At 37.1% G+C, this 138,855-nt stretch overlaps 23 protein-coding genes and 3 long non-coding RNA genes across 30 annotated transcripts; 15 read left to right on the top strand and 11 right to left on the bottom strand.

Moving 5' to 3' along the window:
• The first annotated feature begins 17,221 nt into the window (after positions 1-17,221).
• Positions 17,222-19,132, top strand: LOC106094649 (metallophosphoesterase 1 homolog). Of its 2 annotated transcripts, none has more exons than XM_013261887.2 (7): positions 17,222-17,354; positions 17,473-17,628; positions 17,700-17,809; positions 17,873-17,972; positions 18,045-18,207; positions 18,266-18,773; positions 18,836-19,132. In XM_013261887.2, exons 2-7 carry the CDS (start codon positions 17,606-17,608, stop codon positions 19,024-19,026), a joined length of 1,095 nt encoding a protein of 364 aa, XP_013117341.1. In that variant the 5' UTR covers positions 17,222-17,354; positions 17,473-17,605; the 3' UTR covers positions 19,027-19,132. The 2 variants fall into 2 exon arrangements, with proteins under 2 accessions (XP_013117341.1, XP_013117348.1); XM_013261894.2 differs by having other exon boundaries at positions 17,227-17,354; positions 18,293-18,773.
• Positions 19,133-21,398: 2,266 nt separating this feature from the next.
• LOC106095325 (sister chromatid cohesion protein PDS5 homolog B) lies at positions 21,399-27,252 on the top strand. Its single transcript, XM_013262566.2, has 13 exons — positions 21,399-21,613; positions 21,961-22,111; positions 22,182-22,567; positions 22,639-22,846; positions 22,915-23,083; positions 23,144-24,149; positions 24,207-24,300; positions 24,364-25,185; positions 25,252-25,388; positions 25,457-25,536; positions 25,598-25,866; positions 25,936-26,256; positions 26,331-27,252. The coding sequence occupies exons 2-13, from the start codon at positions 22,031-22,033 to the stop codon at positions 26,421-26,423; spliced, it is 3,666 nt and encodes a 1,221-aa protein (XP_013118020.1). The 5' UTR covers positions 21,399-21,613; positions 21,961-22,030; the 3' UTR covers positions 26,424-27,252.
• On the bottom strand, positions 27,247-28,907 carry LOC106095337 (GTP-binding protein 128up). The gene is made up of 5 exons (XM_013262575.2): positions 28,711-28,907; positions 28,508-28,631; positions 27,725-28,439; positions 27,537-27,659; positions 27,247-27,470 (listed from the first exon to the last, which is right to left on the bottom strand). The coding sequence occupies exons 1-5, from the start codon at positions 28,750-28,752 to the stop codon at positions 27,368-27,370; spliced, it is 1,107 nt and encodes a 368-aa protein (XP_013118029.1). The 5' UTR covers positions 28,753-28,907; the 3' UTR covers positions 27,247-27,367.
• Positions 28,908-29,677: 770 nt separating this feature from the next.
• LOC106095551 (uncharacterized) lies at positions 29,678-30,852 on the top strand. Its single transcript, XM_013262785.2, has 4 exons — positions 29,678-29,888; positions 29,957-30,370; positions 30,519-30,653; positions 30,707-30,852. The coding sequence occupies exons 1-4, from the start codon at positions 29,876-29,878 to the stop codon at positions 30,850-30,852; spliced, it is 708 nt and encodes a 235-aa protein (XP_013118239.1). The 5' UTR covers positions 29,678-29,875.
• LOC106095552 (uncharacterized) lies at positions 30,850-36,340 on the bottom strand. The gene is made up of 3 exons (XM_013262786.2): positions 35,927-36,340; positions 31,242-31,464; positions 30,850-31,183 (listed from the first exon to the last, which is right to left on the bottom strand). Exons 1-3 carry the CDS (start codon positions 36,165-36,167, stop codon positions 31,090-31,092), a joined length of 558 nt encoding a protein of 185 aa, XP_013118240.1. The 5' UTR covers positions 36,168-36,340; the 3' UTR covers positions 30,850-31,089.
• A 567-nt stretch (positions 36,341-36,907) lies between these two features.
• Positions 36,908-40,011, top strand: LOC106095358 (uncharacterized). 2 transcript variants are annotated; one of them, XM_013262601.2, is made up of 5 exons: positions 36,908-37,556; positions 37,644-37,768; positions 38,106-38,190; positions 38,926-39,168; positions 39,233-40,011. In XM_013262601.2, the coding sequence occupies exons 1-5, from the start codon at positions 37,025-37,027 to the stop codon at positions 39,436-39,438; spliced, it is 1,191 nt and encodes a 396-aa protein (XP_013118055.1). In that variant the 5' UTR covers positions 36,908-37,024; the 3' UTR covers positions 39,439-40,011. The 2 variants fall into 2 exon arrangements, with proteins under 2 accessions (XP_013118055.1, XP_013118048.1); XM_013262594.2 differs by having other exon boundaries at positions 36,908-37,768.
• On the bottom strand, positions 39,482-43,568 carry LOC106095346 (protein lines). The gene is made up of 2 exons (XM_013262585.2): positions 43,332-43,568; positions 39,482-43,020 (listed from the first exon to the last, which is right to left on the bottom strand). Exon 2 carries the CDS (start codon positions 42,914-42,916, stop codon positions 40,151-40,153), a length of 2,766 nt encoding a protein of 921 aa, XP_013118039.1. The 5' UTR covers positions 42,917-43,020; positions 43,332-43,568; the 3' UTR covers positions 39,482-40,150.
• A 1,362-nt stretch (positions 43,569-44,930) lies between these two features.
• On the top strand, positions 44,931-46,460 carry LOC106094667 (dynactin subunit 2). Its single transcript, XM_013261900.2, has 3 exons — positions 44,931-45,118; positions 45,205-46,129; positions 46,194-46,460. The coding sequence occupies exons 1-3, from the start codon at positions 45,083-45,085 to the stop codon at positions 46,376-46,378; spliced, it is 1,146 nt and encodes a 381-aa protein (XP_013117354.1). The 5' UTR covers positions 44,931-45,082; the 3' UTR covers positions 46,379-46,460.
• A 2,312-nt stretch (positions 46,461-48,772) lies between these two features.
• Positions 48,773-49,504, bottom strand: LOC131998070 (uncharacterized). Its single transcript, XR_009398528.1, has 2 exons — positions 49,317-49,504; positions 48,773-49,213 (listed from the first exon to the last, which is right to left on the bottom strand). It is a non-coding gene; the product is annotated as an uncharacterized LOC131998070 (long non-coding RNA).
• Positions 49,505-50,056: 552 nt separating this feature from the next.
• LOC106095064 (glucose-6-phosphate isomerase) lies at positions 50,057-55,224 on the top strand. Its single transcript, XM_013262309.2, has 5 exons — positions 50,057-50,371; positions 53,105-53,687; positions 53,753-53,992; positions 54,047-54,578; positions 54,648-55,224. Exons 1-5 carry the CDS (start codon positions 50,238-50,240, stop codon positions 54,836-54,838), a joined length of 1,680 nt encoding a protein of 559 aa, XP_013117763.1. The 5' UTR covers positions 50,057-50,237; the 3' UTR covers positions 54,839-55,224.
• On the top strand, positions 50,383-51,332 carry LOC131998071 (uncharacterized). Its single transcript, XR_009398529.1, has 2 exons — positions 50,383-50,974; positions 51,033-51,332. It is a non-coding gene; the product is annotated as an uncharacterized LOC131998071 (long non-coding RNA).
• On the bottom strand, positions 55,205-58,561 carry LOC106095055 (WD repeat-containing protein 43). The gene is made up of 8 exons (XM_013262298.2): positions 58,288-58,561; positions 58,109-58,213; positions 57,516-58,045; positions 56,112-56,597; positions 55,926-56,054; positions 55,719-55,868; positions 55,556-55,662; positions 55,205-55,488 (listed from the first exon to the last, which is right to left on the bottom strand). Exons 1-8 carry the CDS (start codon positions 58,492-58,494, stop codon positions 55,349-55,351), a joined length of 1,854 nt encoding a protein of 617 aa, XP_013117752.2. The 5' UTR covers positions 58,495-58,561; the 3' UTR covers positions 55,205-55,348.
• A 175-nt stretch (positions 58,562-58,736) lies between these two features.
• Positions 58,737-59,545, top strand: LOC106095082 (MRG/MORF4L-binding protein). Its single transcript, XM_013262325.2, has 2 exons — positions 58,737-59,167; positions 59,225-59,545. The coding sequence occupies exons 1-2, from the start codon at positions 58,777-58,779 to the stop codon at positions 59,434-59,436; spliced, it is 603 nt and encodes a 200-aa protein (XP_013117779.1). The 5' UTR covers positions 58,737-58,776; the 3' UTR covers positions 59,437-59,545.
• A 946-nt stretch (positions 59,546-60,491) lies between these two features.
• On the top strand, positions 60,492-61,295 carry LOC131998072 (uncharacterized). Its single transcript, XR_009398531.1, has 4 exons — positions 60,492-60,615; positions 60,696-60,788; positions 60,849-61,131; positions 61,280-61,295. It is a non-coding gene; the product is annotated as an uncharacterized LOC131998072 (long non-coding RNA).
• A 4,588-nt stretch (positions 61,296-65,883) lies between these two features.
• LOC106095278 (PAN2-PAN3 deadenylation complex catalytic subunit PAN2) lies at positions 65,884-77,313 on the top strand. Its single transcript, XM_013262519.2, has 14 exons — positions 65,884-66,023; positions 71,975-72,165; positions 72,232-72,522; positions 72,596-73,742; positions 73,797-73,918; positions 73,980-74,088; positions 74,154-74,225; positions 74,281-74,579; positions 74,637-75,024; positions 75,080-75,272; positions 75,357-75,519; positions 75,587-75,801; positions 75,986-76,207; positions 76,292-77,313. Exons 1-14 carry the CDS (start codon positions 65,993-65,995, stop codon positions 76,566-76,568), a joined length of 3,720 nt encoding a protein of 1,239 aa, XP_013117973.2. The 5' UTR covers positions 65,884-65,992; the 3' UTR covers positions 76,569-77,313.
• Positions 77,314-77,355: 42 nt separating this feature from the next.
• Positions 77,356-79,446, bottom strand: LOC106095296 (dr1-associated corepressor homolog). Of its 2 annotated transcripts, none has more exons than XM_013262537.2 (3): positions 79,295-79,446; positions 78,816-78,888; positions 77,356-78,607 (listed from the first exon to the last, which is right to left on the bottom strand). In XM_013262537.2, exons 1-3 carry the CDS (start codon positions 79,409-79,411, stop codon positions 77,544-77,546), a joined length of 1,254 nt encoding a protein of 417 aa, XP_013117991.1. In that variant the 5' UTR covers positions 79,412-79,446; the 3' UTR covers positions 77,356-77,543. The 2 variants fall into 2 exon arrangements, with proteins under 2 accessions (XP_013117991.1, XP_013117998.1); XM_013262544.2 differs by lacking the exon at positions 79,295-79,446 and adding an exon at positions 79,183-79,288.
• Positions 79,447-80,265: 819 nt separating this feature from the next.
• On the top strand, positions 80,266-80,646 carry LOC106095480 (cx9C motif-containing protein 4). Its single transcript, XM_013262721.2, has 2 exons — positions 80,266-80,413; positions 80,486-80,646. The coding sequence occupies exons 1-2, from the start codon at positions 80,344-80,346 to the stop codon at positions 80,644-80,646; spliced, it is 231 nt and encodes a 76-aa protein (XP_013118175.1). The 5' UTR covers positions 80,266-80,343.
• Positions 80,647-80,741: 95 nt separating this feature from the next.
• LOC106095469 (uncharacterized) lies at positions 80,742-80,987 on the top strand. The gene has a single exon (XM_013262710.2). The coding sequence runs from the start codon at positions 80,742-80,744 to the stop codon at positions 80,985-80,987; it is 246 nt and encodes an 81-aa protein (XP_013118164.1).
• LOC106095491 (uncharacterized) lies at positions 80,987-81,271 on the top strand. Its single transcript, XM_013262730.2, has one exon. The coding sequence runs from the start codon at positions 80,987-80,989 to the stop codon at positions 81,182-81,184; it is 198 nt and encodes a 65-aa protein (XP_013118184.1). The 3' UTR covers positions 81,185-81,271.
• Positions 81,184-82,840, top strand: LOC106095458 (GPI mannosyltransferase 1). The gene has a single exon (XM_013262700.2). It carries the CDS (start codon positions 81,271-81,273, stop codon positions 82,669-82,671), a length of 1,401 nt encoding a protein of 466 aa, XP_013118154.1. The 5' UTR covers positions 81,184-81,270; the 3' UTR covers positions 82,672-82,840.
• Positions 82,841-84,045: 1,205 nt separating this feature from the next.
• On the top strand, positions 84,046-86,093 carry LOC106095547 (uncharacterized). Of its 2 annotated transcripts, XM_013262780.2 has the most exons (4): positions 84,651-84,944; positions 85,008-85,579; positions 85,644-85,814; positions 85,876-86,093. In XM_013262780.2, the coding sequence occupies exons 1-4, from the start codon at positions 84,812-84,814 to the stop codon at positions 85,927-85,929; spliced, it is 930 nt and encodes a 309-aa protein (XP_013118234.1). In that variant the 5' UTR covers positions 84,651-84,811; the 3' UTR covers positions 85,930-86,093. The 2 variants fall into 2 exon arrangements, with proteins under 2 accessions (XP_013118233.1, XP_013118234.1); XM_013262779.2 differs by having other exon boundaries at positions 84,046-85,579.
• Positions 86,024-86,437, bottom strand: LOC106095548 (mitochondrial import inner membrane translocase subunit Tim10). Its single transcript, XM_013262781.2, has 2 exons — positions 86,276-86,437; positions 86,024-86,198 (listed from the first exon to the last, which is right to left on the bottom strand). The coding sequence occupies exons 1-2, from the start codon at positions 86,430-86,432 to the stop codon at positions 86,071-86,073; spliced, it is 285 nt and encodes a 94-aa protein (XP_013118235.1). The 5' UTR covers positions 86,433-86,437; the 3' UTR covers positions 86,024-86,070.
• Positions 86,438-86,525: 88 nt separating this feature from the next.
• LOC106095549 (uncharacterized) lies at positions 86,526-86,870 on the bottom strand. The gene is made up of 2 exons (XM_013262783.2): positions 86,763-86,870; positions 86,526-86,683 (listed from the first exon to the last, which is right to left on the bottom strand). Exons 1-2 carry the CDS (start codon positions 86,798-86,800, stop codon positions 86,530-86,532), a joined length of 192 nt encoding a protein of 63 aa, XP_013118237.1. The 5' UTR covers positions 86,801-86,870; the 3' UTR covers positions 86,526-86,529.
• Positions 86,871-90,641: 3,771 nt separating this feature from the next.
• Positions 90,642-93,476, bottom strand: LOC106094577 (golgin subfamily A member 1). The gene is made up of 6 exons (XM_013261804.2): positions 93,154-93,476; positions 92,342-93,085; positions 92,182-92,280; positions 91,410-91,823; positions 91,130-91,348; positions 90,642-91,058 (listed from the first exon to the last, which is right to left on the bottom strand). The coding sequence occupies exons 1-6, from the start codon at positions 93,259-93,261 to the stop codon at positions 90,897-90,899; spliced, it is 1,746 nt and encodes a 581-aa protein (XP_013117258.1). The 5' UTR covers positions 93,262-93,476; the 3' UTR covers positions 90,642-90,896.
• A 39,302-nt stretch (positions 93,477-132,778) lies between these two features.
• LOC106095195 (lysozyme P) lies at positions 132,779-133,319 on the bottom strand. The gene has a single exon (XM_013262443.2). It carries the CDS (start codon positions 133,269-133,271, stop codon positions 132,825-132,827), a length of 447 nt encoding a protein of 148 aa, XP_013117897.1. The 5' UTR covers positions 133,272-133,319; the 3' UTR covers positions 132,779-132,824.
• A 3,084-nt stretch (positions 133,320-136,403) lies between these two features.
• LOC106095184 (lysozyme 1B-like) lies at positions 136,404-137,157 on the bottom strand. The gene has a single exon (XM_013262434.2). It carries the CDS (start codon positions 137,056-137,058, stop codon positions 136,495-136,497), a length of 564 nt encoding a protein of 187 aa, XP_013117888.1. The 5' UTR covers positions 137,059-137,157; the 3' UTR covers positions 136,404-136,494.
• Positions 137,158-138,855: the final 1,698 nt, after the last annotated feature.

Below are 138,855 nucleotides of genomic sequence, written 5' to 3' on the forward strand. Positions count from 1 at the left end.
TTCGAGTTCTTTGTCTGATGTCTCTGTTGAGCTTTACTCATGTCAATACAAGAGTGTATGTGTGTGTGTGTATGTGAGACTTAGTCCCCTTAGCTGTGGAGTTTGTTTTGTATGTCTGCGAGTGTGTTGTAATTAAAGTTTCGTTGTTTTTGTTTTAGGCAATAATAAAAACAGAAACAAAGAATGCGAATGATATGAACATTATCACTGATAACAAAAACTCAGACACAAAGTGTGACAATCTCAGTACACTTCGTCAATTCTCCGAGAGCTAGCAAATGTTGTTATGGCGTCACGGCTCTCCCCTTCTACGAGTAAGATGAGCACGGGTCAGCCAGCTTCATTCATACAAAGTAGAAAAATGAAATAATAACAATAATGGAGATTTGTGTGAAGAGAAAGAGAGCAATCCAACAATTGGCAAAGCTTTAAGATGTTTGTCTTTTGAAGGGAGATTAAGTATACATGGGAGCAGTAAGTATATATCGGGGCAGAAAAGTCTAGATTTGTGCAATAAAATAAATTAAAAATAAAATGTGTCGGTTTCAGCTGGGCAAAGAAATCCAACCATAGAGGTGTTTTATTTAGTTACCTCAAACACCATCAAGCTGAGTAGTTTGTATGGAGAAAATGCTTACTAAGCGACTTGGCTTATTGCTGCTTGTTATCGCAGTATATTTAAACCCAGTGTGGTGTAGGGTATCAAAAGGTTGGCTTTGTCCGATTTTAGCAGGTCCGTTCTGGTTTTGTCACTCAATTCTTACCGTAATATCTTAGGCCTATCCACTGCAAATCTGATGTTCCGGATAAAATGGCTGTGAAATATTGCATACAAATGCAAAGCGAATTTGGCCATGATTATTCTATTAAGGAACTGGGGCAAACTTCTCACAAATCAATGAGTGCTATCCGATTCAAATTTAAGCTCAATGATAAGGGACCTCCTTTTTATAGCCGAGTACGAACGGCGTGCCGCTGAGCGACACCTCTTTGGGGAGAGTTTTTTGCATAGCAAAGTACCTTACAAACGTCGCATTAGGAAGGAGTAACCACCACTGAAAATTTTTCTGGTGGTCCTGACAGAAATCGAACTCAGGCGTTCAGCGTCTTAGGCGGACATGCTAACCTCTTGCTACGGTGGCCTCCATTGTCTTGTCTTAGATAGTTATCGATATCATATAAAAATAGAGGTGTTTTATTTACTCATCAAGCGGAGAAGTTTGTATGGAGAAAAGTGCTTACTGAGCTGCTTGGCTTATCCCCGTTTATTAAAAAAATGTTGCGTCAACATTCAATCGTAATGACAAAACCAAAAGAGGAAAAACGCAACATATTTATTCAATGTTTTAACGTTGTGGAATGCAAAAAATTGCTTAGGATTTTAATAAAATCACATTTTTGAACTCCCAGAAGAATAATTTATTTAAAATTAAAATGACTTTTTTTGTTTTGTTTTGTTGATATGTGATTATTTTCGATGTATTTAACGAGAAGAGCGTTTTATCTATCTATAAGCTAGCGATTCCGCTAGATTGGTAAAGATTGCCCGGGCCGCATCATTGAAACCCACTACCATGGATTCTGTGTAAAATTGACACAACATAAAATTAGTTAAAAGGCATAATTCTACTCCAAGTACCAAATTTCTGCCAAACCAGGCATAAATGACAGCTTCGAGGAACTGAACAAGGATAATCGAGAGACCGGTTAATATGGGAGTTTCTTTCTTTCTTTAATTGACTATGACAGAACATTTGTTCCACTAGCCGAATGTAGAATAGCGTTCCAAGCGCCTCGCTCATTCTAAAATCTCTGACATCAAGTTCCGAAGCGTCTCCCACCACTTGATCTTTCCATCGGGTTTTTGGTCTTCCCGGTTTGCGTATACCACCGTGTTTGCCTTCAAAAGACTTATTTGCTGGAGCTTCTTCATCCATTCTTACAACATGACCTAGCCAACGCAGCCGTTGTATTTTGATGCGTTTAACTATGCTATCGTCGTCATACAGCTCATACGGCTCGTGGTTCATATGTCGCCTATATTCTCCGTTAACGCAAACTGGTCCATATATTTTACGAAGAATCTCTCTCTCAAATACTCCAAGCACTGCCTCATCACAAGTACCCATGCTTCAGAACCATATAGCAGCACGGGTAGTATCAGTGTCTTGTATAGCGTAATCTTCGTCTGTAACCTGATACAGCTTTCATATAAACCGATATGGGGTTTTGAGCCTTCTTGAGCCTCTAGAGGGAGCAATTCCTATTCGATTCGGCTGAAATTTTTAATGATGTGTTTTGTTATGACTTCCAATAACTGTGCGAAGTATGTTTTAAATCGCTCCATAACCTGATATAGCTATCATATAAACCGATCTGGGATCTTGACATCTTGAGTCACTAGAGGGCTCAATTTTGCATGACGTGTTTTGTTGTGACATCCAACAACTGTTCCAAATATGGTTCAAATCGGTCCATAACCTGATATAGCTTTATTCCTTCGATCTCGGTTCTTGACTTCTTGAGCCTCTAAAGGGCGCAATTATTATCCGATTTGTCTGACTTTGACTTCTAACCGCTATGTCTAGTATGGTCTTGGATTATAACCTGATATAGCTCCCATATAAGTCAATATCCCCATTTTCTCTATGAGCCTCTAGAGGGCACAATTTTTATCCGATTTGGCTGAAATTTTGTACAACGACTTCTTTAGCAACCTTCAACATACCAAATATGGTCCGAATCGGTTCATAATCCGATATAGCTCCCATATAAACCGATCTTCCGACTTTACTTCTTGAGCCCCAATACGTCGCAATTCCTATCCGATCTGAGTCAAATTTTGCACAATGACTTATACTATGGTCTCCAACTTCAAAACAAAGTATGGTCCGAATCGGTCCATAATCTGATATAACTCCAACAGCATAGCAATTCTTATCCATTATCCTCATATAAGGAGATGCCTGACAAAGAGCTTGGCTAATTGGATTCATGGTGGAGAGTATAACATTCAGCCCGTCCAAACTTAGCACGCTTTTAATTGTTTTTTTATACCCACCACCGAAGGATGAGGGTATATTAATTTGCAATATCGAAACATCCATTTCCGACGCTATAAAGTATAACATTTTTTTATTGTTGTAAAAATCTATGACGATCTATGGTATGAGTGTAGTAGGCCACAATAGGTGTGCGGTATGCGCCCATACAATACCATACGATCGAGTATGTGTATGCGCCCATACTATGTGGTATAATATGGGCGCATACCACACACCTATTATGGAATAACTTCTAGCCATGTCCGTCTGTCTGTCCATTCGTCCGTCTGTCTGTCCATTCGTCCGTCTATCTGTCTTTAAAAATAGAGATATTGAGCTGAAACTTTGCACAGCTTATTTATTTGTCCATAGGCAGGTTAAGTTCGAAGATGGGTTATTTCGACCATAGCTAATATAGCCCCCATATAGACCGATTCCGATTTTAGGTCTTAGGCCCATAAGAGACACATTTATTGTCCTATTTTGGCGAAATTTGAGACAGTAAGTCATGTTAGGCTACTCGACACACTTCTTCAGTTTGGCCCAGATCGGTTCAAATTTGGACATAGCTGCCACATAGACCGATCTGACGATTTAAGGTCTTAGGCCCATAAAAGTCATATTTATTGTCCGATTTTACTAAAATTTGGGACAATGAGTTGTGTTAGCCCCTTCCTCCTTTAATTTGGTCTAGATCGGTCCAGATTTGGATATAGCTGCCATATAGACCGATCTCTCGATTTAAGGTCTTGGGCCCATAAAAGGCGAAATTTGGGACAATGAGTTGTGTAAGACCTGAGACCCTATTAAGTATATATATTCTTGATCGTCTTGACATTCTGAGTCGATTTAGCTATTGCCGTCCCTCCGTCTGTCGAAATCATGATAGCTTTCGGAAGAATAAAGATATCCGCTTCTTTGCACAGATACTTCTTATCGATATACATAGATCGTTGGGGATTGCATATCAGTTCAGATTTGGATATAGCTGTCATATAAACCAATCCCCAGTTTTAACTTCTTGAGTCCCTAGCCTTAATTTCCAACCGATTTGGCTGCTTGCTTTTGCACAAGGCCTTGGGCTTTAACTTACAATATGAGTGCCGGGTCCGAATCATTCTATAAGCTCATATAGCCCCCATACAAACCGATCCCTGGATTTGATATCTTGAGTCCCTAGAAGCCTCAGTTTTCATTCGATTTGGCTGAAATTTGGCACAAGGATCAGTGTCAAGTATGATCCGAATCGGTCTATATACTGATATGGAAGGGCACATACAAACCCATCACCGGAGTTGATTTCTTGAGCCGCCAAAAGCCTCACTTTTCATCCAATTTGACTGAAACTTGGCACAAAAACTTCTGCTATGACTTCCATGCCATCATCCATAGCATGTATGAACCCAATCGGCCTATATACTGATATAGCATCCATATAAACCGATCCTCGGATTTGACTTCTGAACCCCTAGAAGCCTCAATTTTCATCTAATTTGGCTGAAATCTGACACAACGATTTCTGCTATGACTTTCAGCGGGCGTGCGAAACATGATCCGAATCGGTCAATATACTGATATAGTCCACATATAAACCGATGCCCGAATTTGAATTCTTGATCCCCTAGGAGACTCAATTATCATCTAATTTGGCTGTAATTTGACACTAAGACGCGGCCGTGCCAAGTATGATTCGAATCGGTCCATATACTTACATAGGCCCCATAAATATCGACTCTACTTCGAATAGAAAAGCAAGACAATATCCGGCTACAGACCGGATATATCGGGTTTTGAACCGATTAAGACCATGCTTGGCATAGTTGTTGGAACCCATAACAGAATATCTCATTGAAAATAACAGAATATCTCATTCGGCCAAATCGGATAAGAATTGCGCCCTTTAGAGGCTCAAGAAATCAAGATCTGAGACCGGCTCATATTAGATATGACCCAATCACAATCAAAACCGACCTATACTACAAATACCAAGTATTTATACAATATTCCAAACGGCTAGCTTTATTTCCTCAGAAATTAGCTTTAGTCCCTCATTTGAGTCATAAGGATACATTAATATAAAGTTACAATTATAAAATTTTCTTTTAGTTTCTTATTAAATTTTTACTAACAGTTAGTGGTCGATTTAAACTCACAAAATGCTGAAGATCTAACCTTTGTTTACGGATAATATTTTTTTAATATAATTTTTCCCATTTCAATAACTCTGAATTAAACCATAAACGTTTTTTTTTTTAATATCGGCAAAATGTCTTTGTAGTTTGTAGGTATTTGGTAAACATTTGTGAAATTTATGAAAATTGTTTAATACGTGAGAAACTAGTTTTCAAAGCACAATTTCATACTCTTTTAAACTACCGCCACATAATAACCCCAGAACAAACAAACAAACCAAAGAATAAAATGGAAATGGGAATATGGGAAACATTTGCATTTCTTTAGAACTCCATTAGTTTTTATAGGTGTGCTCCCTTTTTTGTTGTACTTTCAAGAGGAAGCCTTGCAACAACTTGTACAAAAGACCCAAAACTATTCGCTTCGATCGATTAAACTTCAATAATAATGGCAATGGCAATTCCAAACACATTCCAAGCAGCTGGTGAATTTCCCGTAGCCCCCAGGCTACTCTTCTCTTGCAGAAGAACATATCAATTAAAGTAAATTTTCTAAAATTAAATGCACATCATCAGCTAATTTTCTTTGATCAGTGGCGTTAATGCCGCCGCCACCAACTCATTGTCCCGTCTGTTTGCCTTAATGAAGTTACCTAAGGGAAGAAAATTAAAGAAGCATTCAAATGTAGACGCAGTTCAAGCAAAGGACGCAGCAACTATGGGACTACACAACGTCTTAAGGGGGAAGCAGTCGATTGGCATGAAGAAAATCCATCAGTTAGCAAGTGCATTAAAATAAACATTAAACATCATGTGCCGAACACATTGTACATACATGCAAACCCCTTAACCCTGCAAACATTTTTGATCGCCAAACAATCTTCCGTGAATCGTCTAGAGGAAGTTTACACGATCGCGGAAGAGATGGTCTAAGAGTCGTAGACTCTTCCCCTCCGCGAGGAGTAGTGTCCTCAAGATGAATTTTCTGGAAGAGTGTTAAAGAGTAAGTCAGAAGAGTCTTGGAAGATCTTAGAATCGCACAAGAATCGTATGGACGAGTAGCAAATGCGTGTTTGGGAAGGTTTATAAAATACTCTTATGAAGAGTTGCGCATTTTTGTTCAAAGGCAGATTAAGTTCGAAGATAACTTATATCTTGCTATAGCCACCATATAGACCGATCCGCCGATTTAAGGTCTTAGGCTCATAAAAGCCCCATTTATTATCCGTTTTTGCTGAAATTTGGGACAGTGAGTTGTGTTAGGCCACTCGACATTTTTCTTCATTTTGGTCCATGTTTGGATCGGTCCATATTTGGATATAACTGCCATATCGACCGATCTCTCTATTTAAGGTATTGGGCCCATAAAAGGCTTTCGATATCCTTCTTCAATTTTGCCCAGATTGGTCCAGATTTGAATATAGCTGCCATATAGACCGATCTATCGATTTAAAGATTTGGGTTCATAAAGGCACATTTATTGTCCCATTTCACGGAAATTTGATACAGTGAGTTGTGTTACGGCCTTCGATATCTTTCTTCAATTTGGCCCATATCGGTTCAGATTTGGCTATAGCTGCCATAAAGACCGATCTCTCGATTTAAGGTTTTGGGCCCATAAAAGTCGCATTTATTGTCCGATGTCGCCGAAATTTTGGACAGTAAGCTGTGTAAGGCCCTACGACATCCTTCTTCAATTTGGCCCAGATCGATCCAGATTTGGATTTAGCTGGCATAAAGACCGATCTCTCGATTTAAGGTAGCATAAGAGCAGCATATATTATGCGATTTTGTTGAAATTTGGGCAGTAAGTACTATTGGGCCACTCGACATCCTTCTTAAATTCAGCCCAGATCGGTCCAGATTTGGATATAGCTGCCATACAGACCGATCTCCCGATTTAAAGTCTTGGTCCCATAAAAGGGCCCTTTTGTAATCTGATTTCGCTAAAATTTTACACAGTGACTTATGTTAGACTTTTCGACATCCGTGTCATATATGATTCAGATCGGTCCCTATTTGGATATAGCTACCAAAAAGACCAATATTTTGTTCTACAAAGTTGAACAATGACTTGTACTCCTTAGACCACCCAATGTCCGAGCCAAATTTCATCCAAATTGGACCATATTTCGCTATAGCTTCAATGGGGGCATAAATTATGAATTTTTCACTGGATTATGACGAAAGGTGGTTTACATATATACCCGAGGTGATGGGTATCCAGAGTTCGGCCCGGACGAACTTAATGCATTTTTACTGGTTTTATTCATCAATGGGACAAACGTTCTCCCAAAATTATGAAAAATGTTTGTAGGGAAACGGTGTTACGAAAAAGTGTTTCTCTCACACACTTTGAAGTGTGTGTGAGGCAATACACAGACATTGATGAAAATAAAAACCAAAATTAACACTTTTAAACTAGGTGCAAGTTATTAAAGATAAAAAATTTTTAATATATCCATATATGGAAGATTTTAGTCACATGTTTAAACTAAAAAAACGGCCCATGAACATTTTATTAAGGAACAGGGGCAAACTTCGTATATATCAATGAGTGCTGGCCGATTCATTGAAGGCCACCGTTGTGCAGATGTTAGCATGTCCGCCTATGACGCTGAACGCCTGGGTTGGAATTCTGGCGAGACCATCAGAAAAAAATGTCAGCGGTGGTTTTCCTCTCCTAATGCTGGAACATTTTTGAGGTTCTATGCCATGTAAAACTTCTCTCCAATGCCATGTAAAACTTCTCTCTCTCGCTCTACGGTACGCCGTTCGGCCGGGCCGAATCTTGAGAACCACCACCATGAATTCTACTAAAATATAGGAGCTATATCTGGTTAAAGACCGATTTGGACCGTACATGACACAGTTGTTGAGAGTCATAACGGAACACTATATGCAAAATTTCAGCCGAATCGGACAAACATTACGGCTTGTAAGAGCTCAAGAAGTCAAATCGGGAGATCGGTTTATATGGGAGCTATATCAGGTTCTTGGCCAATTTGGAACGAACTTGACACAGTCATTTTGAGTCACAATAGAACACTATGTGCAAAATTTCAGCCAAATCGGATGAAAATTAAGGCTTCCATGGGCTCAAGAAAACAAATCGGGAGATCGGTTTATATGGGACCTATATCAGGTTATAAACCAATTTAGACCGTACTTGGCACAGTTATTGGAAGTCATAACAGAACACTATGTGCAAAATCGAACAAAAATTGAGGGGGGCCTGGGGCTCAAGAAGTCAAATCGGGAGATCAGTTTATATGGGACCTATATACGTTTATAAACCGATTTATACCGTACTTGGCATAGATGTTGGAAGTCAAAACAGAACTTCGCATGCAAAATTTCAGCCAAATCGAACAAAAATTGCAGCTTGTAAGGGCTCAAGAAGTCAAATCGGGAGATCGGTTTATATGGGAGCTATATCGGGTTCTTGACCGATGTGGACCGTACTTGGCGCAGTTGTTGAAAGTCATAGTAGAACACTATGTGCAAAATTTCAGCCAAATCGGAGAAAAATTGCTGCTTCCATGGGTTCAAGAAGTCAAATCGAGAGATCGGTTTATATGGAAGCTATATCCAAATCCTAACCGATATGGCCCATTTGCCATCCCCAGGGACCTACATCAGTATTATGTATCTGTGCAAAATTCCAAGCTCCAAGCTTTACGCATTCGACCGCTATCGTGATTTCGACAGATGGGCGGACGGACATGGTTAGTTCGACTCAGAATGTTGAGACTAGCAAGAATATACATACTTTACGGGGTAGGATCCCGTATCAGTATTTCGAGGTGTTACAAACGGAATGACGAGATTAGTATACCCCCTATCCTATGGTGGTGGATATAAAAATGCCTATATAGGAAAAGTACACTTTTACTGGGACTAGACTAGAGGTGAGAAAATGAATCTTGTGATAATTACATATTATTCTATACTTAATTGTGTTTATGGTCAAGTAGATTGGGTATGTATACATGCATACCTACATATGTATATACCATATGCACTTTTCTAATAAAAATACTCCCTCACACACACACACACGCACAAACATTCACTGCCGCATCTAAATAGGGAGTGTGGATGGAGAAGACCATCAATCAACTTAACTGGAACGACTGACGCCACAAAATTTTTAGGCATCATCATGCCTGAATGGCAGGCTGAATGAAGAAAGAGGCTGCTTGAGATTCATCCATTCTTGTATACATGCTGGATATTTACATGATAATTTCCTTTTTCTATTTGCTCGGATGTAATTGGTATCTTATCATTTAACACTTGTTCTATGTAAATAACTTTGGAAAAACGAACGTGCACACTCTCAACTACTGCCACATTCCATCACCTTATTGTTGGTTGCTGGTCATACAAATCTCTTGTGCCACCATTAAATCCAGCACCATGTGCGAGTATATCTTCCCGTGTAATCAACTGGAACGGGCAAGTGCTTGAAAATGAATACGGATGAAAATCCATCCATACATAATTGCATAGAAATGAGGTGAGCACGAGTGTATAGGCATGACACCATGAGGGCAGGGAATGTTGGCTGGCTGGTTGGTTGGTTGGTTCCTTCCCATTAATAATGTTACACAAAAGGATCGTCCTTAATGTAAACACAAAATTCATTTGGCGAAAGGTAACCTTATTTACCCTGCAGCCAAACCGGGCAACCTGCCTCGCTAAACTAACAAAACGACAGCGAAGGCAACATCATTATTCGGCCAAGACCAGCACATACCGAAGCTTGGAGTATGGGCGAAGTAAGCCTGTTAATGGGTATGAATGAATGAATGCAACCAAGCAAGCATTCATCTATACAAGCTTCCACCCACTTGAACAATGCAAGGATCTGGTGAATGCAACAAATTGCATGAATACCTGCTATCCAGTTTGCCAGCTACCAGCTACCAGCTACCGAACAAAACATAATGTAAATTATGCATTTTGAATGAGATACTTGACAACGAAATCAGGAGCAGCAACATCAGCAGCCGCGGATGGTAGCCAAGGACCCTTGCGCTGTACTTCAGCTAAGGAATGCAAGACATTGTAGCACCACCAACCACCCGCCCACTTCTGGGGTGTATCCATGCATTTCGTCAGTTTTGTCACCATCATCATAGTCATCATCTTCTTGGTCGCCCCGTGAGGACTTCGTTAAGATCTCATCTCATGGCATGTCAACTTGCACTGAAATGCCAATTAACTCAAAAATAAACAAAATCAAGCAAAAACGAGCTAAAGCAGGATGAGCAAATGAGCGATAAAGTAAACACGAACTTTTGCCCGCAGGATAATTATTAGCTTTCGTTCTATTGGTTTAAAATTCACGCGAATTCATTGCAATCGTCACAGGTCAGCATTGGAGAGGGGGGGGGGGGGGGGGGGTCATTATACATGCATGTCTTCGTTTCTTCAAGCATAGTCATCATTTTCTCATGAATTGTTGTTGCCAATCGCCTAATGTGAATGTCTTCCGCATAAGTGTCGCCAGATGAGCAGCAGAACGCACCTATTGTCCTCTAGGGAAATGGCCAGAATGAAATATTTGCCATATTTGTCATATTTGCTTAGGGAGATATCTTAGTAAATCAGCGATGGGCTAATACAAATACAGGCACACAATCCCTGCAAACATTTTTGATTGTCAAACAATCTTCCGCGAAACTTCTAGGTGAAGGTTACGATGGTGGACGAGCTAGTCTAAGAGTCGTAGACGATTCCCCATTCATGAAGAGTTGTGTTCTCATAGCGCATCTTCTGGAAGTGTGTTCCGCGAATCTTCCACATGAGTTACTAAAGAGCTAATCAGAAGGAAGATCTGCAAATTGAGCAAGAATCGTTTGGACGAGTAATAAATGAGTGTTTTGGAAGATTTATCAAATACTTTTCCAAAAGAGTTGCGAATTACTCGCCTGGACTAGTAACAAATAAGGGTTTTGGAATGTTTATTAATTATTCGCTTGCAAGATCTAGCAAGTAAAAGCGTGCTCAGTTCGCACTTATATAGCCTCCACCATGGATCGCATTTGTCGAGTTTTCTGAGCGGGATCTCTTTTTATAGCTATTGGAGCTCTCTTGATATAGCTATTGGAGCTATTCAAGTTATAGTCGGATTCGGACCATAAATGTATTGAATGTTGAAGACCGTCGTAGAAGTCATTGTGTAATATTTCAGTCCATTCGGATGAGAATTGAGCCTTGTAGGGGCTCAAGAAGCATAATCGGGAGATCGGTTTATATGGGAGCTGTATCAGGCTATGGATCGATACATCCGAGAAGCCGTTTTACATATTGTCAGCCAAATCAGATAAGAATTGTGCCCTCTAGTGTTTAAGAAAGTCAAGATCCCAGATCGGTTTATATGGCAGCTATATCAGGTTATGTTTCGATTTAAACCATACTTAAGACACTTGGTCAAAATCAAGATAAAACATCTCATGCAAAATTACAGCCAAATCACATAAGAATTGCTCCCTCTAGTGGCTCAAGAAGATTCAAGATCGGTTTATATGGCAGCTATATCAGGATATTGACCGATTTAAACCATATTTAGTACTACTGTTGGAAGTCATGACAAAACATCTCATGCAAAATTTCAGCCAAATAGGATAAGAATTGCGCCCTCTAGTGGCTCAGAAATTCAAAATCCCAGATCGGTTTGTATGGCAACTATATCAGGTTATGTTTCGATTTGAACCATATATGGAACATTTGTTGGAAGTCATAACAAAACTTTTCATGCAAAATTTCAGCCAAATCGGATAAGAATTGCGCCCTCTAGAGGCTCAAGAAGTCAAGACCCAAGATTGGTTTATATGGCAGCCATATCAGGTTATGGACCTATTTCAATCATACTTAGCACAGTTATCGGAAGTCATAACAAAACACGTCACGCAAAATTTCAGCTAAATCGGATAAAAATAGCGCCCTCTAATGGCTCAAGAAGTCAAAATCCCAGATCGGTTTATATGGCAGCTATATCAGGGTATAGGCCGATTTGAACCATACTCACGCAGTTGTTTGAAGTCATAACAAAATAATTTTCATCCAAATCGTATAAGAATTACGCCCACTAGTGGCTCAAGAGGTCAAGATCCAAGATCGGTTTATATAGCAGCTATATCAGCTTATATACCGATTTGAACCATATTTAGCACAGTTGTTGGAAGCCATAACAGAATACATCATGCAAATTTTGAGCCAAATCGGATGAGAATTGCGCCCTCTAGTGGCTCAAGAAGCCAAGATCAAAGATCAGGTTATGGACCGATTTGAACCATATATAGAACATTTGTGGGAAGTCATAACAAAACATTTCATGCAAAATTTCAACCAAATCGGATAAGAATTGGGCCTTCTAGCGGTTGATGTAGTCAAGACCCCAGATCGGTTTATTTGACAGCTTTATCCGGTTATGGACCTATTTCAACCATACTGAGCATAGTTCTTGCAAATCATCGTCATGCAAAATTTTAGGCCAATTCGGATACAAATTGCGCCGTCTAGTGGCTCAAGAAGTCAAGATCCAAGATCGGTTTATATGGCAGCTATATCAAAATATGGACCGATATGACCCATTTACAATCCCAACCGACCTACACTAATAAGAAATATTTGTGCAAAATTTCAAGCGGCTAGCTTTACTCCTTCGAAAGTTAGCGTGTCTTCGACAGACAGACGGAAGGACATGGCTAGATAGACTTAAAATGTCATGACAATCAAGAATATTAAACTTTATGGGGTCTTAGATGAATATTCGAGAAGTTACAAACAGGGTATATATGAAGGGTATAAAAATTAAGTGAAGTAAGACTTCCCGCAACATGTTGTAGGAAATTGTCGAAGAACCTCACAAGATCGAAGATCTTGAAGAAATTTATTGAGTATCGATATGGCATCATAGATGGTAACTTTGGTCTCACCAAACGAACCCACGATTAGGCGAATTTTAGAACTGAAACAAAACGAACCCACGATTAGGCGAATTTTAGAACTGAAACAGTGAAAGGAATGAATGCTAGTCATTGTAACTCTCTCTTTGTGATGATACTGGCATCTAAATCGCAAACAGAAATGCATAAATACCAGCAAAGAGTGCTGACATAATATTTGCGGGGTGCATTACTACCAAGCGTAGACGCCAGATGTTACTAGTGCAAATGTTTTTTGGCCAGCTCTAAAAAAAAACGTCAACGTTTTTGAATTTAAACTAAATTTTGTACTGTCCAAGGACAGCTAACAAATATTTGTTCGAACTACAAATGTTATAAATATTGAACTTGGAAACAATAGAAATACATTTTTATTTCCAATTTTGTCGCCCATTTAGAAATTGGCATCAAAATGCTGTTGTTGTTGTTGCAGTTTTTCTGTGCTGGATTTGGCATCCGCTAGGACAAACAGCAAACATAATATGGGATGCCAAATACGTTCTCTCTGATACACTTGTACACGCACACACACACACACACATACATAGCATGTATGAAAGACACTTCCTAGGCAGGCATCAGGTGAAACTAGAGGTAGACACATGCACACATTGGCATTCTGTTGTCACACTATTTGGGGAAGGGGGAGGAGGAAAAGCTGATACAGAAATTTGGCAACGATAAAAAAAACAACGAACAGGACATTGTGGCCAAACAAACAAAACAATTTATTTGACGAATTTCAAACGTGATGCAGAATCTGACTGCTATTAACGAATAGTACGTGTTTCTAGCGCCTGTGTCTACCCACTGCTCTCTGGGTGCTTTACTAGTCTACACAGCCTTTCATCTTGGGCGACAACACATGGTGGGACTATTCCAATTGACATGATGAAAATAGCATTTCAAGCATGAATAACAGATTAAACACTTATTTAGTTGACCAGAAACTATGATTCCATGGCCTAAAAAGAAAATTATTCCCAACTCTTCAGGTTTGGGAGCTTCTTCTTCAGTAAAACACAGAAAAAACAACAAGTCAAAGCGTGCTAAGTTCGGGCCGGGCCGAATCTTATATACCCTCCACCATGGATCAAATGTGTCGAGTCATTTTGCCGGTATCTCTGTTGTGCTGTTTGAGGCTATAGACCGATGCTGTTTCAGGCTATAGACCGATTCAGACCCTATTTGACACGTACGTTGAAGGTCATGGGAGAAAACGTTGCACAAAATTTCATCCAAATCGGATAGTAATTGAAGTCAAGATCCCAGATCGGTTAATATTAAAGCTATATCAGATTATGTACCGATTTGCGCCATACTAAGCACAGTTTTGGGAAGTCATAACAAAACACTTCATGCTAAATTGCAACCAAATCAGATAGGAATTGCGCCCTCTAGAGGCTCAAAAAGTAAATTAGGGAGAACGGTTTATATGGGTGCTGTATCAGGCTATAGACCGATTTTGACACTAACGTTGAAGGTTATGGGAGAAGCCGTTGTTCAAAATTTCAGCCTAATTGGATAATAATTACGCCTTCTAGAGCCTCAAGAAGTCAAGATCCCAGATCGGTTTATATGACAGCTATATCAGGTTATGGATCTATTTCAACCATACTTAGCACAGTTGTTGCAAATCATAACAAAACATCTCATGCAAAATTTCAGCCAAATCGGATAGGAATTGCGCCCTCTAGAGGCTCAAGTCAAGATCCAAGATCGGTTTATATGGCAGTTATATCAAAACATGGACCCATATGACCCATTTAAAATCCCAACCGATCTACACTAATAAAAAATATTCTTGCTAAATTTCAAACGGCTAGCTTTACCCCTTCGAAAGTTAGCGTGCTTTCAACAGACAGACGGAAGGACGGTTAGACGTAGGGACAGACGGACGGACGGACATGGCTAGATTGACATAAAATTTCATGTCGATCACTAATATATATACTTTATGGGTCTTACACGTATATTTCGAGGAGTTACAAACAGAGTGACGAAATTAGTATACCCCCATCCTTTGGTGGAGGGTATATAAATCGGTATCATCGACATTTTGAAATGAAAAATATTGTTTGCCGAATTATAAAAGAATAGGGTAGCGAGGCAGAAACTTTATGAAATACATGGATTTGGGGAGTAAACCCAACAGTAAACCAGTAAGGAAATGCTAAAGTCGGGTGGTGCCGACTATATAATACCCTACACCTATCCTGCAGACACCAAAAGACAAATTTTTATATCAGCTTTTTATTCTACTTTTAAATACCTATCATTTGATATCCATATTGCCCAAAGCGCCAAAAGTGTGCTATTTGGTTATGTTTTTGGGGGTGGGGGACCTTCCCCCGGGATTTACTGCGAAATTTTAATAGCTTAAATAGCTTTCATTTGATACCCATATTGTCCCAATCGATAAACATGTCCGTTCGGGTGGGTTTTGGGATGGGGCGTTTGACCCCAAAATTTTATACCAATTTCGTGTTTTTGGGATACCATAGGGTGGCATGCAAAATTTTCGCTTAAATCGATGCACCCATCTTTGATCTCTGGCTCAATTAACGAGTTCTGGCTCAATTAACTATCCGACTGATTCAGCCGCCTCAACACCTATGGAGCAAGGATTGATGCCGAGGTGCAGGATGTATATCAGGATGTGACCAGGGACCACACGTCACCTGTTTATGTGATTTGATTTATATGTTTGGAGGCCACCGTAGCGCAGAGGTCAGCATGTCCTGCTATATACGCTAAACGCCTGGGATCGAATCCTGGCGAAAACATCGGAAACAATTTTCAGCGTTGGTTGTCCCCTCCTAATGCTGGCGACATTTGTGTGGTACTATGCCATGTTAAAACTTCTCCCCAAAGGAATAACGCATTGCCGCACTTCGTTGGTCCGGCTGGGCTATAAAAAGGAGGGATATGTGAGAATTTTGCCCCAGTTCCTTAGTGGAATGTTCATGAGCAAATTTGCATTTGCATATTTGTTTTCACATACAACAAGATTTAAAGTATCTTATAATTATAGTATGCGAAGTTACAATGGTCGCCAATAACTCGCCTTGTCATATCGAGTATCAAAGGCACTCAGTACTTGTGCATGATACTGTGCCGCCCGACCTCTCACTGAGACTCTCCACTCAATACCGTTGATTATCTGCGACTGCCGTTGCAGCTACTCCGTATGGAAGATTCCACTATCCGTAACCTGTGAATGCGCCCGGTAGCTTGCGGCTAAGCTTCTCGTGATAGCAATGAACCCTACACAGATCGGACGTCAATTACTCCGGCCTGTGTGGTGCTGACAACTATCCCGTACCGGGTTCAAGGTTCGTAATTGAACAAGGCGGTATGATTAACACAATATGAGTAAATCTTAAAATCACATGCATAAAAAGGGTTAATACGATAATTAAAAGAATGCAATAGAAATAGATAAATTATTTGTTTGGAAATAGCTTTTTAAAGATTTTTTGAAGGGTTTTACTGCCGAGTCAGACCCACATACCTCTGGATGCACCATCGTAGTCGTAGAGTTCCTGGATCTGGATGCTCAACAGAACCAAGCAGACGAAAGATAGAACACAACATACTGTTACAACGACAACAAATTTTAAAGTAAATCGAAATGTAAATAGCTAATAGAATAGAATTGAAATTTAAATAATTAAACAAGGAATTTAAGAATGAAAACAAAGAGCAAGTTGACATCCACAATAACGAGTATTGCTGTTACAACGACAACAAATTTTAAAGTAAATCGAAATGTAAATAGCTAATAGAATAGAATTGAAATTTAAATAATTAAACAAGGAATTTAAGAATGAAAACAAAGAGCAAGTTGACATCCACAATAACGAGTATTGTCAAAAATTCAAAAAATCATACATATGCCGGCTGATTGCTTTCAGCAACCTGGATACTGCTAACCTAATTGATTGCACAACCATTATCATGCACCAGCATGCTGCCTTGCCACACATAATCACCCTCTTTGCCTTCAAGTGACATTGTCTGTCAGAGAATGACAACAGCTTGACTTGATAACTTGACAACAAAGAGCCCTCTTTTGCTTGACAAGACTTCTTCGCCGTGTTTAGTTTACAATTTTGTGTTGTTTTTTTGTTAGCTTTTGAATTATTAATAATTTTAGTATTGTGAAATTTTTATTTATTACCAAGACAAGCATTTGTTTTGTCACATTTTATTAAAAGGTATGCACATTTTTGTTAATCACCACTACCGGTTCATCAGCCAACGAGCGACCAACCACAAACCCTATCCCAAAAAGCCTGCCCTAATTCAATTAATGCTGACACAATTCGATTTTAGCTATATATGTATATATATTAAACATATCATTATGAGGGGGAATACGCGAATCAGGAGCGTTTAGACAAGTGCCAAAGAACAAATGGTCTGAGTAATCCACACTAAAACTTTTTCATTTGATTTGCTTACAAAAATGCCAATTCGTCACGTGTACAGGTAATTATTGGTTTAAACATTCGTTGTAGCCTGCAGATATTGATTTATCCCATTTTATGTCATATTTACAGATGGATTATTCGGACCTTTTTGCTTCTAACCCTGCTATTGTGTTGCTATAATGAAATTCTTGTGTATCGTTTTAATCGGTCTTCTTGGCAAGAGATAAACTGTCATTATGGTATGTATGTCATCCCGGGTATTGAGCCTCACATAGTGATTTAAATCATGCTGCCCATTATAGAAAATTGCACGCGAATTTTGTTTATTGCCGACCCCCAACTCTTAGGTGAAACCAATGATAAATCCTTTCACAGTGGGCTGGCTCGGTATGATTCAGATAGGTAAATTGGAATGGGAATTCCAACATGTACAAACATGTTTAAATAAATATTTTTATGCTGTATTTTTTTCAGGTATTTACATCGTACTTTTCAACAAGCCTTAATATTTACCCAGCCTCATATTATTTGTTTCTTGGGAGACTTATTGGATGAGGGTAATGTGGCATCTCCACATGAGTTTCAAAATTATGTTAAACGTTTTAGATACATCTACCAAACAGAGACTGATATACGAGTAAGTTAGAAGCAGTAATACATATCTGTAAAATATTTTACTCAATATAAGTAAAAAGTTCAAAATGATTTCCGCCTTCCATCAGCTTGTACATGTGCCAGGTGATAATGATATTGGTGGAGAAAATGGCGAATATATTTCGAATTTAAATATACATCGTTTTGAAGAGGCTTTCACACGACGAGACATATTCGACTATGAGGCAAATTTGCGATTTTTCAAAATTAATCGCATGATGTTGGATTTTACAAATCCAGATAAGACACACAATCATCAGAAACTGCGCATTGGTTTATCCCATGCTCCACTTCTCATAGGAGGCGGACCTCTGTTGCGTTCAGTCATCAGTGAACTGGATCCCCATGTCATATTCTCGGGTCATTGGCATGAGTCTCGTATATTTATATACCCCTCAACAAAGGTCATCAATTTTTATGATAGATCTGTAAAACATTTCAATTTGAAAGAACTTAAGGAGAAGCAACATAGCTTTTTGGAAATTATGGTACCTACATCATCGTATCGCATGGGAAAGGTACATATTGGCATTGGCTATGGTGTGCTTGGTAAGTTATATGTTAGAAATTTGAGCGAAAACAATAATAATCAAATGTATTCCTCTATCTAGAAAATTATGATCTCCGTTACACCGTCCTATGGCTCCCCAACCGTTTTGTTTATCTATTTATCTATCTGTTTTGGCTTATATTTTCATTCAGCATTATATTGGTTTGTCGAATGATGTATCGTTGCCCATTTCGGAAAATCTCCAAACGCCAAACTCAGTACCAACGAATTTCGGATGGTATACCTGATTAAGGATCTCCGATAAGTCCAACTTTGAATTTATGAAACCTATTTATTTACTATAAGCTAAAAAGACTAGTCAGATATGCAGCATTAAACAAGCATAAGTTTAAAAAAACTCGTGTGTTTCAAGTGTTTTTCTGAACATCTCACAGTTATGCCTAAATGACAACTGAAAGTGAACCACCTGCGACGACGTAGCCAGCAGTGTGACCCACTATGTGCTATGTTCGCACAGCATCTTGCAACAGATCCGGTATGACAATACTCCCGTAGTGAAGTGAGGCCAGAGCAAGATCGGAAATGTACCCACTCCATGCACCGGTTACACCTCACCGACACCGAGCAATGATGGAGGCGGTTCTGACAAACCAAACAGAACCAGGTCCAGGTTCTTTTCAATCCCGGCACGGACCAGGAGCGTGCGGAGAACGCACTCCGGGACGTGCCTCTCCCATGACGGAAAAAAAGAGGCGTTTTTACACATTTTCGTCCATTGTGATACCACAGGAACAGGAGAAGGGAAATGCCTTTTAGGTGCTACAGATAAACCATCCAGATCGCTTTAAAAAGCCCAACCCATTGCGTATGTTCACATCCGCTAAATCAGACAGGTTCTCAAAGAAATGAGAACCTAAAGTGGAACTTCTTCTGACTGCCACTGCGGGACATACACACATAAGGTGTTCTAAAGTCTCTTCTTCTCTTTCGATGTCCTCACATCTTCTGCAAAAGTCTTTACTGGCAAATTTCAGTCTTTCGCAATGTTTTCCGGTTAGACAGTAACCTGTCATGACGGACACAATGACAGCAAAGCGGCGGACCTCCTCAAGTCTAGATTAGGCCACATAGTTTTGGGATACTCGTAGCACCCTCTTTGTGACCATCTATCATCGTTGTCCTTCGGGTCTGATCCTGAAAACTTAGCTTTCATGCCACTAGAGGCATATCCACAGATTCCAGTTTCAATGGAATGTGTAAGGTAGTTCCTAGTCTCGCAAGCTCGTCCGCTTTACAATTCCCTGGAATATCTCTGAGGCCCGGCACCCAGAACAGGTGAATTTTTAACTGTTCAGCCATCTCGTTGAGGGATCTGCGACAGTCTAGGGTGGTTTTTGCGTTCAGAAATACGTTCTCCAGGGATTTAATATTTGTCTGAGAAGATATTTATGCCAATCGACGTTTTGACATTATATCTTAGCAAGGATCGCAAGGATCTCCGCTTGATACTACCTGGTCGACTAGTTTAGAACCATCCGTCTATGCAACTTCCATTATCTGGGATATCGTACTTCCAATCGGTTCTATCAGGAGTACTTTTTAGCAAAAAGCAGCCAAGACATTTATGTCGCCACTGAATAACAGTTGTGTAGAATACAAGATGGCGTCAAATATCGATTTTTAATTTTGACCAAATTTTAACCATGTTTGGCTAACAAAGCACATATGTACTAAAGTTAATCGTTTTTATTTCCAAATAACTTTATTTCATCGTGCATGGAGCTATTAAAACATAAATTTTCAGTTGCAAGAAAATATTCACCAATGCCTATTATGTCACCCTGTTACGCAACGAAAATTTCTGTTGAGCTGCGTACCTGCAAGTCAGATTTAAAAAGGTGGACTCACGCGAACAGCTGTTAGCAGCCGGGCAGATTTGACGATATAAAGATGACAGATTTCTGTTTGCATATCATACACAAACAACGAAAATGGTGCGAACGAGTAACATATACAAAATCAGAGTTGCACAAATCACTGATTTTGGCAGATAGTGCACTCAACATTTCATTGTTGGGCAATTGCCACTACCTGTAAATAAATATTTCTTGGTTTGGTCATTTCCCGCTAAATGTTTTATACTTTAGCGTTGACAGCTCTGAAGCCACATCTGAAATAATTAAATATTAACAAAACAAACAATAATTTAGTTTCAAATAACACAATTTCACGTTTAATCAGTGAATAAATATGTTGCGTTCTTCCTCTTTTAGTTTTGTCATTCAAATTGAATGACGACAAATATCTTTTAATAAATGGCGATACGATTAGCCGCTTATCTAAACGGGGATAGCTTTTTTCTCCATACAAACTAAGCGAGAAAATCCGCTTAATGGGAAAATTAAAGTCCCCTATGGTTTTGTACAGACTAGTTCATTCTTTAAAGAAAAATTTTAGTACGATCCAATATATTTTTATTAGTATATTCCTATTGATATGCACTTCATGTGCATTTGAATAATCTTTAATTCTATTGCAATATACAAAACTGAACGATAAAACTGCTAAAAATTAAAATTTTATGCAGCCGTCGATTGGAATTTTTCAGTCGACGCAGCCAATGAGCCGCCGCCGCTGATTAAGATTTTGGCCAAGCCGTCGACTAAAAGCGTCGTCTTCGTACTCTGATCTAAATCGCAACCAACAACCAACAAAATATAAAAACTTAAAAACTAAATATTTCAACCAACCACAAAAAATAAAAACTAAAGCAAAGTATTCAATGTTATCTTCGTCCATTACCACTAACAAATTACATCGCGACCAAAGAAATAAAACGAAGCATCAGGCCACGGCCACACACAAATAACAATATAAAGTGAGAAAAAAAGAATCTGCCATTTGTCTCATATCTTTAGAAATTAAAGTAGTAAAGTGCAAACAAACTTGAAAGCACTTCGCAGAAGGAAAGATTGTGAAAATTTCATGCGAATTCCTTTGGTTTACTATTAGAATCTTAACTCCCAAATTTCTTCTTAATGAGCGGTGCCACTAATACGCACACATACGCACATAAACACAGACACACACGCAAAAGCAACTCAAGTTTGTAGATATATAGAACGCACCAACCAACCAACGAACTACAAGCGGATGAATGTTGTTTGCGTTATTCAGTTGATATTCTTATTGTTATAAACTAAAACCTTTTGCCTGTCGTTTTAGATTGTGCTTACTGTTAAGACAAGACGCATCCAACATAATTAAATCTGTCTGAAATAAGTGGAAAATTATTATGACGGATATAGTTTATCCTGCAGGATGCAGGCCGTTGTCCGAAGACCTCGGCACTGATGAACTTATACGAAGGCTCAAGGTATGTAGTTTTAATGAAAATGCCCCTTAATGCGTACGTTTTTTTTTTTAATGTTTACAATCACACACAGACACTAGCGAATGTACTACAAGCAATGGGACAAGATGATGGTTTGTATCAACAGTACATACCATTATCGCTGCAACTGGCCGACGATCATTTTTTACAACATCCATCACGGGATGTCCAGTTATTGGTTGCATGTTGTATAGCCGACGTGTTGCGCGTTTACGCTCCGGAAGCCCCTTACAAAGATCAGGATCAAATCAAAACAATTTTTCTATTTTTTATTAAACAACTGTATGGTCTTAAGGACCCTAAAGACCCCTCATTCAAGCGTTATTTTTATCTCTTGGAAAATCTGGCATACGTAAAGTCCTTTAATATGTGCTTTGAACTGGAGGACTGTGCGGAAATATTCTGCCAACTGTTCGGCATGATGTTTAAAATTGTCAAGTAAGTTATGAGGATGCTAGTCGGTACATACGTATATAACCTGCAGCTTTTCTCTATTTGTTATCTCTTAGCGAGGAGCATAGTACCAAAGTGAAAAACTTTATGATTGACATCATGAGTCCTTTGATAAACGAAGCTGACAACTTTACCACAGACATTTTGGACTTGATTCTCATCAACATTGTAGAGCCAAAAAAATCACAGAATAAATATGCCTATCAATTGGCCGAGCAACTGATAATTAAGACGGCCGATTCATTGGAGACTATAATCAAAATGGTAATTTTGGGAAATGTTACCTTAAATTTGTTTACGATTTCGATTAAATTGAATTTTGTTTGGCACAGTTTTTCAATCAGGTTCTGGTCTTGGACAAGGTTGACAAAAACCATGAGATATGCAACAAAATTTACGATTTAATATATGAGTTGCATCTGATTTGCCCGAATATTTTGTGTTCGGTGTTGCCACAACTTGAATGCAAATTAAAATCTTCCAATGAGCAGGAACGTCTGAGTAAGTCGTTAAAACTTTTTAGGGGTTTTTATTTCTATTTATTCCTTATTGAAATTGCAGAAGCTGTGGCTCTTTTGGCTCGCATGTTTTCAGAGAAGGATTCTCAGATTTCTAAGAAGCATCCAAATCTGTTACGCATGTTTCTCGGACGTTTTTGTGACATATCATTTTCAATACGCGTCAAGTGTGTCCAATCCTCAATGCACTTTTTGCTCAATCAACCCCACCTTCGTGAGGATATCATTTCGTGCCTGCGTGCCCGCCAACATGACTCTGATGAAAATGTCCGTTACGAGGTTGTAATGGCGATTGTAGAAACTGCAAAGCGTGAATTTTCTATTGTATGCGAGTCTGAGGACCTTTTGGATTTTGTGCGTGAACGAACATTGGATAAAAAATTTAAAATACGCAAGGAAGCTATGCTGGGACTTGCCTACATTTACAAAAAGGCAATATGCGAGCCCAATGATCTGTCAGCGGATGTAAAGAAGAATGTGGAGTGGATCAAAAACAAAATAATGCATGGCTATTACATGCCCACTCTGGAGGATCGCCTTCAGGTGGAGCGTTTGTTGATCACATCGTTGGTGCCCTACAAATTAGCGTCGTTGGAAAGAATGAAGCAACTATATCACCTAATGGGCACATTTGACGATAATGCCATGAAAGCTTTTATCGAGCTGCAAAAGAATCAAATGAAGACTCGAAAAACGGTCTTGGAGTGGGTGAAATTACACAAAACTAAAGATATGACACCATCAATGCAGAGCCAATTGAATATAAAACAGACAATCATAAGCAAACTTTTGGCTGATCCCTTGAAGGCATCAGAATTTCTGGGCAAATTTAGCACAAACATGCGAAAAGATCCTGCTTTATTGCGCTACATGGAAATAATATTGAAGCGAGATGTCTCATGCAAGGAATGTGCCGATACCATGTCATTACTTTTGAAGAAACTCGGTACTCCCATTATGACAAATCTGTATTATCAGACAGTTAAAATGTTAATAGAGCGCATAGCCTCTGTAATGATCGATAAGGAAGCTATTTCTATTTTGATTGGGTGAGTACTTTGCTATTTAAACTAAAGCTCGAAGCTAGAATATATTTCATATTTTAGATTAATTGAGGATTGTATGCGAGGTGGGGATACAATCAAAGAAATTGGTCTACCACAAAGTGAAGCTGGTGAACAAGGCCTAAAATTACTGACGGTAAGTAAATGATACTTTGAGTTTCGTATTGAAGTCGCAACCGTTTCGTTTTTCTCATACCAGGCATTGTCGTATTTATTCTCACCTCACTTTTTCATGGACAAAACCTTGCGTCATATGATCTCTTTATTGAGCTATGACAATGATTATTCGGCACCATTGATTTTGAAATCGCTTACACATTTGGGGCGTTACAAGCCCCTGATTTCTGTAGATCCATCAATTCTGGAGGAATTAGCACCAGTTTGCAAAGATTTTGCCGTGGAGGGAACACCGAAACAAGCCAAGCATGCCGTTCGTTGTATATTTGTCAACACACAGGCCCAATTAAATGGGGGAACTGAACATGTGGATACGCTGAAAACAGTGCATCCCATATTTAACGAGATCATGGATAATTTACGCGTTACGCTCAAACCCCTCAGTCCACATCAAAGGACCAAAGTTGTCACTATGGGCCACATTGCCTATAATATGCCCAAAGCTTTTGCAGAGAAGATTAAAAACATGATAGCTCGGCGCATTGTTAAAGAATTGTTAATACAGCCTGTACCTGAAGATAGGACTTGTAAACGCATTGACGGCGATTGGTGTGAACAGGAAGAACTGCCGTCGGATACTCTATGCAAATTAGAGGGTTTAAAAACAATGGCACGTTGGCTGCTAGGCCTTAGGGATGACGAAGCTTCCGCCAAGAAAACCTTCCGTATGCTTATTGCCTTCATACATCATGGTGGGGATTTGCTAGACCACAAACGTATGTTTGCAGCCGAATCATCGTGGTTCCGGGTAGCTGCGGCCTGTGCTATGTTAAAAATTTGCGAACAAAAAGGCGTTGGCGATCAGTATACCTCTGAGCAGTATTACAGTTTATCACAATTAATGGTGAGAATGTTTTTAACAAAATATTTTAAAATGGATATGTTATTTTATTTAATTTTTGGTTTGAAGTGTGATCCAGTGCCACAGGTTAGAGAAATGTTTGCCCGCAAACTACATAAAGGATTGAATAAAGGTCTGCCTAGTAACTGTTTACCCTTGGACTTCATGGGATTCTATGCTCTAGCTGGTCATGAAACGGATAAAAAGTAATATCAACACAAAGTGCGCCGAAATTCTTCCATTGCAATTTATGACATTTTTCCATTTTTTATAGGCTTTTGGAGCTAAAGCGTCAATTTTTGGAAGCTGATATAAACAAAAGACGGGAATATCTCAAAACAATACAGGCAACAAGTGAGTTGGGACTTTTTATCATGTCATCGGTCTATTTATGATTATTAATCTATTCGTTTAGATCCAGATACTTCTGCCGAACAACGTTTACATATTTTACCTGATTTTATATTGGCTTTTGCTATACCCATATTGGTACATGACCCTCAGTTTGTGGATTACGAAGATCGTGTACAATTAAAACAAGTCGAGAAATGTTTGCGATTTATACTGGAGCCGTTAATGGCCAAATCGGAGGCGTTTTCATACAGTTTCTATAAAAACCTTATTGAAATGATGAAAGACCATTATGTAGTGACGCCTCATGAAAACAGTTATGCCTATAATTTGGTACGTTCTGGAGCCCAACGAACTTGTGATAGAAAACCATTTGATAATTGTTTTTTTTATATTTCACAGAAAATGTGGGCATGTTGTGATCTCGCAAATTACATAATTTGTTCCAAAACGGGACAATGTGATTTAACGCCAAACAAAACATTCAATGTACCAATTACATTACCACCTCTATATTTCCAAGAGCCTCCACCGGATGCCGAAGGTTTTCCAAATACTAAAATTTATATACCTTTTGATACGTATTCGATAATAACTACCTTAGGGACTAACAAGAAAATAACAAATGCCTTGAAACCGACCACAAGTGGCCAGTCAACATTAAAAAGCGCAGAAAAACGTCCAGCCTCAGATCACTTATCATCTATAGATCAAAATTCTTTGGTAAGTCGTCATATACCTTACATTTTGACTAAATTGTTAAAGCGACTGTTTTTCTTTCGATATCTTTATTGCAGGAAAATGCATCACTATTTGATGGTGTCAAGGATGAGCCATCTGAACCAGTAACCAAAAAGGTACGAGGTGTTATGCGTACCGGGAAGACGTAAACATTTTCCAATTACATATTGATAAGCTAGCACCATAACGTTCTCGGTACATAGTTCGATCCGCAAATGTTACCAGAACATCTATTTTGTAAGAAAAAATTTGTTTTGTTTATATTTTACACAAAGTGTCGTATCCGGGTTGGATGAATGATAAATAATGATGCCTTTATCCGTGGTCTAATATAATTTACAGACATTTCTACTGCTACATAATTGTTTATGGCGATGTTTTGTATGAAGCCTCGCGCTCTCTTGCTAACAACAATTAAAACAATCTTGTTATATAATGTTAACACAATATTTAAATCGGGGAAAAGACTCAGTTCTGTTCTACACTTCGTTTCGAATTCTTTACCATTTTGCGGTTTATATCATTTATTTATTTTTGTGTTTCCAGCTATGTTCGTTTCTTTTTTTATTACGTCCATTCTCTATGTTGGAAAACTATACGTATCATTTTTGTAGTGCTTTACAAAGCATTACGTGAATCGGAAATAAAAGAAGGAATTACTTTTTAATCCCTTGCATGTTCCTTTTGTCTTCTGAGCTAAGTTTCTCTTCTTCAAGTTAGAGGTGGGTGGTGTTCTCTATAACGTTTTGCATGAGGAAACTCACATTGAAATCCATACTTTAATCAGCCACCCATTTAAAATGTAGATTTAAGTTGCATACAATAAACACATCTAAGAAAACATAAAAAGTACTATTAGGAACTAACTCTAAGACCAATCCACAAAACATCTCTGATCTGTATGTACATACATATAAAACAAACAAATCTATTGTTTTTCAATACTAAAGAAATAAAGAAAAATAGAAAAACTTTGAAGGTGTCTGGTTTATCTTTATTGTTATCAAATCAAAATCAATAGCAATTAATCGGTCATACTCAACATTGATGAACAATGATTTAAATTCCGGTTCAGTTTATAACTGAGTGTGTCTTAGACTTTCTTAACAATTTGCACCACATCTTCATCGTTGAGTACATGGTCAATGCCAACTTTTTGCGGTTGATGCTTCACTGATGAGCCCCACACTAAGGCACTGTAATAAATAAGAAAAAAAAACAATGTTGAAAGTGGACACTAAACCGCATGTTGTATGACTTACTATTTGAATTCCTTGGCGATAGTTCGATGTAGTTTATTACAAAAATCTTGAATAGATGTGCGTTCAGAGTTCAACACAATTGGTGAACTATAATCTGGCAATTGGCCTTTGGGCTTGGTATAACTGTAAAAATTGAAATTGTCAACAAGTGATGGATCAAAGTAAGACCATTCACTGATTGTACTCACATTCTCACTAGCTGTAAATATTCCCACATGAGTTCCAACAAATCATCAAAATTCCAGCGATGATGGGCTGATATAGGTACACAATGTGGAATTTTATAGATAACATCCAACTCCTCTATGGAGATTTGATCTATTTTATTTAGAAGATATATGCAGGGTATGTAAATCCGATTGCCTTCAATAACGTCAATAAGATCATCACTAGTCGCATCGTAGCGCAATGTAATATCAGCATTGTGTATCTTATATTCGGATAGAATGGTTTTCACCATGTCGGCATCTAACTCCGATTGTGGCACCATTGCATTTAAGTTAACTCCACCCTTGTCTTTGCGTTTAAAGTAGATATTTGGAGGTTTTTTGTTGAGTCGTATACCAAAACCTTCCAATTCATGCTCTAGAAGTTTTTTATGACCCAATGGTTTCAAACAGTCCAACACCATGAAAATCAAATTACAAGTTCGGGCGACAGCAATAACTTGACGACCACGACCTTTACCGTCCTTGGCTCCCTCAATGATTCCAGGCAAATCTAGCAATTGTATTTTAGCTCCTTTGTATTTAATACAGCCCGGCACAGTGGTTAATGTTGTGAACTCGTAAGCGGCTACTTCGGAATAAACACCAGCCAGATTTGAAAGCAATGTAGACTTGCCAACCGATGGGAACCCTACAAAACCAACGCGTGCATCACCAGTTTTGGCCACCTCGAAGCCTGGATGAAAAATAATAAACACAACGTATGATGGGAGGGCTTCTTTCAAAGTAAACATCCATACATACCTTGTTCACCAGCACCGCCGCCGCCACCTTTTGGCGAAATTAACTCCCTCCGCAATTTGGCCAATTTCGCTTTTAACAGACCCAAGTGAGCCGAAGTGGCTTTATTCTTTTGGGTTCGTGCCATCTAAACGCCCCGGTAAAAAACATCGCCAAGATACAGGTTAGATTTATATATATGTGAAAATAAAAAATCCCATACACACCTCGCTCTCGATGGCGGCAATCTTCTCCAGTATTGTACTCATTTTGCTACAGAGTTTCTCACAAAAACTTCTAGAAGGGATTCAATTTATTTACACTTTCCACTTGGAATTTCCGAATGTCCAAAAATCTCGCGTGGACAAAATTTTTTTTACCTCCGTGAAGTTACCATCGATAACTCAGATGATGACAGATATACAGGGTGACACAAGCTTTAAAAATGTAGAAAGTTCGGAAATATCAACTTTTTAGCCACTGTCGCCAGAATATTAAGCTGTTAAACTAATTCCATGGTGGAGGTCGAAATGGACTTTATTCAAAAAAGATAAGTTGTAAAACAAAGTTTATTTCTAAAACCGCTTTTAGCATACGACCAAGACACCCGTTTTGCTTGGTCTTCCTAATATCGTAAAAGTGGGACAGATTAGATTCATGCATGTTGGCATATCAGATGCAGCATTTTATCCAATATCTCTTTTTATTCCTTCGTAAATAGAAAATTAAACTTCAAATTATTACGAAATTAAACCTTATTGTGTTGAAAAAGTTTGTGAAATATACAAATAAAAATTTGTTTATATTTTAGCACCGTTTATAGCAACTTTAAAAGACTATTTTTTGTTTAATGGGAAAATGTCAAATTGTAAACATCAAACCCCAAGTAAAAAACAGCAGTTTCACATACGTACGTTACGGTGAATGAACACATTTCGAACCGAACACTGATTTTGGTAATAAAATTCAATGATTTGCAAGCGTTGCTCGTTAGTAAGTCTATTCATGATGAAATGTCAAAGCATACTGAGCATCTTTCTCTTTGACACCATGTCTGAAATCCCCCGTGATCTGTCAAATATTAATGCATGAAAATCCTAACCTCAAAAAAATCACCCTTTAGTTCGCGACATTTTTCGTTGTTTGTATGTATTTGATGGTTCTTAACTTTAATACACATACAAACAACCAAAAATCGTTGACAGATAGTGCACTTCGTGAGAAAAATTGTACTCAGCTGTTTACGGTACATTACCTGGTAATTATGTCATGAGCTGGGGGCAAGCGACCTAACCTTTTTAAGTGAACCCTGGGCTCATATTTGCCGATGGTAAATGTGTACCGTTATTTGTAACCACTCAACAATTTAACGACAGACAAAAGAAATGTGAAATGTTTCTTTCAGGTAATTAGTTAATAATTCTCTGAAACAATAGGTAATAATTCTCTGAAATGAAATACAACAATTTTTAGGCACAAAGAAACCACTAGCTCAAGTTTTTCGCGAAGGAAACTCGAGAAATAGACTTCTAAGTGAATTAAAAAGCAACAATGAGGACGCTTTGGGTAAAAAGCAGCCTATATTGAAGCAAACACAAATATGTGTAAGACGATCTTTAAAAAGACCATACGACTCATTTACTCCAGCCGATAAACTGGAAACTAAGACCGAATTATTTATTATGCCGCCAATACCGAAAATTAAGGCCAGTGATAGAAACACCAAGCTTTATGACGCTTCATCTAAGGACAATAGAACAGAAAAGAAGCCATATGACCCTATGGATAATGTGCAGCGAAATTTAAGAGTTTTTGTCGGTACTGTAGGTTTCATGATAAAAACTTCCAAGCTGTACCCCACAATAAATGCTCTCTGGGATGTTTATGGTAAAGTTATTATTATTAAACGGTCCGTATTACCCATTGTCTATAATTGCAATTTTTTATTTTATTTAATAATCTGGCGGTTAGCAATAGAAAAATCATTCTCATTGAAATAAAACCTGCTGTTTTAATTAATGTATAATAATTACAGGTAAAGTTGTCAAAATTGTAAAAGGCAAACACCGATTTGAAAAAGTATTGTTGGTCCGCAACAGTGATGGCAGCGGACCTGTACTACAGTGCTCCTATTTTGATTTTGATTCTACTTTGGACAACATAGCTTCTGGTAATATAAAAATAACATAACCGTAACACCATTTAATAATATTTTCTCCCCAGATTCTAAGGTACGTCTGGTAGGCAAAGCAAGTGGATTTAATTGCTTGCGTACTTTTAAAGTAGAAGTTATTCATGGCTCCATTGTACCGTCCAGTTTGACGCGCCTTCAAAATGTTAATTCATTTGTCTTACAACAACAAAAATAATATTTAAAATACTGTATATTTGATTGCCAATTGTAAGAGTTTACAATGAAAATTAAAGCATTTTCTAAATTTGCAATAGCTACACGGAAGAACCTATAATTACTTTGTACTTAGGATATATTTCATGATTAGTTTCGTTGCTTTGAAAAACCAATAAAGAAATGTTTTTATGTTATTTAAATACTAAAAGGCTTAATTTATTGTTGCTTGGACATGCTGGCTCTTCATTTGAGGTATTTAAAGATCTAAATACATGAGACTGGATATGACCACACCGACTGCCAAAGCAGTTAAATAACCCAAATGAATGCTGCTCCGTTGCTGGTAATAACTAAAAAAAAAACAGATTATGTAGGCTTGGGCTTCTAGCGGTTTATTAGCATACTCACATTGCTCTTTTCCTGGGTGAAAATGGAGTTGGTGGACTTACACCGGGAACATTGCTATCTAAATATACCAGGCAATATCCAAATATTGCCACGAGCAAACCGCAAACAAAAGGATGTAATATTCGCATCAATTCATGATGATTTGCCCACATAACGGCATTACTATAGCTGCTCTCTATGTAGTCTCTTAAATTAGCCGCATTTTCCATATTTGTATAGGGCACTGAAAATTCGATACATGTATGACAATTATTTTATATTCATACAACTAAAAAACAAAAATGAAAACATCAGGTCAGTACTTCCATAAATCAATAACACGCACCTACAACAAACATCAAACTTTTTTTTTTCGAAGATACTAACAAATGATTCTATAGAAAAGTAAGCTATAATAATGCACTTTGTCAAGGGCGTTATACGAGATAAGAGTGAACAACATAGTCTGGAACTTTGAGCTGCGATCTATGTGGTGTTCATTGTTGTCATGAGCGTCCGTCATAAGCATGAATCCACGGAAGCTATCAAGACTAATCACGGCGTTTACCGCACTGTCCTAATGAAAATCATGCGAAGCTCCTATAGGAAAACTAACGCAGAGGAGTATAAGACAGTCGAACACGTACTATGTTTCTTCCTTCTGCTATTGAAGTCCTATTCGATTTAGATAAAATATTGGCTTCCAAGATCCATGTTATATTTGGTCTACAAACTGATAGAACTCCTATAATTATACCCACCACCATAGGATGGGGGTATACTAATCTAGTCATTCCGTTTGTAGCACCACGAAATATTGATCTGGATCTCGACATTCTGATTTGATCTAGCCATGTCCGTCCGTCTGTCGAAATCACGACAGCGGTCGAACGCGTAAAGCTAGCCACATACTTAGCATACTTATTATTGATATAGGTCATTGGAGATTGCAAATGGGCCATATCGGTTCAGATTTAGATATAGCTCCCATATAAGCCGATCTCCCGATTTGACTTCTTGAGCTCCTAGAAACCGCAATTTTTGTCCGATTTGGCTGAAATTTTGTAATATGTGTTCTGTAATGACTTCAAACAACTCTGTCGAGTAAGGTCTAAATCGAAATGTAACTTGATATATCTCCCATATAAACCGATTTCCCGTTTTCACTTCTTGATCCTTTACAAGTCGCAATGTGTTTCCGATTTGGCTGAAATCCTGAATGCGATGTTCTGTTATGACTTCCAACAACTGAGCCAAGTACGGTCTAAATTGGTCTATAACCCGATAAAGCTCCCATGTATAACGGTCTATTGATCATTCTTGTTCGGTTCTCAGAAGCTCTAATCTTTATTGGTTTGACAGAAGTTTGGTATGCACAAAAACATTATGCGCTGTACTAAGTAAAGTCCAAATCGGTATATAACCTGATATAGCTCCCATATAAACCGGTCTCTCGATTATCCTTGTTCGGTTCCTCAAAACTCTAATCTTTGCTGGTTTGACAGAAGTTTGGTATGTACAATAAAATTATGTCCTTCAACTAAATTTATTTTGTATAAATTTTTAGCAGAATTCAAGATTCGGCCCAGGCGAACTTGGCACGCTTTTACTTGTTCACTTCTAATGCGATTTGGCCACCCGCCACGATGGAAGATATATAAAGTCGGCCCACTAGGTCGGATCTATTATTCATATTAATTACCTAATGTTATAGTAAAAACATTATTTCTATAAATTGAAAAATAAAATTAAGTTTCAGATATAACACTCTAGTGGTCATTAGCTAAATTACACAAAGACCCCTGATGGCTGTAATCGCCAATAAAAACAGATAATTTTTTTAAGATCGCCTAACTAATGAACTTCTTTCACATTATAGGACGAACGAGAGATGTAATGCAAAATGCAAATTTTTGCCCATGAACATTCCACTAAGGAACAGGGGCAAACTTTTCACATATCAATGAGTGCAGTCCGATTCAAGTTTAAGCTCAATGATAAGGGGCCTCCCTTTTATAGCCGAGTCCGAAAGGCGTGCCGCAGTGCGACACCTCTTTGGAGAGAAGTTTTACATGGCATAGTACGTCACAAATGTTGCCAGCACAAGGAGCGGAAAACCACCGCTGAAAAATTTTTTGGTGATGGTCTCGCCAGGATTCGAACCCAGGCGTTCAGCGTCATAGGCGGACATGCTAACCTCTGCGTTACGGTGGATGAGAGATGTAACATTTTCTATATTTAAGTCAACTTGTGACCTCAAACTGGATTACAAAAACACATAAACAAACACGGGTACAGAATAGAAATACTTAAATACTTAACATTGGGTCTAACTTCTTGCCGTTCTTTGGCGACGTAAACAAATGGTAGGCCTATTACATTCTGCAGCCAAAAAATAAAAATAAATCACAGCCTACTTCTATGTCTTTGTAGACTTTGTATTTGAGCTACTCATACATTTAAGGGTTTCAATAAATATTATATTGAAATTCTTTTTCCAATATTGCTTCCTATTGTTGAAAAAATCTTTTATTTACTTCATTATATGTTTAGGCAACAGGCCAACAACAAGTCAACATTAACCATGGCCATATTAACATCACAATAGCGATAAAAATGAAATATTGCCGCTAAAGAAATGAGCATTGGTGTAGGTAGACATTTTTCCCGGGGGTGCTACAGTCCAACCAAAAAAAAAACAAATCAAAGCATATAAAAAGGCTTTGTGGCCGGGCCAAACTTTGGACACCTATCACCTCAGGTATAGATATATACCCGGTGAAAATGCACCATTATGAACCTACACCAGCTATATCGACATTTGGTCAGATTTGGTTCCAACTCGCCACAACTGATGACATTTTTAGCAAAATCGGGTTTGGTAATAAATACCCTATTTATGGTGAAAACCCTCCAATCGGGAGATCGGTCTTTATGGGAGCTGTAGCCAAAAATTGTCCGATCTATACTATACTCAGCATGAACGCCTAACATAGCTAAATTTCGGTGAAATCGGGGAATAAAAGGGGCTTTTATTAATGCATTAAAAGGCATTTAATGCGCCTTTCATGGGGCCAAGGTTTTAAATCAAGTTATCGGTCTATATGACAGCTAAATCCAAATCTGGACCGACCGGGGAAAAATTGAAGAAGAATGTCGAAGGGCCTAACACTTCTCACTGTCCCAAATCTCGGCGACATCAGACGATAAATATACCTTTTATGGACCCAAAACCTTAAACCGAGAGATCGGTCTATATGGCAGCTATATTCAAATCTTGATTCAACTTTACTCATTTTTCCAAATATCGGCGACATAGGACAATAAATGCGCCTATTACGGGTCCAAAACTTTAAATCGAGAGATCGGTCTATATGGCAGCTATATTCAAATCTGGACCGATCTAGGCCAAATTGAAGAAGGATGTCAAAGCTCCTGACACTACTCACTGTCCCAAATTTCGGCGACATCGGATAATAAATGCACCTTTTAGGGCCCAAACCCTTTAATCAAGAGATCGGTCTATATGGCAGCAATATCCAAATCTGGACCGATCTGGGCCAATTTGAAGAAGGATGTCGAAGGGTCTAACACAACTCACTTTACCAAATTTTGGCAAAATCTAACAATAAATAGAGAGATCGGTCTATATGGCAGTTATATCCAAATCTGAACCGATCTGGAATTGAAGGAAGATGTCGAATGGCCTAACACAACTCACTTTCCTAAATTTCAGCAAAATCTGATAACAAATATGGCTTTTATGGGCCAAGACCCTATATCGGTGGATCGGTCTATATGGGGGCTATATCAAGATATAGTCCGATTCATTCCGTTTACGAACCTAACCTGCTTATGGACAAAAAAAAAAGAATCTGAGAATCTTTATTTTTAAAGACTGTAGCGTGATTTCAACAGACAGACGGACGGAAATGTCTAGATCGTATTTTATATACTTTATAGGGTCGGAAATGGATATTTCGATGTTTTGCAAACGGAATGACAAAATGAATATACCCCCATCCTTCGGTGATAGGTATGAAAATTAATAAAAAAAAAACATACCCGTCTGTCCGCGTATCCTTTCCTTGTCATATATCCGTCTGCCGTTTTTTTTTTTGTTTGTGCTTAATACAATTTTCAACCGATTTGCACGAAACTTGGTATGGTGGTAGGAAATAGTCCGTGTAAGATTTATTGTGGTGCTCCTTTGTAATATAAGTATAATAATGAATGGATTTTTAATTTTTGGTTTGAAATACAGTACAATGCAATTAATAGCTAACAGTAGTTACTACTAACGAAAATTCTGGGGGGCTATGGTTTCGTTGGGGGTCCCTAGCGCCCCCCTAGCTACGCCAATGGAAATGAGGGTAAGAAGATTGCATGAACTTCTTTATTTGGCAGACACATTTGACAAGTGTGTCAAGGGAGAGAGCTGAGGAAATGTTAAGTAGTAAACTAATGAGATCATCAATAGATACGTTAATGTTCACTTTTTTAATTATTAGTTTTAGGTATGTATATTGAATGAAGCAAAAAATGTTTCCTTTTATCAAATCCTAGGAAAGAATATCTAATATGCTTCTACAAATACATAAATATATCAATGAAAATGACGCACAAGTTTTCCAATTTGAATTATCGTAATCACCACCCACCCCACCATTGACAACCCATTTACACTTGTGTTGTTGTTGACTTACTCACTATAACCATTTTGTACAACAAAATGGTACATGCAAATATAAGCAGGAGAGCAATTAAACGAATATCCAATAATACTTTTTTGGAATTGTGAGGTGAATTTAATACAAAATTCTTCCCGTCGTTTCGTATTATACTTCCAAACAACGAGTTGCGACTGATGTACTTTGGCGAAGAGCAATCTTCTGGCTTAAACGATAAATAATTTGTTGTTGATATTGATTCTTCTTGTTCTTCCATGTTGTGGTCTTCAAAAGATCAATATAAACAAATCCAAACCGCAGCAGCAACAAAATATAAAAAATATATACAAAAAACGATGACGACTGTATGACGTATACACGTAGTTATGACGTTGTACAGTTCCAACACTTGAAGTGACGCAATTGAGAACCTGCGTGAAGTTACCAACGTTGTTCGATGACAATGTTGATGGCAGCAGTACAGGGTGACAGAAAACAGTAAAAAATAATATTATAACAATAAAATCACTTTGTTAAATAATAATACTAAATAAAATGCGTTATTTTGTACAAAAAACTACTAACTAACATTTAGCATTTAATTCCTGATTTGTTGTCTAAAGAAAAGTTTTAATGTTAACTTTTATTATTAAATTGAATTGCATTAAATTAATAGGGCGTTTAATTTATCCATTAAGAGCAGTATGCACCTCTGGCGAAATTTTCGTTGCCACAAGAAACGCATTGACATATCCTAAATGAAATTTTCGTTACCGGTACCGTTACCGCAGCCCAAATTAAATTTTCTTTGCGTAACAGGGTGACATAATAGGCATTGGTGAATACTCAGCCTAAAGTATATTTTGTGGATTATATTATCATTACCATATTTCTTTTTCTCAAAAAATTGTTCGATACTTCCTTAAATGTAAAGGCCACATTGAAGTAAATTACAAATCCGAATATTCGGATTTTATACGGGCTTACTTTGGCAACTCTTGTCTGACATAAGTACCGTTATCGTCATTTATTATTAAACATTCAGGCAGGTGTCAACATATTGATTTTTATCTAACTGCTATTTACCATTGTCATAACAATACAGCAGATACATACATAGAATTAGAAGAAAATATGATTGAAGAGGGTTCGCACGAAAAATTAATAAGTAATTGTTTGAAAATACAAGAATCTGGATACACAAAAGAAATCACTACTACTTTGAATGACGATAATTCTATGGAAAGTCATGTCCAGTGTGACAAAAATGGACAACTTTCAAACGCCACAGGGGAAGATGAGCAAAGTTATAACAATCATCATATTGTCCCCATTGGATTGTTAATTGTTTTTGCAACCATTTATTTGGGAATGAGCAGTTTACCTCGCTGCTTTGTAAATTGTGCCGAAAAAAATATTTTGCGTACCACCCAGACCTACCCACACCCAGAAAATATCAAAGGTGCACAAAATGTTTTGGATAGGTTGTTAGAATACAAAGATATATGCAAGGATTTGGCAATATTCACAAAAGACATCAACAAGACCCAGCATGAAGAAAACAAGACAGTATCGCAAAAACAATCGCTTTTGGACTTTGCTGAGAGTAGTGGCGACACTGTAGACGGAGGTAGTGGTAGAGGAGATAAGTGTTCCAAAGCATACAGTAAGAAAAACAAAAAATCTAAATATTCTATAAAAATGCCTTCTAATGGTAAAAATGGTTTCCATAAAAATAAAAATTCCACTAAAGCCAAAGTGAATAAGTTTACCAAAACCGACAAAAAGGATGCCGAACCCATTATATATTTGTTTGCCTTAGTATTTATTTACTTGCTACTCAAAGCTGCGTCGGACATAAATCAACATTATAAATCGGTAAGTTACGACTTTATAAAGAAAAAATTAATCAATCAATGCGATGGCCTTATGTGAAAACTTGAAAACATAATATTTTGTTTCTGTTTAGAAGGAAATGACTTAATAAAATCCGTAAAATGTTTTAAAAGAAAAATAAAATGTATTGATTTTGTTTAAACTAAATATTTTTTTCGGTTTTTATTAAGTTTTTTTCCTTTTCCTACAAAAAGAAACAAAAATTCGAGTTAGTTCCTTTTTCTATTTAGGCATTGATCAATCGATTGACCCTTTTATCCACTTATAAACATTGAACAACTTTGAATAGAAATGTGAATAATTTGTGAAATCATTGCAGGAGAATAAAAACGATAAACGCTTCTTGAGACGGTGCTCTCTGCAGTCCTACGCCCAAACCCACAGAGATCGTCGGGCATCAAAAGGTATTTCCGCGAAACTCCAGATTTAAAATTCTTACGCTATAAACTTCCTATCAAGTGTCGATTGAAGAGAAATAAAAAGCATTTATTTAAATGTACTATTTTACTGAAAGAATCAAAAATCAAAATATGACCAAAACATGTATTTGATAATTATATCAAACACAAAGAAAAACTATAGCTTTAAATTCTTATATCCGAGTGGAATTTTATCCTTTATTCGTTATATGTAGCCTTAATTGATTGTAGTATGTATATGTAGAAAATAAGTGTCATTTCGAATGTATGAATGTGATCAATATCCAAGCAAAACCTCTTTTATACCTACCAATCTTTTGTATTTACTATCGACCTCATTTATTTTTGCCAGCAACGTTAAATATAAGATGTCGTCCTCCTGAAGTGGTCATCCTCTTTCAGGGGGTGTATGTGTGCGTTTGTTTTTACCTTTAAATCTCAAACCTCAAACTTTCCTTCAAATGTATTCCTTCCACTACTTGATGTAAAAGCTTATCTAAATGTTTTAATAAAAAAAAAACAAAACTTCTACTCTCTCATGTAATTGGATGTTTCTAAACTTATATTGTACATTTTTTCGCAATTATTCACAAAATTTTAAAACTCACTCTTCACTACTACCTATGTGTACCTGTTTGAAAGAAACAAAAGAAAAATATGCATACATACTTATGAACAATTAACCTCTTTAACAAACCAAATCGTCATCATCATGATTAGAACAAAAACGTACAGTGGCATCATCATCATCATCTCGGCGAGACACAGGCGCTGAGCAGCAATATTATTATCATAATTTAGAGATGTCTTCTTCCCAAAAAACGCCAACACCACCACCACCCCCCCTATCACCCTTACCAGGCAGTGGCAGCGGCAGCGGCAACCATAATTGGCAACTACTACGACAGCGTATGACCCTATCCCTAGATAATTCGAATTCACTGTCGCCATTAACAAAACCAGGTAGGTTAATCAGAATCAGCATTCTCCAAAAGAAAAAAATATTCATTAACTGAATTTGTTGAAGAGTTATCCGTGATGATGCAGAGGAGGCGTTGTTCAGTGCCGGCCTCAACGTTTCACCAGCAGAGACACAATAGCAAGAATCCCTTGGGCTTATTATCCGACTCCCTAGAAAGGCGAACATCCATAACCATGCCATTGGTGGATTCCGTAGATATGTTGGGCCCCGAAACCACCAAACGTAGAGTGCGCATGATTAATAGACACTAAAGGTGAAAGCACAGACCTTTAGATTGGAATGAAATGCATTCGGTTTATGAAACAATATTACAAAAATATATATATCGATTTATTTATTGGTCATCTGTATCGTAATTGTATTGTAGTAAAAAGTAAATGAATGTGTAGTTGTAGTTATGTTCGGGATCCTATCATCTATGTTTGTCATTATTTACACTATGTTGTTATTCATATAAATAAGTCATTAAAACTGCATACAAAGTTACTATATCAAGTTTCTTGCGATTTTTTGTTTGTTTTCATTCTCTTATCATCTCATTATTATCAAAAACTAAAAATGATTTTGTGTATAAACTTAACTTAAGGGAAAGAAGCGTAACTAATAATGTGATCTAAATTTGTAAACACCTTTTATCATTATTATTACGAAGCATTTATTATATTCCGTTGTGGGAAGAATGTATGTGTATGTTAGTGCAATTTAATAATTCTATTTAAAAATGTACATTTTTATCTTATTGAAAATTAATCCTACTAAACTATGTACTTTAAATATTAAAAATAAACTCTAAACGCTAGAAAGGCAAGATATTTGAACAGTAATTATTTGTTAAAATATATGGGATTGGGGCTTGCGTGTGTGCTATGAATTTCGAAGCCGTTGCCGTATGGCATTTTGTTTTGGAAGACACTGGTGGCACTCGAAGGACTTGAGTTAGCCAGCAGACATTTCAGCAGTTGGCTAGCTTAGCTCATTACCCTCGTAAAGACTTTCACAGCTTTCCAATAAACGTAGCACTGGCGATATATCATACGGATACAATTGTCTAGACACCAAACGGGATATTTGTAGTCTCAATCGTATTAGAACACTCATAGCTTCGTCCAGGGTGGTAGCACCCATACCAAAGTCATGGCAGCTTTGTACAAACATAGACCAATTCATTCGTATATACTTGAGAAATCTCAGCAAGTACAACAGAAAGCATGTCTCGTTACTAACTAACAAATCGAGCAGCAAGTCGGAGCTGTTCGATATCATTTTCAGGAACTCTAGGAATGTATACACCGGATTCAACATGGAAACCAATTCGGGAAACGCATTATTTCGGAACGATATGCCAGCCGTGACGTCCAGCGTACACACCATGGCCTCGATTAGGTGATCATCTTGGTCATCAAAAAGATGTATTAGAATTTTGCTAAAGTGGCATTCAGGATGAAATTCCAAAGTGTGTTTAATGAAAGATTCCAATTTGCGTAGCACATCGCGTATAGATCTCTCTATTAGGACCATGTCCTGGAAGGCATCATAATCCGTCGAATCTATCGACGAATCAGAAGAATCACTTCGTATTTCTTTGACCGTTACTGCTATTGACTTCAGCACTAATAGAACAATTTTCTGCAAAATTGTTTTGTCCATTTCAATAGCTTCTCCCGCATTGAGGGCATTTGTTGCTACATCATTGCCGTAATGATGTTGTAGTGAGTCCGGAACATAGAATACGGGTTTTCGTTTAAAGCCAATCAGTCCAACAATATTCTCAGGTTGGCGTCGAGGTAGAGATTCTAATATTCGAAAATCCTTAACATGCCGAACAATTTGGTGCGCCAACATGCATGTCTCATCGGGTAGCATATCCTGCAATGCTAACGTGGAACCATAACACAACGCTTCGTTGAAAAGGCACAGCATTTGTTTATACACGGTACAAGAAAGATTCTGGTTAAGCAGCAATTCAAATTTATCCAGTTGTGCATAGAACGGCAAAGTCTCTACAATCGAGAGATTAGCCTTTACGGAAATGATGTTTTCCCAAAGTTGCAGAAAGTTCAAAATACAATTTTCTGCATTCTCCACGTCCAAGTGGTTGGCAATCAATGAGGACATATTTTTAACCAAAGCTGGCCATTTGTTTTCGAGTATTTTAATGGTGATACATTTAAGATGCGTTGTGTCGAAGCTCTCTGAATCGGTGAGGGTCACTAAGTGACAGGTCTGGCCTAACGAGGAATGATGAGCTATATGTGACGATCCCATAACATTAAACTGATGGTTTCCGCCACTATGCATAGCTGTACTCGCGTGTGAATAAATTGATGTGCTACTACTGCCCGAAGCAATATCCAAGTTTTCTGACGAACGATAATGTATGGCAAAATAGTTACTTTCCAATGAAGTTTGTTGCGTTTGGAAATGTAGATAGCCATGGCTACTTTCTGATGCCAAAGTAGAGGTGGTTGGTTCTGGCATACTATGGGTTTCGGCAATTTCCTCTTCCAACGGATGCAAATCGACGTCCTTCCATTCAACAATTCTCTTAATAATTTCCAAACTAAAATGCATTTTCTGAACAGCCACATGATCGAGACGGTCAAAATTAAATAGATTATCTACCAATTTCTTAAGCCAATCATCGTCCATTTCATGTTTGGCTATAACAAGAAATGAGGCCAATACACGGCCGGCTAAAAACTGCACATACGTATTGCTGTATCCAGCCAATACAATAATCTCATCGATTAGATTATGATCATTCCGTATCAATGCATCGCACACGTCCATAATGCGAGCACAAATAAATCCTTTTGAGTTTTGCTTTAGATATATGTCGAAAAGCAATTGTAGATTCGAGAGAAATTGTAGCAGTTTATTCGTGGGCCACTCACTTAGATTGGCCACACGTTTCTGGCCATTGGCATCCATTGAGTAATGAGACTGAAACGGTTTTCTTAACATACGCTCAGACACACCGCACAAGCACTGTTTATTAAGTGATTCCTCGAACTCACGCATATCCTGCGCAGCACTACTTTCATCCGGCTTCTGTGGTTTGGTAGATAATGTGGCTGCAGGTAAGTTGGTTATGGAATGACAGGAAGCACTCATGTTGCTGTGACGTGTGGAGGACAAAGGCAGCAGATCGGGCAAAGTGACACGGTCCACTTCATCAGCAGACTGATCTGTAGAGCTGCATACACTACTACTGCAGCCACTCGAGACACTTGTACTTGCCATATTCTGGTCATTTAAAATGGATGCCGATGGATCTCCATTAGTTAAAGGCAAGACACTTGAGGCGAAATTTTGAACATTTAAAAGCTGTGTTAATGACGACGTTCTTGAACTACTCGGTGTTGATGAAGGTGAATTGTTGGACGATGAACATGGTGTTGATATGGAAGGTGCTGAGGACGACAAAGATGAACAGATGGCATTGCCATTTCCAGTGAAAATTATATCGGGCGGGGAAGGCAAATCAGCAGAAGCAACTATTGAGTTTACGGCCTTGTTGTTGCCGTTTGCATGCTTAGTTTTCTCAATCTTTTGCCGTTTCGTTTGTGGCTGCTCATTATTCGTATTATTATTCAGAAGAAGAGAAGGCGCGTTGGCGATTGTTGTATTTGCGTTATTATTATTCGAATTATGGGCTGTATTAGGCATTCCTGTGGCCAACACAAAGTTTATGTCTCCTCTGTGGCCTGTGTCTTGTTGGGAAGACATTACTCAGCGATTTGCTAGACGTTCCTGACGTCCTCTTGCTAGGTACGTTTTACTATTCAAACTGTTGGATATTTGATTATTAATAGGAACAAATATGGAAGTTTCTGAAAAAGAGAAAAAAGTTTATCAAAACCATATTTGGTCATAAAATCAAAAAACACAACGCACACATCTATCCATTTCGAGCATCATCTCACTGAAATGTGTAGAAGAAGCGAAGAAGCAACACTATGATGCCATTGGACAAAAGGGCTACCGTGCTACGCAGCTTCACAAGGTTACGTGTGCATTTTGCTTAGACGGTAGCAATCCTTAACGATCACTACTTTTCCAATGCAATTACATTTTTGCTAGTTTTTCACTAATATTTTTCCTAGTTCTCCAAAAATTTTCATTATTATTATTTATTATTTACCTTTTTGTGTTAAAGTGACCGTGTTTTGTTTTCGATATCTGCGCACAGCGTCTTATTTGTCTTGAAATATAATTTATACGTTTTGTGAAAGCACATCATAGTGCTTTACTATTGTACTACACATTTTTGCAAAATTTTCAAACGGTAAAGACAATTTTGTTTGTAAAAATTAATAAATACAAGCCCAGTTAAGGAATTTTTTTTCTTGATTTAGACTTCTTAATTACGACGTCGCCATCTTGCTTTATTTTGACATTATGACAGTTGCAGAGCTGTATTCGAGCAGTGTGGTCAATTAAGTAAGTATTTGCGAAAGCGTTGATTTGAATGAATTTTCAGAAATCTCGCTCAACAAATCTGATTGGTTTGAGTCATATTCAAATAATAATTTTTGTGAAATTAGAGCATATATAAAATAAACATAACTTAATTATCGTAAATGCTATTGAAATTCTAATCAGACTACTACAGAAATCATAAAGCTTGAAGCAACCCCAAATTAAATTGTTTTCACAACTAACAATTTTTAGCCATAAAATAATCAGCTGTAGCTCACATTTTTAGGTTATGTCATACAAAAATAACATACTAGTGTGATATCAAAAATGATGAATCGTATGTAAATTGGCAATTTTGAAACACAATGAAATACCAATGATGCTTAAAAAGTGCCATGTCATAAAAAAAGAACATGTAGTGTGATAGAGCCTTAACGGCGTTGCGTTAGAGTTTTAGTTTTTGCAGCGTTTTAGAGTTTTCTTCTTGTAATGTCTTAAAGTTTTCTTGTTGCAGCGTCTTCTTGCAGTGTTTTCTTGTTGCAGAGTTTAAAAGTTTTCTTGTTTCAGCGTTTTAAGTTAAGCGGCAGTAATGCCAACGTTAAAGTATAAACCATTTGGTGGGAAGATCGTTTTATTTTTCCATAAGCTATCGAATCCGCTAAACTGATAAATAAAACACAGCAAATATAATCAATATCGATAGGCAAATTAAATGGCGAAAAAATTAAAGGTGGTCTCATTTGTACAACAACCACAAATCATATGGTGCAATTCGCCATTTCATTGACAAATGACATTTTTCTCAATACGACCAAAGAAAGAATGCGCTCGTATGTGTACGTGTGCAAGTAAAATGAGAGAAAGAGAAACACAGGAGGTTTGTGAATGTAGACACAGAATTGACATCTTAATACCGTCAAAATGGCCAGCTGTTTTCAGCCTGTCTCATTTGTACATTGTTGTTGTACAAATGAGACAGGATTCACTGAACAAAGTTTAGCCAAGCGATCAGCTATATGATGACATTTCAATCGGCAGATTTGACATCCTTAATGATGTTCATGGGGCTTATCCACTTTATGTTTTTTCAAATTACCTAATATTCTATTGGTGAGAATAATGCAAATGAGACAACCTTCAAATAATTCAGCTTGGTTGTTGTACAAATGGGACAACCTTTAAATAATTCAGCCATGATCGATAGTTTTGACATGCTGAAACGACATATCTTTAAATGGGAACAACCCACTTAAAAAAAACAAACATGCTCATTAGCGACATCTTACTTTCTATATGTTAACATTGTTACATGTTCATATCAAAAATAAATGATATCATTCGACATATAAACAATATTTGCAAACGTCAAACTATTTTCACAGCTTCAATCTGTTACTATTGCAAAAATAATAATTCGCGACCATCTAAAGAAAATAATCCTGTTCGTTCTTCATAAATACAGTGCCCACAATAATGGCAGATCCCAAATTCGAGAATTTACCAGGCATTGTAAGCTTTTATGCATTTCCACCCATTTTTCAGTTTATTAGTCATGCCCTCAACTTGGTTTTTTGTTGTTTTAATTCCTTTTGTAGGCTTATGACCAACCCGATGTCTACGAAACACCGGATAATGCTGAAACGGAGACATCCGACTATTATGAAGAAGAGCCCGAAAATGAAGCTATCGAACGTTTGCATATCTCAACCCAAGATGCTTATAAACGATTCCGTGGATCGTCCTTGGCTGGCAATGTAGATTTCTCCGACCGAATTGGTCGACGTTCATGCCGTGGCTATGACGCCACCACCGGTGAGTTCGAGCTTTCTGGTATGGGTGAAAAGGAAACTCCCGTCCAAAAATGTCGTCGTTTGCAATGTGAGATGAACGAGCTTTTGGAGGAAGTTTCGTCATTACAAAATGACCGAAAGCTGGTGCAGGAAGAGAAGGAATCATATGATGCTGTCGCCACTATTATAACGACTGCTAAAAAGGTTCTCGACTCGTTGCGACTAGAACAGGTATTGGGCAAAGAACAGGCTCCAAACAAAGCTGATAAGGAAGTAAAAGCTCTTATTAATCAAGTTGACGAGTATAAAAATTCTGGTGTTCTCACCGCTATTCCAACGCCTGGAACCGACTTAGCCTCCTCGGCTCGTATTGCAAAGCTGGAGCATCGTCTACACCAATTAGAGCAAGCGGTGGGAGCTCAACCGGAAAAGCTTAGCCGTTTGACAACACTAACGCAAAGCACAAATGTGATGGATGCTGTGCGTCAATTAAATACCAAAGCAGCCCTATTGCAATCAGAAAAAATAGATGTCATCGAAGAGCGCTTAGGCAGCCTTGGTGCAAAAATGGATGCAATTGCTGCAAAATCCAGCGGCTCGTCTGACGATGCCAAACGTGACCAAAAAGTAGTGGAAATGTATGACATAGCAAAACGTACCGAACCAGTTGCGGAGATTTTACCCGATATCATAGAAAGAATGCAAGCTTTGGAATCATTACATAAATATGGTAAGTATTCTATATATTTTTGCTATGCCATCCATTTTAATTAAATAATCTTTGCCTGTTTTAGCCATGAATTTTGCGAAAATCATTGCTGAGATTGAGGAGAAACAAACAACAATTACCACATCTCTTGTCAATAATAAAGAATTATTGCATTCAGTCCAAGAGACATTCGCACAAAATTTGGAAGCTATCAACAAGGAAGTTGCAAAGGTAGAGGAGCGGGTCAAAACTATTTCCAATAAGAAGTAAACATAGACAAATAGTAAGCAGGACATTAAAATTGTCAAAACTCATTATTCAAAGAATGTATTAATAAATTATTATAAAATAATGCAAGTGCAGAAAATATTTTCAAATGCCAGTTTCAATAACTAAATTATTTTAAAAATATGAAAAAAAAAACAAAAATGGATTGGAAAAAACCCGAATTAGTAAAAATACATTTAAAAAAGAAAAGTAAAAAAACCAATATTGAAAAAATGTTACAACAAAACTAGTAAAATTGCATTAATGTCTATTCTGATATACATGCCTTGAAGCATGCATAATATGTGTTAAGCTCCCCGGGCAAATAGCTATAAAAATGCAAATTTCCAATGAACATTCCATTAGGGAACAGGGGCAAACTTCCCACATATCACTGAGTACTGTTCGATTCAAGTTTAAACTCAATCATAAGGGGCCTCCTTTTTATAGCCGAGTCCGAACGGCGTGCCGCATGCAACACCTCTTTGTGTAGAAATTTTTACATGGCAGCCTTATCAAATAATACTGTACCTCACAAATGTCGCAAACATTTCTGAAACATTCTGAAGTTCTCGCCAGAATTTGAACCGGGCTTTCAGCGTCTTAGGCGGACATGCTAACCTCTGTGATACGGTGGTCTTTATCTATAACCAGATATAAATTGGAAGCTTTATAAACATTCCATACCAAATTTTGTGCAAATCGGTTGAAAATGTAATAACTACGACCTTATAAGTGTAAATCAGTTGAATTGTATATTTAGGGGCTATTTCTAAATCTAAACCGATTTTTGCAAAATTCTTAGTGCTTGCCTTTGGTCTGAAAAAGATATATGTGGAAAATTTCGTGATAAATGGGTAACAAATGCGATCTCCGTCTTGACAACAAAAAGTACATAATGAATACGCGGACAGACGGACATGGTTAGGCATAATCAAAAATAAGATCTTAGTCAAACCGTACATTTTATCACAGCCACAGTTGTTGTTGTTGAGCAGTGTGTTGTGATCTATCTTTCGTCTGCTTGATTCTGTTGAGTATCCAGATCCAGGAACTCTACGTCTGAGATGGAGTGTGTCCAGAGATATCTGGGTCTGAGTCGATTGGGTCTGCAGATAAACATGTGACCTGTGCCGTGTGGTCCCTGGTCACAATCGGCACATACATCCTGCACGTCGGCATAAAACCTTGCACTGTAGGAATTGAGGCAGAATTAATCTGGTTTACCGGGGAAGGTCAATTTATTCAGGTGCAATGTCGTTTTCCATGGACCGCATTCATCCGGTAGCTACTCACCGCATCTACTACCATGTCTGCATAAATATTGTTTGGACCCGCTTGATATGCCGCTTGATCTAGAGGTTCTCTCTTGTAGCGCCGCTTGATCTAGAGGTTCTCTCTTGTAGAAATACAGCTCTACAAACAAGTTCCACAAAAGCAAAGGGCAAATGTAAAAAAATTTTGACTCTGTTGCCTAAAACCACTACTTTACGCATGGCACCACTTACCGCCCGATACCGCCGATTGTCCGCGATTTCCATTGCAGCTACTTGGTATGGAGCATTCCACTATCCGCAATCTGTGGAAGTGCTTGGTAGCTCCCAGCTAAACTTCTCCTGACAGCAATGGACACCGCACAGATCGGACCTCAAATTTCCAGTCTGTGTGGTGTTCAATGTTTTCCCGTGCCGGGAGGTTTCTTTGACAGCACTCCAAGTGCTACCGGCAAGTGCCTTGAGGACCTTGCTTCTACTTTTGACTTTATCGCAAATTGTTGTGGCATGTGGGGAGAATGTGTAAAAGCTGTCAAATATTACACCAAATATTTTGGGACACTTAATGGTCAGAATCTCTTTTTCCATCGACTATCACTTTCAGCGTATCGTATTTGTAGTGAACAATGTGGCTGAAGATTTGGTGGCAGATATCTTCAGATATTTTGCAGCGAAATAAGAGCAAGTTCGTTGTGGTTAACATTCAACCTATCGCAGATTTCATCAATGGGTGGAGGGCCTGATGCAATGATCGTACAATCGTCCGCATATGATACGATCTCTATGCCATCTGGAGGAGGTGGAATACCCGATAGGAAAGGGTTAACAGTAGAACCACAAAACACAGTTGATGCTTTAACCATAAATTCCATATAAATATGTATGTACTTCGGTCCCAGCATGAACTACGGCTACGACCGAAAATCCTCAAGTACAGACACAGAAAACACTGCATTTTATACCAAATATATAATGACAGCACTCAGCTACTAAAAAAACAATAATTGCATTTGGAGTATTCAATAATACAAATATTTATATATAAATATATATGACCACAGTAAAAATCTATGTATATTTTTTAATAAATACTTTCGTTAATGAATTTCAAACCAAAAAAAGCTGATTATTGATGATAAAAGTTTAATCAACTATCTTATCATTAAGATTACATTATATTCAGGAAGAAAGGTAAGACATTTCAGACCAACATCTAATTCTACTGAAAATCAAGTCCAGGCAAATTTTTATTATGCGTGTTATGTATGCGTGGAGGCCACCGTAGCGCAGAGGTAAGCATGTCCGCCTATGACCATGAACGTCTGGATTCGAATCCGGCGAGGACATCAGAATAAAATTTCATCGATGGTTATTCTCCTAATTTTGTGAGGTACTGTACCATCTGAAGTGTCACAATGCGGCACGCCGTTTAAACTTGACTCGGACAGTACTCAGTGATACTCATGGGCAAATTTCCATTTTTTATGCGTGCATAAATAGTATAATAATGAGGAGCTGATGTGCGAAAAAGCACCTATTTTGCCAATCCCCGCTCTGGATAATGCTAAAATAAAACAGCGTCAAAAACCAATAATAACTTATAATATATGACATCACAATCTATAAATTGAAAAAAAATAATAAAAATTAAAAAACTCAGAATTAACCTTTACGTAAAATTTTTCCAATTGGATATGGCACAGTTGCAGTTATAACATTTTCAAGCAGATGGGAACAAGACTGTTGACCTGATATGTAGGATAATGCAAGTTTTTAATAACTTTAATATTTTAGACAAAGTATTTTAATTTTAATTTTTGTAAATATTTTTAAGAAAAAATAAGCTATTGTGGAAAAAATTATTATTAAAGGCAAAAAAGCAAAGTAAACTCTTTCAAAATGTTAATGATAGTGATGTTTGTCATAACAAAATTTCATCATAAACAACAAGGAAGTGTCCCACTAAATGAAATCATCGCGTTTTTCTTGCAAAATTTGAAGTCTATGTAAAGCAAAATATTGATATTTCGGTGAAACATCTACCTAGTGCCGGACTTATTTCAGTTTTTTTTTTTTCATTTTTTTCGCCATGAGTAAACTCTTTCAAAATGTTAATGATAACATGTTTGTCATAAAAAAATCTTATCATAAATAACGGGGAATGTCCCACTGAATGAAATCATAGTATTTTTCTTGCAACATTTTAAGTCTAAGTAAAGCAATTTTTAATCTTAAAACAGCAAATTTATTGATTTTTCGGTGGAATATGTACCTAGTGCCGGTCTTATTTCAGTTTTTTCAAAAGAAAAATGTTATCAAATTCTCAAAAAAAACGCTATAACGTCATTGCCTTTGTTCATCAAGTGTTAATTGGCAACACTGCTGGCCAACTGTGTTATTCATTTGACATTGAGCATATTCTGTATAAAAGGTTGCTTGCTAGCTGGAGTTATTTTCAAAAACTGCATTTCTATTTCATTTATTGTTTCATACGCTTTGATCGCGCATTGCATCATTAATTTCACTTTTCCACTTTTCATTGGGTAATATATTTTTATTCTCCTGTGCATAACAAATTAAAAGGGGAAATGGCCGGACCACTACCACTGTTAACCACCGAACCAGTATACAAGAAATTGCAAGTACATTACAAAGAGAATGGTGAAAAAATTTGTATCAAGGAACTTTTCGATAAAGATCCTGAACGCTTCAAGAAATTCAGGTAAGAAAAAAATGAATGATTATACTCCGCTAGGGAAGATGTAGTGGAAACAGTCTCAATTTTACATTTCAAACAAGCAGGGGTTACATGCAAGGTCAAGTTAATGAATTTGGAAATTTAAATAAAAAAATTACACACTCTAGACGTTTCCAGTTATTGCTTTGGAAAAGTAATTGTTACTGATCTGTAACCCACAAGGTCTTCCAACAAACTATGGCTGCCAGATTTGTTTTGCTTGGAAGTAGATTGTTGTTGGCACATGACATTAGTGAAGCTTCTGAAAAATTCAATTTGAACTTTCACCAAACATTATCAAAAAAAAACTTCAAATTCAATTAGTGGAAGCCGCCTGCCAGACAAGACGGGTTTTTGAGCTAGTCGTTTGTGCTCGTACCAGTCTCACATAGAGATTCTATGGATTTCTTCTCATATAGCCATGGATGGCAATAATCAAGTCCAAAAATACACACTCAGTCTGCGCAATATCTTAATACTACTTCGTTATAATTGGAACAATATATGGGTCTTAAAACTATTATTTACTCTGAAAAAAATCCTGACAACAGTGAGATAAATGCAAATTAATAGCCCGCCCCAGGATAAGTAGTGTAATTTTCAAACCAAAATGAACAGTCTCCTAATTGCATGAATATATTCATAGAGAAGGGGAGAAAGCGCTCTCCATTTTTGTGACGTTGTGAATTCAACAAAGGAGGGGATATGACAAATTTGACCCCCTCTGTGGTGGTTGTTTTTATTTGTTCTTATTTGTCCGCCTATGACTCTCAATGCCTAGCAAGAACATAAGAAAATAATAATGCGGTATTCAGCGGTGTCAAGCTTCTCTACTAAGTGATGTCGCTCCTTGTCACTCACTTCTACCCACTCTTCGTTAATGAAATGTTCGTGGGCCAGATTTCTTTAAAATCCATAAAAATAATTTAAAGAAAATTTAATTTAATTAGATTTTTTTCTTATGGGCTGTATTGGTCAACTCTAAATTAAAATAAAATTTGGTCAATAATAAACGAATTAATTAAAAATCTATTCTTTTTATAATTGAAAAGATTTAACAAAACCAATGCAAGTAAACATTTTTTGTTTTGTTAAGGCCTGCTATGCTCTCGTAAACATACCGTAAATGTAGGAAAACGTGTCAGCTTTTTTGTTTTGGCTTATGAATACATATACAAATTATTACCGAACCTCTGTCGACCGTAACCGGAAAGTAGAATTCAGTAAAAACAAAATTTTACCTTCCGTTTCCGCGGCAGCTGACAATATTTGAAGTTTGAACAAATTTCAAACCAAAAATTTAATTTGGAAAACTGCTTTTCTCTTATTTTATAATTTTTCTGTGGAATTTATTACAATATATCGTTAATAGTTAAGGTTGAATGAGTGGCTCGCCAGGAAAAGGTGAGTTTACTTGGTGGCCAGTCTGACCTGTGGTGAAAAGAAAATCAAAAGTATGTGATAAAGAGAAATTACAAGATGAGAGTAGGGGTAAGCGCCGTAAAACCGAAGTCTATTCAGGGATTCCACGCATACCGCCAAGAACTTCGATCTAACTGTCCTAGAACGCACGGCTTTGAGGGCCGTATACTAGTATATTAGTTTCGAAAACTGTACATCCCTTTCCAGAATATCTTTTTCGGCTACCGTTATGGTACAGAGCTCTGCCCGAAAGGACATACACTCGTCCGACAGTCTGACCGATGTACCGATATTTCGTGTGTCGGAGTATGCCTCAATCCAGTCCCTGTCTCCATCTTGGAGCTATCTATAAAGACCGATGTATCATTCTCTTCAAACACAGGATTCGTTTCCCATTCTTCCCTCCAGGGAAAGCCCGAGAACACCTTCCACTTACCTTCCGCCTTCTGACTACATTATATCCGAAGGCCGCGTTGATAGGCCTGTCACGTAGCATACAGTCACACAGGGAGAAACTCAGTTCGACTCCCATGCGGTTCAGGGCGTTGACTGTCGACCCAACTCCTCGTTATTCAATGGCGTCTCAATATTCAGTCATTGCGTACTCCTTCAGAATGAGAGACGACTCGACTACTCGCACCAATTCGTGGAGGGCCGTCTCCTCCGACCTGCCCTTGAGGTATGCCTGAAGTTTACGATGTCACCATCAATTATTTTTTGTTAACTTAAATTATTGCGTTTTAATGTCAAATGCTACGTTTTATAATGAGCATAATTGCCTCTATACATTTACGATACATTTATTCTTCATTTACGAGAGCATTACCAGGCCTTTATTCATTAACTACAGTCGTTGCTGCCTACAAATACTTGTTTCTTTCTATAAATTATTTTGATTCAAAAATAGTTTTTTTTGTTTCCAACAATATTTAAAATTTACCTTTTTATTTCGATATATTTTTCCTATTTAAAAGTGTCTAACCACAATATGTTTTTTTACTGGATAATTAAGCGTCCTACTTTTGTTGTACAAATTTCTCAAGTTCAAATGTTATCAAATTCATGAAGTATCAACAAATGTGGCTTGAAAGTTTTTTTTTCAGAAACATATCTGATTATTGTAGTATTCGAAATTGTACACGTATGGCAAAAGTAATATTTCTATTTGTTGTTGCTCGAGCAGTTTTTTTTTTTTTTTTCAAAGAGAAACAAAAAATTTACAAATATATTGGATTTAAATACATCCAATTTGAACCCAGCAATATTGATATAATTTTTAATATTTCCATGTTTTAGTTTACGCATTAGTACACCCAACGATGGAGATATTCTGTTGGATTACTCCAAAAATCGCATAACACCTGAAGAATGGAACCTTTTACTGGAATTGGCCAAGGCAAGGCACGTTGGAGAGGCGCGTGATGCTATGATGTCTGGGCAGGCCATTAATATAACAGAGAATCGTGCAGTATTGCATATTGCTTTGCGTAATCGCGGAGAAGAGGCAATTTTGGTAGATGGAAAGAATGTCATGCCTGACGTTCGTGCTGAATTGACCCATATGAAGGAATTTACCAACCAGGTACTTTCCGGAGTATGGCGGGGATTTACAGGAAAACAAATTACAGATGTTGTAAACATTGGTATTGGAGGCTCGGATTTAGGTCCGCTTATGGTTACTGAGGCATTAAAGCCATATTGCAAAGGTTTACGTTCCCATTTCGTTTCCAATATTGACGGAACACACATGGCCGAGGTCTTGAACAAGGTCAACTATGAAAGCACTTTGTTTATCATAGCATCGAAAACATTCACTACGCAAGAAACTATCACAAATGCAACATCAGCTAAAAACTGGTTGTTGGATAAAACAAAAGACGTAAGTGTATTTAGTGCAAGTTTGTACGTACATGTATGCTCCTAAATAAATCGATTTTTTTCTAGCCCGCTGCAGTTGCAAAGCACTTTGTGGCCCTATCAACTAATAAAGAAAAAGTCACAGAATTTGGTATAGACAGCAAGAATATGTTTGGATTCTGGGACTGGGTAGGAGGACGTTACTCGTTGTGGTCAGCAATTGGTTTGTCAATTTGCCTATCGATTGGTTTTGAGAATTTCGAACAACTCCTTGAAGGTGCTCATTTCATGGACAACCATTTTAAGACTGCACCATTTGAGCAGAATGTAAGTGGTAGTAATTTAATGATTTGAAAACGCTTCTATTTAAAATAATTGTAGGCTCCCGTTATTTTGGCTATGTTGGGAATATGGTATTCGAATTTCTATAATGCGGAAACACACGCAATTCTACCCTACGATCAATATCTGCATCGATTTGCAGCCTATTTCCAACAAGGTGATATGGAAAGTAATGGAAAGTTCGTTACAAAAACAGGTTCCAAAGTAGTCGATTACAATACCGGACCCATTATTTGGGGTGAACCTGGAACTAATGGTCAACATGCATTTTATCAACTGATACATCAGGGAACTCGTTTGATTCCTTGCGATTTTATAGCACCTGCACAAACTCACAATCCAATTGCCGGTGGCGCTCACCATAAAATTTTGCTTGCCAACTTTTTAGCTCAAACAGAAGCATTAATGTCGGGAAAAACGTCAGAGCAAGCTAAAGCTGAACTTACTAAGGCTGGTATGTCTGGTGAAAAACTTGAGCAGCTTTTACCACATAAGGTATTTACCGGAAATCGTCCCACAAATTCCATTGTTGTTAAAAAAGTGACACCATTTATTTTGGGTGCCCTAATTGGTAAGCCGTCATTTCAGTACAAATTTTACGGATAATTTTATTGCAATACATTCATTTATTTCCTTTTAGCTATGTATGAGCACAAAATTTTCACTCAAGGAATTATTTGGGATATTAACTCTTTCGACCAATGGGGTGTTGAGCTTGGAAAACAGTTGGCCAAAGCAATTGAACCTGAATTGGCAAATAAAGACAACATCTCCTCACACGACGCCTCGACTAACGGCCTGATTAATTTCATTAAGTCAAACTGGTCTTAAACAACTCATGCCATAAGCATTATCTGCCAAGTCGGGAAAAATGCAAGACGAAACATTTACTGCTTTAATAGTTCATCATTAGTTTGCACAGACCCCGCGCATAACTAATTCCTAACAAAAATTAATGTTAAGTCCAAAAGGTAGCATATGCAATTTTAGGTGCATATGCTCTGAAGTTTACATGGAATTTTTAGTTTCAACACATATACATATATTTATTTTCATTAGAAATGTTAGAAATTTGAATTTCAAAGGCCTATAACGCCATGCTATTTGGCTGCTTATTGTTGCCATACATGAAAACACATTATCCATTTGATTGTTGAATACCGTAATATGTACATCAAAATAAGAAATAAAAATATATTTGTTAGATGTTAAAAATACGTTGTATGTATTTGCATTAATCCTTGATCAGGGAAGGGAGGACGACTGCCGATCACATTGAAAACCAACTAATTATAATATGACCAACTTATCAAGTAAATGATAATGAATTTCCCTTTAAATCTACATTGTCTCCATCTCTTCATCTTCGTCATCATCATCAACATCTCCATTTTTTTGACTACCATCTTCATCTCCCTCTTCCCATTCATCATCTGAGGACGATTTATTATTGACATCATCGAAATCCGAATTTGAAGAGTCTTTAAAACATATTTGAAAAAATATCTATTATTTTCGAATGAAAATCATAATAAAATTCAAGTTTACCATCATTATCTGCGACTACCAAAACGCTATCACTTTTTAAATTGTCTTGATCTTCTTCACTGTGTCTTTTAATTTGACTGACAAGTAGTTGTAGCCTTCCGTTCAGTCTGAAATTTCAATTAAATTTTATTGCCTTTCCAATCTAAATTAATTCATAACTTACTTTGACATTTCCTTTAGACAACTTGCTCGATGTTCTATTATGCCAATACATGGACCGAATTTATTAAGCAAGTCATCAGAACCCAATGCCAAAAGTTGGCTAGAATGTGTCTGAGTGAGAACCTTTAACCAATTCATGGCGTACTCCACACTGCAAAGTAAAACTATTCGTTTTTATTATTATTTTAGAAAATATCAATGTAACTACTTAGTATGTCTCTGCTGCATAAGCAACGTTAACTCATTGACTAATGTTCCAACGTATTGGACTGGGAGTTTTTGTAGCGTTAGTTGTATTGTTTTCATATCTTTTGTACACAAAACGGACCGTAACAACCTACAGAAAAAAAAATCACAATTACAATTTTTGAATAGTTAATGTAAATGAACTTACGTTTCATCTTTGCTGTGTAACGATTGTATCAACAACTGCACCTTACTTTGCGCCTGTGGTATGACTTTTCCCTCGGTTAAACTTAAATTCAAATTTTCTAATCGAGCTTCCAATGGCATGTCTGAAGATTTAACATTCTTCACTACTGTTATGGACGATTTGTAATCAACATCTTTGGCATCGATAATTGGTGTTTGAATTTTAAGAGTTGTTTCTGAACTAATATCCCCACGTTTGCCCATAATTTTCTTTTTAACAACTTTGCGAGGATCTGTTCGAACAAGCACCTGCAATTTCTCTTTGAAATTCGGTTTCAATTGTTCAAATGCCATAAAGTGTTTGTCGCCGTACGCGAATATAAGCTCGCCCTGTCTTGATGCATGTTGTAACGAAGCTGCCACTGCTGTTATTGGTTCTATAACTGTAGCACTATCTGAAGCAATGCTGATTGTTACCTTGGGCTTAACAGGTTTCTCGGCCTTAATACTGCAATCAGATAAATAAATTAGTTAGAACCAGTGTTGACACTCAAGAAAATCGTTTTATACCTAATTTATGAAAAATCCTACCAAATCCGACCAAAACCTACCCAATGTTCTACAAGCCAAGAATGCGGTATATATCTTTATACCCACCATCGAAGTGTTGACCGTTTTGCCATTCCATTTGCAACATATACAATTAAAGATTTTCAAGCCTATGTATATGGATCGTCATTATATTCACAGACGATATGATATATACATCTAGTTCATCCGTTTGTTTGCTGAAATCACTCAAGAGCATAAAATTCAAAAATCCCCTACATCTTGATATATCACCATTTGTGTGGCAATCATTTCATCGGCAAGGGCTGTCGCCTTGGTGTACAACACACTACTGCAACAACAACCATTTGTTCTGAATTTCCGATAACAAATCTTAAGTTCATAAAAGTTGTATTTTTACCCCGATTTCAATGAAGAACCGTACCGAGTTTGGAAGTAAATACTACCCATTTTTGTCGTTAAAGTGAGTTGCAAGGACACTTCAACATCTGATTTGGACCGTATCTGACCATATTTGTATGCGGCATTGAACGCACAAAAGCCCCGTTTTTTGCCCAGAATTTACGAACATTTTAAGAGATCCCTTAACACTCGTACTAGTTACAGTTACCGTCAATATCAGAACTTACGACATTTTTCCTGACATTTGAAGCAGTGACATCGCTTGTAACAGTCACCCTCGACATTCTGCACTCTTAACGAATACACCTAAACTTGGTATTTATATTTTGGAAAACCTACCAAAAATTGAGGTCAGCCTACCAACCTACCAAGAGAAACAAAACCTACCTATTTAAGTAGGAACCAAGAATGGCAACGCTTATCGCAACATTAATGACTTGAAGTAAATACATACCTATCTAGATCCAAAACATATACATGTATAACGCCACTACGTGTAACACTGGAGATTTGAAGCATGTTTTCATCATTTATGTTGCATGACAAACAATATCCCACATCTTCCATTAGAAGTGTGGCTATGGCCGCTTTATTACGGCCTTTTTTACCAATTTTCCATAGACATATTATACGCTCCATTCGGGACGTTGTGGCGATATATTCAGAAGAGTCACTGCCAACAAAATGGGTCATGAGATTTATTTCAGATGTATGCCCTGTGAAGGATTGCACTAATTCTTCTGTTTTGACTGAATACACCTTAAGTGTTCTTGAGCCGACAACTATGCTATTTGATAGAGGCGTTAATGATATTATATACGGCTTTTCTGGACCCACGTTCCATGAAGACAATTGGCGTTCGTCTGTCAATGACCAAACAACAACCTGACAATCCTCCCCACAGGTAAAGAGACGTCCTTCCGAATCTTTGATGATCGATGTTATTTTACCATTGTGTCCCTCACCTTTAAGGTTACGGTCAATCTATAAAGATTATCATTGTGAAAGCAAAGTTTGCGCAGGTTACAATCGAATAGTAAAACTTGCCTTAGCCTCAGCGTAAGAATATAATGAAACTTGTCCTTTTGTATTGCCCAGCGCAATGTATAACGTTGATTCCTTGCTCTCGCTGTTTTTCCTTGACTTTTTGCCCTACAGTTGGGAAACAGAAATTTAAATAAAATATTAAATAATTGTGAGGGAGACATGTGTTGTTGTTTACTTACCTTTTTGTCTTTTGTTGTGCCGAAAGACGCGGCAACAACCCACACCAAAGCCGTGCAAGGACCAGCCAAATGGAGATTTGGTGTATATTCCTGTTTTAGTTCGTTGGTATCGGTATCCCATATCCTTAGAATTCCCTGATCATTGATAAGAGCAAATAGTTTTCCATCGGGAGAAAACCCTAACACGTGCTGCCCTCCAAAAGCCATGTTATATACGAAATGAACATGTTAAAAGCACAGGGCGACCGTTCACCTTTTGTTAGTGCAGGGTGTTTCATATATTAAAATACCTTCATCTTCATGAAAAGTAAATGAATTTCAAGTTGTTTTTCCTGTATAAGTATTAAGCAGTTTTTGCAAAAACAACTAGGAAAGAATCACAGGGTGTTTTAACATTTTCTACTAACTGACCAAATATTCATTTTGAAACACCCAGTTAATAGTTGTAGAATTGTTACTTTTTCGCAACGTTGGTATTAATGAAAAGACATGACAATGACGGCACGAGAAAGAAACTCAACATCTTCGTCGGATCAATGGACGCCGGAGGAGGAGATTCATTTATTTTTTGCTATGGGTTGCCTTAAACCCGTTGGAGTCAATAAACATTTTTATATGGCGTGCATTGCAGAGCGTCTGTCCAGCAGTCTTAATCGTGATTTCACCACTGAAAGTATATGGGGCCATTTGAGAACGCTCTACAACTTGGAAGCACTGGATGATTTGGAGCCATTACCATTTCCTAATGAAGAAAAAGAATTTTCGTTGCCTGAAGCTGAATTTTCATCATTGCTAAAGAAAATTAAAGAACCAGAAGAAATAAAACCAAATAACGAGCAACCATCAATAATTGCTATTGCAACAGATAACATTAACAAAGGTAAGTAAGAAACAAAAAAATTCGCAAATAAATTGTTGATTAATTTTTTGATTCCAGATAAATCACTTAACCAGATAAAAACTACACCGTCCAATACTCCCACACCTGCAACTCCCAAAGACCTGGACAAAAAACTAATTGCAAAACTCTCGGATGGCCCAAAAAGAACTCCAAAACGTACACGAGGTTCGGTGTCACTTGAATCAAATAGTCCTTCGACTACTCCGCCACCACCCCCATTACAGAGCAGCAAAAGACGACGTATATAGTTTAATTTATTTTAAGGCGATTTCATAGCAGTTTATTTTTTAGTTCATAATTACTCAGTTTAGTTACTTTCTATACAATTTAAAAAAATAAAGTTTAATCTTCAAAGTCTGCGGATTCTTCATCTTCGTCGTTGTTTGGACTTGAAGCTGGAGGGAAAATCTCCATAACGTTAATGCGTTCTAAAAATGTGCTAAGTAATTTCTTATTTAACTGGTCAGTTTGGGTGGTTTCCCTTACAACCTGAGGATCGGTTGCTTGGCTGACATGCCGCGGAGTTACTATATCGAGGATTTGAAGAGCAACATCCATTTCTCCGGGTGAACCGTTTTCGCAAGGCATTTTTACAAAAGAAAATGAGTCAGACCAACACTGGATGCAAATGCTTAATATTGTTCAATTAAAAACAATGCTAGGGGGGTAAGGCAGAATTTCTGTGTGGACGATTGAGGAAAAAAAAGAAAAATATAATAAAAACAAAATGAATGTATGTATGTATGTGTTTATTTGAGGCTTATTCTTTTTCGATTACATTTGAATACATTTATCGATAACTTAACATATATTTAGAACTATTATTGTCTCGTTCTAACACACGATGAGTACAGGTACTTGGCTACATGCTTAACAATGTGAAGAGTATATGAATGGAATACAAAACAAAATGTCAAAAATAAAAAAAGGCTTGCTCACGGCCTTTACTATTGCTAACAGAGCTTAAGAGAGTCTGTTAAAAAAAATAAATACTTAGAACTAAATAACATATAAATCGAGATAACAATTTCTGTTAAAGGCAATAACAAACAGAGGGTAATGGATGAACCAATTAATGAATGAATGTCAAAATGTAAATATCACAGATTTGTAGATGTATTGGTATAAACTAACGAACGTTCATACTATAGAAGGCAGAATGCTAACATGTTTTGATTTCTTATTTCTTTTGTTAACTTGATTTGTGCTATGCACGTTGTTATTTTTTTTTTGGAAAGCAATAGTATTGCTTGTTAAAAAAAGTGTTAATATTAAAAAAAAATAAATAAATAAATTGGTAAAATTTTATACAAAACAAAAAAAGGATAAAGTGTATAAGTGTATATCATCCTCTATGTGATCCAGGTGTGGATTTTTTGTAAAATTCTGGTGTACTGTGACGGGCTGATTCGTTGTCATCAACTTGGGTAATTATGGCAACAGGAGAAAGATAGGCTGAATCAGCCCATGATGAAGTTTCTTGCAATTCATATATTTCTTTTACTAGGTCATTTTCGTGGGTGGCCAGGCGTCCGACAAATAATTTCTGGAGCTTGAGCGCGTATGTGCATAAAGGTTCAATGCCGGATATATCATAAATGTAAGTATTAGAGTATTTTTTGGTGCGACTTTGGTAATGTCTGTTTACACATTTCCTTAGAATTCTACGTTCGTAAATTTCCAATTCTTTGGCTACTGTCGGGGAGATAGTGAACCATATTGGAAAACCGTAAGTCAACACGGGTCTGATAGCAACCTTATAAAGCAATAATTTCGTAGCCTGAGGTAAATGCTTGCTATTCAATATATAAGAAAATGAACCTAATATCTTTTTCGTTTTTTGTAATGTTGCTCGAGCGTGGGAATTAAACTTCAACATCTTGTCGAATGTGATGCCGAGGTACTTGACGCTTTGTTCTATCGGAATATTGACTCCATCCAATGTAAGTTCCAATGTCTTGCTTTGAGGTACAACAAATTTCGGGCATTTACCAGATGGATTCCTGATGCAGATGGCCCGGGATTTGGCTGCGTTAATCTTTATGCCCCATGTTTTGTAATAATCATTTATGACGCTGAGGTGTCGTGCAGCTTTAGCCAGGGCAATCTCTGGAGAAACATCATGGGCATAAATAAGGCAATCATCTGCGTATAGAATGGCCTGGGAGTATTGTGTTGTATGTGGAAAGTCGGAAAGGAAGATATTGAAGAGATGGGGCGCAAGGACGCTTCCTTGAGGCACCCCACTGTTGACGAAGCCAAAGGATGATGCTGTGCCCCGAATATCGACACAAAATCTACGGTTGGCGAAGAAATTTGACATCAATTTAATCAGGTAAGGGTCCATATCTACATCGATTAATTTATACAGTATTCCGAGGTGGCAAACGGAATCAAATGCCTTCTCGATGTCCAGGGATATTGCAACTGTACAAGTTTGATTCCGCAGATTTACAATAATGTCATTTTGGAATTTTAAGAGTGCATGTTGCGTGGAGTGCCCTCTCTTAAAACCAAACTGATAATTCGTAACGGGTTCAATGATAAATCCATTTTCAATTTTGTCTTTCAGAACATGTTCAAATATTTTTCCAATGTTTGACAACAATGAGATCGGACGAAAATCAGACGGGGTTTTTGCATCGGCTTTCTTTTTTATTGGGATAATTTTTGCAACTTTCCACTCAGATGGAAAGTACCCGTTGTTGATGCAGTGGTTGAATATAAAGGTGAGTAATTTCAAGGCAGAATTGGGAAACCTTTTTATTAAAAAATTGGATATACCATCCAGACCGCTAGATTTTTTGTTGTTTATAGATTCAATAATGGCCTTGATTTTTGCAGGGTTGGTAAAATGAAGATCGTCATGGTTATGAAGGGCGTTGAGATCGAGATCAAAGTTGAAGATATGGCGTGGAATGACATCGACACAGTTTGATACTTTTGGTAGTAAGTCATCAACAGGATTTGTAGGCAAACGTTGGCAGAATGTATCAGAGTAAAACTCTTGGAATTGTTGGGCGATGTCTAAGCTATTGGTAATGGTGTTATTGTTGCGGACTAGTTGTTGGCAAAAAGGCGCCTTAGTTTTACCAGTAATTTGATAAATTTTTCTAAATGCGGAAGGACCAGGTTTAATATCTTGTAACTTCTTATTAAACCTTTGAGCCTCTTCAATGTTGACAGACTCCTTAATAATAATTTTCAGCAGTTGTATCTGTTTTGATAAAACGTTGTACTCACTGTTTGTTCTGTTTCCAATTCGATGGAAGATCTTTTTTAGCTCCTTTTGCCACAAATGTTTAATTTTGTAAAGCTTCTTGGTTTTTTCCGAGAGAGGGAACTTTTCGCCATTGACTGAGATCTGTTTACTATGAGAATTGTGGATTGTTGTAAATGATGTATTAAAATTGTTTATCAAATCATCTATTTCATAATTTTCTAGGTTTGATGGCGAAGATGGCAGTAGTCGGCATGAAGCATCGTTGATATCCTGGATGAACTCGGCCCAGTTCGTGTCTTTATAAGATGTATAGGTGCGTGGAATTCTCATTAGCAATTCCGGGTGATCTACACGAAGAGACAGTTTGATGGGGAAGTGGTCCGAGAAGGACGGCAAGGTTGATATTTCGAAATTTGGGACATTTCGATTTAAAAGATGTGGGCTAACGAGGAAATGGTCTAAATATGATAGACCATTCGGATATGATGGGGATGAGTCACAGATTCGGACAACATCTAGACTGTTATCCTCAAGCCAATTGCGCAATATTTTACCGTTTGAGTTTTCAAGGTGGTCACCCCAAACTGGGCTCTTTGAGTTTAAATCTCCACCAAGAATGAATCCATCGAAGCTCTTACAAAGTTGGATTAATTTGGAAAGGTCTGCCTCCAACTTTTGTGCCGGATAATTACATTGGACGTAGAGAGATCCAATTAAAAATTTGTTGTTGTTTGAAAACTCTATCTGGACAAGGGAAACATGTATGCCAACATCATTTAAAAAGACTCGATCATACCCAATCTGGTTCCTGATGACAACGGCGACTCCAAGAGGTGAGTTGTCACATATAAAGTTATATCGATCCAATTTAATCTTCTTATTTCTTTTTAGGTGGCATTCCTGTATGAAGCCGATATCAATTCGGTTGAGGTGCAGTGTGTCCTTAAGATCTATTTGACGACTGATGTCAGTGAGGGATCTTACGTTGAAGGTTAGAAATCTCAAGAACCTATGGTCCATAACTAACTCTTATTTTATTTAGGAGGCGCAAAAACTCTGCTTTGGCCTCGACCTTGGTCATGTTCGCATACTCAGAGAGAAATATATTCACCTCCTGTTCCAGTGTCAACTCTTCGGGCTCCAAAAAAAGGGAAGCCAGTTTCAAAAACTGGTCTATTGCTGGCGGCTTTTGTTGCTGTGCTCCAGGTTGCGCTGAATGCTGGTGAAAAAGGTTCGAGAAAGTCTGCCCTGGGGTTATTGCGGACATACCGACAGCTCTGTTAACATTGGCCTTTGCGAGAGATCTCTCCTCGATGGCCTTTGAAATCCTTTGCCTACGAGCAACAGCATATTTCTTAAATGTTGGACATCCACGCCAGTTTGCCGGATGACCTGCCTCACTACAATTATTACAATAGGGTTCTGAAGAATCCTCTTTTCTCCTTTGACACTCGCCTGGGCCATGATTCTGGTCACATTTAACGCATTTGTACGCAGAATTGCAGTTCCGCGAAACGTGACCCCACCGTTGACACCTATGGCACTGAATTTCCGAGTCCTTCTTCTTCGGCCTCTCCCATGTAATAATTTGGTTTTGTAGCCCTTTGATATTAGCAATATCAGAGAGTGCTTTTCCTGGCAGTAATGAAACTAAGAAAAGACCAGTGTTAGTATTTCTTTGTGTTCTAAACCTCGACACACTTGCCACCGTATCTGGGACAATTTCATCTAATTCAGCCTTTATCTCTTCAATTCCAGTGTCTGCAATGAGACCTCTCAGTACAAATGATGGTTGTTTAAGTTCTTTCGGTGTAAATGAATATGAATGAACTCCCTTTTCACGCAATATCGCCATCATTGAGGAGTGGACGGAAGAATCAGCAAAAAAAATCTTACTTTTATTTTTATTGATATTCTTTACCTTAAAAGAAAATGTCGGAATTGTTTTCCTTAAGGAGTCGACGAGAGTTTTAATATTTACATTAAAAAGGAAGATAGGTGGACACCATTTTGGCTTTTGTCCGCTGTTGTTGTCATTGTTGTTATTATTGCCCTTATCGGCTTGGGCGGGTTGAGTTGCAGTAGTAGAGGCGGCAGAAAAATCAACTTGGGTAAGAACCCCAAGAATGCCAAATGGGTTATCATCAGTTTGTTTATGTTTCTTAAGCCTCTCACTAAGATCCGGAATGTCTACATCATTTAAACCCAGGGCGGATTCATGACGGTGTCTTTTGTTGTTGTTTATTTGTGCACTCTCTTTATTGTTGGATTCGGCCATCAAATTTCTCTGGGAAGTTGATGCTTCTACCTCAGCGACATCGAAGTCCATGTCAGGTGGACTGAAGCCAGGCATCTTTATGCAAAAATTGCAGCTTAGATGCCTGTTTCAAAGTCAAAATTATAAGAATTCTATGAATTGCAATTATTTCTTTTTTTCCGCGATAAAAAAAACACTTCTAGTTGAGCTCAGTCAAGATTTACTTAGTTTTATATTACCAATTCAAAAACAAAATGAAGCAAAAAAAACATTAAATGTCAAAAAGAGTACTCCCTAAATTGAAACTTACAGCGCCTACGTAACACAAATTAAATACTGACGGACTGTTCACATTTAATCATCAATTTAATTCGCATTATCATATGTAGCAGCCACAAGATCAAAGGATTTGTGATTAAAAACGTGTAAATTATAAATTAAAACAATTAAAATGTGAAAAAATGAACAAAATGTGAAAAAAAGGAATAAAATGTAAAAAAGGAACAAAATGTGAAAAAAATTTTAAATCCAAACCAAGCATTTGACATCAGAGTTGTATCAAAATCCCACTAGAATGTCAAATGCTTTGTTTGGATTTTAAAAGTTTTTCACATTTTGTTTCATTTTCACATTCTTATTGTTTACTTTAGCTGTTTTTTCTCCAAAGTGAAATCGAGAATTATGTTATGATCAACAGGTCCTTGACATAGACATAACCACTGGTATACGTTCCGTTTCGAAAGGTGACTAGATTTTCATGTTTACTACCATCGCTTTGCTCAAAGTGCATACCAGAAGCACTTATACATTTTTTTATTGTTTTAATTTGCAATAAATCCAAATGTGAAATGTTTGTTAAGACAGCTGTGATTTTTTTCTTAAATCTTAGAACGTGTTTTGAGGAGCAATGAAAAATGCAACTCTGCAAACAGAAGTCAAGAAATCCTCTCGCAAAAATTAAACATATTGTAACTTTAACGACTAAAAATACAACTTCACGTGTGGCAGCCGCGAATGACGCTCGCTTTCAAGCGCCAAAGTTCAACATGATTAACATTGTAGTACGATGTTCAAAACGCTCTCATTCTGTTTTGGACTTTAATTGTGCCATGCATGAACTTGAGCTAACCAAATAGGTCGATTAATCTTCAAATGTAAACGGTTCATTAAGTGATGTGTCAAAGATTATTGCCGCCGTTGTTTATTAGCATTGACTCCGTTGTTTCTGTATTTTACAGTGAATGAAAATGCAAAATACAAACAAAGAAACTTAAATCTTGAAAAATAAGCAAAGGCAGCAGAAAAACTTGCTAAAATCATATACATGGATTACGTTTATTGTGGGGACAATATTGGTGAGTTTTAATTAATTCTATTTGAATATTAGACCTTTGCATGTAAAATTTCTCCATTTCCTTACTGCAACAGTATATCCATATATTTTAAAAACTTTCACCTTGATTCTAGGCCAGACGTCTATAACTAATTTTTGATCAAACAAATTTTCATAAAATTTTATATTTGGAACATTTGTTTTCACACATAAATTGCCAAAAATGAAAAATCTAAAACCAATTTCGTCCGGATAATGCCATAGATATGATAGATAGATGTGTAGTGTAGGCAAGGCTATCCATCTCAAAAGTCCTTAATAATCACCAAAATATCTGGTTAGCTTCCGATTTATCGTTTTAGATAAACCAACGAACATCTGATTGTTCTTCGTGATGAAAAACAATAAGACCGCAGAAAATGCGAAATGAAAATAAAAATTATAATAATTTGCTTTATTATTATATTTGATGATTTTGATCTTCATGATCAAAAAATTGTTTATTGACACATCAATACATCAGAAGAACCGATTCGAAGAACCAGGGGACAAATTACCAAATACGTGAACGAGTAAAACTGTTCGAAATCTCTATTGTGAATTATGTATTTTTTTATTGAAAGGATTTTTGAAATTTAAGAACGCAAAAGTTCAAATTGATCATAATTTATAAAAAAATTGACATAGGAATGTTTATAAAAGGGTTATAACATCCATTAAATACGAGATGAAATTTCATTCGATTCAAAAGCGTACTCGATCACGTACGCGGTAATTTCAAGTTCCTCTCAGAGGAGTGTAAATGGAAATTTGGTGGCTGGTGGACAGTGCATTTGGATGATTGACAGTTTTAATTTTGAGTCATCTAATTAAGATCATAGTTTATGTGGATTTAAGGAGTCATAGGGCAAATCGAATCTAAATTAGATAAGGTCCGACTAATCGTCTCTAATGAAATGAAATTCCCTGCTACTCCGAAAACAAACCGGATATCGCTTTGATCATGAAATGGTTACCATTGGGTTTGTCACAGCACCGTTGCCCAGCGCTATGGTTTTCATTACACAAACAAATTATACTTTATTACCTCCATATTGGCTTGGATTGAAAAAAAAAAAAGAAATTAATTCTAAAAATTTGAATGCAAAGCTCTGGGGTCGAATTACCGCATGCGTGATCGATCTTGTACTTAATGGGTGTTATACCGCTTGTATATAAATTTGTATGTCCAAGTTTTTATAAGTAATGCTCGATTTAAGCATTCGGGATCTTAAATTTCAAAAATTCCCTTTCAATTAAGAGAGATACATAATTCACTATAGAGAGATTTCGAACGATTTTAGTCATTCACGTATGCGGTAATTCGGCCCCTGGTGCTTGGCATTTAATGAAAGACGAATTGTATTTAATTAAGCAAATTTCAAAGTAAGGTAGTAAAGTATTTCGAATATGTAGAGCCAACATGGAATAATTAAAAATTCTTCGTTAGTCAACAGTTGCTAAAAATTTCAATTATATCGTTGGTGGTTATCATTACGGCTTAAAGTACACAAAAAAGAAAAAATAAAACAGAACCCAATATAGACAACATATGGTGCTAAGTTGAATAACAGAAAAATTTCAATAAAAAATCTTTTGAGTGTTGAAGAAAACAAATCTGGAATTTCTACGCATGATGCTAATTTCCCGGAAAATGATGTTCTGTGTCATTTTTCCGGTAAAATTAGGGTGGTTATTGGTTAAAGTTTGCATGAGTGCTGCCTTCCATTCTATGGTTTTCATATGTGGTGTTTTACATTTGTAACTAAGCCATTTAACTAATATGGTTTTCCACATCTCTAACTCGTGGTTCATAATGCCATCTGAATTACCAAAATTCTTCTGCTATTGTAAAATTGGTTAAGATACCATATTTTTTTTTGGAAATTGTGGTCACTAAAGTCCAAGCTGAATTTTGTACTGATTGCCAACACATCTTTCAAAGTGTGGTTGTCTTTGCGAATATGCTTGTTTTATAATGAGAATTTCGGAGAATCAGCTTCAGTATTTTGATGACATTTTTCTTTTGCGCTCATTTTTGCTCTAAAAATAGTTTTTGATTTCAACCGATTATTGTTTGTATCGGCCTATTGGCTTTAAATGACCTTTATTTCCATAAAATTGTATGCTATGTCTACATTGACTCGTTTTGCTTGTGTCGTTTTCAAAAACAACGTTGACACTAGTTGAGATGTTTTGGAAATTGCATTTTTTCACACTCCAACAAAAATGTTAAGATGCACTATAGTTCAGACATATTTTTTCTTGCTTTATTTCTAAAATTTTATTTATTCTTTTTTGAAAAAAAAAATCGGTTTTAATTTTTTTTTGAAAGACTCGTTTTTGTGGCAAAATTTTCATTTGCTTGAAAGCAAAAGTCAGATGGGGCCGACTACACTACCGAGTCTATGTGCTACTTTAAATCTATAAAGGGTAATCTAAAGGCGTTAATTCGCATGATCTAGGCGGCCAATTGACCGGTACCTAACGTGAAATAAAATGTTCACCGAACTCGCTTCTCAATAAGTCCATTGTTACGCGTGCTGTGTGGCAAGTGGCACCGTCTTGTTGAAACCACATGTCAAGCTCTCGAAAAAGTTGGATATCATCTCACTGTACCATTCACAGTTACGTTACGATTCACATCATTGTTGAAGAAGTACGGTCCAATGATGCCACCAGCGCATAAACCGCACCAAAATGTGGCTTTTTCTTGATGTATTGGTATTTCTTGCAATGCTTCTGGCTGATCTTCACTGCAAAATCCACAATTCATTGTTAAATTATAAACCAAACTAAAGATGTCTGACAGTAAAACAAAACACGAAACGTGAGCTATTTAAAACAGTGTTACCAAAATGATGATAGCTAAAAAACAACCTTTAAAACTTATCTGCAAATCTAGTCAGACTATAATTTTGCATACCTATTGAAATATTGAATAGAACTTTGTCAGATTTTCTTACGATAGAACCCAAATTGTGGCTATTACAGCCTTAAAGATTCACATGGAAGATATGGGAGCTTTATTTTAATCTGGATCGACTTTTATGAAATTAAGCACACATACTAGAACGTCAAATAAAACTTCTCGCTCTAAATTTTATAAAGACGGACCAAAATTGCGGCTACTACAGCCTTCTAAGGTTATATCGGATGAAAGATATACATATATGGAAGCTATATCTAAATCTGAAACAATTTTTATGAAATTTTGCTGTGACGTCAAATAAAACATCTCATGCTAAATTTTGTTAAAATCGGACCAACATTGTGATGACTGCGGCCTTCAAAGTCCATAACGGATGAGAGATATATATGGAAGCTATATCTAAATCTAATCCAATTTTTTTTAAATCAGTAGCGTTCTTCGTTCTCTTCTAAAAAAAAGAGACTTGTGCAAAATTTCATGACACCACAACAACTTTACCTTAGTCACAAGAATACATGGGCAGACAGACGGGCATTGCTAAATGGAACCACAAAATGATTTAAAGCCGATCGGTCGCATTTGCTGTCCGATTGTCATGAAATTTAGCACAAGTCCTTTTTTTGGTTCAAGGACAAACGCTATTGATTTTGGAAAAAAATCGGTTCAGATTTAGGCATACCTCCTATATATCTTTCAACCGATATGGCTTTTAAGCCTGTAGAACCCACAGTTTTGGTGCGATCTCTAATAAATTTGACATTACGTCCTCATATGTTAGCAAAATGTTGTCAAAATCAGACCAAATTTAGATGTAGCTCCCATATATATCTTTCATCCGATATGGCCTTTTAAGGCTGTAGAAACCACAATTTTGGTCCGATCTGTACAAAATTAAGCAAGTGGTATTTTATTGGACTTTTTCATACGTGTGCATAATTTTGTCAAAATCGGGTCAGATTTACATATAGCTCCCATATATATCTTTCATCCAATATGGCCTTTTAAGCTTGCAGAAGCCACAATTTTGGTCCGATCTGTAGAAGATTTAGCGTGATTTATTCGACGTCCTCATGATTTCAAAAATTTTGTCAAAATCGGTCCAGATTAAGATATAGCTCCCATGTATATCTTTCATTGGTTATGGCCATTTAAGGCTGTAGAAGCCACAGATTTTTTTCCGATCTTTACAAAACTTAGTACTAGACATTTTATTTAACGTGCCAATACGTTTGCAAAATTTCATCAAAGTCGGTCCAGCTTTAGATGTAGTTCCGACATATATCTTTCATCCGGTATGGCCCACATCCAATAGAAGCTACAATTTAGGTCCTATCGTAAAAAAATTTTACAAGGTTCTATTAAATATTTCAATAAGTATGCAAAATTAAATTCTGAATAGATTTAAAAATAGGTTCCATGTATTGAAAGAAGTACTTATTCTGGGTGGTGTAGGTATAGTCGGCCCGCCCTACTTCTGCCTTTCCTTACTGGTTATCAATGGGTATAAATATGCCATTTGAAGCAGATAGAGATAAGTTTTCCAAAAACGGAAAGGGGTTTATTTATTTTGTGTGCCTGGTATGGCTGGTCAATGAATTTATTGTTTTACGTTATTATTTTTTCCCAAAGGGGGAAAGAGTCGAGCTAATTTGACCAAGAAATTAAGGATTTTTATTGATTGATCAATTTACGAAATTGTATATGGTTATAGCGGTATAAACAAATTATGTGCACAGTTTCCAGGCCCTAAAAAATCCGGTAGCCTACTGATGGGTCTCAAAAGTTAATCAGCATGGCCCTGCAAAATTGTTCGAGCTGCGAAAGTACCGACAATTTGATATTTGTCGGACACACTTGGTGAGAAGTGTGGAGGATTTTGGATTTATTATGAGTTACAATCAATGGATTGGCAATAAATGAGAAAGACCAACCTTTTTTGCCAGAAATCGGCAGGAGGTAATCCATGTACCGGAGAATATCAGCGGAGGAATCTGTAACTAAGAAGTCTTGGGTGACGACAGCTTCTTTGATGATCGTTAAATCTTCGTAGAAGATACATTTGCGGAAGATCATATTCTCCATACATTTTAAGGTAGAGTACCCAAAGTAGGGCCGGAAGAGGGGAATGATAAGTAAATTTTGTTCGAGTCCAGTGTCCTTTTGGCGATCAGAAGTTTCGACGTCTTTAAATTTTTACGGCCAGATAATGTCCGAGAGACAATGTTATTTCCATTCCACAGAAAGAAAAATGCCCGGGAGCAGATGTTTTCCGTCCTAGAATCCTCTTATCCTTTAGATTGAAGGCTCTTAAAAGTTGGTTTAAGAGGAATAGCAGGAATAGGGTCTGAGGTCTGCCAGTAGAGGGAATCGAAGATATTTCCACTACTTTGGAATATAACCATTAGCTATATATTATCTTTGGAATAATGAAATGAACCTCTAAAAACAAGAAAATACGATTTTCCCGCTTAAATAGGCAGCTATTTCGTAATATTTTCAAATAGAATTCCAATTTTATACCAAGGGTATGCCACGTTGGATAACCATCCAACTTTATACATATATTGGGTTGCCCAAACAGTAATTGCGGATTTTTTAAAAGAAAGTAAATGCATTTTTAATAAAACTTAGAATGAACTTTAATGAAATATACTCTTTTTACACTTTTTTCTTAAGCAAGCTAAAAGTAACAACTGATAACTGACAGAAGATGGAATGCAATTACAGAGTCACAAGCTGTGAAAAAATTTGTCAACGCCGACTATATGAAAAATCCGCAATTACTTTTTGGGCAACCCAATACATATTTTTTTTGTAATTTATTGATACATATATATTTAATATACAAAACCCCCAAAAAGTTTCTTTCTTATGTGTAAGACTCATTATAGGTTATTTGTTTTTTTTTTTTTTTTTTTTGCCAACCAATCCTACCATAACCCTTTATACTGCTTATATATTCTACCATATTATTCTTCATTATGACATAACTCAAAACATAGATGTTTATGATGGGGGTGGTAGTCGTTCCGCAACTCACTACTCTCCTAATTTTACTGGATTCAACTTGAGCTCTGGCGAACCCGATTACATGGAAATGGTTCCAATACTTGCTGATGGAGGGGAAAATTTTGGAGTGTCGGCTGTCACATTCGACAGTTACGAGGAACTTCTATGGATGGGTAATCAAGGGGTAAGTAAATATAAACACGACAAATACTTCCATATGACATTGATTTTCAAACATTTTGTCCATTAGGGACATGTAACATCATACTACAGTAGCAACTTGCAGAAGTATACATCCTTTCAAGTCCATCCCACTGACATAGTGCGTCAAATTTCCACCATTGACTCGGGAATTTTGGCGTTGACTCAAACCTCTTTGAGGCATCAAATCCGAAGAGGAATTCCGAAATTTACACACAAGTCGAAAAACATGACTGAAATGGTGTGCATGGAGCAATTGTCACCACACCGTTTGATTATGGCAGGTCTGCAAGATGAAATGATTGAACTCGATATGAGAACATTAAAGGAAACAAATTTGGTACGTTACTTAGAAATCATATACATATTTTATGCAAATCTATAAAGTAATATATATATATATATATTTAAAGGAACATGTTGGGACGGCAGGATGCACAGTGCTAAGGCAAAATTCACGTTTTCTTTTTGCCGGAGATCCATTTGGTAATGTTGCATTGCGGGATTTAAACTCACTGCACGTCGAGCATACCATTAAGACACACACTGGAAGTCTTTCAGATTTTGATGTGCAAGGCAACTATTTGATATCATGTGGATATAGTGGTCGTCAGGGAACTCTTTCTGTGGACCGTTTTCTTATGGTCTACGATTTGCGAATGTTACGCCTGGTGTCGCCTATACAAGTGCTGATTGACCCACAGCTTATAAAATTTATACCTTCGCAAACTTCTCGACTGGCTGTGGTTTCCAGCTATGGACAGGTTCAACTGGTTGATACGGTAGAGCTTAGTGAGCCACGTGTATCCATGTACCAGATCAATACGTCGGGTAGCCAATGTTTACTTAGTTTCGATGTCAGCTCCTCGTCTCAAGTTATGGCATTTGGTGATCAATCTGGTCATATTAGTATTATAACCGCAGTAAATGCAGCACAACCTCAATTCAATAACTTTTCGCGAGACACTGAATTTGCAGATCCACCGCCGCAGTTGCCAATTGTACCCATTACTGATACAACATTCCCATTATCATCGATTGTTTTGCCTCCTTTGGTGACTGGGTCCCGTTGGTTTTCCGACTGGCCTGCGGAGCTTTTGCGCTATCAATATTTACGCTCAAAGCCAATTGAGCAGGACATTTTAAATCAGATGAAAATGCAAGGTCCTATCGGTTATTCCCCCAATCCCAGGACTCAAAGACGTAATCAAATACCCTACGTTTTGGAAAATGCAAGTGGACTTGCTGGCTCAGGCAATGGTCTTACAATTGCATCCAAGTCTTCCGATTCCGGTGTTAAGATTATACCAAGGCGTTATCGTAAAGTCGAAATGAAATATTCTAAATTGGGGACGCAGGATTTCGATTTTGAGCAGCATAATCAAACGTGCTTTGCTGGATTGGAAGCCACATTGCCAAATTCTTACTGCAATCCAATGCTACAAGTACTGTATTTTATTGAACCATTGCGCCAAAAATTATTGGATCACAGATGCAATAAGGAATTTTGTCTAACATGTGAACTGGGTTTCCTTTTCTATATGTTCGATAAATGTACAGGTACTTGAATGTGCTCTGCTTTTCCTAGCTTTAAGTAACCACGCACAATTTCAGCCTCTACCCCGTGTCAGGCTAGCAATTTCTTGCGTTCTTTTCGCACAGTACCGGAGGCATCGGCATTGGGGCTTATATTATCGGACAGGTCTTCAAATGTAAATCTTTTGAATTTGATACAGGTAAGCTAAGTGTAACTCAGTCAATAAAAGTAATCACCTTTGACACAAACATGATTTATAGAATTGGAATCGTTTCATTTTGCATCAAATGCATTATGAAATTCTAGAAACCAACAAGAACGACCATCTATGTAATCTAAGGTTCAGCGGAGCATTGACATGTGGTGGTGGTAAGCAAGTGATATTTCAAGACACCCATAATTGTGTATTATGAATAAAAATGCTTTTATTGTAGGAACACATCCAGAAGAATATCAAACAGAGGAAACGAGTGACATATATTTCCAAGGCATCGATCTGAAGAGTGGTAAGAAAAATATGAGGGTGGTTTAAAAATGTTAAACAAGTTTTTATCAATTTAGATGAACATTTGAAGAACGAGGAGTACCAACGAGAACGCAGTAAAGTTAATGCAGATACTGAGATAAGCCGCCTTTTTGGCACAAAACAAACCACTGTTAACCGCTGCCTCAAGTGCAACGAGGAGAAGACTAAGCAGAGCATTCTATTGACATGCAATCTCAGCTATCCCCATCAATCAAAAGAGGCAGAATACTTTAACTTTGGTACAATCTTGAAAGGATCTCTTTGTTCAGAGAAGGCCATACAAGCTTTTTGTGAAAATTGCAAAAAGTTTTCTCCAAGCAAACAAATAATAAAGGTAAGCCAAGCAAGAAAATTTATTCTCATTTAAAACTTTCTTCACACATGATTTTAGGTGACAGGCCTGCCACAAATGTTAACCGTAAACTGCGGATTAAATAACGAAAGGGATTTGAATTTCTTGAGAAGGCATCTTAATCGCAACAGCTCTAATTTATCGGATAGTCCTGCAACGTTAAATACGAATAAACCATGTCGTTATGGCATAAATTGTTCTCGCAGTGACTGTCATTTCCTGCATCCCGACCGAAAATCACCAACAATGAATCAAAATGTAAATATTTCTCCAAGTGGACGACAAACATCATGGTTTCCTTTATCATTTTCTATGGCCATTAGTGAAAATGGCGAATTGAGCGTCCAAACCGAGAATAGCAATACAAAAGCTACGGAAGCAAATTTTACAACGTGTGAAAATCAAGCTTCTAACATAAATAATAATGGTAAACAACCTATTATCATACCATATATGTCCTTTCAGTAAACGTTTGTTTTTAGTTTATTCGGTAAATGTAAACGAAGATTCATACCGTGAATATGCTTTACATGCAGTTGTTTGCCAAATAGACGATGGGTCTCAAAAGAATCTTGTTTCTTTAATCAATGTCAGCAAAAAGTATCATACCATGAAAATGGAAACCATGGGAAGTCCAGAAGATCAACAGCAGTGGTACATCTTCAATGATTTTAGGTAAGCTAGATCATTACATGCGTATCTTGCTTGTCTCTATAATAATATATGTTAAATGTATGCCTATTACCATTTATAATGAAGCATTTCGCCAGTATCAAACCAAGAATCAGTGTGGTTTACTTTGGATTGGAAAGTGCCTTGCGTGTTATTTTACAGCAGTATCAACTTGGACAAGAGTGAATTTGATGCAATCGCCGATATTCCGCACAATGAGCCTCAACCTCTGTACAATCCATTCATGAAAGTGTGTGTCATGTTATTTCTAATCTATCAATACTTAAAGAAAACTAATAAGCTTCATTCATTGGCAGGAAATCAGTAACATTGTTGTACATGGAAAAAATTGTGGAGATACATTATTAAAACCCTTGCAACTGAATGAAATGCCGCAGGCCGGTGATTTGGTCGCTATGGATGCTGAGTTTGTCACCTTAAATCCACAAGAGAGTGAAATACGTCCAGATGGCAAAACAGCAACCATAAAACCATGTCACATGAGCGTTGCGAGGATTTCATGTATACGCGGGTAAGCTACTATAACAAATTACACAAACAAAGAATACTTTGGGAAAGTATCAATAAATTTCCTGAAATATTTGCTTGATGCAACCCTTACTCTCTGGTATGCCAATTTATAGTCGGAAGAACCAATTAACTTTTTTGTTTCATTGGTCTTGCATTTTCATGTGTTTTTTTTTATGATCTTTTAGACAAGGTCCCGATGAAGGTATACCATTCATGGACGATTACATATCAACACAAGAAAAAGTTGCCGATTACCTAACTCAATTTTCTGGTATTAAACCGGGCGATTTGGATGCGAACTTTAGCAATAAACGTTTGACTGCCCTAAAATATTCGTACCAAAAGCTGAAATATTTGGTAGATGTAGGAGTTTTATTTGTCGGCCATGGATTGAAAAATGATTTTCGGTATAGAGAAACATCAACAACAACAACTGCAATGTGCAACTAAACGAATCTAATATTTTATGTATGTTGTACTTATCATTTCAGTGTTATAAATATGTTCGTCCCCTCCGAGCAAATAATTGACACTGTACATTTGTTCCATCTGCCGCATCATCGCATGGTATCTCTACGTTTTTTAGCCTGGCATTTTTTGGGAACGAAAATACAATCAGAAACACATGATTCTGTCGAGGATGCCCGCACTACGCTGCAGTTATACAAACATTACCTGCAACTACAAGTGGAAAATAAGTTTGTTGCTGCCCTTAAAAATCTATATGATAGAGGCAAGCAGTTGCAGTGGAGAGTACCCGAGGAATAGAGAGAGAGCATTTAATTAGGTTTTAGAATAATTGAATGAAATCCCGTCGTAAAATTTAAAAATCAAAGTACAAATTCACACTCAACCGAACCGCGAGCAAGTAAAAAGTTTGTTATTCCATTTTAAATGAAACGTCGATGAATTGCTGGAACAGTTTTTATTATTATCAGATATATTTTTACACCCTTTAATTGATTTCATTTTTTTTTATCAAAGACCGACAATTGTCCGATTTTCAAAATTAAGGAGAGGCATTTTCTTAAATTCTGCAAAGAAAGTGAAGAATTCTTTGATGCGAATGGACGAAGAAAGCATAGATAATGCAAACTGTTTGTAATGAAGATAACATAAGCGTTTTTATAGGCCAATCCTTTTTAATCAAAGGGGACATAGTCCGATTAAGAAAAAATATCAAAAATCAATTGGAAGTGTGTTGTCTTGGTTAACGCTTCCTACGAAATTGTAAGAAGTTGTCTTCCCACTGGTTATCGCAAGCCAGATAATTGGCCAAATAACTACGCTTATGAACGAATTCTCATGCAATATCCGTCAAAACAAAAACCCATTTTTATAACATTTAAAACTTTCATGCTAACTTAGCGAAACGCATAATTAAGAAAAAAAAACACGTACACATACACATATTTATTCAAGGAAATCAAAGGACACGAAGACATTAAGAAAAAGTAAAAACACATGTATACATATACTAAAAAAGTAATAAAAACAGAAAAAATATTCTACACTCAATGCGTACAGTACGTTTAAAAAGGAGAATACACGAGGATTTGTTTTTGTGGGTTGGTTTATTTTACAAATATGCCTTTTTCAACATACGAAAATAATGTTTCTTCGCCACTCTATTGATTCTCACATGCACGAGAATTATAAATAGGCAGGAGAAAGAAGAAAAAATATTTTGAAAAAAAAAACAAAAAATTCTAGACTGTTCAGCGCATTTCATCTGGAAACTTCTTATATATTGTCATAATCTTCATCGAGTTCCAGGCAGGAACTGCTGCTTGCCAGGGACGTCGTCATGGTTGAAGGCGAAGGGGAGACATTAAATGGATCCGCCATCGAAGCTTTGGAATTACGAGATTGTTGACTGCTATTGTTGGGGAGAGGTGTGCCAATACTTATTGTGGCAACTGCGGGCGTTGATGGCGCAGAGGCGGCATTGGTTGCACTGGCTGCCACTATATTTGATAGATCAATATTAATAACTGGTTCCGCTGTGAAATTAAAAGCTGTTTTATTAGCCGACATACTGGCTATGTGGGCAGGGGCACTTAAAGGCGCCGTTGCATCTGCAGTAATTTGTTGTAAATTGCTATAGTCTATTTTCACCATTGGTTTACTACAGTAATCAATGCTAAGAATAGGAGCGGGTATTATGGCAGTCGGTTGCGAAGGCGACCTTAATGGTTTTGGAGGGATATTTGGTTTGTTGTTATTGGTCGCGACACAATTAGAGGGCATAGAGTATGATTGATGTTTCAGTCGTGGGTGCTGCAACGATGCCGACGGCGAATGATGTTGGACAGGAACTGATGCCGATTCGGAACGTGACAACTTTGGTGGTAAACAATCTGTCGCTGTATAACCACCGCCAGCGCTTGCTAATGATGATGTGGTATGCATAATAACGGAATTTGAACTGGAACTTATGGATCTTTTTAGAAAGGTTTTAGGATAATCATAGCCACCGTTTTGGCCATTTGTTGGTGCATGTTGCTGATACTGCTGCACATGGCGTGACGATGATGTAGATGGCATGCTCAAATCGTAGGGCGTATCAGAATCGGCGTACGGTTCTTCGGGTGAGCTATGGTTGTCTTCTTCATTGTAGTTTGCCGCTTCTTCAGCTACACTAATGTCTGGTATATTTCTTACCAGTTCGCGTAGGAAATCGAAGCGCTGTTCCGACATGATGCATTGCTTCATGTGTGATGTGGACAGAGTTTTGGCATTACGGGAATTTGTTATCTTCAAAGTCTTAGTCAAAAGCGATTCCACAAAGAGTTCCAATGTTCTAGGTAAAGAAGAAATAAAGTAAGACGAGCATTCATTTTATGAAAGCCCATGGAAATGTTATAGTTAAGGAAAACACAAAATATTGTTTAATCATAACGCTAAATAACAAATAACAACAATTCGTCCCCCACATCTGTCTGCATTAGGCATCGCAGCGAAATGGGAAAGCGAAAAAGGTTAACTGTTTGCATTAATTTTGAAAAAGGATATAGATTATAATTGGTACAGCTTGAGCAACTTTTCCCACTTCCTCATCACTTTGCATGATTTTTTTGATGCGTCCCTGCAAATAAACAAAAAATCGAAACAAAAGGTGATATCATAGAATGATATTAGAACGTGCAGCTTGAAATTCATCACTCGTTTTGCTACAAGTTCTATATAGAGTTGCTTGTAGGCATCCACACAGATCCTTATGTATGCCAGTTGTCTAACACGGTGGCTTTCTTTGAAGTTATCAAAACTCGACAAGGGTTGCGAACGCTGGATACGTGTTTTTTTATCTTTTACAATTCATCATCAAATAAGCGTTTCCCATTTCTTTGTTTTATTAATTCGGACGTACTGGCGTACTTACCGCGGGAAAGCGAGCATTGTACTTTTTTTTCTTGGATGGCATTATAAGTAGCAGTACTATATAGTGCAGTGCAATGAAATGAAATTTGTATGAAAATGTCTGGATAAATTACCAGTGCAGGCTTATGTAGAACATCTGTCGGTAGGATTGCCAAGTTACGTTTTTCACAAATTAGTGTGGCCACCCGCAGAAATCCTCTATTGTGAATGGCAAAAAAAATCAAAACCATTAATAAAATTGTGTGCGCAAATCTTAGTACATTTTATTTATGCCCACACATGTTTTGCAAATTTTTTTTTATTAATTTTACAATTATTTTCGCCTTTTTCCCTCGTATTGTTTGACAGGTTGTCACTTGGACTGGCAACTGTTTTTGCGTTTTATTTTTGCCCTTCACGGATTGTATAACCAGTACTCAATTAAAACACAGCAAATGTTAACGTTATAGGGGGTTGCTTTATTGTAACAATAGGTGTGTTTTATTTACCCATTAAACGGATTTTCTGGCTTAGTTTGTATGGATAAAAATACTATCCCCTATATATACCATGGCAAAACTAAAGGTTATTACCAGGATGCACTTATAAGGTGAGGTCATGTCAACAGCTGAGTACAATTTGTTTATTTTGATTTTGCACTAAATTTAAATGTCAAAGGCTTGGTAACGCAGCTGTGATTTTTTTTTAAATCTCAAAAATATATTCCATTTAATCCGATAAACAACACATTAGAACAAGATAAGTTTGTAAAATCACACACATGCACACATATTTCCTTGTGTGTGCAACTTTAACAATAGCAAAATTTGATATGTCATAAGACAAGAACATGTGGTGTGATGGCACCTTAAGCTTATATTCAGAAAACCAAATTCCTATAACCAGAAGAATATCGATACGGTAAATTGTAACCGGATAATGAGAAACCCGGCCTAAAGTTTTTTGCAACTACTTCAAGAGCTGAACAGAATTCTCTGTTAAGATATCAACCGGTTGAGCTATCCACCGGCATTTATTAATGATTCGGTTATAATTTCAGCAACACTAAAACAGCTATTAAAATAAGGTACTGAGGTACTGGATAACGTTAACCATAATAACAACCCTCGTCAATGTGCCCGGAGTCTTTTTTCAAGTTGTATATTTTCATTATTTAAGATTTATGTCATCGAGCAATACCAAGAAGGATCCTTGCAAAGCTAACGCCTGTAAAATTCAAGCTTGTTTGAAAGGTATGGATGTGTTAAAAACTATTTGCCTACCAATTTCTTACATAATTCACTTACCATGCTTTTTGTCATTAGAGAACAATTATCAGGAGGAAAAGTGCTTGGAGGTTTTGGAGCAAATGCGTTTATGCTGTTTGAAGTGGCATGCAACTTCTCTGTGTTGTTCTGGCATTGATTTAAATCGTTCATATTTACCAGATAAATCCGCTAGAGAATCCAAAGAAGGAAAATTATAGATTTTTTAGGTACGTTGCTGTTACATACTGTTATCTTATCTAGTTATCCTAAAAAGTGTATGTATACACATTTGTATTTTATAGGGAATAGAATAATGCAAACTCCGCCCTACAAGCCACCTCAAGAATTGCAAGATATTCTAAATAAACAAGCCACACAAAGAAAGCGAACTGCGCATCTTCCGAAGCGTAATTGGATCCAAAGAAATCCTCGTGCCTTCCAATTGACATTTATAACGACATCATTGTTGGTCTTATTTTCGCGGCCTCTGTACGATATCTTCTTTGAATCATCGTATCCGGTCTCCGATTCCTTGGCTTTTGAAAAGCGCCGGGAGTAATGGAATCGGTCCGTAAAGCCAGACAACGTTTGCGGAACTATCCCATTCTTTTAGGAAAATGTGCAGAATCAGCTACAGCCTATGCAGCGTGCGTATCGCGGGACTTGAATGTTCAACACAAAATTTGTGACAAAGAGTTTAAATTGTTTAAAGATTGTTTGATGAATGCCGCCAAAGAAATGAAAACAAAATTATAAACTGCAAACAAAACAACAATCAAAAGTCCAAGGGTTACAGATATTTTTTATTGGAATATCCAAATATTATTGGAATATTATCCAAAATGGCAAAAGTCTCGCTTTATTACAGATTGAAGGAGCGCCTACTAACATTACCATTCCGTTTCCATATCATAGTATCAATACTAATACGTGTCATTTTTATAATCTATGGAACAATTCATGACCAGCACTCGGATGTGCCGTTTACTGATATAGACTACATTGTAGTGACTGATGGGGCGAGGCAACTGTTAGCAGGCAACAGCCCCTTCAACAGACATACATACCGATATAGTCCACTATATGCCTTTATGCAAATACCAAATGTTGTATTGTACCGGGAAATGGGTAAATTTATATATTCATGTTTTGATATTCTAGTTGCCCTCTTAATATATTCAATAGTACGCAATGAGCTACAATCCCAATGTAATAAGGCTGTACAGTATTTACTAGCCAAATATGGAAAAGCCACCAAATTTTCAGCAAGTGTAAACTATGGAGATTCCGATACCCGCAAAAGTCCCGAGAGGATTGCGAAGGCATCTGCTTGCTTTTGGTTGTACAATCCTCTGACGGCAGTGATCTCAACACGAGGCAACGGTGATAGCTTTTCCAGTTTTTTTGTTATTTTTACTCTATACCTGCTTATAAAATCGGATGATTGTAGAGAAAACTTAAAAAAACGTAACTGGCTGATATTTATTGCCGGATGTATACATGGGTTTGCAATTCATTTGCGCTTATATCCCCTGCTTTTTAGCTTAGCGTATTATTTAACTTTATCTAGAGGATTAGTTAGATCTATAAAAGACTTTTTACGTATATTATTATTTCCCAGCTTTCAGCAACTTCTTCTTGTTTTTGGAACACTCTTGAGCCTTACTACATTCACATGTATCTTCTACAAGCTCTACGGATGGCAATACATTTACGAAGGTTACTTGTACCATTTCATTCGCAAAGATATACGACACAATTTTTCTTTGTATTTTCTTATGCAATATCTAAGCAGCGGTCTTGGTGTAGGTGGTCAAGGTATGTTGGAGAAAATTGTAATACTGGCTCCCCAATTTATTTTGATACTTTATCTGACCATTGGATTCGGCCAATATAGGCAAACACTGCCTTTTTGTATATTTTCGGTGACATATACCTTGGTTACTTTTAATTCGGTTGTGACATCGCAGTATTTCATTTGGTATATGGCACTCCTGCCACTGTGCATTAACAATTTCTCACAAACCATGTCGATGGAGAAGAGTGCCTTTTATTTTGGATTGTGGATGCTGTCGCAGGGCCTTTGGCTTTTGCCAGCCTACCTACTTGAGTTTCAAATGTGGAATACGTTTTACTGGATTGGGGCTCAAAGTGTGCTATTTTTTGTGGTGAACAACTTAATATTAGCTCGTTTAATAGAAAACTATAGCTTTACGTCGTTTAAGATAAGAAAACTATTCTAAAAGGTTAAAATATACATTCAATCATGGTCAGGAGTAAGACACACATGTATTTAATATTCATTCATTATTTAATACTACAATGCATACTATATCTTACAAAAAAAATATATTACTATAATTCTTCCCTTTTATAAAGAAATAAAATAGAGACACCTATGTAAATATGTAACTAATTTGAGTATCTGAAACCAATTGAAAAGGGCGGGATAATCGATACCAAGCTTAGTTGTTGTTCTTGTAGCAGTGTGTTGTATACTGAGGCGGCAGTCCTTGTCGATAAAGGACTCCATCGGGTCACTCCGGTACGGACAACCAGCTGACATGGGATTGATTAGTTTAGTTTTCGTAGTATGTATGATGGTAGGTATAAAAATAAGTGAACAGCAAACTACAATTTTGAGATACATATGTATGTATGTTACGCCATTTAACTCATTTCCCACCTATTTCACTTTTTTTTTGTTTTGATGCACTATAAACAAGACAGACATAAACATTGCTATGCTGTGTGCACCTATCGTATAATTGAGGCGGCAGGGGTTTCGTTGTCCAACATATTGCTCCCCAGCCAGACAGAAAGAGAGAGTGAATTATGTATTTTAGATACACCTGCTTCGTACATACACAGCATTATAAAAATAGGTACGTAAACCAGGCAGCACTTAATTTTTCTTTAATTAATAATAATTTTTTAGGCTACGGAGAAATAGTTGTTGTTGTTGTAGCAGTGTCTTTTACACCGAGACGGCAGCCCTTGCCGATGGAGGATTCCATCGGGTCAATCCGGTACGTACAACCGGCTGCCATGGGATTTGAGAAATAGTTTATGGACCATGTCATTTAAGACTTTCAAGACTGATCACAAAATAGTGTGTCCGAACATACAATAGTTTAAGCTAGGCTTAACAAGCGTAAAGCAGTAGCAATTGCTAGCTAGCTAACCTTCATTGTGTTTCAATTATCCACTGTTTGAGGAAGTTCGCCTATGCTGCTGAATGCTTGGTGTAAATTCCGGAGGGCTTCCGAAAGTTTGTGCCGGTTAACTAATCGTCCGTTCCAGTTTATTGTTTTAATATGTTTATACCCCTCACCATAGAATGGGGGTATACCAATTTCATCATTCGTAAAGTATATATTCTTGATTCTCCGTCCGTTGGTCTGTTGTAAAATAAACCGATCTCGTATCTTGACTTCTTGAGTTTCTAGAAAACGCAATTCTTATCCGATTTGTATGAAATTTTGCATGATGTCTTTTGTTTAGACTTTTAACAACCGTGCCAAATGTGGTCCAAATCGGTTAATAACCCGATATAGCTCCCATAAGAACCGATCTCGGATCTTGACTTTTTGAGCCGCTAGAAGGCGCAATTATTATACGATTTGGTTTAAATTTTGCACGAAGTGTTTTGTTTTGACTTGCAATAACTGTGTCAAGTATGGTCCAAATCGATAGATAACCTAATATAGCTCCTATATAAACCGATCTCGAATCTTGATATCCTTGAGCCGCTGGAGTGCGCAATTCTTATCCGATTTGGCTGAAATTTAGCATGATGTGTTTTGTTTTGACTTCCAACAACCGTGCCAAATGTGGTCCAAATCGGTTAATAACCCGATATAGCTCCCATATAAACCGATCTCGGATCTTGACTTCTTGAGCCGCTAGAAGGCGCAATTATTATACATTTGGCTGAAATTTTACATGAAGTGTTTTGTTTTGACCTTCAACAACTATGCCGAATATGGTCCAAATCGGCTAATAACTTAGCCGGGGTATTTTGGGGACAATAACTGTGGTCAACATTGATGTTTCTAATTGAAGACAAATATTTTGTTAGTGGAGATATTTTTGTATATTTAAAAAGAGACAATCGATAGACTAGCATTTCGATTCCACATTCACCATTTCCAGGCTGATTATGATTTTTTTTCTGATTTTTTTTCTCTTTCATGTCCAAGTTTGTACTTATTTTTGACACACAGTGTATGATTGGCCAAATGCATCATCGAAGTATCCGCATCATTGTGTTACCAAATTTTTTAATTTCTTTCCTCAATAAGGAACAACTGTCTGCGTGGCACCACAAGAAAAAAACGTCAAAAACGACAGTAAACAGTTTAGTTGGATAAAATAGAAATTATGAATGTAGTTTATCAATTTTTTCGTAATAACCACATATTGGCCATATGCGAGGATTGCTATTTGACTAAGAATTTTACATTAAATTTGTCGCGATTTGAAATGGTTGAGGTTCCGGATTTAGTACAAAAATGTGAAATAATATTGAAGTTATTTTTAAATCATAATCATTTGACCCGTATACCTGCGTTTATAGCCAATTTGACTCGACTGCAAGTGCTAACCTTGGACTACAATAAACTTTGCGAGTTTCCTGTTGTATTGTGTCAGCTAACAAATTTGAAATCATTAAACATCAGTTGTAATAATGTACAAACACTTCCCAACGCCATTGGACAGTTAATTCATTTAGAGACGTTCTGGTGCAACAATACTGGGCTACTGAAGCTGCCTGATGAAATAGGTAAATGTAGTCGTCTCGAAACGCTGGGCGTACGAGGCAATCAGTTAGAATCCTTACCTATAAGTTTAAATTCTTCGAAAAAATTGCGATGGTTAACTGCGGAAAATAATCGATTGTCTGCTATTCCGGATGGCTTGGAATTGAAAAATCTCCGGCACCTTAACTTAAAAAGTAATCATTTGACAAAGGTTCCTGCATGCCTGCGAAATATGAAACACTTACAGTACGTCTTTATAAATAATAACCGTATTAGCAGTCATGGCCCTGAATCCCAGGAATTATTAAAATCATTGGAATTTATAAGAATGGTTAATATATGCGATAATCCCCTTTGCGAAGTGGCCGACGTTCAAATGCAACTTAAGGTAGAAGTTGCATACACAAGAAGTATTTTTTGTTTGCCTTATATGAATATACCACTATTTGCAGGAACACAGCAATATAATCTGTGACAACCTAATCCTACAACAGACTGACAATGGTGCTAACGAAGAAAATGACGAAGATGATGATGACGACGATGACGATTGGGAAAATAGTATAGAAACCAGTGATATAGATTCTACAGAAGACTCCAGTAGTCCTGAAAATGATATAGAGGTAATAAAACTATCCACAAACTAAACTCGATTCTAGCTGATAAATGAATATTCTTATGCAGGATATATCCATTCTTATACCTGAATTGTCTCGCTACATAACAAATTTCAGTTAAATGCTGGCCACCCGGACAACGTTTCTATTTTATTTATTTTAAATTCTGAAAATGGAAACTTTGCTATAGAAACTATCAAAAATAATGTAACAACTAAATGGATCATATACATATATTGTTATTTGTATTACAAATAAATTTTTAGTTTGACATTTTCTTCATAAGATCTTCATCTTGCATAGACATGGCGGTTAATTTCTTGCCAATTTTCTCATGAATGTCCAAGTATTTTGCAACGCAACGATCGATGCACACCATTTCGCCTTTGCCTAAATAAACAAAGAAATAAGTTAAGTATTAAACACATGTAAGCAGACCATGATTATCAACACAACATCAAACTCGCCTAATTCAGCTTCTCCATAACGTGGCGGAATACACTTTTTGTGGCATGCATTTGTCATGCGATTATATAAATCCGACATCATTTCAATTTCCATTTCTTGCATCATTTGCAATTTTGCCTGTTCGGCGGGACTTAGGTTCATTTGGGGCATGGCCATTGTGATTCAGGTGTATTAATAAAAATAAAGATAAATTTTTTTATTTGTTGAAGTATTGTTTAACTTAGGAGTTGTCGATGACTATATTTTAAGTTCTCTAGGCGTTGAATCGTCTTGTTCCCACAGATTCGTATTCTCCAATATTTGCTTTTTTCATGCGGTCTCTGATTTGCATATCCTCGTAACGCCTTTTATCAACGGAATTCTTGGAAAGCACGAATGAATATACACCAACAACAGTTATAACAGTCCTACATGTTTTTTGTTAACAAATGTAATAATACTAACATAAACCACACATTTCCAATGTAATATAAAAATAAAACTTACCAACCCACAGCAATTCTTCCAAAATTACCCAAATACATAGTTTTTCCAATTTATTCACCGTATATTTTATCAGCTGTTATGACATAACCTCATACCTGACATCAATGCTCACGAAGGGCTGTTTTTGTTTTGCTAATTACAAATGTAAGAGTCTAAACCCAATGAAAGAGTCAAGAGCCACCTCAAGTTGTTTGAAAGCATACGACGAGATTTCGGAAATCTCGTGTTTTGCAACGAGGTTTCCCATACACTTTCAGAGAAGTCAAATCTACTTAATTGAGGAGATATACAGCAAATCTCCTTCGAAATCCCAATGCAACTCTGCGTTTGTATTGAATACCGGTTATTATTGGTGGTTTTTGGCAGCACTTTTTCTCAACATCTGACAATTTCTATAACATTTTGTAGTCAAATTAAAAAAAATCGTTTCACCAATTTAATTGCTGACCACATTGTACATTGTACAATTATAGAAGGAAGCGTCACTTGTCAATAAGATAAAAATGGGGATAGAAATTCCCACTCTTCTGTCAAACTTCTGTACACTGTCAGAATGGCATTCTAGTTTTTATTTGCATTGCCTGGTGCAACAGCCAAGAATCTAAAAGATTTGTGATAACAAACGAATAAACTGTAAAATAAAACAAAAAAATTGTGAAAAATAAACAAAATATTTAAAAAACTTTAAACTGGGTAAGTGATTTATCCTTCTTCAGTGAACACTGGCAAAAGTTGCTGTTACGAACAGACCTACTGTCAACTTGCTGCCCCTTTCCAGCTGTTCGCGTAAGACAATCATAACCAATGGCCCACCATTAGCATACCCAATAAGAGTTATAGTATGGACTTAGTGTGTCATGTCACTTTTTATACACCCCACCGCCAGCAGACATATGCTGGTGGTTTTGACACATACATTAACATGAAGAAGAAGAAGATAACCAATGGCTAACATCGCATCATCGGTCCTATGGACCGGAACAAGCTTGTTTGCCCATGGAGAATGATAAAGGTCGCCACCTCCACATACAAATATGTGGCTACAACAACAACTTAAAAAAGGATTTGAGCATATGTGGAGCTAAATGTTGTTTCTCTCTGCTTTCTTTTTACCAAGATAGTACACAGAACAATCTCAGTGATAATATACAGAGACTTAACTGGAAGTATAACAGAAGCTTGAGAAGGAGTTTCAGGGAGCTGATCCTTCATGTCGATTTCGAAACACAAATACCAAGGACGCAGAAATATTCCCGGCAAGGGATAGCTGTGAGCACAACACAGGCTAGAACACAGAGGACCGATCTGTGTGGTGTTCATTGTTGTTATGAGAAGCTTACTGCGAGCTACCGAGCGCGTCCACAGGTTGCGGATAGTGGAATGCTCCATATCGGGCGGAGAATCTCAGTGAGAGGACGAGCGGCACCTGCTCTTGCACAAATACTGAGTGCTCGATATGACAGGGCGGGTTATTGACGCCATTAAATATCCAATGACACCCGCGACGATCGGTCCTTTGGACCGGAACGATCTTGCTAATCTACAGAAGCTTGACGAAGATCACCACCTCTACATGCAAATGTGGTTTCAACAAGGCAATTTCTATTAAATTTTTAATTAAACAAATTTTCGTGATATTTTTTTCTGTGTATAGGATAATTTACTCTGCCTAATCTGTCTATTATTTTTTTGACGAATAATAGACACTGTTATGTTTTTACTTTACACAATTTAATTCGGGTTCTCCTTTAATCCTAAGTCTTAAAAAAACACATTTCAAACGACTCTGCTACAAGTGCTCACCCCAGAAGAACTGTATATTCAATAATACTTCGTTTAAACAAAACAATGGAGACCACCGTGATGCAGAGGTTAGCATTTCTGAGCCCAAGTCTTGGTGAGAACATAAGAAATTTGTTTTTATTGGTGACTAGCTGGACCGGGCCCGCTCCGCTGCGCCTTCTTTTGCTTTATATGGAACAAAATTTTCCTTGCAATATTTATTTTACTATTATGCTACGAAAATAGTATATCTGTTGGCAAACAGTTTAACATTATAAGAGCCTTTATCTGAATCCCATCTTTATAGATCTACGAATAAAAGTTTGGATGTAAGGTGTACACCATTCTTAAAATACTTTATTTCAGCCCGATATTCTCATGATGTCTGATTTAGGGGTGTTTTCGGGGCTGAGGTGGTTCCCCAGACACTTGGCCTGAAAAAATATCAGCATCGTGCTCTTCTCTCAAATACCATTTTTTTAAACCCCATATTGCAATTGGTTTTGAGGGGAGTTTACAAGATGAGGCGTCCCCCAAAAACATGGCCCAAGATTGGTTATCAAATTAATTTTCTAATCAAATACTTTTCATTTGAGCCACATATTGGCATGGTGGAAAAATTTTTACCCCTTGTGGTGCGTTTTGGGGAAGGGGTGATGTCTAAAATACATGGTCCTACATTTGGATATCAAATCGTATTGCTTTATACCTTTATTTGAGCCCCATATTGCGATGGTCAGTAAAAAATTGCTGTATATATATATTTGAACCCCATATTCCCACTGGCCTTAAAATTGGATATCAAACTCGTTTTCTAATCTCAAATACCATTCACTTAAACCCCTTATTGAAAAAGCCAACAAACATGTCCGGTTTGGGGTATGGGCCCTAAAAATAATAAATATCGAGCTCCACTGTCTTGAAGACCCACATTGTCTTGGTGAGCAAATACGTCTTACTTGGGGGTTGTTATGGGGGTGGGACGTCCCCTAGACAGTTGCACCCGAATGTTGTTGTCAGATTCATGGTCTACTTCCAAATACCCTTCATTTGAGCTCAATTTTTCCATAGTCGGCAAACATGACCGGTTTGGGGGTGTTTTGGGGATGGGGCCGTCCACTCAGTGACTTGGCTTTGAATATATGTATCAAATTCGTTTTCTACTCTAAAATACCTCTTATTTAAGCTTCATATTGCAATGGTCAGCGAATACTTCCTATTTGGGTGGTGTCCCCATGGACACTTTTCCCGAACATTGATAGCAGATTCGTGCTTTACTTTCAAAGACCTTTCATTTGAGTCCAATATTGCTATGGTCGTAAATTTGTCTTCTTGGGGTTTGTTCTCGGAGATGGGATGTCCCCCAAAAACTTGGCCCCACATTTGGATATCATACTCGTATTCTACACTCAAATAACTTTTATTTAAGCCCCATCTTGCCATGGTCAGTAAATAAGTCCTGTTTGGGGGGTGTTTTGGGAAAGAGGTGGACCCCCAGAATCTTTGTCCTAAATTTGGATATCAGATTCGTACTTTACTCGAAAATACCTTTCATTTGAGTCCCATATTGCCATGGTCGGTAAATATGTCCGATTTAGGGGTGTTTTGAGGATTGGGGTGGTCCCCCAAACACTTGGTCGGACAATTGGATATCAGATACGTTTTCTAATCTTAAATATCTTTCATTTAAGTCCCATATTGTCGTGATTGATGTATATATATATTTGGTAGGTATCCCATACAAATTTGAATACCAAATTTTTGTTTATAGGTTACACACAAATTTTCGCTTAAATCGCACCACCCAACTCCGAGATTTGGCGTTTCTGAAAATTAGGGTAAGGGGGAGGGTCCGCTCCCCCGTCAGATATCAAAAAATGTAATATCCCATTTTCACCACGGGATCATTATGCACCATCAGTGAAAATTTCAAGAAAATCGGTTCAGTCGTTTCTGAATCTATAAGGAACACACAAATTGATTTTTATGTATAAGACTATACCCGAAACTGTCTATCGCAAAATTGGTTTGGTAATTGGTTTCACAAATTAAAAAATTCCATGTTATTTATTTTATAAATACATGAACTGAAACTGAGAAACAATATCGTTATTTTATTTGGTGTATATATGTAAGTTATATATAAACAACAATGATAAAAAATATTAAAAAAAAAAAACAAACAAGAAAACGAGAACAAACAAATTGTATAAAAATTTTTGGAATGTACAAATGAAATTAAATGAAATACTGTATGCGAGATATCAGAGATCATGTAAGTGATAGAAAACTGTCCTCAATTTGTTATAGGGAATTTTCCACTAGTGGTTAAATTAAATTTGGTTAATGCTATTAACTAGGGGGTATTGAAAATGCCCTTTGACCTCTGCCATGATCGGGCTTGGCACCGAACCAACTCATTTTCCAGTTTAAAGTATCGTGCAGAAGTTTCTCCTCCTCCTTTGTAAGCTTAAGTAATGTTGCCACAGCTCTTATTAGATGCCGTGCTTCTACCTATTTGGAGTTAAATATTCAATGGAGTAATTTGTGTGTATGTATATCTATCTCTGTGGTGTAAAAATTACCTCTCTACTGGTCAAAAATTTGACTATAACATGTTTTAGATACTTGAAATTCACTTCATCCATAACAATGCCACCTTTGGCGGAGCAACTACAAGGTTGTCTTACAAGGCTGGTATTTGGAGACAGTTTCTGGCAATCCTCATCAATTTTTGCCGTTGAAAATTCTTTCTGCAAAGTCTTTTTTAGGTCATTTATTCTCTGGTTTAACACTTTTATAGTCTGTAAATATATATGAGTATGATTGAAAAGAGTATTTGAACATAGCAAATACATAACGTACCTTATTTTTTTCACTGATATCTCTTTGCATGTCATCGATTTCCTTCAGTTTCTTGTCGTTGCAAAGCATAATGCTTTGAAGTTCTTGAAACGCTTGGTCTCTTGACTTGAGCTGTTCTTCTAACTTCTTATTTTGTTCCTGAATGTCAATGACTTCGTCTCTTTCTTGCCTCAATTCTTTCTTTAATAATTCTTCACTTTGCGAAATTTCTGCATTTTTCAGTAAGGCTGTCAATTTTTCTTCCTTCTCCGCTTCCAACATGGTCTGGTTCTCCATCAGTTGATTTTGAAGGTCCGTCATTTGTTGCCTCAATGTTTGGATAACATTCGCCGAATTTGCTGCGAATTCTCCAAATCGATCATCAGCAGCCTCTAATCTATTTTTTAAATCTTTATTTTGCAATTCTAATGTTTCCTGGTTGGATAAGCGTTAGTATAGAAATTGGAAAAAAATACAAGGCTGATTTGTCTTTCATTGTTTTGAGAGCTTCCATAAAAAATAACAGCTAAAATTAAGTGCGAACGCAAAGCACATTTATTAAATTAAAAATTAACTAAAAACTTTTAAGGCTCCATGCACATGTAAATTGAAAATGTGTTAAAATACGTATAAATATTTTCAGCTATTAATCATAAACAAATTAAAATGCTTGTACTTTTAATTTTTGTTGTCTTTGGTAAGTGGATTGTTAAATAATTTATGGCCGGTAATTTGATTTAAGTGTTAGTCACATGTCCCAGGATAATTCTTCAACTTCGGTGGATATACTTACAACTTTATTGCGTTCGAATAAAATTTGTTGCTCGTTATCTTCTCGGCATTCTTTTAAAGCTAAATTCAATTCATCGATTTCTTCCTCCAACAGCTTGATCTGTATACAAATGGACATAGGTATTAAATTTTGTGGATTTAAGTTTCGATGAGACATTTACCTTATCATTTCTTTGTTTAATTTCATCTTTAGCCTTAAATAATTCAAACTCCAAGTGTTTTACTTTTTCGGAGAACTCGTCTTTAAGTTTTAACGCTTTTCTTTTTTCGGTGGTTTCTTCCGCAACTTGCTTAGATAGACGGCTTACTTGTGTTTCCAAAGCTAAATTTTGGCCACTCCATGAACTCTTGATGTCAGACAATTGCAGATGGGCTTCTTCCAAGCGTTGCTCAAGCAACTTACGTTCAAGTACTAAGGCTTGGACTTTTTCGTCACCGCTCAGTGTTTGGAGAGCTTCGAGGCGGGTTTGTTCCACAATCTGAAGACGCATCTTCAAGTGTCTATTCTCTTCCTCTATGGCAGCCAGAGTGGTAGTTAAATTATTTTTTTCTTGTTGCGATGAATGCCTCAGTTGCTGCAGTTCGTCCTTTATTTCTTCAAGCTGTGGTTCGAAGTGTCGCAGCCTTTCTACTTCTGATGACAAATTTTCAACCTGTTGTTGGTATTGCCGGGTGGCATTAAGACGATCTACGGCCTCCTGTTCTCGAAATGAAAGTAAATTTCGTAACTTTTCTATTTCACTTTGTTGCATATTTTGAATTTCAATTTGCTCTTCACAATAGATGTCCTTTTGCGTTTGTGCAACTTTGACACTTTCCAATAAGATCTCATTAGTCTTTTCAACTCGCAACTTTTCTTCTTGCAATTGCAACAATTCCTGCCGCATAGCCGCAATTTGATCATTCTATAAAAATGTTTTAGGACATTAAATACACAAAACGGGACACTAATTACCTAAGACAATATTCTCACCTGTGAATCGGCATTGGCAATGGAAGGATGAATCACCGTTCGTTGCAACGTGGGCACCATTGACCCACCTGTCTCTTCCTTGATTTTATTTTTAAGCGACGCAAACATATCTTTTGCTTACAAATAAAATAATACAAATTTATTAATTTTCTATATTCAGTTCCATTTGATCGTTTTGCCACGTTGAAAACTTAACCCCTTCGTTCTCCTTTTAACTTCCGAAATAGTTTTTGCCTTGAGAATTGCCTTAAAATTGAAAATTTACTTATCAGTACTTTATGCAAATTTTGTATTATTTATACTAGAAATTAAAACTAACAGCTGATTTTATTACAACTTTAGGTCTAGTTATGATGTCGTAAATAGACCAGTTCGCGAACTTTTCCAGTAAAAATTTTAAGGAGAGCTATTTTTCTATTTACTTGAATTAAACAGCTTGTTTTCATAAAACAGGTGTTCGATGCTGCAATTTTTTGTTGGACAAAACCCTTCAGTAGAAATTTACAAGCTCTCAATTACAGTGTTGCCGGTATTGGGGACTTATTTTCGAAAATGGGGAGTAAGTTTTTGATTTGGGGAGTTGATGGGGATTCGGAGCAAAAATTGACGACTTTTTGGAGAGAAATTTTCTGTTCAAAATTTGGTCTTTTACCTTTATCTTATAGTCATTTAGATAACATAAATCGGTACAATTTACACCAAGTTATACTTGCTATGTTTTATTTCTGTACTATATAGTTTAAATCACGATTAACCGCTTATTATTATCTGTAATCGCATGATATCGATAACTTTGAACTGAAATTTTCTCCAAACCATATGTCTTGCACTGGATAAGGTAAAAATAAAACACAACAACTGTTCGAATCGATTAATCTTTGCACTATATAAATAGTACAAAAATAAAACACAACAATTATATCAATGTTTCTTACACAATGGAGAAAACAATAAGTGCAGAAAAAACGTGTTTTGTTATGGAAACAAAAAATTTAGATTGCTGTCAAATTCCGCCTGCGGAACAATTAAAAATTTCGGCGACAATTCCGAAAGCAGAATAGAATACCAACCCTTAAAGGCTGGTACTATATTTGCTTTTGTCGGTATTTTCGCTGATTATTTTTTTATATAATAGATTTCAAAGCAGGACAGCCCTTCATTACTAATGCTAAAATTTTAATCAAATTTTTCTCTTATCATTGTTGTTGTTGGGCAACTGCCCTACCTGTAACTGAATATATCTTGATAGTACCAGCCATAAAGGAATTTGGTTTTCTGAACGGCTGTCAATTTGTTATAGCGTATACCGTATGTGCGTTCGATGTTAGCGTAGCTACGTACGACGTTCAATCCGCGCCGTCGGCGAAAAGTTTCGGCTTCGTTCTCTGCCTACTTATTACAAGTAAAAATAAATTATAAATTTGATTATATATCAAGTAATTTAAATTATTTACTATAATTTCGGCCGTAGCCGTGGCCGTAGATCGTTTTAATGCCACCCGACTATACCAACAACGGATTGAAAATTTGTCAACAGAAATAGAAAAGCTACGACACTTCGAAACACCCGTTTTCACCATATAGCTCCCCCTCTCATCATCACAAAAATTAAATTGGCGCGTTCCTTTGTTGGTGCAAAACATAAAGTTCGAATTTGTGAATTTGTTAACTGCTGAATTTATCCTAATGGACAGTGAAAGAATTTGCGATGGTGCTGGCACCGAACAATTTGCTGACGATATGAAAAATGATAAGGATATGTTTTCTGTAATGGATACAAATGAATTAATTGAAAACATGACAAGTTTCTTGGAAGCTGGGGCTCCTGAAGTTGAAAAAAAGGACTTGAGGAAAATGGCTTTGGCCTTAACAAAACATCTGAATGAGTGAGTATGTCTTAATACTGCCCATTTTATAAATTTTAAGGCAACATATTAAATTCAAAGGATTTTTTTTTTAATTTGTACCATGACATAAAATTGTTTTAGTAAGGGTTGTGTGTAAATCAGACTGCTGTGGGAACTGAAGAGTAAGTAGCTACTGCTTCTAAATTTAACAGGAAAGAAATCCAAATCCCACGATCTTGTTCGCTGTAACCTATAAAAAAGGCCTCTTCTCTGTATAACACCCATGAAAACCAATCTAACAATTTTTTACAATAAGAAGCTCAACTGAGGATTACGGGTCGTGCCTACAGGTTGCGTTTAGTCTGCGCTGCACGGCCTCTCACTGAGACTCTCCACTCGATATCGCTGATTGTCCGCGACTGCAGTTGCAGCTACTCCGTATGGAGCACTCCACTATCTGCAACCTGTGGAAGTTAAGCTTCTTGACAAAACGGACTGTGTTGTGTTTATAGTTATTCCGTGCCGGATTTTTTAATACGTGATGTTGTTGTTGTTGTGGCAGTGTGTTGTACACTGAGACGGCAGCTCTTGCCGATATATATAACCGGCTGCCATTGGATTTGTAATGATGTTATTTTATTTATTTATTTATTTATTCGCATCTTTGCAACACTAAGCCTATTTGGCCAAAAATTCGCATTGCATATGTAACAATTTTAGCAGTTTGTTGGGTTCTATCTTTCGTCTGCTTGACTCTATTGAGTGTCAAGACTCAGGAACTCTGCGTCAAAGATGGGGTGCGTCCACAGGTATCTGGGTCTGAGTCGAGTGGGTCTGGCTGGGCAGTTAAACAGGTGAAGTGTATCGTGGGGTCCCTGGTTTCAATCGGGACATACATCGTGCACGTCGGCATGAATGGGACACTCGATGGTCGGAATCATTTTTCCGTTGACCATCACAGTCAGCTCAGTATGCACCTCACGCGTATTTGTAGTAAACAATGTGGCTGAAGATTTGGTGGCAGATATCTTCAGATTTCTTGCAGCGAAATATGAAGCAAGTTCGTTGAGGTAGACGTTCAACCTATCGCAGATGTCAACAATGGGTGGGGGACCTGATGCCATGATCGAACAATCGTCCGCATATGATACGATATCTATGCCTTCTGGAGGAGGTGGAATGGAGGATAGGTAGAGGTTAAACAGTGCCGGAGATATCACCCCACCTTGCGGAATTCCCTGATTCACTCTATGATGCTTCAACTTCCTATCCATTAATTCCACAAATGACTGGCGACCACACAGGTAATTCGTGACCCAGTGATTCTGGCCTGGCTGGAGGGACGTGTGGCCGATGTCCTCAAATAGTTTGGTATGGCTGACCGTGTCGAATACCTTCGATAGGTCCAGTGCCACGAGGACCTTCCTATCACCTTCTTACGGCAAATTTGTACGGTGATGGTATGCAAAGCATTTGTTGTGCTATGCAGTCTTCGAAATCCATGTCGATGCTCTGCGAATGGAAATTCTTTTACGAGGATCGGGAGGAGTAATGCCTCAAGCGTCTTTGCTGCTGGCGAGAGAAGAGAGATCGGTCTGTACGACTCGCCAAAACTCGGGTCCTTTCAGGCTTCAGTAGCGGGATCACTCTGCCCATTTTCCAGACATCTGGAGCTATAAGAGTGTTCAAGGACAGGTTGAGGACAGTAGTAAGGTACTCAACTCCAGGTGAATCCAGATTCTTCAACATCAATGTAGAGATTTTGTCGGGGCCCAACGCCTTAAACCATGGCGCCACTGATGACATTCGTAACTTCGCCCACGGTAAATTATGATGGCTGTCCATCGGCTCGGATACCATGGATACGGTGAATGGCTCTCCTTCTTGCCTTAGCTTAGGTATATGTCCATAGTGGCATGGGGCGAATTAATACCAGTAGCCTAGTTAATTAACATTGTACTTTGATCTTTATTTTTATTAACGTTGATAATCATTATGACTATCACAATTTTTACAAAATTTAAGTATTTGTTGTTGTTATATACTATCCTGTGTATTAACATATGAGTGTATGTGTGCGCATAATGTTTAGTTCAAAAGATTTTGCACGGTAATTTGGCAATTATCCAAATATCATATGTATTTTTAAATTTGTGAGTATACCTTAAGAAGCACAGCCGACAGACGCAACTAGACTAATGTCACTAATCTAGTAGTAGTAGTGGTAGTAGCACAAATGCTAAATTCAATTGCGATTGGCAGTGATGCTGATTTGGGTATAAAATATGGTGACAAAGTGACGCCGCCGTAACAAAGCCATTTCTTTATTTTGTTTTAAAAAAGTTCTAAACACATAATAGAACATTATTGAAGGAAAAGCATCAATAAAATAGGGGGCCAACGAACTTAAACATTCGTCATCATCATATCTCTGATTTAAATCTCCCTCCCATGTGTAATCAAAAGTTATATGTAATAAAAACGTCATGGGCGTGTAAACGCAATTCATTAGGCATGACGCTAATTTGGCAAAGTATAATTATGTTGGGCTTGACATCCGTTGTAAAATTCGAAATGTTTTGACCTGTATTTGGAAAAAAATCCAGAGCTTTCTGTTAAAAGTATAAAAAATAATCCAGCTTATATTATTTTTAGACTTCAACATGTTATGGGTAGTTGGACACAAGAAATATGTTAAGACAACTTTGCTATAATTGAAATTTTTTGAAAATATTAATTTTACAAACCAATATTGAAGGTCATCAAACGAGCAATTGCTTAAGTGTTTCATATTTGGTGGCTCTTTTCATTTTGGCCATGACCATGCCCGTCTATGACGCTGAACGCCATGTTTCGAATCCTGGCGACAATATCAGAAATTTTTTCAGCGGCGGTTATCTCCTCCTCGTTTAGGTTAGGTTTAAGTGGCAGTCTGCCATCAGACTCACTTAGACGTTTTCGTTCATCGTGATACCACAGGAATAGAAGAAGGAAGATGCCTTCTAGTTCCTACCGTTGAATCATCCAGATCGCTTGGAAAAGCCCAATAACTTGCGAATATTCACATCCGCTAAATCAGACAGGTTCTCAAAGAAATGAGTACCTAAAGTGGAACTCCTTCTAACTGCTAGTGTATGATACACACACAGAAGGTCTCTTCTTCTTCGATGCCCGCACAGCTTCTGCAAAAGTCGTTGCTAGCAACCTTCAGTCTGTCAGCATGTTTTCGGATTAGACAGTGACCTGTCATGACGGACACAATAACTGAGACGTTTGTTCCAGTCAATGACAGCAAAGCAGTAGACCTCTTCAAGCCTAGATGAGTCCACATAGTTTTGGAATGCTCACAGCCGCCTCTTTGTGACCATCTATCATTCGTTGTCCTTCGGGCCTGGTAATGAAAACTAAGCTTACATGTCGCTAGAGGCATACCCACAGATTCCAGTATAGCTGGAATGTGTAGCGTAGTTCCTAGTCTCGCAAGCTCACCCGCTTTACAATTCCCTATGATATCTCTGTGACCCGGCACCCAGAACAGGTGAATTTTGAACTGTTCAGCCATCTCGTTGAGAGATCTGCGACAGTCGAGGGTGGTTTTTGTGTTCAGAAATGCGTTCTCCAGGGATTGGCTGCCTGGCTGTCTGGAAAGATATTTATGCCAATCGTCGTAATGGCATATCTTAGCCATTCCACCACTTCGTTAATTGCAAGGATCTCGGCTTGATACACACTGCAGTGGTCGGGTAACCTTTTCGATATGACCAGTCCGTAGCCGCCACATGACCAATGAGAAAGCTCCTTTAACCTCACGGCAGTGATCGTTGCAATTTGGGTAGCCACAATGTCCAGAGGCATTAGATGTAACATTAAATTCAGTACATCAGATGGTGTCGTCCTCAGTGCGGCTGAGATACACATACAAGCCATTCTTTGGATCTGGTTAAGTATTGAGCAGTAGGTGGACGTTTGAAGCGCCGTCCACCAGACCACAACACCCTGCAGTATATACCCAACGCATAACACGCGGTCTAAACCCTCAACTTTTGCCAATGGCTCAGAGCCTGGCGACCCTGATGATGTGTCACATGGAGACATTTGTGAGGTGCTATGCCATGTATACATGTCATGGCAGCCATGTAAAAAGTTCTTCCCAAAGAGCTGGCTTCTTACGGACTCTGCTATAAAAAGGAGGTCACCTATCATGGTGCTTGAACTTGAATCGGACAGCACTCATTGAGTTGTAAACAGTTAGCCTTCTGGGATTTTAAAAGTGGTAAAGTTTATGAAAAAAATACCTTCATATATTCATCACTACTACCCTATATGATTTCATCTTGGAGTTGCTTGTGAAGATTGAAGTTTAATGATCAATGTTCAATCACATTGCCTTTGAGACTTTCCATAAGACCATAACTGAAATTCTTAAACATCTTTTAGGGAATTACGGACCATGTTTGGCATTGCAACAATGCATTTTTTCCACCAATATCTATTAGGGACCGATTTTATCCCGACACAGGATAAATATGAGTACCGCACAGGCTTAACCTTTCAACTCCGATTGTCCCGAGAAGCTTAGCTGCGAGCTACCGGGCGGGTCCACAGGTTGCGTATAGTGGGATGCTCCATAATGAGAAGCTGCAACTGCAGTCGCGGACAATCAGCGGTGTAGAGCAAAGAGTCTCGGTAAGAAATCTCTTACCGAGACTGGCTCTTGCGTAAATACTGAGGGCCTATGATTCTCGATATGACATGGCGAGCTATACTTTACTTTAATTGGCTATGACAGAACATTTGCTCCACTAGCCGAAGGTAGAGAAGCTTTTCAAGCGTCTCGATCATTCGAAAATCTGTGACATCCAGTTTCGGGGTATCTCCCACCACTTGAACTTACCATCGGTCTTTAGGTCTTCCCGGTTTGCGTGTACCAGCGTGTTTGCCTTTAAAAGACTTCTTTGGAGCTTCTACATCCATTCTGACCTAGCCAATGCAGTCGTTGTATTTTGATGCGTGTAACTATGCTATCGTCGTCATACTGCTCATAGAGCTCGTGGTTCATACGTCGCCTATGTTCTTTCTCTCAAATACTCCAAGCACTGCCCCATCTGCTTTCACAAGTACCCATGCTTCAGAACCATATAACAACACGGGTAGTGTCAGTTTCTTGTATAGTGTAATCTTCGTCTGTCGAGAGGTGGCCTTGTTTCTAAACTGCTTACTTAGTCCAAAGTAGCATCTGTTTGCCAATATTATTCTTCAAAGCTGGTGTCATTCGTTCTCAAAACTGGTGTCATTCGTTTCGGTTACGGCGGTGCCGAGGTAGATAAAGTTACTGACTGTCTCAAAGTTGTGGTTCCCAACTTTCTCCATTTTCTTTATCTGCTCGGCTGTGTATGGTTTTTTGGGAGTTGAAACCATCCATTTCGTCTTATCTCCATTTACGGCCAGACCCATTTTCACTGACTCTCTTTTGATTCTTTCAAAGCTGTTACATATATGACATATGATATCGATGTCGTCAGCATAGGCGAGTAGCACGTGTCCTCTTGTGATTAGTGTGCCATATCTATTCACATCTGCATCTCGTATAATCTTCTCCAGCAGGATATTAAAGAGATCACAGGATAGGCTGTCTCCTTGTGTGAAACCTCGTTTGGTATTAATTGGTTGGGAGAGATTCTTTCCTATTCTTACAGAGGAACGCGTATCTGCAAGTTTCATCATGCAGTCTTATTAATTTTGCAGGGATACCAAACTCAGACATGGCTTAAAATACCTTTAAACGTAAAGGAATATCGAAGGCGGCTTTGTAGTCAACAAAAAGATGGTAGGTGTTGATTTGTCCTTTTCGGGTCTATTCCAGGATACGTAGTGTGAATATCTGGTCTAGGGTGGATTTACCAGGTCTAAAGTCGTATTGATAGGACCCAATTATCTCATTGACTTTTGGTGTTAATCTCGAGAGTATCTTGTATGCTATGGGGAGGAGACTTATTCGTCTGTAGTTGGCACATTCCGTCTTGTCTCCTTTCTTGTGTACGGAACATAGAGTGCTTAGGTTCCAATCATCGGGTATGCGTTCTTCTAGCAACATTGCGTAGATAAACTGATGCATTTGTCATGTCGCCTCCGGCATTAAAAGTTCAGCGGGTAACCCTTCGGCTCCTGCTGCCTTGTTCTTCAGTCGCGTCACTGCTACTTGGACCTCATTTGAACCTCATTCTATACCATCATCAGGCATTGGTTCTGCGGTATTCTCTTCGCCGCCATCATCGGACGTTAGCAGTTGTGTAAAATGTTATTTTCTTATCCTCAGCATGCTATCTGTGTCAGTTACCAGATTAGCTTCTTTGTCTCTGTAGGAGGATGTGCCTGCACCAAAGCCATCGGTTTGATATCTTATTCTTTGGTAGAATTTCCGTACTTTATTCTGACTCCTGTACATCTCAATTCGCTCACACTCACGTCTTTCCATTTCCTTTTTCTTTCTGCGGAATAGACGTTTCTCCTCTCTCCTTTTCTCCCGATACCTCTCCTTCATCTGGCGTTGCTACTGATTGCAGGGTTGCTCTATATGCCGCATTCTTGGCTTCAGTAGTCGGAGACTTCCGGTACCCAAGTACGGATTTCGCGGCATTTTCCATGGAGTGGTCAATGGTTTGGCACTGCGCCATTATATCATCGGAACGGGGAGTACTTTTATCAAGCAGTTGGGTCATTCGAGTGGAGTATGTCGCTGTCATCTGTTGCGTTTACAGCTTTTCAATGTCGAGCTTCCGGGCAGTGTCCTACTTTCCTCGCCATGATCAAACGAGTGCGAACCTTTGCTGCAACTAGGTAATGATACCAACCTATATTCGCTCCACGGATCGATCGTTCATCTAACACGCTCGATGAATGCCTTCCATCTATCACAACGTGATCAATTTGGTTCCTCGTGTTTTGATCGGGTGACAGCCATGTGGCTTTGTGAATATTTTTTTATATTGAAATCTGGTGCTACTAACTACCAATAAGATATTATTATATATAATTGGATTTCTATATATATCTCGGATAAATTCTAGATACAATTGTATCTAATTGTGTCAAATTGTTTTTTACACTCAAATGACTAAGTTTATCAAATTAGATCCAATTATTTATAACCATTTTTCGGATCCAATTTTATAATTGGATCTGGCCATATCGACTTTTGTTTTACTCGGGAGTCCAAACTAAAAATCAAGCATTCTGAGATGTTCCCATTTTCTTAATTTTTTTGTCCAAAAAAAAAACAATTTCCTTGTATTTTGCGCTTAAATGAATGGAACATTCTTTTGTGCCTAGAAGACTATTGCCTTGAATCAACTGCTGAAAATAACTTTTTCTGTTTTAAGCGTATTTTCGCTATCCCACTTTGTTGACGCACAGTGAACTTTTTTTGATATTAATGCCCAGATTTTCCAGGTTCTTCATAATAGGCATCGCTTTCACATTTTTGGATGTAGTCTCAAAACTATCATTGTATACTTCCTGATGATCATGAAGGTTGTTTTCACTGACTTGCCTTTAATGTGGGCATACCGCCGATACCTTAAAAAAATCTTCGCTCTGAGATAAGTATCGACCATCCTCTCCAGAGCCTTCAAGTTAATAGATGACAGAATGAGAAGAAAATCGTTGGTGTTTCGTATGACATGATTTTCTTTCTTTGGGAACGCAAACTTTTGTGTCACTCCATCCCACAGGAATATTTCGAATTTTCGTGCTACAGTTCTTGCTCTCCCGATAATACTTAGTCCAACGTATAATTAGAACGCTTTGGTACAAAATTTAAGGAAATTTCTTCTTTTGGGGTAAATCATGCCTAATCATTATAGCGAAAAAATTAATAAATCCCCATAATTAAAATATAATAAAAAAAGTTTTCGTATTTTTTAGAAACTAATCGCTTATAGAAAATGATTACGTTACGTTCATTCGTATCTATCTATACACAAATATCTTGGTCTATATGACATTTTCACCTATTAACATACATTTGATGTTATTGTTGTAAAACACATTGGTGTATCAAGCAAGGCATGCCGTTACGCTTTTTAGCTTTAATCTACACACCCTTCTTACCATAATAAATGAAAAAAAAACTATTCAAGCTTGACGTTAATCAATTTTATATAGGTTTTGGGTTGCGTTCTCACTCACATCTGTTGATAATTGTTTCAGCTTAGGTACATAAGATATTCAAATTGTTTTCTTTTTTAGATTTGCAGCAAAGCCTCATGTAATACAGAAATATGTATGCGGTCATATTTTCAAAATAAATTTTTCATTTGCCATGTTTTCTAAATGTCGCCTTAAACAAAAGAAAATGTTTTCAATTTTGATTTTATGCATACGAATCATTTTTGCCTAGGTACACTACTGCTCTAATGTGTGATCAACATTAACAGGTAGTTATGGAGCCTAGGTAAATATGTTTTATTTGTAAACAAACAAACAACAGATTTTAGCATGCGTTTCAAAATATCTATGGCAACAAGGACAAACACTAGTTGCTATTTGTAAAGAAAGTGTTTTCTTGTTTAAATACCATTCTGGATGGCGATTTGTTGGCTGTGTGTCTAGTTTTGTTTGTGATGCTAGGGCAGGGCTAAATATTTAGAATACGAATAGTTTTAACTATACATTTGACCTTGTTTTGAATAGTTTTATGATTTGTGATATCATTTTTCATCTCCTTGAAATTCAAGGATAATTTTTGTTATATTTGTACTTAGTAAAAGGTGAGTAACATGAAATATATGAATATTAAATTAAAGAAAAAACTTGTGTGACTCTTATTGTATAAAACTCTTGTTTTTCATAACTTTATTTTTTATTTTATTAATAACTAGCTGGACAGGGCCCGCTCCACTGTGCCTTCTTTTACTTTATATGGAACAAAATTATCCTTTGAATATTTAGTTTCGACAATTAAAGAGCTTATAGTGAAATACCATGCTGCGAAATTGGTATGTGTATACCGCTTCACTAACAGTATAACAATATATATGTCTGTATCTGAATCCCATATGATCTTTATTGGTCTATGAATTCGTTTTTAGGGTCATCTAAGTTTGGACGTTAGATGTACTTTACTCTTAAAAGACTTTATGAGAACCCGATATTCTCATGGGGATTTTGGGAATGCCTCCAGGGTGGTGTTTGGAGGGTTTAGGGGGTGGTGTGGACCCCCAGAAACGTGGTCCTGAAAGCCTTTCATTTGAGTCCCACACAAAGTTTCGCTAAATTCGCACCACACTTCTCCAAAATCTGGCATTTCTGAGTCTATAAGGAACACACAAACGCAAATTCCTTTTTATATATAAGATAGGGTAAGTGCTCCTAGGTTCGGCAGTTCCAGTAGTCGGCACTTTTGTTTTTTAAACTCATATTTCTAAGAATGTGTAAAACCTTATATATTAAAAAAATGGTCAATAAACGTTAATAATATTCTCGTCTCTCTTTGTAAAAAAAAAAGTTAAGCAGAGTTTACTGATTACGTCAGAATTTCGCTTTTAGTGAGAGGGTGTCCATGAACAAGGGCGAAAGTGCCTGTTCTTAAGAAAAAAATTAGTGCAAGTATCGAGGTTGAAAAAACGTAGAAAATTTTGGATCAAAAAAAATTTTTTAATCCGATCGTCTTCAAATTTGGTATAGGCATGTTTTACAGCCTAGAAACGAAGCCTATTGAAACAAAAAATTGGTTCAGATGTAGATATAGCTCCCATATATGTTCGTCCGATTTGCAGTAATAATGCAATTAAATGGTCATTTGTTAACCAATTCTCTCGAAATTTGGCAGGAAAGATTTTCTTATGACTCTGCAAGAGCATTTATTGACTAGTCTTGCCAAAATTTTGTACAACGCTTTCCTCGACGACTCCCACAATATCTATTGAGTTAAGTCGAAAAGGGTTCAGATTTGGATATAGCTCCCATATATTTGTTCGTCCGATTTGCAGTAATAATGCAATAAAATCATTTGTTAACAGATTCTCTTGAAATTTGGTAGGAAGGATTTTTTGTTGACTTTCCACAGTACTGGTGAATTTGATAGAAATCGGTCAAGATTTAGATATAGCTGCCATATATGTATACCGCCCGATTTTCACTCCTAGAGTCACTGCAAGCGTATTTATTGACCAATCTTGCCTACATTTTGTACAACGCTATCCTCGACGACTACCACAATATCTAAGTTTGCTCGAAATCGGTTCAGATATTAGATATTGCTCCCATATGTCATTGTTTACCGTAGTTAGTACATTTTGAACATATTTGCCCCAAATTCCATAAGGATTGTTTAATAACCCATCTGAAAACCTTCGCCAAGGTCCATCAAAATTGTTTCAGAATTGGATATAGCTCCCACATTGTACTTATATAGGGTATTATACAGTCGGCACCGCCCGACTTTTGCCCCTGGTTTATATTGTTTTATTTGATGCCGCCTTTAGGGACCATAAAAATTGGATTTGAATTCCGGGCGGAAAATGGTTCTTCTGCGCTCTTCAGAAAACGAATTGGCAGATCGATTTGTAAGAAAGATATCAAAACATTATCCGATATATCCAATTTTCGAAATTGACCTGCCTATGGACAAAAAAGTCTGTACGACGTTTGAGGCCTCCTTGGCGCAGAAGTCCTTCTATGATTCTCTACGCTAGGATTTTAATCCTTTAAAATTAAGAAATTTGGCTGAAACGTGGTATAGATTACTTTCCCATCCATAGTCAGTTTTAGTTTGATAAAATATGACCATTTTCGAACTACATCTATATATAGCCTCTGTATAACCGATCACCGGTTTTAACGTTTTGAGCTCTTAAAACGAATATATTTACCTAATTTGTTCGAAATTTGCATCAATGTGTTATATTAAATCTCCCTTCATTCATAAAGACAATTTACTACAGAATGATAATTTTGAAACCATCTTTGTCCGGTATGAATGTTTGGGTATTTTAGTGAAAAAATAGGGTGGTTTTTATATTTTCTTTATTAAGGAGAGTATTATTTAAAATTTGAAAACCGGACCACAAATGAAGTTTTGATTTGGGGGTTTGACAAGAGGTGCCCTCACCACCTAGGGGCTTTAAGTTTTGCGCACAATCTCGTTTAAACCTCAACTAAAAACCATTTAAAAATTGAAAAAATTTTCTCAAGCCGTTCAAAAACGGCAGATTTTTTTTGCTATTTTTTTTTTGATTCTATCCCACTGTGTTTGTTTATTTTTGCACTTAGGTCACTTTAACCTTGTGGTCAGTTTCTCTACAACGAAATTTCTGTATTTAGAGTCTAATGGCCTTCTTAGCGACCAACAGTATGGGTTCCGCAGATAGTAAGGTTGTTGCTCTGGATATCTCCAAGGCATTTGATAGGGTCTGGCGCGGTGCACTACTATCAAAGCCTGTCGTCGTTCGATTTATTTCGAGCTTTCTTAGAGATCGCACTATTCGAGTCGTTATAGATGGGTTCTCATCCAATGAGCATAAATTGACCGCAGGTGTAACCTAAGGCTCTGTTCTTTCTCCTTCTATTTTTCTTATTTTCATCAACGATCTGTTGGGTCAGACATCGTATCCGATCTACTCATTTGCGGATGACAGTAGTCTATGTCATTCGTACTTATTCGACCATAGGCCCAGTCTTCGAGAGATTGAGGACAAGAGGCGGGTTATGGATGATACACTCTGCCAGGATTTGCTGGCCATTTCTGAGTGGGGTCGAATGAATCGAGTAGATTTTCGCTGACCCATAACGATCATCTTTGTCTATCAACGGTATAAATGTTGAGCAATCGGAAGCTCTTGATGTTCTGGGCATGAAAATACAAAGTGATGTTCGTTGGGCTAAACATGTATTTAAAGTGTCGAAAGAAACATTCAAGTGTTTAGGTCTCCTTAAGGCCGAAAATGGAGTACAACTCACATAGCGTTGATTGGGGACAGTGGGGTATCCAACTCTATTGCCTCCCTTGATCATCGTCGCAATGTGGGTTGTTTGGCGCTGTTCTATCGGTACTTTCATGGTGTGTGTTCGTCTGATATTCGTCTTCTTATTCCTGATATAAGGATGTATTTCAGGGACACTAGACATTCCAGGAACTCACATCCATTTGTAATGAATTGGCCAGCGGACCTCACAATGCCTTATAGAAAGAATTCTTATTTCGCCCGAATCGTTCGTATGTGGAATCGACTTCTGGCTAAAGTTTTCCCACCCACTTTGACATCCAAAGATTTAAGACAAATGTCAATAAGCACTACATCCTTTTCCCCCCTTCAATTCCTTATTTCCTCTCGCCAACGCAATGCACTGCATTCATAAGGGACATCCCCTGCGTGTTGGTTGTTAGAAAAAAATAAAAAAGATATAACTTAAATTTTTTTCAAAAAGTTTCTACAATTTGCTAATTTTTGGTCGTATTTAAATAACAGCAGACAAAATAACTACTACTTTTTAATTTATGCTTGCAAAATTGCCAAATTTTTGTACTAAATTATAAGAATTGTCTCAATTGTTGTTTCGAAGTTCAAAAATTTTGGATGGATTTATTCAAAAGATTATAATTTTTCTTTTAATATCAGCAGACAGTGTTTGCTGATATCAGCAGACTAATTTTTCTGGGTGTAGTATTACGTCGGTACCCAACTATTGCATTATAGAGAAGTTTACGACCTTATTCACAAAACTTAATGAAGCCTTAAAATAAGTTTCTTTGACAGTTCTATAAAGGGAATCTGTCAAATAAACCAATTTATAATCTACATTAAGTTTTGTGAACACCAGTTTTAATTTTTTCGGATGAATGTTAGTGTTCGTCAACGTTCTATTTGTCCATAAGTTAGGGAATCCCCTAGAAACAGACCAAATGTAAACTTTGCTTGTCCGAAATTGATTGTTAAGCACATCTTGTGCAGTAAAAATCGTGCTTGTGGGCTCCCTAAGATTCAGGCCTGACAAACTTTTGCAACTAAAGGGTGATTTTTTTGAGGTTAGGATTTTCATGCATTAGTATTTGACAGATCACGTGGGATTTCAGACATGGTGTCAAAGAGAAAGATGCTCAGTATGCTTTGACATTTCATCATGAATAGACTTACTAACGAGCAACGCTTGCAAATCATTGAGTTTTATTACCAAAATCAGTGTTCGGTTCGAAATGTGTTCATTCACCGTTCAGCGATGAGGCTCATTTCTGGTTGAATGGCTACGTAAATAAGCAAAATTGCCGCATTTGGAGTGAAGAGCAACCAGAAGCCGTTCAAGAACTGCCCATGCATCCCGAAAAATGCACTGTTTGGTGTGGTTTGTACTCTGGTGGAATCATTGGACCGTATTTTTTCAAAGATGCTGTTGGACGCAACGTTACGGTGAATGAACACATTTCGAACCGAACACTGATTTTGGTAATAAAATTCAATGATTTGCAAGCGTTGCTCGTTAGTAAGTCTATTCATGATGAAATGTCAAAGCATACTGAGCATCTTTCTCTTTGACACCATGTCTGAAATCCCACGTGATCTGTCAGATACTAATGCATGAAAATCCTAACCTCAAAAAAATCACCCTTTATATGTATTTTTTTTTTAATCTTCATAGAAGACATATGGGTTGAAGCTAGGTGTTTTGTTCAAATAAGGATATTGAGCTTCTCATTCATGACCAGTTTGCCAGTAGGCTTGGAGATACTATAAGAAACAAAGCATTCGTATTGAAAGAGTGACCAACGAAAAAACCAACAAAAGGCAACTCACCCCCCAAAAACCAAAACCTTTCTATTTTGGAGGGATGTAGCTCGCGTTAAAAACATTTTGTTTGTCACAGCAAATACGAAAAACATTCTCCCGCTGTGTGTAACAACAAGAACAACAACAGTCACAACGAGAGCACGAATATAATTCTCAACATCTGCTACTCTTCGTTGTTGCTCGTTTTATTCATCGCATGTGCCGAGGAAGAATCGAATTGAAAGGCTGGCAGCCTGGTCTGGCCGATGAGTATGAGTAAAAACATTGAAAACATTCGCTTTTAGTTCTGTTCTTGCTTTCTTCGGTTAAATTACATACTCAAAGCACAAAGCACTTTAGTTGCTTCGCTGAATACAGTTTTAATTGCTGATTTTCCTTTAGTTACATCAAAAGATACTACGTCGCTGTACAAAGATAGAAAGATACAAAAAAAAAAGGAAAACAAAAGTAAACAATGAAAATATTGACAGTAACAGTATTGAAAATATAAAGAAAGAAATTATGAAAAAAGAAAATTGAGAACTACGCCATTAATTTTCACAAAAATATAGCAAAGAAAAGTTTGCCTTTTGGCAAAAATATAAAAAAAAAATACTTTCTATATGCAAGAATGCTCAAAAAACAACAGAATTGATATATATAAAGAAAATTATATATATTATCCACAACATAGCAAACAAATTAAAGTGCGATTGTTTTCCTCTGCTGTGAATAAATTTATAATAGTAACGCTCATTGTGTGTGTGTGTGTGTGCGTTTCGAGTGGTTCATCCTCAAGGCGCCTTTTTTCACATAATTTTGCGGATGCTGCAAATATTATCTTTGAAATACAGAGAATTGTATACATCTACATGGAACTCGTAGTACATACATACATACAAAACATATGTGCCATTCATTGTCACATGTAGTACATAGATAAATAAAGTGTTTTTATGGTTGTGTGTATTGCTTTATAAATCCATAGAAGGATGATTAAATAATAACAATAATAATCACTTGATGTTTATATGCTGTGAGTGAGTGTGTGTGCCTCATCATTTTTGTGAGATATTCAATTTATTGAGAGGAGAAGAAAAGAAAAGAAGGAAAAACACATAACAAAAGTATCGTTATTTCGATTTGAATTCGTTTAAATTGCGTCAAAAGAAGTCACTTGTTGTGTTAATTTATTTTAATTGAACTCTATTATCGCATGGTGCTTTTCGTGTGTAGACTCTCAAATATTGCAGCAACCTCATATCAGCGGTCTAATAATTAATGGCAACATCAAGATAACCCACAATAATATTCTTCCTGTCAAGCAGATTCAGCCACACATATGGTAAGTACTCAAACTAGAAACACATTTTCTCTCCAATTTCAAAATATGCCCAAAAAAGAAGTGTTTGCAAGCCGCGTCCTTATTTACTCAACCCCTATACATTATTGCAGAACAATGCAGCATCACAGGACAACAATTGTTAATTGTTGTAGTTTCTTTATCCTCCTCATCCCTTGTGTTAGGTAGTTCAACGACACATGGCAGTTTATTAGCAACCAGGGTTGCCGGTTTGGAAGTTTTGATCCTACTGGATTCTTTTTGGTAATGTTTTTTTGTATTATGGGCTAATTATAAACGGTATTTGTTTTTGATATGTTAAATTATGAAAAGTTACTGTGGTCAAGATCCATTAGAATTGTTTTTGGCGGTGGATATTTTCTCACCAGTAATCCTGGACACATTTGTGAGGCTTCAGTTATTAGAGCTGGCAAACTATCGATAATCGCAATATTCGATAGTTTTAATAATAAATACCGATAGTATTGATACTATCGTTAATTTCCCATCACCTATATTTCAAATAAAAATGAGAAGGAGATTAATTCATATAGAATCAATATCAATGCACAGACCGAATAAACCCAATTAAAAAAAATCAAGGGCGAGAAATACTGTACAAAATTTAAGGCCAATAGGATAAAATTGGCGCCCTCTATAGGATGATATATGATATCACCCTCAGTATCGGATCACTTATTTTTGTTAAATTTTGCAAAAATTAACGTTGCCGATAGTATCGATAGGAAAAATACCAACCGATACTTAGACAGAAAATAAAATATCGATAACTTAAAATTTCAATTCCTATAATAAATTTTGTAAAATTTTTAAATTTCAGGAAATCGGTTAAAAAATAAGCCATTTTGGCCAAGAAGTTCAATCGAGTAATCGATAGAAGGTATATTCAAATATGGTCCGATGCAGATAATATTTAACGCGAATATAGAGAGTATCACAACGCATATTCAAAAATGTGCGAAATAAGTTAAACAAGTAAAAGCGTGCTAAGTTCGGCCGGAATGAATCTTGGGAACCCACCACCAAGATGGATACTGCTAAAAATTTATACGTAATAACTTTAGTTGAAGGGAATAATTTTATTCATACCAAGCTTCTGTCAAACCAGCAAAACTTAAAGCTTCTTTGAACCGAACAAGGATGATCGAGAGACCAATTTATATTTGAACTATATCAGGTTAAAGACTGATTTAGACCCCAGTTGTTGGATGTCGTAACAGAACACTGCATGTAAATTCAAGAAGTCAAATCGGGACCGATAAATCTGAACCGATATGACCCATATCTGTGCAAAATTTTAAGCGGCTAGCTTTATGCGTTCGACCGCTATCGTGATTTAGACAGACGGACGGACATGGCTCAGAATGTCGAGACGATCCAGCATATATAACTATATAGGGTTGCAGATCAATATTTCGAGGTGTTACAAATGGAATGACCACCCCATCCTATGGTGGTGGGTATAATAAGAATCAATCAGCAATCAAAATTTGAAAATAATGGTCATGTCCGTTTATAAATAAGAAATAAAATTTAAAGATAGCATTTTTAATTTAAAGTTTTGGTTCTTTGGCTCGTTTTCATTGCTTAAATCTTACGAATAAGGAAAAATCTAAAATTTTGGGCCAACTTTTTTTTTCAGTGTCGAAAGAGGCCTCTGGATCCACTCGAGATATATAGAGCGACAATCTCTATGTATCTCGCCTAGGTATACTGTGTTTTATTTTATGTTTATTTATTTTATTTTGTCTAATTAATTTATTTTTTTTAGTTTATTAAATTAACTTTGTTTCATTGTACATTTTATTTTCATTTATTTTATGCTTCATTTTATGTTATTTTATATTTTTTATTTCATATTATTTACACTTTACATTTTGCACTATTAAACTTATGTGGCAACATTGACAATACGCATCCCTTGTTTCGTCTCTTTTTTATTTATGTTTTGTTCTCCTGCAAGAGAATTTCCAATGGTTTTTATGATGACGACGTTGATGAGTTTAGTTATGAATCATCATTTTCTTTATGAAAGCTGCTGGAATCTTCAAAACTTGTTGACTTTTCCATAGACATGTGACGGTGATAAACTAGTCCTCTTGCATTAACTGTACATTTGTCATTTTTGTTGTGAAAGCCATCTCAAACTCTCATTAGAATTTACAAGGACATTAAAAATATTAAAGCTGTTATCACACGATATGTTTTTCCAAAAATACCAACTCTGGTATTTTTTTGTTGACTTGCATGGGGGCGGACCCTCCGCCTTACCCAAATTTTCAAAAACACCAGATCTCAGAGATGGGTGCACCGATTTAAGCGAAATTTTGTATGTCACCTTATGGAACTCAAAAAAACATGAAATTGGTATACAATTTTGGGTTCAAACCAAGATATTCAGTTACAGGTTGTCGCAGTGGCCCAAAAACAAAATATTGAGTGCACTATCTGTCAAAATCAGTGATTAGTACATCTCTGATTTTGAGTATGTTACTAGTTCGCGCCATTTTTCGTTGTTTGTGTATGGTAAGGTTCTTAACAATAATAAACACACACAACCAAAACTCGTTGAAAGATAGTGTACTTCGCGAGAAAAAATTTTACTCAGCTGTTTATGGTACACAACCTGGTAATTATGTCATAGGTTCAAACAAGCAGGGCAACGCGCCATCCCAAAACCCACCCGAACGGACATGTTTACCTATTAGGACAAATTGAGTATCAAATGAAAGGTATTTAAAATGTAGATTACAAATCCGACACAAAAATTTATTCCTTGGTGTCTGAGGGGCCTCCCAAACCCCCAAAAAAACACAGCAGTGCATATTTACCAATTGCGACAATATGAATATCAAATGAAAGGTATTTAAAAGTAGTGAACAAATCTGGCATAAAAATGTGTTCCTTAGTGTCTATGGCGCCTCCCCATCCCCCAAACCCCTCAACAGGACATATTTACTGATTGGGACAATATGGGGATCAAATGAATGATATCATATTTGGAAGTTGAGTACACATCTGTTATACGGAATTAGGGAGGACCCCACAATCTTAAAAACCCCTAAAACGGGCATGAATGTCCAACGTCGCAGAATGGGTATCAAATGAGAGTTCTTTGGGAGTTGACTATGAATCTGGTATAAATATTTGGGAGAGACTGGGATCGACCACCGACAAAATACTCTTAAATAAAACGTGAAGTTCGATCGTGATAATATGGGAATTGAAAGCAAGGTATATGACAGTAGAGTTTGAATCTAAAGTTGATATAAGGATCCAAGTATCTGGGTCTCTGTCCTACCGTTCAGCAGTAAATGTAGATCGTGACAATAAATGTTCTTTCGGGTCTTAGCGTACCCTTTCCTCCCAATATAAACAACACCAAACTGTCATGTAGGACGACTGAGAACATATTGTACACAAATTAAAGGACGTGTCAGTGGGCAATCCCCCTCCCCCCTTTCTATCCAAAATGTGTCAATGTGTCATTGGTTATGTGACTTTTCGCAAAGGTTATAAGCGATGACACTTTTTTGGATTGATATGACTTAAAGAGAATGAATAAATATGTGATTTTTTAATTTTTTTTACTCTATGGGGATGGGGGTATACTTATTTCATCATTCTGTTTGTAACATCTCGAAATATGCGTCTAAGATTTCATAAATTATATATATTTTTGATCGTCATGACATTTTAGGTCGATCTAGCCATGCCCATCCGTCTGTCTGTCGAAAGCACGCTAACTTTCGAAGGAGTAAATCTAGGCGCTTGAAAATTTGCACAAATAATTTTAGTAGTGTCGGTCGGTTGGGATTGTAAATGAGCCAAATCGGCTTTGATATAGCTGCCATATAAACCGATCTTGGGTCTTGACATCTTGAGTCTCCAGAGGGCGCAATTCTCGTCCGATTGGACTGAAATTTTGAACGTGGTGTTTCGGCATCACTTATATAGCTGTCATATACACCGATCTTGGTTCTTGACTTCTTCAGCCTTCGAGGGCACAATTATTATCCGACTTTGCCTTAATTTTGAACGAGGTGTTTTGGTATCACTTCCAACTACTTTGCTAAGTATGGTTCAAATCGGTTCATAACCTGGTATAGCTGGCATTTAAACCGATCTTGGATCTTTACTTCTTGAGCCGCTAGAGATAACGTGGTATAGCTGCCATATAAACCGATCTGGGATATTGACTTCTTGAGCCTCTGGAAGGCACAATTCTCATCCGATTTTGATGAGAATTTTGTACAACGGCTTCTCCCATGACCTTCAACCAATATGGTCTGAATCGATCTATAGCTCGATGCAGCTCCCATATATACCGATCTTCCGATTTTGCTTCTTGACCCCCTACAAGGCGCAATTCTTATCCGAATGGACTGCAATATTACACAATGACTTCTACGACTTTTTCTTCTATGGTCTTCAACATTAAATTTATTTATGGTCCGAATCGGACACTTTACATTAAATTTAAATTATGTTTGATTTGTGTAAAAGTGAGTTATCGCAGCATGCTAAATAATAGTTTATTTTCATAGAATATAAATTATTTATAACTATCATACATACATGTGTTGTCATTTAAGCATGTACAAACAGGTATTATTGTTAATTAAATACCCTTTTAAGGTAGCATCACCATAACCGTGGCTTACGTAAAGCATTACAAGATTCATTAGTTAAATGTTTAGTGTGTGTTTTGTTTGTTTGTTTTATATGGCGGTTTGAATTATTTGTGCATTGGCATTACTTTTTTTGTAATTCACAACTTGTACGGCAACAGCAGTTATAGGGGCATTTAAGTGTATTTTGTTTTTGTGGTCTTGTAGTTTTTTTTATAGGCTTTTCCAGTGACAATCGAAAGAACGACAGCGCTAAACCAAGCAATTGATAGAATGAAATGTTTAGATTTTCAGCCTCTCGGTATTGTGTGGGAAATTTTTGTAACGAAACTCGTATAGAGAACTAATTAACCGGAGCAGGTTGGCTTTAGAATTACGTTGTAATAGAACATTTTCTAAATAAATGACAATTTGACATTTTAATTGGGCGCATCTATGGTCATACGTTTGAGAGGTGAAACTCAATCGGTGTTATTTCAAGTTTATCAAAACAACTTTTGTATAACGAATGAATATGGAAATTTTGCTTTGAAACTCGACAAATAGGTATCCTTTTTGTTGAGATCATATCTTAATTTTTTAAGTTGTACAATAGCTGATAATAATTGAATAATTCAAACCCAGGTGTTTTTTTGAAAATGTTTGGACCTATAATTTAGCGTAAAATAGTACCAAAAATTTCATAAAAGCTATGTGCCCGTTAGTTATGTCGTCATTTGAGGTTATCGATATTTGTCGATGTGCCTATTTCGTTTCCACGCATAATTATGACCTTTGTGTTATCAGCTGCATAGTGATGGACATATTTTTGTTTACATTTTCGTAACGTTTACAACAAAGGGGTGACATTGTATTCTCTACGCTTGCAATGAAACACTAAATCAAAGAAGAATTGTGATTAGCATGAAAAATTAAATTTAAACTTGATTTTCATGGTGAATTTGGTCTTGATTGAATTTGATTAATCGTTCCTTGATTGTTTTCCATACCACGCCCTAAATTGGTTCATGTCTGGTATTGTGTCCCCACATAAGTGCTGCTGTCTGTTAGTCGCGAAAGCTGAACAATGGCATAGGAAATGCTCCAATGTCTATCTATACTGACCTCCTTCTTACTTCCTTTCAGTAATAGCCTAGTCGGCTCATGATCCAGATCTCCCCATAGGATTTTCGTCGTCCTATCGATCGATTCCCTGTTCGTTCGCTTTCTTCGCCCTCTCCCTTCACTCGGTCTGTGTTAAGGGGAATGGTTTATCTTACCCAGCAGTCCAAATGTCTATCATGACATTGTCTGCAAAAATTAAAGAAAATTTAATTTTGTCACCGACATAGGATATTTGCTGACCTGTCTTGCAGATTATCTGTTATAAAACTTTATCGCCGACAAATTCACTGACCGTGTCCAGAAAAAAGTCACCAGCATATTATAGGGGTATACATTCAGTCATTCCGTTTGCAACACATCGAAAAATCAATTTTCGACCTCACAAACTATATCTTGATCGCCTTGACATTCTAAGCTGATTCAACCATGTCCGTGTGTCTGTCGAAAGCACGCATAATTTCGAAGGAATAAAGCTAGGCCCCTTGACATTCGGCTAATAGGCCCATTTGGAGGTGAGACGACCCCCCATTACTTCCATTACTTGGACCAAATTTTTTTATGCCATATTTGTAATCTACTCCTGAATTTGAGTGCCATATTGACATGAACGTCGAATATATCTGTTTAGAGGAGTTTTGGCGTTGGGGTGGCCCGCTGGGTACTTAGACCCAAATTTTAATACGATATTCGTATTCTACTCTCCAATAACTTTCATATTGTGTCTATCGGTTCACTTTTGATTTTGGGTGGTGTTTTGTTTTTAATCTAAAAATTATATATTTTTGGTTTGTTTCTCTTTCGAGACGAGCTGAATGATCGAAGATGTTGTTACCTTTGGCTTTCCTTTTCCATTTGCATCTTCGATCATTCAGCTCGTCTCGAAAGAGAAACAAACAAAAAATATATAATTTTTAGATTAAAAAAAAAAACACCACCCAAAATCAAAAGTGAACCGATAGACACAATATGAAAGTTATTGGAGAGTAGAATACGAATATCGTATTAAAATTTGGGTCTAAGTACCCAGCGGGCCGAAAGAGAAACAAACAAAAATTGTAAAATTTAATGATCTCGCCCTAACAGGCAAGAAAACTTAAAAATTATATAGACTATGTTTCCTTCCAGAGCAACCCACACAATCTGTGAAAATGTTAAGAAAATCGGTTCAACCGTTTTTGATTCTAGGGAACAAACACACAAACCGAGTCTCATGTAGTCATGCTTGGTCATATGCACATTTGGGGCGTTTTTGGAGGGTGGGGTGACCCCCTATACTTCGATCTGATTTTGCATGCAAGATTCGTAATCTAATCCCGAGTACGTTTCATTTGAGCCCAATATTGACATGAACGTCCAATATGTCTGTTTGGGGGAATTTTGGGGTTGTGGCGGCACAATGGGTACTTAGACTAAAATTTTAATGCCATATTCGTATTCTACTCTCCAATACCATTCATTAGATACAAACAACAAACACAAAATGATTTTTTTACCCTCCACCATACGATTGGGGTATACTAATTTCATCATTATGTTTATAACTCCTGGAAATATTCCTCTGAACCCATAAAGTATATACATATTCTTGATCGTCATGTCATTTTAAGTCGATCTAGCCATGTCCATCCGTCTGTCCGTCCGTCTGTCTTTCGAATGAGTAAAGCTAGCCGCTTGAAGTTTTGCACAAATACTTCTTATTCGTGTAGGTCGGTTGGGATTGCAAATGGGCCACATCCGTCCATGTTTTGATATAGCTGCCATATAAACAGATCTAGGGTCTTGACTTCTTGAGCCTCTAGAGGGCGCTATTCCTATCCGATTTGGCCTAAATTTGGCATGACGTGTTTTATTACGACTTCCAACAATCGGTCCATAACCTCATATAGCTGTCATTTAAACCGATCTGGGGTCTTGACTTCTTGAGTCTCTAGAGTGCGCTATTTCTATCTGATTTGTCTGAAATTTTGTACAACGGTTTCTGCCATGACCTTCAACATACGTGTCAAATATGGTCTGAATCGGTCTATAGCATGAAACAGCACCCATATAGACTGATCTCCCTATTTTACTTCTTGAGCCTCTCAAAGGCGCAATTTTAATTGGCGAATTGGCTGAAATTTTACACAATGACCTCTACTATGGTCTCCAACATTCAATTCAATTATGGTCCGAGTCTGACCATAACTTGATATGGCTTCAGTAGCATAACAATTCTCATCTTTTATTCTTTGTTTGTTTAAAAAATCCATAAAAAGATCCATGGTTGAGGGTATATAAGATTCGGCCCGGCCGAACTTAGCGCGCTTTTACTTGTTATATATAAGATTTATCTACGTATTCCTGACATTTTCGAAAAAAAATCAAAATTTGGTCGGATGACTTAGGTTTCTTTCTATCTTCTTTCGAATAACCAAATAATTTTGCTATTCAGTGTAATATCTTCATAGCTTACATTGTTTGCGTATTGATTGAGTATTGCAGCGGGCATTTGATATAAGCGATGGGTTAGTTAATCATATCTTAAATAAGCCCTATAGGCTTAGAGCATATGAATGGAATAAATAATGATGTACATTTGTATGTACTAGTGTATTTTATTTAAGAATTATTTCTCCACACTGCTATGCATTTGTGTTCATGTTGTGTAGAAGCATTTATATGGGTGGGTGTATATGGGTTACAGAGTAATGCATACTATAACACGAGTAAGCAATGATAACATATACCAGTGTGTGAATGAGTGTTTGATGTGTTTGTTATTTTTTCATTGAATGATAAACGCATTTAAATCACTGGAACAAAGGGACTTTAGAATTTTAGTATCAGGATCCCTCGTCTTATCTACTTCAACCAAGCGTACATATACTATATGTAGTACATGTTAATGTCTCTTAACAAATCATTAATACCTACTATGAAAATGGGCTACATGGCCCCTTAACATCTACCTACCTATTAGTTCAAACTATTGAATGTTTATGCCACAGGTGAGAAAAATTTCAAACCCACCTGGTGTAAAAGAACAATTAAAAAAATAAATCCTCGATACTATTTGTACTTGTAGTACTACAATACCACCTACACTGAAGGAATGTTTGTTCTAATTTTAAAGATTCAAGCCAAAGATAGGCAAACTTAATTTAAATATGAAAAATTTTCCAACTTTTTAAGGAAACATTTCCTTTGGTGAAATATACTTTGCTTGATATTAAAGACTTTTTGTTTTAAATGGTAGGTTAATATATCCTTAACTTTGTGTCTTGTTATTTAAACATCTAAAAGAAGGTCAAAATATCGTTGAAGTTAGGAAATAGACTGTAGGACAAGACAACAGTGTACCGTATTGAAAGACGCAAAATAGCCTTGCAAATAGGAGCTTCCTTAAATGTTTAGTTTTTGGTATCAGATGCTAAGTTTAAAAAAGGAGTTTGTACAGTCATCAAAAACGTTAGATCACGGAGATAGGCGATGAGATTTAAGCAAAATTTTGTGTGCCTTCTTATAGTAACCCAAAAACAAAAAGTTGGTATTTTAATTTCTGATTGGGGTACCTAGGGGGTCGCCCCACCCCCAAAACCTACCAAATATATGTAAAGACCAATCACGACAATATGTGGCTCAAATGAAAGATATTTAAGATTAGAAAACTTATATCATATCCAATTGTCGGACCAAATGTTTGGGGGACCAACCCAACCCCCAAAACACCCCTAATCGGACATATTTACCTACTATGACAATATGGGACTCAAATGAAAGGTATTTGCGAGTAGAATACGAATCTGATATTCAAATGTGGGACCAAGTTTCTGGGGGTCCTCCCCTTGCTCAAAACACCCCCCAAATCGACCATGTCTGTCGACGATGGAAATATTAGGCTCAATGGGGCCATTGAGGCCAATGGCAATATGGTGTTCAAATAAATTATATTTGAGAGTAGAGCACGATGCTGATTTATTTTCAGGGCTTAGTATTTGGGTGACCACCCCACTCCCCAAAACACACCTAAATCGGACATATATACCGATCAGGTCAGTGTGGGGCTGAAATGAAAGGTATAAAGGAGTAGAGCATGAAATTAATGTCACTTTCGGGACCAATTTTCTGGGGGTGTACCCCTTCCCCTAAACAAACAGCAATTATTTACTGACCATCGCAATATGGGGCTTATATGAACGTATTCGCCGCCCCTTCCCCAAAACACCCCACAAAGAGTGCATATTTACAGACCCTGGCAATATGTGGCTCAAATGAAAGGCTTTTGAGAATAGAAAACGAATTTGATAACCTAATTTGGGGCCAAGTGTTGAGGGGACGCCCCATCCTAAAAACTCCCCTTAAACCAATGGCAATGTGGGGCTTTAATAAATGGTATGGTATACTAGAAGAGGGCAATGTGTCGGGGGGACCACCTCACTTCCGAATAAAACGCTAAATCAGGCATACGTATTTACCGATCATGGCAATGTGGGACTCAAATGAAAGGCATTTGGGAGTAGAGCACGAAATTCATACCCACTTTCAGGACCGGGTTTCTGGTCTTGAAATGCTTGACATTATAGGGCTCAAACAAAACCGTGTTCTAGCACGATGCTGATATTATTTCAGAGTCCGCTCCCTAAACTCCCTTCAAACCGGCCATGTTTGCCTACTATGGCTATAAATAATAAGTATTTGATAGTAGAAAACGATAATAGGCCAAGTGTTTGGGGGTCGTCTCACCCCATAAACTCCCCTAATCCAATAGCAATTGGGGCTCAAATCTGATATCTGCTTTATGGCCAAGTGTTTCAGCAATATGTAACTCATGTGTTTTTTTGAAGAAGGGTATGAATCTGATATCCACTTTCGGGGCAAAGTGTTTGGCTACTCCAATCCACCACCAAAACCGAGAGAATGAAGTAGATCTAACATCCAAACTTTAATGGGCAGACCTTCCCCTTACCCATTTTTTCAAAAACGCCAAACCACGGAGATGGATGGGACGATTTACGCGAAATTTTGTTTGTTTATAATAACTTAAAAACAGATGTCTAGGGCGTCTGTCACACCCCCGAAGCCCGCCAAATAGAAATTTAAACCAATAAATGACCGTGCCAGTATAGAGCTCAGATAAAATAAGAGACTGAAAGAAGGCGCATCGGGGCGGGCCCTGTCCGATATCAAATTTATTTTAAAGTTTTGTTCTTTGGATCGTCTTCATTGCTAAAATCTTGCAAATAAGGAAAATTTTTAGGCCAACTTTTTTTTCTGTGTACCCACCCACTACCACTGCAGCAGGTGAGATTTAAAATAATGTTTTTAATTTGCTTTCGATGGTAATCGACATTAACACTTGGAAGGTGTCAAACAATGGAAGAAAGCTAATATACGCCACAGGAATTATGTTTACTCACCACTCACCTACCCAGAGACTCCCTATATTGCAATTATCATAGGCGCCTTTCACTTTAAATCAATGCATATTTGGGTTAATAACTGTGCCTATGATATTTTTAATGGATTTTTTTGGGCTGACGGCATTGTTGTTGTGGTGGTGAATAATATATGGAACACCCTTATACGTCGAGTGAGATCGATATTTCATTTACTTGATGTAAATCGCCTAAATTGTTTATATTTTATGTTTCATATTTTTTCCATGGAACGAATTGGAACAGGATGTCTTTGATTACGAAAGTTGTGAGCATTGAAAGATCGTTTTGGTGTATGCGAAAAGAACTTCTCCTTGTTATAAATTCTGGCAATAGCTTTTGCTAGCTGTTGCGGTGTGGTGCACTCATTGATGGACAGCCAACAAGTGTTTTGTTTTTTTTTTCTCTTTAATTTATTTTCAAAAGTCTGTTTGGCTGGCAATTAAAGTGCAGTGGCAGCACTGTTTTGCTACAAAACAGGAAAATAATAACAATAATAATGGTTGTTGTATAAACCATGTATTTACAATATTTTAGTATTTTTTGTGTGAGGGTGTTAATGGAGATGCCTCAGCTGCCGACGGGCAAAATGCAATGTATGTACATGCTGCTGCCTCCATTGCACTCCATGCAGCAGCCAACGCACAGACATGTGTGCAATCAATTTCTGTTGCAAGTAACAGTGAGGCAAAAGTAAAAAATGATAATTTTTATACACATTACCATGGGATGTTATAATCGGGGGTATACTTATCTAGTCATTCTGTTTGTAACACCTCAAAAAGTCAATCTGCTATGTAAGCCAGTATTATTCTTCGCTTTATCTCAAAACTGGTGTCATTCGTTTCGGATACGGCGGGTAGCCGAGGTAGATAAGTTGCTGACTATCGCAAAGTTGTGGTTTCCAACTTTCCCCATTTTCCTTATATAAGGCGTTTTGGTAGTTGAATCCATCAATTTCGTTTATCTCCGTTTACTGCCAAGTCCCATTTTTACTGACTCTCTTTCGATTCTTTCAAAGGCCGCTGTTACTACTTCCGGTGACGATGTCGGCATAGGCGAGTAGCATGTGTTCTCTTGTGATTAGTGTGCCATATCTATTCACATCTGCATCTCGTATAATCTTCTCCAGCAGGATATTAAAGAGATCACACGATATGCTGTCTACTTGTCTGTCTCTTGTCGTTTGGTATTAAATGGTTCGGAGAGATTCTTTCGTATTCTTACTGAGTGTCATCCTGCAGTGTCAGTGTAAGTGTCATCCTGCAGAGTGTTTTTAATTTTGCAGGGATACCAAACTCTGACATGGCTTGAAATACCTTTGAACATTAATGGGTATCGAAAGCGGCGTTATAGTCAACAAAGAGATGTTGGGTGTTGATTTGTCCTTCTCGGGTCTTTTTCAGGATTTTGCGAAGTGTGAATATCACGTCTAGGGTGGATTTTCCAGGTCTGAAGCCCCATTGATAGGGCCTAATTATCTCATTGACTTTAGGTTTTAATCTTCCACACAGTACGCTCGAGAGTATCTTGTATGCGATGGGGAGGAGACTTATTCCTCTGTAGTTTGCACATTCCGTCTTGTCTCCTTTCTTGTGTACGGGACATATTTTGTATGCTGGTATGCGTTCTTCTAGCCAGATTGCACAGATAAGCTGATGCATACGCCTTATCAGCGTGCCGCCTCCGGTCTTAAATAGTTCAGCGGGTAACCCGTCGGCTCCTGCTGCCTTGTTGTTCTTTAGTCGGGTCACTGCTACTTGGACTTCATTCTGATTAGGAGGTAAACATTTTATATCATCATCAGGGATTGGTTCTGCGGTATCTTCTTCGCCGCCAACGTCGGACACTAGCAGTTGGGTAAAATATTATTTCCATATCCTCAGCATGCTACATGTGTCAGTTACCAGATTTCCTTCTTTGTCTCTGTAGGAGGATGGGCCTGCACTTAAGCCATCGGTTTGATGTTTAATTCTGTGGTATAGTTTCTGAACTTCATTCTGACTCCTGTACATCTCAATTCGCTCACACTCACGTCTTTTTATTTCCTTTTTCTTTCTCCTTTTGTCCCGATACCTCTCTGGTGCGTTGCTACTGATGGCAGAGTTGCTCTATATGCCACATTCTTGGCTTCAGTAGCATCTCGATACTCTTGGTCGTACCATGGGTTTCTTGTGGGAGGCTTCCCGTACCCAAGTACGAATTTCATGGCATTTTCCATGGAGAAGTCAATGGTTTGCCACTGCGCCGTTATATCATCCGAACAAGGAGTGCTTTCATCAAGCAGGTGGGGCAGTCGAGTGGAGTATGGCGCTCCAGCTTTTCAATGTCTAGCTTACGTGCCGTGTCAGATCATACTTTCCTCGCCGTGTTCAAACGGGTGCGAACCTTTTAACCGTCGACAAAATTTGGAGTCTACATGATTTATGCCACGCCTACTTTTAGCGTTGGGCATTAAATAATCCTCCCCCTTGTTGATTTCTTAAGACCCTACAGGGCGCAATTATCCGATTTGGCTAAATTGTTGCATACTGACCTCTCCTATGACCGCCAACGTCCACAACCTGATTAGCTTCCATATAAGCTTATCACTCGATTTGTTTTCCTGAAGAAGGATGAAGTTGATTGGATAACAAATACGATATCAACCTTAGTTACAAAAAAACGGCAGAAGGACTATTAGTACAGAGAGGATATGCGGACAGACGGACATGGCTAAGCCGAATTAGCAGGAATTTCTGAGTCCAACTACAAATTTTATCACAGCCACAGTAGTTGTGCAGGGTACAGTTTGTGGTTATGTAATAAATTCCATATAAATGTATACTTAGTTTACCAATTTCATGCTAGGACCTAAAATACTCAAAAAATTACCTTAGAAAGCACTACATCCAACGATGGACGCCGTTGTGGCACGTGTTATCGTTAACCGAACATCATAATATTTCGTATTTCGCTTAATGGGATCAAAAGGAAAAATGGAAGGCATGCGTTAAAAAAAAAAACTTTTTGTTTTTTGGGACACTCTAATATTGGGTTGCCCAAAAAGTAATTGCGGATTTTTCATATAGTCGGTGTTGACAATTTTTTTTCACAGCTTGTGACTCTGTAATTGCATTCTTTCTTCTGTCAGTTATCAGCTGTTACTTTTAGCTTGCTTTAGAAAAAAGGTGTTAAATAAGTATATTTGATTAAAGTACATTCTAAGTTTTATTAAAAATGCATTTATTTTTTTTAAAAAATCCGCAATTACTTTTTGGGCAACCCAATATATATATCCATTACTACCCTTTTGTTCACAGTTCACTAATTCCCAACATTTTCGCCTTCAATAAATAACACTTATGTCTTGCACTTAGCCATCCATAACTGTGTTATGTTAAAATAGCTGCGATACTCGGTTTACATATCTCCGTCTCATTCTGTGTAATATCATGTTATTGTCTTTGCTAAGACAAGTATATAATCACGGTCATTTTGAATTTTCATTAAAGGCTCCTTTGTTTCGTTGTCTCTGTAGATTCAATCAATTTCTCCACTGTTCCTTTTAAACAAAAAGAAAAGAAAAACACTTGGAAGAAAAATTGCCTACACATAAACTGACAAGATTTCTGTAATAATGAGTCCACCACCATAGCCATGTGCGGAAAATGAAAAATTCTCATAATTCAATTTGCTACTGCAGCCCACGCATATTTAAGCTAAATTAGACCTTTGCCTGTTGGTAAAACTGAATACAGAAAATATTTGCAATAAAAAATATTTTGAAGCAGGCCCCAAAACTTCACTGACATAAGTTACAACCTGTTGCTTGCCGTTTTTAAGGATTTCTTTTAACCTATTTCTTTTATGTCTATTATTGTTTTTGTTGCGGCTTATTCGTCCACTATGGTTTTCGTAAATTACCTTCGGTCCTACTCATATCCTTTTTGTTCATGGGTAACCATGGTAAATTTGGTTGACACGACAACCTTTTTTTTTGTGGACTCCCAATTAGCTACAAAGTGACCATTCACTCACTCTCTCAGCAGTGCCTTTAGTCATAGAGATAGTTTTCACTTGAATTTTTACAAATTTTTCATATGTACAGACAATTGCAGGCGTGTGCCAGTTACCCATGTTTTTGCTAATTTCCAAAAATAAATTCCGTCACATTAATATTTTGTTAAACAAAAATATGAACAAAAGTGAAATTGTGAGAGCCCAAGTAGTCTAGTTCTAAGATAAGACACTGCCGCCACCAGTCACATGCAACAAAACTCTATGTCTTGGTTGTCGCCCATCTACATCAAGTAAGTGCTAAAAATCTCATTTTCTTGTCATTTTTTGGCAACAATATTTTCTTTAGTTTGATGTGATCTACTTTATGTTTATTATGCGGTGCTGTATCTTCTCAACATCTGCCTGCCACCCTTTTGTTGGTGGTCGGTCGGCGGTGTGCAAGTGTGCAATTCTAATGCAAATGGGTATGCATTTGATTAAGCATTCATAAAACATGCATGACTTTCTTCAAAAAAAGTGTGCGTGTGTGTTTGGAGTGTAGTTGTTAACATGTAAACGATGACAAGACAAGAAATTTTTCTGAATTTGTGCTCATTTCCAAGATAAGATGCATGTATGTATGTATGTGTGCTTAGGTATGTTTTTTTATTATTATCTATTAGAACTTCTGAACAGAGAAAGATGTGTAAATTAGTTTTTGGCGACGATGATATTTCACAAAAGAAGTGAAATGGTAATTATTATTAAAAATCACATGAAGGTACTAAAAATGTAACTACTGGAAAAAAAACTATAAAACGAAACTAATGAGAGGAATATGTTGATGGATTAATACTGGGAGAAATAATATGTACTAGCCCACCTAGGAAAGCTCCGCTGTGCCTTTTACAATGCACAAAAAAACTTACTTAAATTTGTAATCTAAACTTCTAGGGTTCATGGTTGCATCTTGGCTTCAAAGGTTTGTGTACAATATTGCAAAAAAATTACACTCAGAGAAATTTGTTAGAAAAATTAACAAAAAAAATTTGGAGTAACCACAGATAATCTGCTGGAAATGGGAAAGCAATAATTTTTGCAAAAGCGGCAAATAGTTTCTGCTGTTTTCATATATTTAATGTCATTTTATATATGTATATTTCACCTTATCTTTTAATATTTTGAGTTTCAAAAGTCAGTTTTATAAAATTTTCTAAAAAAAAATATCTAGTAAATCATATTTAAGTTTTTTTTACCAAAAACGTACGTCTAAAATTGTCACAAATGTATATAAATATGTGGGAAATGCGTTTACTATCGTTTTGAAGTTCAAAAAGTTTAAACTGTTTCCTGCAATGTTAAAAAATTTTCTTATAAAATCAGCAAAGGGTATTTGCTGACATTTACTACATTTCCTATGAACATTCCATTTAGGAAAATGTTTTACTTGGACGCCAGGCTAGATGAAATTGTTTGGAAAGCGACCATTGACGGGTACATCTGTCCATAACATTACTTGAGATGGAAAATTACTTCAGATGGCTGTACATTGTGTCAAACCCTCGTATCTGCGTTCTGTTAAATAAACAGGACCGTTTTCGGAGTTAACAAAAGATAGACCTCTAAACAAAGTGAGACAAAAAATGCTCGCTGGTTTAACTGAAACTAGCGAGCAGTTCGCTTGCTTTACGAACTAGTTCTATATGCGGAAAAGAGCTATTTTAAGCCATTCAATGCAGAGCAAGGTTATGGCCACATGCATTAAGAAATGTTCAATACTTTGCTGAGGAGCTTATCCCATCTTGAACTCCTTTCAAGCTTAGATCACGGTACCTGGTTCAGAATAAGGCTTTGAAATTTGTTTGAGTTAGACATGTTATTCCCTAATAGTAGTCACAATAAGTCCAAAAGCTTCTATATTTGCTTGGCACCGGATTAATATACTATAGTTCGCCATTCCAATGAAGACTGGATTCAATTGGAATAGTCCGGAAAAAGAAGTCAAAAATATGTTATGGGACAGGATTATATGAACTTGACATCGGTATGTCATGGAGAATGTCTACAGGGTATACAGTCTGCTTGCTGCAATTGAAATCCTGGAAAGGTATCTATCATCCTAAAAACTTGATTTATATGAATAGTATGGCTGCCATATATTATATCGTACCACCTCAAAGTTACATTTGTAATAGAGTGTTGGCTAAAAAGCATCTCAGTTTTTATAAAAAAAAAATCTTTTATTTGAAATATGTGTGTAATATATGTTAAAATTATGCACTTGGTCGTCATCATAGGTACTTATGTTTATTGCATGAGTATTATTTTGTTATGAGCAAAATAAGACATTAGCATGATTTCATTGAGCTCCTTACATTACTCTCAATCAATGTCTAGTCAGCTCATTGATCGCAGAGAGATGAATGGCAATTTTCCATATGAACTGTGAATGAACTTTTTAATTGGAGGATTGTCATTGAGTAATACAACTATGTACAAGTATACATGTACATACTTTGATGGCAGCGTATTGTAAGAATCTGCTACTTCATTGGGCAATGGCCACTGCCTTTAGTCACCAATTGTATAGTATTTTTATGGTAAAACCTCTCCATACGAAATTAATTAACCCAGCCACTTCTTCTTCTTCGTTTCTGTCTCCACGTATCGGTACCTACCTTAATCTTCGTTGTAAGAAGCCATGACTTGCAAACGTTTCTTTTTTGGCATACGCATTTTTTGCTCATCTGATATACTTTTTGTGATGCTGAGTGTGCACACATACATACGTATGTATGTGTTTTTTTTTCTAAACTCTAATTCTAGATAAAACAAATAGTGCTGCTCATCGTCATCATCAACTTAAGTGCAACGTAAATGTCCCTTAAAAAGACTTTACCACCAAACGCTGACGGCGGTATTGGCGGTCTACAAATTCGCTGGGACTCTACTGCTGCTGGTGTTGTTGCTGTGGTGTGACCAATGAAAGTGTGACTCATGCGGTGGCTGCTGCATCATATGCCTTCTGCTGCCCATCAACTTAATTTAATTAAATTGAAAAATAAAATACAAACGGAAAATTTGAAAAAGAGAAAAAAGAGAAGACCCTAACGTGCCAAGATCTACCGCAAAGCACCATATCAAAGGAAGTTTTTTAAAAAAAAAAAACAAATAAACAGAGAAACCAAAGATTTTTTTATCAAATAAAAAAGTAAAAAAAACCAAAAATATAACAAAACCCCCTTAACCAAAGTCTGACCAAGTTAAACTGATTATAGTGAAAAAAAAAAAAAATAAAAATTATTTTTATAATTTGTCTAAGTAGATTAATATTAATTATTAATGCCTTAAACATGTCGGGAATATTTCGTAGTAATTCAACTTCGAGTCATAATACGCATGATTCAACACCCAACAGCAAGCGTTTTTCCTTCAGTGCATTTTGGTAAGATATTGACATTATTATACATATTTAGAATTTGATAACACAAAAATAAATAAAATGCATGCAGATATTACTCACATCATACTTCAAAAGAAAAATAATTAAACTATTGTTTTGCGAGAAATTTTTAATCTCTACATATCGTTTGTAGTTAAAACAAAATTTTTGCCTTATGAATTTCCATAATTTTTTGCTATCGGAACCAAGGAATTGGTTAAGAAAGATGTCTTAAACCAAGGTGTCGAGTACTCTTTCAAATCTAATACAATTTAATCTCGTATTAAATGGATGTTATACCCCTTTTATAAACATGTTAATATCAAGTTTTTTTTTTATAAATTATGATCGACTTTTGTGTTCTTAAATCTCAAAAATTCTCTTTCAATAAAGAAATACATAATTCACAATAGAGATGTTTTGAACGATTTTACTCGATCGGTAATTCGGCCCCAGATATCTTTTTCCGAAGTTAGGTAGTGCCTTTGTCTTTTTCGGGCCCAAAGTAAACCAATCAACACATACTACAAAGCTCTTGTTCCAACATGAGTGCCAATCTAAAAGAAATTCCATCATTCACTTAACTAACTATTTCCAATTAATCAGCCTTCTGTTGTTGCAAGACCGCAACAACTTCTTAATCATATTTCCAATAGTAGTTCATTCAAAGAATTGCCCCATGATAATGTTTATTGCTATTGAAACCATCGGATTCTTGTTTAAAACATATTCTCCAGTGTGGTCGGTCACTCTTTCTATTTTGTATTATAAGAACTGTTTTGGTTTATTTAAATTAGATCAATTTGCCTTTAGTTTGTGTGAGTTAGCAGAGTGACGAAGTGATGTGGGGTTTCGTTTTGTTGTTGTTTCTGTGCTTCCCTTCGGCTGATAACAATGTTTTCATTTATTTATATATTTGTCGAGCATAGAGTCAGTGTTGTGACCTCTGCATTTACAAATCAAGAATATAGAGATTTCTACTAAAAATATATATGGCACCATATAAATATAAGGCTTAACATGGACAGCACTTGGTCCTGCTTCAAAATGAAAAATGTACTCCAGAGAAAATGTTAGCTGAGTGATGATGACGGTCTATGTTTGATATATTTTATTCAATAGAAATTAATCTATGCAATACAAGCACTTTGAGAAGAACACTTTGGAAAAGAGCAAATCTCAAATCTTTGGATGCTTTTTCAGTACTGCTGGTTCAAAGTAAACAATTAAAAAAAATTATAGAAAAAGCCACATTGCGTCATCAAATAGTAGAAACAAAGCTAATCTTGCGATTTGCACATTAACATTCCATTAACGGCGAATGGGTAGAAAAATACCCAAAAATAGAACTGTCTTAGGAAAATTCTAGCTTGAATTAGGAAAGAGGTATCCTAATGCAATTTGGATTGGCCTAAAATGACAAAAGAAACTTGTTCAAAATAAATCTACCCATAATAAAAGAGGACAATCAGCTTGTCGAAAGTCAAAAATTTTTTTATGAAAAAAAAAAAAACAAGAACATAACAATCAGCTTGTCAAAAGTCCAAAATTTTTTATGTAAAAAAAAAACAAGAAAATAAAAAATTTTCTAAAAAAATCTCAGTAGTGAGATTGTTGGAAACCTTTTTAGTGTCTTGTTGCATTTGACGGTTTCATGTCAAAGTCATCAAAATCAATTTTTCTTCACAATGTTTGGGTATAAACATTTTTTAAATTTTTTGTTGGAATTATTTAAAAAAAATACAACGTCAATATAAATCCTCTAAATATTGAATACATGCAATTTAATCAAAATCGAACAAGGGTTAAGGGACACCGGGTATACTTTCCTCCTATCAATGAGTACTGTCCCATACTGGTTAAGGCTCAATGAAAAGAAATCCAAATTTGCCCATAAACATTCCATTAAGTAATAGAAGGGGTTCTTCCCGCATGTCTATGAGTACTGTGTGATACAAGTTTTAAGCTCAATGTTCAAGTCAATGAATGTTTTAGGCTAAATAATAGGGCGTATCCTCTTTATTGCCGGGTCCGAACGGCTTGCCGTAGAGCGACACCACTTTTGTAGAGGCGTTTACATTGCTGACTATCTACGTTTAATACCACACATATGTCGCCAGCTCGAGAGGGGTGACGAACATTTTTCAGATGTTTTCTGACCGGGATTTAAACCCCGGGGTTCAGCGCCAAAGGCGGAAATGCTAAAAAATTGCCTTTTCCTATGTCAAAGGGTAGCAAAAACACGCTTTCCAATGTCAAAGGTTCTAAAAATCACCCTTTCCTATGTCAAAGGGTACAGAACCACCCTTTTCTATGTCAAAGGGTACAAAAACCACCCTTTCCTAAGTCAAAGATTACAAAACCCACCCTTTCCTAAATCAAAGGTACTATAACTACTCTTACCCAAGCGAAAGGGTACTATAACTACCCTCACCCAAGGGAAAGAGTACTTAAACTACCCCTTTCCCTTGGGTAAGGGTGTTTTAAGTGCCCTTTAGGGTACTTTAGGGAAAGGGTACTAAAACTACCCTTACTTAAGAGAAAGGGTTCTAAAACTAGCCTTACTTTAGGGAAAATGTTCTAAAACTACTCTTACCCAAGGGGAATGGTACTAAAACTAACCTTACATGAAGGAAAGGGTATGAAAACCACTCTTGCCAAAGGGAAAGGGTTCTAAAACTACCCTTACCCAAGGGAAAGAGTACTAAAACTACCCCTACCCAAGGGAAAGGGTACTCAAACTACCCTTACCCTAGGACAAAGATGCTAAAACTACCCTTACCCAAGGGATAGTGTACTAAAACTACCCTTACTCAAGGGCAAAGGTCTAAAACTATCCTTACCCAAGGAAAAGCGTACTAGAACTACACTTACCCAAGGGAAAGGATACTAAAACTACCCTTACTCAAGAGAAAGAGTACTACAACTATACTTACCCAAGGAAAGGGTACTAAAATTACTTTAGGCCAGGGAAAGGGTACTAAAACTACTCTAACCTAAGTGAAAGGGTACCAAAACTACCCTCACCCAAGGGAAAGGATTCTAAAACTACTCTTAGCCAAGGGAAATGGTACTAAAACTATCTTACCCAAGGTAAAGGATAATAAAACTACTCTTAGCCAAGGGGAAGGGTAGTAAAACTACCCTTACCCCATAGAAAGGGTACTTAAACTACCCTTACCCCAGAGAAAGGGTACTAAATCTAACCTTATTCAAGGGAAATGGTACTACCACTACCCTTACCCAAGGGAAAGGGTACTAACACTATCCTTACCCAAGGGAAAGGGTAGTAAAATTACCCTTAGCCAAGAGAAAAGGTACTAAAATTACCCCTAGCCAAGGAAAAGGGTACTAAAACTACCCTTACCCAAGGGAAAGGATACTAAAATTACTCTTACTTAAGGGAAGGGGTACTAAAACTACCCTTACCTAAGGGGAAGGATACTAAAACCACCCTTAGCCAAGGGAAATGGTACTGAAACTAACCTTACCCAAGGGAAAAGGTACTAAAACTAACCTTACCCAAGGAGAAGGGTATTTAAGCTCCGATTACCCAAAGGACAGGGAGCAAAAATCTTTTTTGCTGAGCGAAACGGTATATCCACTACCCTTCATCAATAGTCGTTGCCTGCCAATAGTGGAAGATCTCACTCTATTTCAAAAAAATTAAAGTTCTAACTCTTTTTTATGTTTCGTTGTTAACGTACGCAATGAATGGTTTCATTTCATTTATATTTCTCAATATATGCATGTATAAACAAGATTATTTCTCCCTTTTTTTTGGAGTAAAAAAAATTATGGAACACGATTTAACACATATCGAAAAGAACGGATATGAATGAAGAGGAGAACACATTTCCTTTATAAATAACATCGAAATCACTCAAGAGGCAACCACGATTTGTTTATATTTTTGCACATTGCAAATATAAAACTGTCTCAATTTATCATTTGCCTTTAGTGTTTATTCAAAAAGAAAAAAATGGGCTGGAGTATGCAAGCATAGAAAGTGACAGTAACAAGACAAACGTACGACAAGATCCTCCTACCTTACAATCGTATAAATAAATAAAATATATGGTATATGCAAATGAAATAGCTTCTCATTTTTTATTTTTTTATTAAGAGATTAAAGACATTCTTCTATGGAGGGTAACAACTTGGAATTTTTACATCGTCCATTGTAGACCGCCCAAGCTTTCCAGCCCTGAAGTTTCTTAACATGATGGGCACACTTAACCGATTCTTTGATATCATCTGTTAGCAATTGCTGGCAATTGATTTGACAAAGATTTGCTGAACTTCTTGAAGCTTTCGATTGACACCAATAGCGGTCACTCACTTGAAATAGACCAAAATCATTGGACCAATTGCCGTTCAAACGTCCAATGGCCGAAGTATTAAATTTACTTTCAAATTGTGCTATGCAACACCAGGTGGCTAGTTCTGATTTTGAAGTTCCCAAACGCAGCATTTCACGAGCCAATTCGCAGCATTTCAAAATGCGACCATTAGAGATGTGCAGTGTTTGACATAAAAAATAACACCATAAAATTGACGAAAATCTCAAACGCATTGTTTCAAAAAAGAAAAGAAAAAAGAACAGAGATTCTTTGATCTTTTTGTGTTGATTTAAATACTAAGACTAAAACTGGCTGGTATGGCTAAATCAGAATGTAGGCACACTGAATTTATTTTTGAACAGGGATTCTCAAATGGCAAAATATTGACTATTTGATTTAATTTATGACAAAAAAACGGGAATACAGAACACTTAAATTGTTTAAAAGTTATAGCCTCTGAATGTTTAGAGAAGTCAAAGATAGTCAACTCTGTAAGAGATATACACAGGGGAAGACACTGTGAGAAAGTTGATAAATTCTACTTTCTATACTGCTTAGTTTAATAATTCAAACGTTATGGACTAATATTTTGCCTTTTGTCCAGAGTGCAACACCAAGTGGTCACTAGTTCGACTATTTATTCGACGAATACTATTTATGTAAATTAAAAATCGGTTTATACCGTATCGTAGTAACTGCAATTTTCAACCGAACTGCATGATTTTTGGTTCGGTTTGGGCTATTGCTCATCTGAATACTTCTGTTATGGTCCATAAAAGTGGTTCATATTTATCTTCCATAACAGAGACCGCCTAATTTTTATACCCTTCACCACTACTGTGGTACAGGGTATTAAAACTAAGTGCATTTGTTTGTAACACCCAAAATGAAGAGAGATAGACCCATTGATTAGTATAACTATCGACTCAGAATAATTTCTGTTTCGATTTAGCTATGCCCGTCTGTCTGTCTCTCTGTCCGTCTGTCCATGTTAATTTGTGTACTAACTACAGGTCGCAATTTTCATCCGATCGTCTTCAAATTTGGTACGGGCATGTTTTTCGACCTAGAGACGAAACCTATTGAAATTGGAAAAAATCGGTTCAGATTTGTATATATAGCTCCCATATATATGTTCGTCCGATTGGCAGTAATGTATATGTTCGTCCGATTTTGAGAAATATTGCATTAAAGTGCTCATTTGTTAACCGATTCTCTCGAAATTGGAGAGAAAGAATTTTCTTCTGACTCCTAATGTTACAGGTGAAATTCATAGAAATCGGTTCAGATTTAGATATAGCTGTCATAAGTACATTGCCGGATTTTCATTCCCAGAACTACTGCAAGCTCATTTACCAAACGTGCCAAAACTTTGTACAACGCTTTCCTCGTCGACTATCACAACATCTATAAAGTTTGATCAAAATCAAGTCAGATTTAGATATAGCTCATTTGTTAACCGATTCTCTCGAAATTTGGCAGAAAAGGTGCTCATTTGTTAACCGATTCTCTCGAAATGTGACAGGAAGAATTTTCTTATGACTCTTAATATTACTGGTGAATTTCATAGAAATTGGTTCAGATTTAGATATAGCTGCTACTTTTCACTTCTAAAGCCCGATTTTCACTTCTAGAGTCACTGCAAGCGCATTTATTGACCAATCTTGCCAAAATTGTGCACAATGCTTTCCTCGATGACTACCACCATATCTCAGAAGTTTGGTCAAAATCGATTTAGATTTACATTTTGAACATATTTGCATTGCTCGAAATTTGATACGTAAATTTTCACAACCCATCTGAAAACATCCGCAGAGGTCCATCAAAATTGGTTCAGAATTAGATATAGCACTCCACTTTGTATTTATAGGGTAGGTGTAGGGTATTATAAAGTCGGCACCGCCCGACTCTTGTCTTTCCTTACTGGTTGCTTATAAGTCTTTAGTGACCACAATTATTCAAACGATCTGCCTTAATGTCGGCAACGTTTAAGAAACCCTGTCACTACAAAACTTGGACACTGTTGCAAATTGCCAACAAACAAATATTAATAATTTTATGTTTGCTATAAATAATGGTCATTTGTCAATACGAGTGGTACAGAAAATTGGTATAAGGGGTTTGCATTGCAATACATGACTTTCCATTACAGTTTAATAAATGTTTAAGCATTATGAGCACACAGTAGCGCTTACGCAAAAACAGGCCTTTCGTAAACTCTTGTGGACTTTGTTATAAAACAGAAAAACAAGTTTTTGGAGAACAACACCCCAATATTGAAAGAACATATTAACAAGAATTGCGGTATTTATGGCGATATTAACACAGGCCATATACACGAGTGAGAATTTAAATATTTTTTTTGTTTTAATGCTGTAAGAATATGCAGATGTACGAGTCATTTTTGAAAATAGTATTTCTATGCCGAAATCACGCTAACTTTCGAAGGAGTATAGCTAGGCGTTTGAAATTTTGCACAAACACTTTTTATTAGTGTAGGTCGGTTGGGATTGTAAATAGGTCAAATCGGTCCATGTTTTGATATAGCTGCCATATAAACCAATCTTGGTCTTGACTTCTTGAGCCTCTAGAGGGCGCTGTTCTCGTCCGACTTAACTAAAATTTTGCACGTAGTGTTTAGGTATCACTGCCAACAACTGTTCTAAGTATGATTCAAATCGGCTCATAATCTGGTATAGCTGTCATATACACCGATCTTGGATCATGAGCCAAAAGAGGCCGCAATTCGCATCCGATTTGGTTGAAATTTTGCATGAGGTGTTTTGTAATGATTTTCAATAACTGTGCTAAGTATGGCCCAAATCGGTACATAACCTGATATAGCTGCCATATAAACCGATCTGGGATCTTGACTTCTTGAGCCTATAGAGTGCCCAATTCTTATCCGATTTAGCAGACATTTTTTACAACGGCTTCTATGATCTAATATGGTCTGAATCGATCAACGGCTTGATACAGCTCCCATATAAACCGATTTTGCTTCTTGAGCCCCTACAAGGCTCAATTCTTATCAGAATGGATTGAAATATTACACTATATTCATTTACGGTCCGAATCAGGCTATAACTTGATATAGCTCCAATAGCATAACAGTTCTTTTTCAATATTCTTTGTTTGCCAAAAAAGAGATACCGCGCAAAGAACTCGACAAATGCGATCCATGGTGGAGGGTATATAAGATTCGGCTCAGCCGAACTTAGCACGCTCTTACTTGTTTTCTTCAAAAATCTCTAACGACGCGCACTCTAATGTATAAAAGACAAACTTATTTAAGGCATAGGACTATTTTCTCCATATTCAGTTATTCGATAACTACATAATCTTGTGTTATTAAAGAAACAATGTTTAATTGATAAATGGTAATTTTTTTTTAAGTAAACTGCATATTGAGAAATTTGTCTTTAAACGTAAAAATAAACATCTCTTGTTTTAAGCTTAGCTAAAGCATTGTTCAATTTCAATGTCATCGATTACGTTGGTGCTGCCATTGCAGAATTCGTTGTAAACCGTCCATGCAGACCATCCCTGTTTTTTTTTAATATACTGGGCACACTTGACAGCCTTGGTGATATCATCTTGCATGAGTTCGATACAATCCACATTGCACTCATTGTAGAAATGAAAGGCAGACTCATTTTGGGGTTTACACCAGAATTTGTCACTTATTTGAAAGATGCCATAGTCCAATGAGCCATCCATGTTGCGCGAGCCAATGGCATCGGTGTTGAAGCGACTCTCGAATTCCGCTATACACAGCCACAAAGGTAACTCCTCTTTGGCTATGTCCAGTATGTACAGTTGACCTGCTAATTCGCAGCGCTGCAGTCGACGTGAGTGTGCCTCGCGAATAGCAAAGACAAAGATCAGCAAAAGCAGTGTCACGAGTATGCAAATATGGTTGATAACAGTACCACGTGCTGTTCTATTGTAGTTGTTGGTGGCAATATGATTGTGTGGGCGTTTAAACGTTAACTTATGCCTATTTCCATTAATAAACATTTCAAATAATATTCTTTGCTGTTTTAATTGAAATTCTCTTTTTTGAAGTGCGGAGACGCCAAGAATGGTGGATGAATTATTTTAAAACAATGTCCGAACACTTGGAAATAAACTATGCTAATAATTGTTAATCATTATTCGCTGAAAGTCATAGCCTTCTAGCTGCGGACGACCACACCGCCAATCGTCATAAACAATAGTAGTCAATAATTAATCAGCTCTCAAGTACACTACACATAGTTTGGAGTTTTCTTTTTATTTTGTTATTGTTGTTTTGCTTTATAAACAAATTGCAAGTTATGACAACAAACCGGTTTTTAGTGTTGAATGTTTGTAAACAGAGATCATTTTGAGTACTCTTCAACTGGAAATGCTTAATCAAACCATATGCTGGATTAACCCTCTCACGCCCGAATTAAAGTGGGCGTGGCTGAAATTTTTTCGAGTAGACATATGAGATAGATTTAACCTCAATATCAACTGAAAGATATGTCAATGTCCTAGGTGTCCTGGTTCAAGAGCTACAGGATGTTGCGTATATGCAACATTGGGCAACAGTGTTAAATTTAAAGAAATACAAGTTGATTTTTTTCCAATTGCGAATATATATTTGCATTTACAGCTTGGTATCCCAGTTTTCCTACTACACATGCTCCATTTTCCCCATTCCGGCCAATGATTATTTCTATCAAATCGTATGGATTTTGCAGGCTCTTCACCAGTACACTATGGGCACTATGAAAGGCCACCGTAGCGCAGAGGCTAGCATGTCCACCTATTACGCTGAACGCCTGGTTTCGAATCTTGGCGAGAACATCAGAAAACAAGTAAAAGCGATTTAAGTTCGGCCGAATCTTATATACCCTCCACCTTGGATCGTATTTGACACGTTCTTTGAATGACTTTTCCCAATATATAGGAGAAACATGACTGTATTTGTCAGACTATGGCTAGGTTAGGTCAGGATTAAGTGGCAGTCTGCCATCAAACTCACTTAGACGTGTTCGTCCATTGTGATACCAAGGAACAGAAGAAGGAAGATGTCTTCTAGTTCCTACCGTTGAACCATCCACATCCTTTAGATCTTGTCAAATGTTGAACAGTAGGTAGACTTTTGAAGCACCGTCCACCAGACCACAATACCATATATCATTACAGGTCTGACAACTGCAGTATATACCCAATGCATGATACGCGATCTACACCCTCAACTTTTGCCAATGGCTCTCTTGCAGGTGTATAGGGCAAGAGTTGCTTTTCTTGCCCTTTCCAAAATTTTGGATTTGAAGTTAAATTTCCTGTCCAGCAAAACACCCAAGTATTTTGCGCTTTCTGTAAATTAAACATTCTCTCCTCCCAAGGATACAGGTTGCACTGTGGGCAACTTTTATCACTGCTGAAATAAAACTAATTCTGTCTTGCACGTATTTATAACGGTAACCCACTTTGTTGTTGCACGTAGAGCTTCCTGAAGTATATCTCTTAGAGTGCTGGGAAACTTTCCCCTATCCGCAATTGCCACGTCATCAGCATACGCGACCACTTTTACACCCCTTCTTCCAGAGACAATAGTATATTGTTAATGGCTATATCCCAAAGTAGAGGAGACAGTACACCTGTGGGTTTGCCTTTACTATATGCATGCTGCTGCCGCGACAGGCGATCTCCAGGGATCTTTGCCCTAAGATATGTTTCTATCAACCTCTTAAGAGTCTTCAGCATAAAGGATGACAGATCAATAGGACGAAAACCTTTCGCCTTCGTGTGGTAGGGTTTTCCTGTTTTCGGAATAAAAAT

The sequence above is a fragment of the Stomoxys calcitrans genome, chromosome 5 (assembly GCF_963082655.1).
Source record: "Stomoxys calcitrans chromosome 5, idStoCalc2.1, whole genome shotgun sequence".
NCBI lineage: Eukaryota > Metazoa > Arthropoda > Insecta > Diptera > Muscidae > Stomoxys > Stomoxys calcitrans.

Bases quoted from the DNA above. Each gene is read 5' to 3' on its own strand.
- LOC106095358 (XM_013262594.2), top strand. From the start codon at position 37,025: ATGATTGAAGAGGGTTCGCACGAAAAATTAATAAGTAATTGTTTGAAA. The intron at 37,769-38,105 runs GTAAGTTACGAC...AAATCATTGCAG, and splicing joins TAAATCAACATTATAAATCG to GAGAATAAAAACGATAAACG. The intron at 39,169-39,232 runs GTAGGTTAATCA...AATTTGTTGAAG, and splicing joins GTCGCCATTAACAAAACCAG to AGTTATCCGTGATGATGCAG.
- LOC106095325 (XM_013262566.2), top strand. From the start codon at position 22,031: ATGACGGATATAGTTTATCCTGCAGGATGCAGGCCGTTGTCCGAAGAC. The intron at 25,186-25,251 runs GTGAGAATGTTT...TTTGGTTTGAAG, and splicing joins ACAGTTTATCACAATTAATG to TGTGATCCAGTGCCACAGGT. The intron at 25,537-25,597 runs GTGAGTTGGGAC...CTATTCGTTTAG, and splicing joins CAAAACAATACAGGCAACAA to ATCCAGATACTTCTGCCGAA.
- LOC106095064 (XM_013262309.2), top strand. From the start codon at position 50,238: ATGGCCGGACCACTACCACTGTTAACCACCGAACCAGTATACAAGAAA. The intron at 53,688-53,752 runs GTAAGTGTATTT...ATTTTTTTCTAG, and splicing joins TGTTGGATAAAACAAAAGAC to CCCGCTGCAGTTGCAAAGCA. The intron at 54,579-54,647 runs GTAAGCCGTCAT...ATTTCCTTTTAG, and splicing joins TATTTTGGGTGCCCTAATTG to CTATGTATGAGCACAAAATT.
- LOC106095491 (XM_013262730.2), top strand. From the start codon at position 80,987: ATGGAATCGGTCCGTAAAGCCAGACAACGTTTGCGGAACTATCCCATT.
- LOC106095055 (XM_013262298.2), bottom strand. From the start codon at position 58,494: ATGGCTTTTGGAGGGCAGCACGTGTTAGGGTTTTCTCCCGATGGAAAA. The intron at 58,214-58,287 runs GTAAGTAAACAA...TCCCAACTGTAG, and splicing joins GCACAACAAAAGACAAAAAG to GGCAAAAAGTCAAGGAAAAA. The intron at 55,869-55,925 runs GTAGTTACATTG...TTTACTTTGCAG, and splicing joins ATGCAGCAGAGACATACTAA to TGTGGAGTACGCCATGAATT.
- LOC106095469 (XM_013262710.2), top strand. From the start codon at position 80,742: ATGCAAACTCCGCCCTACAAGCCACCTCAAGAATTGCAAGATATTCTA.
- LOC106095195 (XM_013262443.2), bottom strand. From the start codon at position 133,271: ATGCGTTTGAGATTTTCGTCAATTTTATGGTGTTATTTTTTATGTCAA.
- LOC106094577 (XM_013261804.2), bottom strand. From the start codon at position 93,261: ATGTTTGCGTCGCTTAAAAATAAAATCAAGGAAGAGACAGGTGGGTCA. The intron at 91,349-91,409 runs GTACGTTATGTA...ATATATTTACAG, and splicing joins ATATCAGTGAAAAAAATAAG to ACTATAAAAGTGTTAAACCA. The intron at 91,059-91,129 runs GTAATTTTTACA...AACTCCAAATAG, and splicing joins AATTTTTGACCAGTAGAGAG to GTAGAAGCACGGCATCTAAT.
- LOC106095548 (XM_013262781.2), bottom strand. From the start codon at position 86,432: ATGGCCATGCCCCAAATGAACCTAAGTCCCGCCGAACAGGCAAAATTG. The intron at 86,199-86,275 runs GCGAGTTTGATG...TTGTTTATTTAG, and splicing joins TTATGGAGAAGCTGAATTAG to GCAAAGGCGAAATGGTGTGC.
- LOC106095551 (XM_013262785.2), top strand. The intron at 30,371-30,518 runs GTAAAGTTATTA...TAATAATTACAG, and splicing joins TGCTCTCTGGGATGTTTATG to GTAAAGTTGTCAAAATTGTA. The intron at 30,654-30,706 runs GTAATATAAAAA...TTTTCTCCCCAG, and splicing joins TTTGGACAACATAGCTTCTG to ATTCTAAGGTACGTCTGGTA.
- LOC106095547 (XM_013262779.2), top strand. From the start codon at position 84,812: ATGAATGTAGTTTATCAATTTTTTCGTAATAACCACATATTGGCCATA. The intron at 85,580-85,643 runs GTAGAAGTTGCA...CACTATTTGCAG, and splicing joins ACGTTCAAATGCAACTTAAG to GAACACAGCAATATAATCTG. The intron at 85,815-85,875 runs GTAATAAAACTA...ATTCTTATGCAG, and splicing joins GTCCTGAAAATGATATAGAG to GATATATCCATTCTTATACC.
- LOC106095296 (XM_013262537.2), bottom strand. From the start codon at position 79,411: ATGGTTTTGATTTTTTTTGCCATTCACAATAGAGGATTTCTGCGGGTG. The intron at 78,889-79,294 runs GTAATTTATCCA...GTTTATTTGCAG, and splicing joins TTCTACATAAGCCTGCACTG to GGACGCATCAAAAAAATCAT. The intron at 78,608-78,815 runs ATATCCTTTTTC...TTTCTTCTTTAC, and splicing joins AGCTGTACCAATTATAATCT to CTAGAACATTGGAACTCTTT.
- LOC106094667 (XM_013261900.2), top strand. From the start codon at position 45,083: ATGGCAGATCCCAAATTCGAGAATTTACCAGGCATT. The intron at 45,119-45,204 runs GTAAGCTTTTAT...TTCCTTTTGTAG, and splicing joins TCGAGAATTTACCAGGCATT to GCTTATGACCAACCCGATGT. The intron at 46,130-46,193 runs GTAAGTATTCTA...TGCCTGTTTTAG, and splicing joins GGAATCATTACATAAATATG to CCATGAATTTTGCGAAAATC.
- LOC106095458 (XM_013262700.2), top strand. From the start codon at position 81,271: ATGGCAAAAGTCTCGCTTTATTACAGATTGAAGGAGCGCCTACTAACA.
- LOC106095278 (XM_013262519.2), top strand. From the start codon at position 65,993: ATGGATTACGTTTATTGTGGGGACAATATTG. The intron at 74,089-74,153 runs GTAAGCAAGTGA...CTTTTATTGTAG, and splicing joins AGCATTGACATGTGGTGGTG to GAACACATCCAGAAGAATAT. The intron at 74,226-74,280 runs GTAAGAAAAATA...TTATCAATTTAG, and splicing joins AGGCATCGATCTGAAGAGTG to ATGAACATTTGAAGAACGAG.
- LOC106095337 (XM_013262575.2), bottom strand. From the start codon at position 28,752: ATGAGTACAATACTGGAGAAGATTGCCGCCATCGAGAGCGAG. The intron at 28,440-28,507 runs GTATGTATGGAT...TTTTTCATCCAG, and splicing joins CGGCGGTGCTGGTGAACAAG to GCTTCGAGGTGGCCAAAACT. The intron at 27,660-27,724 runs GTGAGTACAATC...CAATTTTTACAG, and splicing joins TATTTACAGCTAGTGAGAAT to TTATACCAAGCCCAAAGGCC.
- LOC106094649 (XM_013261887.2), top strand. From the start codon at position 17,606: ATGCCAATTCGTCACGTGTACAG. The intron at 17,629-17,699 runs GTAATTATTGGT...TCATATTTACAG, and splicing joins CCAATTCGTCACGTGTACAG to ATGGATTATTCGGACCTTTT. The intron at 18,208-18,265 runs GTAAGTTAGAAG...ATAAGTAAAAAG, and splicing joins AAACAGAGACTGATATACGA to TTCAAAATGATTTCCGCCTT.
- LOC106095552 (XM_013262786.2), bottom strand. From the start codon at position 36,167: ATGGAAGAACAAGAAGAATCAATATCAACAACAAATTATTTATCGTTT. The intron at 31,465-35,926 runs GTAAGTCAACAA...TCGAATTTTCAG, and splicing joins GTACAAAATGGTTATAGTGA to TGCCCTATACAAATATGGAA. The intron at 31,184-31,241 runs GTGAGTATGCTA...TTTTTTTTTTAG, and splicing joins TCACCCAGGAAAAGAGCAAT to TTATTACCAGCAACGGAGCA.
- LOC106095480 (XM_013262721.2), top strand. From the start codon at position 80,344: ATGTCATCGAGCAATACCAAGAAGGATCCTTGCAAAGCTAACGCCTGT. The intron at 80,414-80,485 runs GTATGGATGTGT...TTTTGTCATTAG, and splicing joins AATTCAAGCTTGTTTGAAAG to AGAACAATTATCAGGAGGAA.
- LOC106095184 (XM_013262434.2), bottom strand. From the start codon at position 137,058: ATGTTTATTAATGGAAATAGGCATAAGTTAACGTTTAAACGCCCACAC.
- LOC106095346 (XM_013262585.2), bottom strand. From the start codon at position 42,916: ATGTCTTCCCAACAAGACACAGGCCACAGAGGAGACATAAACTTTGTG.
- LOC106095082 (XM_013262325.2), top strand. From the start codon at position 58,777: ATGACAATGACGGCACGAGAAAGAAACTCAACATCTTCGTCGGATCAA. The intron at 59,168-59,224 runs GTAAGTAAGAAA...TTTTGATTCCAG, and splicing joins AACAGATAACATTAACAAAG to ATAAATCACTTAACCAGATA.
- LOC106095549 (XM_013262783.2), bottom strand. From the start codon at position 86,800: ATGTATTTGGGTAATTTTGGAAGAATTGCTGTGGGTTG. The intron at 86,684-86,762 runs GTAAGTTTTATT...AAAAACATGTAG, and splicing joins GGAAGAATTGCTGTGGGTTG to GACTGTTATAACTGTTGTTG.